The sequence below is a fragment of the Gymnodraco acuticeps genome, unplaced genomic scaffold (genome assembly GCF_902827175.1).
Source record: "Gymnodraco acuticeps unplaced genomic scaffold, fGymAcu1.1, whole genome shotgun sequence".
Taxonomy (NCBI): Eukaryota; Metazoa; Chordata; class Actinopteri; order Perciformes; family Bathydraconidae; genus Gymnodraco; species Gymnodraco acuticeps.
This window is the reverse complement of record NW_022989913.1, coordinates 1910-146088: the sequence shown is the minus strand read 5'-3', so window position 1 is coordinate 146088 and position 144179 is coordinate 1910. Positions and strand designations below refer to the sequence as shown.

The following is a 144179-nucleotide window of genomic DNA, read 5'->3' as shown; positions in this document are numbered from 1 at the left end:
TACTGGAACATTTTGAATGTAGGACTTTAACTTGTAAAGCGTTCTTACAGTGTACTTTTACTCGAGTTGGATCGGAATACTTCTTCCATCACTACTCTGTTTGCTTTTCACTCACCAGAACAAGCCAAGACCTTGGTTGTATATCAAATATATTTTCCTGCACTTTTGAGCAGACAGATATTCAGACGTAGGTCTTTACAGAACGCTGAAAGAGTTGTGATTTGTTGAAGGTCAAGCTTTCTTGCCTTACAAGGAAGTCTTTGTCCGCGATTTCAATAGTAAAGTATTGACTCGACAACATGTGGTCCGCTATTCAGACAGACCATTTCTTTCCCGGGGGCTCTAAGTGGCCTTGGCCAAATGACAAGCAACAGCTTGGATTATGAATACACCTCAGTGTGGTGCATGTGAGGATCTTTGTCTACATAATATGCACAACTCTCTTGTCTGTTATTTGACAGAATCAATATTTCCACCACATACATTTATTTACAGATTTCCACAAAACGATGACATACTTGACACTGAAAATATTAGCTTGCCGCTCTCGCTATTAAGATAATTTCATTGTAAACTCTGGAGGGCAATATACTTGAAAATGGCATGAAAGGCGAGTTGTCATCATAGGTGGAAATGTTCTTGTATGGCAATTGATCCGATTACTTCGATTTGTCATAATGCCGAAGCTGACATTTCATCATCCATTAGGGACCATAACATTGTATCGAAGAAGCCTTGTGGAATTTAATTTAAAAACAAGAAATACCGCAATCCTTTATGTTTAGTGAAGCTCAGAGGGTTTGCAGGAGACACAAAGGAAACGCAGAGGGAGTTGTTTTGTTGTCGAGAAGCCATTTGAAAGCAGAAGAGTAACCTTTTTGTTCAATGTATTGGGGAAATAATGTTTTCTAGGTGTGTGGAATATGCAACCTTAATAGAGTAGATATTTTAGTTACTGGAATACAGGTACAAATTAAATGTACTGATTTAGCTCAACTGATTAGTTGGATTTTCAATGAACAGAACATTTCTTAGGTTTTGATCATTTATAAAGCAAAGATATAAAACATAATGAGTCCAGTTTATGTATGGATGTTAAGATTTGTACTGATATATGTTATAGAGAATGTAATACATTAATACATCGCATTAGGTTTTGGTAGCTTGAAAGGGGCAATTACACTATTTCTTTTAAACTGATGTAAGGATACCGCTTTCTTCTAAGTTCAGTAGGAATTTTTGGGCTTATGACGAGAGACGGAAACACATTTTAAACAATTAAAGGTGAGGTAGGTAAGTTTGAGAAACCGGCTCGAGATACACTTGTTATATTCCATGGAATGCTCTTAACATCCCGATAGCAATGAATATCTTGAGTGCTTTGACAAAATATCCATAAAATAACGTCATCTGTGGAAGCTGTAGCGCTGTAAAAAGCACGACCAATCATTTTAGCCGACCTGGCTAAAGTAACTGGATGGCCTACCTGCCTGTCAGCCTTCCATCTGTGCACAAACTTATCTCGTGCACGTTTGTGTGTGTTGGAGGAGGGGCTCTGTAAGGAAGTGGCAGATTTCTTCCGGGTGTGTATTTTCAAATTCTAGCGCACTCGAGCTGGTTTCTCCAAAATTACCTACCCCACCTTTAACTGATTAATTATTTTAAAAAGGGAGATAAATAATAACTCTTCTTGGCATCAGCACTATTATTATTAAACTACTCAACAGACTCCAAATCATTCAAAACTCGGCTGCCTGGATCATTACCTGTACCAAATCGTCTGACCACATCACCCCCATCCTCATCCAACTTCACTGGCTCCCTGTTCAGCACCGGATTGACTACAAAAACCTTCTGCTTACATACAAAGCCCTCAACAACCTCACCCCCACCTATCTCTCAAACCTTCTCCAGGAATACACCCCCTCCCGCTCCCTGCGCTCATCCTCAGCCGGACTCCTGACTGTCCCCACCTCCCGCCTTAGCACCATGGGAGCCAGGGCTTTTAGCTGCACCGCACCCAGGCTCTGGAACTCTCTGCCTCCACACATCAAACAGTCTCCATCACAACATTCAAATCCCACCTCAAAACCCACCTGTTTAAACTGGCCTACTCACTCTAAAACACATTCAACTTGCTATCACGGATCCTCCTCTCACTCCGTCACTCCACACTCTTGTCTTGCCTGTTTTATGCTGCTGTATTGCCATGTCGGTTCGATTAAATTGTGTTCCGTTTTTGTTTTAGCTGTTTTAACTTTTAAATGCACTGTAAGGTGACCTTGGGTGTCCTGAAAGGCGCCTCGAAATAAAACGTATTATTATTATCTTCCGTCCTAAACATCCCTTGCTGTAGTCCTTGCACAATGTTCTGTCTATCAGTATGCAGTGTGAAACTCTTCAGGTTGTCAATATGTCTGTACATCAACGTCAGCAACACAGACCTGTCACTGATTTCCTCTTGGTGATTAAGGCCCATCAATAAAAGCTAAGAAATAATTAGTCTCCGTCCACTCTAATGTCTGTTTGTACATTACGTGTTTGACACCTCCACTGCAGACTTCTACTTAAGCAGACTTAGTGTTTCTTCACTTTTTGGTGTGGGAACTTTACTCTTCACAGTCACAGCGTAGGCACGATCAGTTTGTAATTTTCACATTTGACACCTCTGACACATTCACGGCAAATAACAAAGACCATTGCTCTGGTTTAAAGTGAGAGCAGATTACTCTTCAGTCAACCTTTATGCTTGCCAGGTTACACCTTAGAACTTCCAATGTGAAGTTGACCATTAGCTGTCTTAATATTGCCAACAATAACATGCACGTACAAATCAGAGACAAGAAAAAAAATTCACAGCAAGATTTAATCAAACTGAAAGGTAAAAATGATTTGCTCCTTCCTTCTCGCCTTTTGTTTGGCTGCAGTCGAGTGAGTGGACTCACCTCTGTGTGTGTGCGTTATTAGACTAGCAGAGATATTGGCATTTTGAGCCTGGCCATTCAATGAATCTCAGCATCAACAGATGAGTGTTAAAAAACAAACAAAACCAAGCTGCACCCTTCGAGCCCTCTTGTCCCTTTGACTCTCCAAGCTCTTCTCAGAGGAGCTGCGAGCTAGCCTGCTAATCGGGCTGACCATAACCCTTTCAATCGTCTCTCTCTCTCTCTCTCTCTCTCTACTAATTTCCCTCCCCCTTGTGACTCCCACCTCTCCCCCTCTCCACTTCTTTACTTGGCTCATTCTCTCCTGCCATCACTCCCACTTAAACCCAGTACGCAGGAGGCCTGACCGAGCGGATTGATTTCCAGTAAGACGGTGTCTGGAGCGCATTCTGGAGCTTTCCGGATGCGTTCATCCTCCTTTATTGCACTCTAATCTCAAGGGGCGACCGTGTCTGCTCCTTCGGTTTTGCAGTAGACGCACACACAACACACATAAAAGCTTACACAGAGACACACACACACACACACACACACACACACACACACACGGAGCCCACATCGTAGTTATTTCAGTGTTTGGTTCTTCCCTCCAAAGGCTCTCATTTAACAGCTAGGCATTGTTATTGCCTTCTTTGTCTTAATTAATTTGATTGGCCTTTAAAAGTCAAGTCTGTCTTATCTGAGAATACATTGGCATTTCATTTATAGCAATACATTATTATTATACCAAATATCAGGAGTAATGCTTCAATACAAAAAGGTGTATACTGTGTACTAAGAGAGAGGATGTTTCACCCTTGACCCAAACTGTATCCATTAACCCTCGGCCCTCAGCCCAGCTGTTGAGGGGAAGAACATCCTCACGTTGAAAACCCCTCTCCCTCTCCCAGTGCAGGCATCCACCAAGCCATGCCCAATTAATGGCAGGGTCAAACTTGTAATACACTAGCCAAACATAGTTGCTATTCAGTCCGTTTCCCCAGGATCAGGACCCAGGATAATGAGATTTCTTTGCACCTGGTGATTACACCGAGCAGCCAGGCAGAAACAAAACAGAACAGGACGGCAGGATATGCCCACTGATGGTTATATCGCTTACATCGACCCTCGCAGCCTCTTTCTATTCTTAGACACGTTCTGCCTGCCATTTCCTTCAGGGTCAGGCTGTTGGGGAATATCACAGAAGTCCAAAGGGTTTTTTTAAGACACACTGAGCAATTAACAAGAAGGCTAAAAAAAGGAAGGGCCTTGACCAACCCTAATTGTTATTATTGAACAACCTGTTGATTGATTTTCAGATTATAATATTATTTGTTTAGCGGTAGATTTTTTAAATATTCCTACCTATATTTATTATTTCATTCAAATGAAAAAGGTCTCATCTGGACCAACCAACAGTGTAAGGCCAGTTGACTTCACTGATTTTCACCGTCAACACCTGCACGTGCAAAAACGTTTTAGTGCTGCTGACTAAAGTCCACACGTCCACACACACACACACACACACACACACACACACACACACACACACACACACACACACACACACACACACACACACACACACACACACACACACACACACACACACACACACACACACACACACACACACACACACACACACACACACACACACACACACACACACACACACACCACACACACACACACACACACACACACACACACACACACACACACACACACACACACACACACACACACACACACACACACACACACACACACACACACACACACACACACACACACACACACACACACACACACACACACACACACACACACACACACACACACACACACCACACACACACACACACACACACACACACACACACACACACACACACACACACACACACACACACATAAGAGTCTTCCTTCTATTTTCGCTGTCTGATCCTGCCTACAACGGTTGAATGAAAAAGCCGTCAGTGACACAGGCTGATGGGGTGCCGCTCCCCAGCAGCTCAATAATGATGAGATAGATGTATGACAGCCCCTCACAGGAGAGTGTCAGCCTATTTGTCTTTCTGTCTGCCCAGAGAGATGGATGACCCTTCAACCCTGCGCCGGGAGGAAATATTCAGGGCTGCCATGACGCAAGAAGCCCTTCATCATCCCTCACTCTCATGCCGGTCACCCTTCACAACTTGTTTAGACTGAATTACAGTAGGGTTCTGACGTTTGCTGCAATTTTACCCAGTCTGGAAGTTATGAACTTTCAATTATTCATCACAAGACGGAAGGACAAACCTGAACATTTACAAAGACACAAAGTGAATTTGTAATTAAATACTTACATTCACCAATTTGAAACTGGTAAGCTTTTTAAAATACATCTATACACTATATATGATAATGAATTGTGGAAAATACATGTAACGTTTTTTTCTCTTTTTTCCCCAATGCGTTTTTTCATGATTTTCAATCTCACAATAAGTTTGCTTGGCAGAAAGCTTTTTGTATGCTTCTTAAGAAAAAAGACTATAGGTCTTAATCCCCATTGCACTAAGAAGACCTCAATGGCCAACTAAAGGCTTGTGTTTTCTCCCTTGTCTTGATTGAATTGAAAAGAAATAGAGTGATACAAAGCTTAATTTACCATTTAAATAAACCTTTTTTTAGGATTTTATTCATGACTCTTGGTACTGTTGCATCATTGTATTATACATAATACACAAGCAAAGTGCAATTATTAATTGACAAGTTAAATTAACATTTCATTATCTTTTGTAACAGTAGCATCACAAAATCTGCTCTGCATTTAATCTCCCACTTTCTATTTTGCTTTATACATCCTAATTTTGTTAAGAAAAAATTTAATTAGAGAAAATAATCAGTAAAGATGAATTACCGAGCACACACACACACAGGTCTCTGGGGAGCAGAGGTCAGTCACAGCTGGGACGCGGAGGCCAGGGCAGAGGACGGCTGGAAAATTGGAGGAAATAATTATCTCCATACATCTCAGTTCGTCATTTCCCTCGGGAATACACGGCAAATGTTCCCAGCCTCCTTTTCCCAAGCTTACATCAGCTGTATAGCCTTCTTATAGCGAGCAGGTGAAATTCACCTTCATAAAAAAAGAAAAAAAGAATAATTCACTCCCCCTCAACTTTCCACATGTGCAGCTTTTGTCACTACAAGGCTCAAACTCTGAGACAGTCATGTGATCGACTTCAAGGACGTGAATGCAGCTCCTCGTTTGTTTCGGGCTCCTTAATGGCGCAGTGCACTATGAAGACTCCCTCAGTTACCTTGGAAACAGCAGGTTATGCCGTGGAGTCCAGAGAAGGTGCAAATTGAGTTTGTTGATGTAACAGTTGCTGATGAGAAAATAAGGATGGGTACTTTTTATTGTTAGCTCTCTGGAGCCTTAAAGGTCATCATGGCATCCAGTACATCATGTTTTTTTTTATATCATAACTTTTCCTTTTATTTTATTCAGTCATTTAAATTAATTAAAAATACATTTCATTGCTTGATTTAAAGTGACATATTCTTCCTTTTCTTACCATTACCTTAAATAAATTAGCTATCCAATTTACTATGGCACTCTTAACCAAGACTTTCAGCACAACGGCAATTTACTGGCCCTTAAAATTCACAGTGCAATTTGTCGTGCACACCTTAAGCCCATAACACTAACCCTCTGAAAAACATATGCAATTATGTATACATTAAATTCTTCCACAAAACAATAGAACCTCTAATCATTTGTTTTCATATAGGTGATAGCACATGTATCCCAGAGAAATGCTTATGGTCAAAATAACTGCAATAATTGTATTACATAACATCGTGTTATTAGTTATCGTGCATTCAAAATACATTGCATTTCATTCAAGTGATTATTTTGTGGGCTTGAAAAGATTTAGAGACACCATCGTGACAGACTAGTTATCCAACAGTATAATGATGTCCCTGTCCTTCAATCTGCTTTTAAGTTTTGCTTTACCGATTTTTCTGGACTTTGAACGTTTTCAACACAATTTATATAAATATATAAGTCCTTATAGTGATGCCGGGTAACAACATCCTCCTTCTGTGTTATGTTGCCGTCTTTTGTTGTTGTGGTTTGAAGGTTTTGTGGATCCACAGGAGCTTCTCTACCAATTCCCAAAGTGACAGCTTGATGGATGTTGACATACAGCTGAATTGGATTTGCTTCACAATTTATGAGGGGTGTCATGGTGTGTGGAACAAGATGTAAAGTTCTGGTTCAAACTAAGATCCTGCATAGATTGAACAATAATGGAAAGCAAGCATAGTGTTTACATCGTTGCTGGTGTTGTACTTGTCTAACTTTATTTTTTAAAGCAATTAAGGGACTATCGAAGCAGGAAGGAGTCTTCAAATCAAATTCAAAGCAACAAGCCTTTGACAATTTGCAAGCTCTTATGCCCAACTTGTCTCTTTGCATGAGATGACAAACTAAACTTATTGGCAATGTGCTGATACTTATCAGTGAATTCTCGTAAAAAATGTTTGCTTTTGATCTTTAAAGGATCGGTGAAAATAACTATTTGAAAAGGTGGTTGTGAAACTTACATTTAGACAACAACAATGGCAGATATAGACACCTGGTGGCATGGGTTTGAGAAACTGCCCATTAAATCTCAACATCTGATGTTTGTACCCAGCTGGGATCTTTTGTTTCTCAGTCCCCTTATTTCTTGTCAGTTATCTTCTAAGCTGTCTAAGAAAAAGGTAAAACATCAAAGCCAAAGCAACAAGCCAACCAACAAATACATTTTTAGAGCCATAAACCTGGCCATCTTGATACAAAGAAAACAGCAACACTTAGTGTAAGCTAATGACAAATCTGGAATCTACATTAAAATTACATATTTAGCAAAAAGCTATGTCGTCTGCTGAGTTTGAGAACATTAAAATGATACGTCTACTTTAAATTTACACAAATGCTCAAGCAATGAAATTAACTGTTTTACTTGTTTATCCTTTCCTACCAAATGCAAGCAGGGAATCATTATTTTACTGAGTGGGTCATCACGACATGACAGCCCATTTACACCAACATTAAACATGGATTTACTCTGAGAGGGTTCTCAGATTCTGCTTGCAGTGAGCATTTTAATGAAATAACAATATCAAAGGCTAGCTCTACTGCCTCTACAACAGGGATGCCAAACTCATTTTGTTTACATGGACTGCCCCCCCCCTCCCTTAGGGGAATTCATCCACAAAAAACACACTGGACGCTGCACTAGGTCAGAAACCAGAGGAGACTGTGAGGACCACCGCAGACGGACCACTTTTGGACAAAATGTCCTCTCCGTTAAAGGCAGCTCATTGTGGAACAGCCTCCCAACTGAGATACAGGATTGTCCCACTCTCAATAGCTTCAAAGGTCAACTCAAAGAATGGTTGAGAAACAAACAGACGTGCACTCACCGCTAAATGCACTTTAACACAGGGGTATCTCCTCTTGCACTTTATGTAGCTCTTGTATCTTCTCTTGCACTTTATGTAGCTCTTGTATCTCCTCTTGCACCTTACATGTCGTTGCTGCTATATTGTATTGCCATGTGGTAAATACTTGTGTATGCTGCTCTTGCTCTTTTGCATCATGTATTTTGTTTTTGCTGTGTTTGTAAAATGTAATTTTCTTAAATGTTTTATGCGAGGGACTGCGGAGAGAAATTAGCTCAAAGCTAAATCTGGCACTGTTACGCTTGATACATTTTAATGTTTTAAGTGTTCATCACTGTGCATTGTCCCTGCCAAATAAACAATTAAAATAAAATAACAAATGTAGTACATGGGCCACATACAGTACAATGTAAATTCAAGAAGGCCTGACTAGTAAAACCATTGCATAATACAACCAATAATACCAATACATCCATATGTTGCCCTTTCTTTTAGTGTAAAGAAGTACAAGTTCACTCTAATTGAATATCCATCTACAAACAAATGATCTACAGTACAGCCTAAAATGTCTATTTTCAACAATGTTTTGGTTTTCCACATTTATTCATTTTAGATACCGAACACATCGAACTACAAAACTAAACAAAAGTTGTAATATACATCTAAATGCATTAAAAAAATGATTGAGATCCAGAAACTCTCGCAGTTTTCCATATATTTTCACTTCTATGTAGTACAGCACACCAATTAAAATGGAAGCTATTAAAGAAGAGGGTAACATTATCCCTTGATTTACAAACCATTTGTACATGAAGCAGACTCCCCTCTTAGGCTTTACACTTTCAATAATATAAGGTATACAAAAATAGCAATATCAACAATTGTTGTCTGGTTTGGGCTACAGGACAGTATGTTTCTCACCCCTGATCTATAAGTGCCTCTCAAGAAGATACATTGTCCATTTAAATGCATAAAAAGCAAGTTTTTACCCAAGTGAGGGAACTTCAGATAAATCATTCATCCCACTGCCACTTGTCATATGGAAACTCCCTCCTATGAGCCTTTGTACAAGCGAGAATCATGACAGTCAGTCCATTGCCCAGTAAAAATGAAAGATACCTTCTGTATGAGAAATTGCTACTTTGACATATTGCTCCGCTATATCAGAAGGTTTGAGTCTACAATGCGGCTTTGATCTCCAGGGACATTCAATTATCATAATGTCGACTTCCTCCCTCTCACAGTATTAAAATATATCACTTACACGCTGAACAATCCAATCCACTTTATTTATATAGCACATATTAAAAACAGAAGGTTTACCGAAGTGCTTCACAGCAAACATAACATTATAATAAAATATTACAATAATAGATAAAAGGCACACATAAGAATAGATAAAGGTACATAGAGGCTATGGACAGACAATAAAAGCATACAAATTGATATAACATATAGCTCAAACTGACTCGAAAGCGAGGGAAAAGAGTTGGGTCTTCAGGCGGGACTTAAAAGTTTGAAGGGTGGGCGACAATTTGACATGGGGGGCAGGTCGTTCCAGAGCCTGGGGGCTACCGCTGATATTTTTCTTGGTTTTAGGGACTACTAGCAGCAGCTGATCAGCCGACCTCAAAGCCCTTGAGGGGGTGTACACCTGTAGGAGGTCGGAGACGTACTCTGGGGCCAGCCCATTAAGCGATTTAAAAACAAACAATAAAATCTTAAAATGAACAGGAAGCCAGTGGAGGCTTCCTGCCAGAATAGGTGTGATGTGTTCATGCTTGCGTGTTCCTGTAAGCAGCCGAGCCACCGCGTTTTGTACCAGCTGCAGGCATGCCAGCGTGGTCTGGTTTAGGACGGCATAAAGTGCATTACAGTAATCTAGACGCGTAGAAACAAAAAGGCATGAATTACACGCTCAAAGTCTAAAAAGGATAAAACCGGTTTAATTTTGGACAGGAGCCTCAAGTGATAAAAACTGGACTTAACCACAGAGTTTATCGGTTTATCCAATTTAAAAAGCACTGTCGATTTTGACGCCCAGATTTGTGACCATGGGTTTTGCATATGGTTGGAACCCAGGTCAATGGAAGGGACATCACCATTTGGTCCAAATACAATGACCTCCGTTTTGCTGTCATTTATATTTAAAAAGTTTAGCGACATCCAGGCCTTTATGTCATTAAGACAGTCAACCAGGGGCATCAGAGAGCTGGTGTTTTTTTTTTTTAGGGGAAGGTATATTTGGGAGTCGTCCGCATAAAGGTGGTAGGAAATGCCATGTTTTCTAAAAATTAGTCCAAGGGGGAGAAGGTATAAAGAAAAGAAAATGGGCCCCAAAATAGAACCTTGGGGAACTCCACGGGATAGGGGGGCAGAAGACGATGTAAAGTCACCAGGCCTAACAGAGAAGGATCTCTGGGACAGATAGGACCTGAACCACTCTCACAAGGCAGTGCCCCTGATACCCACACAGTGCTCTAGACGAGAGATAAGGATGGAGTGGTCAATCGTATCAAAGGCAGCTGTGAGGTCTAAGAGCATAAGGATGGCAGAGTCACCAGAGTCTGTAGTGACCAGGAGGTCATTGAATACTATTAGAAGGGCAGACTCAGTACTGTGAAGCACTTTAAAACCGGACTGAAAAATATCGAAAATATTGTGTGCATGTATAAAAGACTGCAGCTGTAAGAGTACGGTTTTCTCCAATATTTTTTAAATAAAAGGATGATCATGTCCTAATGCTATAAGAGATAATGAATTTTGTAACAGAAATACAAGTAATTAAAAAAGGAGGTGGTGAAATACCTAGTGATACACAGAATAAATTGAAGCACCAGCCGACAAACATTTCTTGGGTTTAGCCAGAGCTAAAAAAAATTATGAAACTGTGACATCAAGTGGTTTTTGGAAGGTAATAGCAGCTTCTCACACTTCAATCTGTACCAGCTTGTCATTTTTTTAATAAGATAAAGTCCAGTCATCTTATCACCTGTACATCCACTCCAAAGTGTTGCAGCAGCAGCTAAACATCTTGTGAGGGAGTCTTGGGCATATTTTCAGAGAGAGCGTTGAATTTCTTGCTAACAGCGGGTGACAAGACATCCATCAGCCAACGTTGTCTCATTTCTAAAGCCCGATTGATTTCTCTTCTACTATTTTTCCCTCTAAAAGATAAATAGATAAATGTCAGCCAAGTGTGTGATCACAGGCTAACTGGGCGATTCAATAAAAAAGATGTTGCCCCAGCTGGAGTCTTGCCAGACTTTTGTATTAAAATGCAATCCCTCTGAGTCAGAGGTAAGCGGTTGTTTTTGCTCTGATGCCTTTCACAGCTCATTCAGCTAAAACAACCCTGCAGGAAGGTATGAAACTATTGTTGGCAGCACTGTTGGCCAAAAAGGTATCCGTGATCACCAGCTTGACAGAAACCTCATTTTACATTAACATTTACCAGCCTTATTAAAATGGATCGGCACTAGTCAGAAGGAAGGCAAACAGAAATAATTGGAAAGGTTGGCTAAATAAAGTTTCCAAAAGTAAAGCTTGGATCTGCTTTCACACTCCAGGGAAATATTCTCTCATTACGCCCAGTGTGGGGGAGGAGGGAAGCAGCAATAAGGTAGATTTCATCCGAGGCTCAGGAGAAAATGAAACCTTCAGATGACATTAGAGCATGTAATGCTTTCATACGGTTCCACCCATTGACGAAAATTAAATGAAAATTACTGTTGCGTGTTTGTTTTTTCTTCCACCCACTGTGTAAGTGATTGTTTCCTTCACAACAGATACAGGCAATGGGGATGTTTTGTATTGCTTCTACCTGTTGCGCTTTGAACTATCTCAACTTCAGCCTCTTTACAAGATATCACTGTAGTCTGAATAATGAGGTTCAGCTTCAGAAAACAAGCCTCTCCTGGTAGATCATGTCTGTCATTTCTCCTGATTACTAAGATATTTTGTAAAAATGAAACGCCAATAAACATTCACCAGGTTTTATAATCATAATTTCTGACTGTTTAAATGTATGCGAAGCCTGTATGCTGATTTTTTATGATCCAGTATGTTTTATAGAGCTTCAACCAGTAAAAAATGTATTATCCTTGTCTTTGTTGATCGATGAATTAACTACACACAATTAGTCAATAATATGTCTGCAAGTATTCCATCTCAAGTTCACTAAAACATAAGTGGCTTCCTCCAATGTCGGACTTTGTTAAGCAGCAGGTTAATAAAACAAAAAGACATTCAAATTATAAAGAGCTGCAAGCACATCTGGTGAGAAAACACAGTGATATATGAATTGGGTTTAATGAGCACGTCAGCTACACACTCACTTCCTTTTTAAATAGAAAGATATGTGCATCTTTTTTTAGCCTATTTTAATACAAAGAAAATTATTAAATGACTTTAACCGCTCATTACAACCGGATTCAACAGATTCTGCCAGGTAACTACACAAGGGAAATAAGCAGATAAAAACAAAGGAATAAACAATGTTTAAAAATAAGTTGTATCCTAGCAACTATGTTTTTTATTGAAATCATTCATTCACACCGGAGTTGGGACTTTTGACAGCTTCAGAGATCAGAGCAAGATGCAGTACCTGTCCTTACCAGTCCTGACTAAATCAGTTTTAATGATGCATGAAACGGTGTAGTGAGTAATCCTGACTGGTGAGGAGAAGGTCATTATTCCACTGGAGAAAGGACAAGATCAGGTGAAATAATGACAAGATACCAGTGCACAGAACGAGATTAAAGCAGTGGTATTTCCACTAGTGGGCTTTCTTTGGTGTACTGATAGTAAACTGAATATTTTTTTGTTTGAGACTGTTCGTTGAAAAAAACATTTTAAGACGTCACTAATGGTGGAAATATTTACACGCACAATTTTCACAATACATTAAAGTCGGAAAATAATCCGCGGAATAATCAAAATATAGATATTGCAGATTTTGAGTCATCCATTTCCAACTGAAGGGACCAGCAAGTAGATACAACTTCTTTATCTTACATTTGTTGTATTAAAACACTTCAAATTCAGAGAGTGCACACACAGTGCACTGTGGTTTCTTGCGGATAGATTATTAGAAATGTATAGTGATTTACGTCAGAAAACACTCCGGAGGGAAAAATCAATTTCATCCATATCTTCAATAAAAATGAATGGCAGCTGAATATTTGTCCTCCTTTTAAAATGTCCTTTCTCAGTATATACACATTAGCATAATTATATTGTGGCATACGCAGATCAAACCAATCCATCGCATCATCATATTTCTTCCACTGGCTCCCAACGTATCCACCTGATATAACCGAGAGGCTTTTTTTTTTTACATATTTTGCATATCAATGTAGGCGTCTCCAAATTGAAATCCCTTTCTATTTTTGGAGATGGCTTTTTGATGGCTTCTCATTACAGAGATGTTGGCCATGGTGTCATATGAAAATGTCATCCCAGGCTCAGCAGAGGCTGTGCAGTAGACAGTCCTCTCCGACTCAGACAAACGTCCCTTAACAGTTTAACCTCATTGGCCTAGGAGATGATGAATCATGAAACCCAGGGCAGAGCGTGCACGCTGACAGCGGGTGAATGAGCGCGTGACGAGGTGCCAGTCAGCCCGTTTATGACAACCTTACACGTTTCCTGTGGTGTTACTCTCAGGCCATAATCACTTTAAGTCAGAGAGTAATGCTCTCCTGCGCATGAGGCCTATGATATATTGAGAAAAAACTGCAATGCATTTTGCAAAGTGAAAAATGGCTGGTTGATTGATTAATTGGTGGTTCGACAGGAAACCTCAGTGTAACGACAGAAGATTAACCATTTGAACCTTTTAAAACTAATGGCAGGCTGCTGGTGGGTCAGTTTCAAATATGTTGCTGACTAATATCGCTTTTAGAGCTGATATTGCTATATATTTAAGAGTTTAAATAATCAGATTATGATATCAAACATTAGCAAAACATATTTCCAAAAATATTTGCTTATATTGATGGCAATTCTTCGACTCAATTTCAATCTTTTAAAGATGTGTTTCTTAATATTTGCACAACTGCAATAAGACAGTGGTGCGCAACCAAATATTTGTGAAACTATTTGGGTTTTATACATCAAGCTGAAGTGTTTAAAAAGTGACAAGACATCTACAATATTTCAATTTCAAAGATTTTGATCATGGGTTTTATAAATTGTTTTTCAATAAAAAATCTTTGGATTTTAGAGACATGGCTGAACAGAAGAAGCCATTTGAAGACGTCACTTTAGTATGGATTAATCGCTTACAAAAAATATTTCAGGCCCTAAATAATTCACTCTAAATAAAAGGATGGCTTAGAAAGAAAAGCTATAACAAGATGATTCAGAATACACTGTGTAGGATACTTATCATAGGAGTTAAGGGAAGACTTTACCAGACAGAAGGTTAAAGGGTTAAAACTTTTATCAGTATCAAGCAAAAGTGCCTTGACATATGCCAATTCCAACTCCTAATAGACATCACCTCTGGCTTTGTGGGCACTTTATTGTGTATTAGTAAAAAGACATTAATGAAGCAAGGGACAGAGGATACGGATACTAAGCTCTTTACGCTTCACCACAGCATCCACTCCCGGGCATACACTTATTCTCTCAACATTGTATGTTACTCTGGTTACACTGTGCCCCCTATTGGCAGGAGTATATCAGAAAACAACATTTCCCCCCTTCTTAAAAGAGTTAATTCTCCACTTGAACAGTATGCATAACATTAGCATTTTAAACAGACACTTCTGTAGTAACCATCTGTAATAATAATAACAACTTCACATATCACAATATGCAGAACATTTTCAAACATTAATTCAACCACAGTTTAAGTGACATAGTCCTCAATCCAAGCAGGCTGCTTTCTGATTCGCTGGTTCCTGCTCTTAGCACCATGCACTGTAGCTGGCTCAGCAGGCCTCACTTCTTCTGATGGAGGAGTGAATGTTTCTGGAAGCACCGACAGGTGTGAAGCATCCCAGGTTTTTCCATTATCCAGCGTGTAACTGTGAGGTCCTTTCTGCTGGGTCACTTTCAGAGGCTCACTGAACTTTGGCTTTCCCTTTTTGACATGCAGCGGGTTTCTCACACGCACCAGGCTTCCCGGATCTTTCTTTTGGCGTCAGTGTATGTTTTCATGTGCCACTGTTTCTTTTCCACTCTGTCTCTCAGTTCCTGATCCTGGGTATCAGTAAGCTGTGGCAGGATTGAGAGTTTGATTCGCATTTTTCTTCCATACATGAGCTGGAAAGTAGATGTCCCTGTAGTGGCGTGAGGTGTAGCTCTGTAGACCTGAAGAAACTGAGCAATGTGAGCTTTCCACGGAGCGTTCTCTCTCTGTGCAGTGAGAATGCTTTCCTTCAGCACTCAATTTAGCCTCTCCACAGCTCCATTTCCTTCTGGATGGTAGATTGTAGTCCTGATTTGTTGGATGTCTCTTTCTTCTAGGAAAGAGGCGAGTTCTGAGGATGTGAATTGTGGACCTTTATCTGTCACCACAGAGACGGGGTTTCCTTTTTGGCTGAACACTGATCTCATGAAGGTGATCACTGTTGCAGTAGTGCATCTTGGGGCAAAACACACTTCTGGCCATTTTGAATAGTAGTCAGTCAAAGTAATAGCAAACTTACAGTCCACCGGACCAGTCTCAAATGGGCCCACGATGTCGAGTGCAAGCTTTTGCCATGGCCCCTGAGGCAGAGGGACTGGTGTCATAGGTGCAGGGTTAGTTTTAGCCGTCTTATCATTCATCTGGCAGGACACACAGGCAGCGATAACCAGAGGCGCGGGGAAGGTATTTTGAGTGGGGGTGCTGAGGTGCTGGACTCCAGTGAACACTATTACGGGCACTATAGAGCACGCACAAAAGCACTCCCCACACGCAAATACACAGTACGTCGCGACTCTTACAATGAAGGCTCGATAATCAGCTCACGGCATATAGGCAGGGGTAAAGTGCTATTTTTTTACGAGTGGGGAGCGGACCTCACCTGCTCTTTTTGATTTTTTTTAAATATTGAATTTGAAAGCATCAATCTGGTGCACTTTAAGAGCAACATTAAGAGATCTATGGATACATCTCTCAACACCCAGATGAAACACAACCGTAAGCAGATGTTCTTTTTCTTTATGGAGATTTTACAAATCACTCCCCTTTCAAACTGTATTCTTGTTTTACTGCCATATAGTATTTCATAACTGTTTTTCCTTTATTCTCTTATTTTTTTTATAACGATAATGATCATATGAAGGTGTGCCGCGGAAATAATCTTTTGAATAATTTGTGACCAAACCGTTTGAGACCCACTGAGATAACTTAGACTAAAGTTAACTATCTAAACACTCAGAGAGTCCTTTAGCTCACCTGAGCCTCTCAGTCTGAGAGGAGAGCTCTCCTCCAGCTTGTTGTGGAACAAACAGCTCCTTATGTCCGTTAGTGCAGCTAGCTAACCAGATGCTAACAACACGGTCCCTGCTGCTGGCACCGGTCCCTCTCTCTCTCTCTCACACACACACTAAATGCGCTATTTACACACACACACACACACACACACACACACACACACACACACACACACACACACACACACACACACACACACACACACACACACACACACACACACACACACACACACACACACACACACACACACACACCACACACACACACACACACACACACACACACACACACACACACCACACACACACACACACACACACACACACACACACACACACACACACACACACACACACACACACACACACACACACACACACACACACACACACACACACACACACACACACACACACACACACACACACACACACACACACACACACACACACACACACACACACACACACACACACACACACACACACTAATACACAAGCACACTTTTATTTCCATGCAACTCTCTGATTGGTCTGGTGTCTTGCCTCTGTTGCATTCACTGAACATGGGAAATTACAGTCCTGTCGTCCTCTTTAGTGTCATGATGAGGTTCACGTAAAGCACGGTTAATGTATTATATTATTGAGGTAGAATTGTCCGGGGCTACAGAAAAAACATTCGGGGCAGGCCAAAATATTATTTTACCAACAATGTGGAATTTATTGGCTACATATTACACAGATTATGCACAGCGGGAGCAGCAATAACCGTCAAATAATAATTCAGACAGGGGAGCTCCGCACCCCCTGCCTGCCGCTAGGGGTGCTGCAGCGCCCTCAGCACCCCCCTTCCCGCACCCATGGCGATAACCGATTGTACCAGTGCATCCATTTTAGGCCACCAATACAAGTCTCTGAGTCTCTGTTTTGTGCGTGCAATGCCTTGGCTCTCGTGTGCTAAGGATACCATGTGTGAGTGTAGCTTTACTAGAACAACTAACCTGTGACTCCCTTTCAGAATGAGTTGTTCATGTGTACAGAAAGTTCATTTCTCACCTGGTAGTACGGCAACATGTTAGCAGGCAGGCCTTTGGATGAAGCTGGCCACCCGTCTGTTATGTAGTTGCGTAGCTGACGTAACTCTGGACAGGAAGTGCAGGCATCTGTGAAGTCAGACGAGGGAACAGCAGTCAGCAGAGCAGAGACAGCAGCAACAGTCTCTGGTTCCGTGTCTGAGGTGCAGTCCTGTCTGTGTGGCAGTGGCAGGCGGGAAAGGCAATCTGCTGCATGGTTCTGAGCACCAGTTCTGTAGACAATATCATAGTTGAAGCAGAGTAGCCTGGCAGACCAGCGTGCTACTCTCATACCATGCCTTTGGTAGCCAAGAGTGTGGTCAAAGTTTGGTGATCAGTTCTTAAAATGAACTTTGTTCCCCACAAGCAGGGGCGGTTCTAGGGGGGCGGGGGGGGCAGGGGGCTAGTGCCCCCCTAACACTGACCTCTGAACCCCCTGTGGCCCCCCTAAAAATGAAAAGTGAAAAAAGTTAATTAAATGAAAAATGTATGATTTATTACACGATTTATTGAATGACGGAATAGGCGGAACTAACGTTATTCGTCACTCACTTTCACTGTCCGGCTGAAGCGCGCGAAAAACAAACACTTTTCATCTCGGATCATCAAAGGCATCCAAGAAAGACGTGCAAAAAACGTTTTTTTAGTGCAAAAATTGTACTATAACTTAAGCTGAAGCTAACCGTAATAACTATAAGATATATCTGAAATAAATAAGTGTACTGAAACAAATACCAATAACTGTATTGCATTGTTTTCTTATACGCAATTACTTCATACTGTCTAGTTCTCTTTTTCGTCCTGCATTTGTGCCCCCCTCAGAAAATAACTGGCCCCCCAGTGGCCCCCCCAGTGGCCCCCCCAGTCAAATTGGTCTAGAACCGCCACTGCCCACAAGTAGGTTCTCCAACGCTCTGCAGCTCACACACAGGCCAACGCTTCTTTTTCTACCACAGAGTACTTTCTCTCTGCAGCACTAAGAGAGCAGGGAGCAAATGCCACTGTTCTTTCAGTGTTGTCAGGATGTATCTGTGTCAGCACCCCACCTATGCCATAGTCTGAGGCATCTGTAGACACTATGGTAGGCAGTGACGGGTCAAAAAGAGCAAGTGATGAACTGTCTGTGATGAGTAGTTTAACATGCTGAAAACTACTCTGTGCCTCATCACTCCATGTGAATGTAGCTCTGCAAAGCACATCTCTCATTGGTTCCACCACAGTTGCATAGTTCTGTATGAACTTGGAGTACCACGATGTTAGGCCAAGAAAAGACCTGAGAGTCACTGGATCACTGGGTGATGGAGCATCCCGAATAGCAGCAATGTGGTCATCGTTTCTAATGGCGCGTTTCCACTGCAGCGGGTAGCTCGCTTTAAGCGTGCCGAGCCGTGCGGGGCCCGTTTTTGGTTGCGTTTCCACTTGGCCTAGTTTTGGCCCGAGGCTACTTTTTCACCTTTTTTCTGGCCCGACTAAATCGTGGTTCTAGGGCCAGGAACAACCAGGCTGAGTCGGGCTGAGTATGCTAAACTAGAGAGAGAATCGCTGGCAAGGGGGCTACAACTACAACAAGATGAACATATTTGACCGTGAATTAATTGTAATACACGTTTCAAAATGATGCCGAAGTAACAACATACTGATACCGGTTAGTAAAAACCATGAATTAATGCTTTGACAAGTCTGCAGACAGACGGCAGGCGAAAAACCCTTTTAAAATGCGTGTTTTCTAAATGTAGCTTGGCTAAGCTAACGTTATATATGCTCCGACCGTCCACACTCACAACAACGGCCTATACAGACATAAATAAACCAGCGACTGTATTCGCCATGACACAGGCAGTCTGTGGTTTGTACTTGTTTAACTTTTGTCTAGTATCTGAACAGATATGAGGAGCTGTGAGCTCCGAGTGCTAAGAGCTAACGGCTGTGTTGTTTTTCTGGGGCTCTCATTGAAGATGACGTCACGGCTCCGCCTACACTGCGTTACTATAGTAACTGTCCCAGTTCCTAAACTGTAATGGAAGCGCAGCATTAAAGTGAGCCGGCCTAACCAAACCGAGCGAGGCCTGCAGTGGAAACGCGCCATAAGAGATAGCTAATATCAGGGCCATATAGATAGATTCTAAGATAAGATAACTTTAACAAGATGCCTGTGTGCTTAGTACCAGGTTGTTATCATACCAGCAATGGGTCTTGCTCGTTCTTTCGCTTCCCGTCTGACCAGGAGTGGCTGGATCAAGTTAGCTACCTAGCTAGTAGCTAGCACGTTAGTTAGCATTATAGCCTTCAGTGGCGGCTGGTGGAAAATATTTTTGGTGGGGCTGTTGATATAGTGAGTAAATAAAAACATTTTGGGAGAAATTACCCCTTAAATTAGGACTTCTGGTGATGTAATGGCGCGTTTCCAGTGCAGCGCGGAGCTCGCTTTAATGCTGCGTTCAGACCGGACGCGATGCGAATATTCGCTTCGCTCTAAACGCTCCTATCGCATCGCTCTAGTCGCTCGAGTTTCACCACGGCTGCCAGCTGTGTTTACTCGCATCATTCAAACAAGACTCGCTGGCTCGGGAGCTACAACTACAACAAAATGAACATATTTTACCGTGATTAAATTGTAATACACGTTTTTAAATGATGCCGACGTAAAACATACTGATACCGGTTAGTAAAAACCATGAATTAATGCTTTGACAAGTCTGCAGACAGACGGCAGGCGAAAAACCTTTTAGAATGCTTGTTTTCTGAATGGAGCTTGGCTAAGCTAACGTTATATATGTTCCGACCGTCCACACTCACAACAACGGCCTATACAGACATAAATAAACCAGCGACTGTATTCTCCATGACACAGACAGTCTGTGGTTTGTACTTGTTTAACTTTGTCTAGTTTCTGAACAGATCGTATCTGTCCCCGGCTGTTTGAAGAGCAAGCATGGGAAACAAAAGATAGCATTTACCTGTTTGCATCGTTTGCTAGCCTCTTTGATACGTTTTGTCTTTTTCACGAGCTTGCTGTGATATATACAAATCGGGTTGGTCCGGTCCAAGGTTTTTAAGTATCAATTTATCTCCCAAACTTCTCCTTTGGAAAGGATTGGAGAGTAGCTCTTGCACGGAATTGGGTGCGGACCGAGGTCCGGCGACTCCACCTGCACACCATTCTAAATACTGCGTCACCTTGGTCACTCACGAGTCTAAAAAACAACTCACGTCACGTAAGCAACGTGGGCGCCAACGAGAGCGCCCTCGTGACCAAAATATTTGACGGCGCTGATTGGCTGAAATTATGTTTCGGCGGCACAGTTTACTATTGAGACTTTAGCAACGTGCTGGTTGCTGCGGTTTGTCTCGGGGGCTCCGCCCGGTAATGATAAACTAATGCCATGGGCAAGGCCAGGCAGGAAACATGTGACTTATCAGTAACTTTAGACATCGTAACACAATTTTAAACGAGATTTTATTGTAGATTATACATTTTACTGATACCAATTGTATGATATTCACCTTGTTCATTAAAAATAAAAATATATATATTTTTTTTTTATTTTAATATTTTTTCTAATATATTTTTTTGAATGTGGGAAGAGGTGGGGCGGCGCCCCTAGCGCCCCTATGGGCCGGCCGCCACTGACAGCCTTGTCATTTGTATTAGTCTTAACATGAAGTAACATTAAGTAACCCAACATGTTAAACAGTAAGAGTAGTAGTCATATTTCGTGAACCCTTTGAAGAGTACTGTCACACCGGTGTGATCATTCTATAATACACAATTTAAGCCCGGGGGAGAAATGCTAACGCTACATTAGCATCTGCGATCTTTTCTACTACATGCTATCTGCACAAATGGTTGACATTAAACATTGAAAAGACCAGGCAGTTCAGAGAGAATCAAAGGAAGGCAGGCAGCTTTGCATGACATTCCTCTGGACGCGTTTCATTGTGGTGATAGTGAGGGTAATCAATCCTTTTGTTGACAAGACAGTGGTGACGGCCATCTTGGTGACGTGTGTTGTTCTGCTAGACCGGAGATGTAGTTCATTCAGCGTTTCACACAAACAAATGTGTTACTTCACAGTTTTAACACTTTTTTTTTTTTGACTTGCAAAATTATCTTTTCAAAATTGACAAACATCATATGTGTAATTCGTGGCACAACAGGATCGAAAGATAATCTTTCTCTCTCCATTGACTTCAATAACTAATTTTTCCGAAATAAGGTCCCGTGGAGGTCCACCGGAAGGGGAGGGACTTCGACACTCTATACGGGTATCCGGCCACTTGGCTCCTTCCACGTCGATCACTAGCAGATCGTTTTCGAACATTTTTAGCCATGTTCCAAATGGCATAGTAGGTTCTCCCGGACACTGAAGAAAGGTGGGAGGTAAAGGAGTAGAAGCCACGGCCATCCTCGTCGCCAATTTGTTGTGTATTAGTAAAAATACATTAATGAAGCAAGGGACAGAGGATACGGGTACTAAGCTCTTTACTGTTCTTTATGCTTCACCACAGCATCCACTCCCGGGCATACACTTATTCTCTCAACATTGTATGTTACTCTGCTTACACTGCGCCCTGCTTACACTGCGCCCCCTATTGGCAGGAGTATATCAGAACACACACTTCTATTACTCAATTAATATTTGTTTATTTTAGCCTCCACATCAAACACTTGTATGTGTTCTTGTAAAATTCCCTTCACTCTTCATTGAGTGTTTGCAATGGGCTGAACTCACTGAATAACTCAAACGCTGTGAGGTTGACTCTTCTCAATAGACCCTGTCTCTTGAGCATCACATTCGCTTTATCGGAGCCGAGGTCAAGAGTCAAAGCATTTCAGTGTCTCCATGGTAACGCTTTTGCCTTCACCTCAACATAATACTCAACATCGACGTATGCATCCTTCATGATACAATAGAGACATTGCACAGACACACTATTTACTTTAACACAAAAACATGCGATGTTTGCTTTGTGAATCATTGCTTCGCGGTGGAGGTCACAGTCAGCGGAGTTGAATGGGACAGCTAACGGTCGGCGTTGTTCGCGGTTCAAGCTGTGAAGATAAAGTCGAGCGATAACAAGCCACCTGTGGCGTCGTGAGTCTGCTTCGGCACAGTCAGTTCGGTAATGAGGTTTTATTCAGGCAGAAGCTGTGTCAGGGTATCAGCCCCTTTGTGTGGACTAATATCTCTGTCTGAATCTGTAAACTAGGTTTGTGTGTTTGTGATGATGAGCCGTCCTGGAAATGAGGCTCAGAGGTGGGGGTGTAATGAAGAGGGAGCCAGGTGGGGGCAGGACTGTGTGTGTGTGTGTGTGTGTGTGTGTGTGTGTGTGTGTGTGTGTGTGTGTGTGTGTGTGTGTGTGTGTGTGTGTGTGTGTGTGTGTGTGTGTGTGTGTGTGTGTGTGTGTGTGTGTGTGTGTGTGTGTGTGGCATTTAAAAAGAGGAAGCGTGCATTTGTTCCAATCACTGATTAATTAGATCATCATACTCCTCTTTTTCATCTCTTTGTGTGTGTGTATCTGTGTGTGTGTGTGTTCATCTAGTGTTTCTGTAGCCAACATGGTGCTAGTGCGCTAATGCAGAAGAGGCATTAACCCCAATCTCTGTGGATGAGAGAGCGGTTGGCCAGCCTCCGTCCCTGGAGACCGGTGGCATGCTTCTGTCTGCCTGCCTATCTTATTTCCCGGATAGCTTGCACACTTATTTCATTTTGGCCTGTTTCACAGCCCCTTATTGATTTGTGTAACATCATGTTGGTGTGAGGACAAAGGGCTCTTTTTTTATCACAGGGTTTCGTGATAAGCTTGATGTTTGTGTCTGCAGTAAGTAATCCCTTTTTAAACATGCATTAATAGTTTGCTTTGAATCCTCACATAATGATTCAGATCATGATTTGGGGATTTAAGGAAATCATTATCAATATCTGACGTTTGATTTAAATCTCTTCACTCTAATGTTCCTTTTTGCTTTACTTATTATACACTTTTGCTTATTCTTTTTCTGTACTTTCAAACTCCTTTATCTCTATTTGTCTAACCTTTTCTCTTCTCCAGCTTTTATTTCCCCTGTTGCTTCTCATATCCATCGTGCTTGCTCCGTCTGGTTTTGTGTGTCCAAACCAGCGGATGTGAGATAGCGGGCTGGGCATTGGAGACGTCGCTGTCTCTCTGTGAGTCCCTGTGGTACATTAGGCGTCCCTTACCATGTATTATTGATTCCCTCAATAATTAATAATAATTATTAATCACCGTCTCCAGCCAAATTCTTGGCTGAGGCACAACTCTGAAAGACACTGCGGTTTTTTAGTAGCAGTAACAACAACAAGAACAACTACAGGTGAGGCATCTTCAGCGCAGATGTAAGTGGTTACAGTCTCACCTGAAAACCTAATAAAGGGAAATACTGGCAATATGCTTAAAATCATACATGGTTTGACCAATCAGAAATGTTCAGTGCTACAAGCCCAACTATCCTACTTTTTTCTAAATTACTGCCCCGAACATAAATAAAGTCCCCAGGAACTTAATTTCTATGGCAGGGTTTAAATGGTTTATATGTCTGCAAACTAGCTTAAGCAGTTAGCTGGATTTTGTGGTAATTGTCCATGCTGAATTTGTAGGACAATATATTACATTGACATGGTTAAATGATAATAGATATTGTCTTATATTTTGGATATTGTAAAAAGGCTTGAGTATTATAGGTTTAAGGATGAAACACAGTAAAATGATGTAATAGTCAGAAATGACCAGACTGTTTTAATATTTCCCTTTACACACTCATTTTATCAACATTACTGATGATTATTAACCACAACAGGTTTAAATATTTCATGAAAGCACCCAACAATAAAAAAAAGAGGGAAATATATGAGATTTTCTCCATATCAACCCGCACTATGTACTTATCCCTGTAATCATTCACATTAAGTTCCACCACAGAGAAAGCTGTTAGTCAGCCATTAGAGAGCCATGTGTGCCTGAGCATTTGACGGGGATAAAATGGATGTGGGATGAGGCCCAGATTTTCTCTGGCCTTTCAACTATTCAGTGAGTGTTTGTACTGGGATTCTGCAGACAGATCCCACACAGTGGGAAATCAATTAGGTTCACACAAATATGGATCGGAGATCATTGGTGATCTGCATTTCCTTTCTTCGCTCTGTGTCTTGCTGAAGAACAGAGATAGGGTTTTGATAGAGATGACTACTTTTGTGTGAATCCCTGCTGCGTGCTTTGGCACAGAGTGAAACACTGCACACAACGGGGGTGTGCTGAATGTGGGAGGAAGAGTCGGGACACTGAGGGGACAGAAAAGGGGAGAGGGGCTTTACAAACTGGGTCAGTTGAATCATTGCATTACTGGTCCCTTCTGATGTCATGCAGACATCATCACCCTGGCCCCACCCGCCATACACTCAATGCAAAAAAAACGGATGATTCTGAGTCATACTGCAGCATGAAGTTGTAAATCAAATGTCTACTGATAACTTATATCTTGAAATCACATTCACTATAGTTAAGCTCTTTCAACACTTAAAGATTTCACACTCTGCTAAAGTTGGAGGTGAAATGAAACTTGAGAAAGTGCGTCAGATATTTTCAAACCTTTTTCCTTTTTACAAGAAATGCTGAGGCATTCAAGCCAAAGCTCAGGGTTACTTTTTTCTTCACACTTTTCACACAAAGCACAAACGAAGAGGTGTTTCTTTTCTCCGAACAAAATCTGAAAGTGGCTTACATCACTGCCATCTTATTCAGAGTAGTCCTTGACTACATTATGTTAGAACGCAGGCACGCAATCTGTTGACAAAGGAGTGAATAGAAAGATTAAAAAATGAAATGAGGAGAAAAAATCTTAAAAAGAACACGCATCAAAGGTTGACTAATGAAGTGCTTCTTTGATTAAAAAAAGCTTGATGCTAGAGTCACCTCTTTACTGTGAGAAAAGGTAAAGTTAATAAACTATCAGAAAACATCACTTCGACTCCACTTAGAGTGGGAGATTAATACCTGAGTTAGTCAATTTAGTTTCTACTTTTCATAAGTATAATGAAAGGCGTCCATATTTATATTTGAAAAGTTGTTGGTCGCTGTTTTATCCCTCCTGAACCGGCCCTAAATGTATTGCATCAATACAACAAAGACAAGACAACGTTTTCCTAGTTATGCAATTAAAAACTTTCTAACAACAGTTTTTCTTTGCTGAGCTTTAGTTGAGGGACATATTAATTTATTTTAACTCTAATTCTAACCAGGGCTCCACATTACTGTAAACCTTTTCAGCTTCTTCAGTGGAATATGTGCAATACTCCTATTGCAGTAAGTGCAATGTCTGCAATGCCTGGAAATACAGTAATAGTAATTTTCCATGACTAATCCAGTGTTTCCCATTAATGGCCGACAGTCTAGGTAGACACACCACTATTTAATAATTTATGTTGTGCACTTTTCAACAGGTGGGGTCTGCCTGGGGGATTTAAGGGAGCAGGTCAGAGTCAGCAACTCTGTGTGGATTGACAGATATTAGGATATATTTTGTTTAATGTCCCAGACAACGAAAGCAGCAAATCCTAAAAATGTTAAAGCCGAAGTTATCATATTGTCTATTGTAGGTGTTAGCACGTTTTGCCCTCAATAGATCTAGTCTGACACTCTAAATCACGCAAAGACGTAATGTAATGGTTCTACAACACAGAAGAAAGCTTTCCCTGCAGAAGAAAAACCTGCTTTGTATGGCTTTGCTACCAGGCATGTATACAATCCCTGAGGTGATTCAACACATTACACATAATATATTCAAGTTAACATAAAGATCATTCATTCATTGCATTTTATGGATTCGTAAGCAGTATTAGTGAGGGGCGGCCTTGCAAAGTCCATGTCTCAAAGACAAATGCATCGCAAAGGACCCACCCTGATTCAAGGTGGAAAGAGGAAATGTCCCCTGGACTTATAGATGAAATCAAAGAGTGTTTTGTTTTGTTAAACTATAGAGATGGCTGGGTACTTTCCTTCATTCATGACTCATGTCACTGCCCATTTCAGGGCATATATACTGTATGTATGTGTATATAAAAAGCTATGGACTATCTTTTAAATTGAGCAGGACACATAGGTGTGAGGCTTCATAAAGTCATTATGGAAAATAAGGGCTTTTATCAATATAAGCAATGCAAACAGATTGTGTCACATTGTTTATGCCTTTCTGTCTTGGCGGAAAACTTTATCCTTGATTTATAATCCAGTCTGAACTCCAAACTATGTATTTGAGCATGCCTACGTTTTTCTTTTACATTTTGTTTTATCTTGCTAAGTTTGACCATTTCTTGACATACCTATTAATGCCTCTACTGAGAAAAGCTGAGTGAACAAGACGTAGATGTAATTGTGAGATAAGCAGAAAGGATTCAAATAACTCCATTGCTTTGAGTGAAAATATTGTAGATGATGTGAAGTGCGTGGAGAACATGTGTGATTTTGACTTGAGTTACAAAAGCCAGGTTGAGTTTTCAATGTAGCCAATACTGCAGTAAGTAGAAATCAATACGTGAGTTGAAAGTGTAGAAGACAATAGTCATGTTGAGCCATATACAAAATAAGGCTCTACAAGACACTCACATTTTATTTTATTTCCTGCTTTTCGATGATATTAAACTGAACTTTTGAAGGTATACGGACTGAAAAGACAAAGATAGCCACAGGGATATAAGAAACTGGGATCGATTTGTTCACAATTTCCTGACATTTTATAGACCGATCTAATGGATTGAATGATTGAAGCTTTGAAGAAGAATTGGATTAAATTGCAGAGATTGAAGAAGAACTCAAATTATTTTACTTAAAGTAAAAGTAGCAACACTACAGTCTAAAAATACTCAGCTACAAGTAAATGTAACGCATTGAGAATTGTGGAAAAAGTATTAACTAACATCTAAATATACTTTAAGTACCAAAAGTAGAAGTACTCATTATGAAGAATGGCCCATTTAAGCCCCATATATTTTAAAGTAACAAAATGGGAAAATACTCAAGTAAAGTAGGCCAAGTACAGTACTTGAGTAAATGTACTCAGTAACTGTACACCTTACAAACACAGGCATTTATAACAGCACAAAATGCAAATTGAACAACAACCAGAAGAAAAACAAACAGTCCACACCACAGCAGGGATTTTACGTGAACAACCATGGATGCCAATGCTGTACATAGCTTCACATGTATAGGCACAGCAGAAATAAGCACCAAAAACATAAACCACATCCAAAAAGACAGCAGCTCTTTGGCCTCTTAACTTGATATTGAGAAGCAAACAAACACTGTGACAGAACACAGCCAACATTTCATTTCTAAAATGCATGTTAGCATCAGATTAGCAAAAACAGCAAACACTTACCTTAGCATGCTGAAGTGAAGCAATCATCAGGGTCTTTTCCAACAGGTTGCAGACGCCCAAAGCTGGAAAGCAGGATGGAAAAGTCTCCGGTTTGATATTAATCTACTTGATTATTCCTCCACAAAGCCGTCCCCAAACAACATGAGTTACCTTTCTGCAGCTTGCTTATAAAGTGCCACATGAGTTAGCTAGCATAACACACATCTTTACAGAAACAGCACTTTAAACTGGAGTGAAAATAGCCCGCCATGTTGAAAAGGGTGCAAGATATAAGGCCTGTTACAGCCCGCTCAGTGTGCCTCTGTCCCAACACCAGTGGAGTAAAGTACTGTACTTAAGTACAATTTGAGAGACTTGTACTTAAGTTCAGTATTTACATGTTTTGCTACTTTGTACTTCTAGACCACTACAATTCAGTTAAATTGTGTACTTTTACACCACTGCATTTATGTTACCTTTAGTTACTTTGCAAATTGTGTTTAATAATGTGAAATCTAGTCAACTCTTAAATAAGACTTTATTCACACCTGGAGTCAAATTCACAAGCTATGGTCCTGTAGTAGGCCTATATAATGTAATTAAAATTAGCTGCACCTTTACCAGCTAAATATAAAGCCAAATGCATTACTAATTGTTATCAAAACATATGTACATATATATTTTTCTGAAATAGACCCATCTGCAAAATAAGTACTTTTATTGTTTGGTGCTTGAAGTGTATTGTTATGCTTATACTTTTTAAACTTTTACTTGAATAACATTTTGATTGCAACATTTTTTATTGTAACAGAGTATTCCTACACTCTGGTTCTCTTTCTTTTACAAGGGTTAGTACAATATCTGAGTACTTCTTCCACCCATGACCAACAACTAAATCAACATAGCCTACTATTTCTTAGCAAGTAAAAGGTTGGAGTACTTTTTCCAGAACTTATGCTAAGAACACTGAGTAAAACTTCACAATAAAACTGTGTAAAAAGTTATGAAATACTCACAAAGTTGGTATTAATGGGCACTGGATTTTGCAGTGCTCTGGTTGGTTTATTGTATTGTGCAGTGATACACAAATTCACAGCTGTGAGTCATTAAAATAAGTTGCAGGTGGTTGAGAGACTGCTCCAGAGAGAACTCACAAAAATGAAATATTAATTAGTTGAGAAACTATGTTGCTTTTGAAATGGCAGCATTAAGGATTCATGACTTTTCTATAAAAAAGTAGTATGTGGATTTCATGCAACTTTTTTGCAAACAAAAGTATTCATGGGATTGGGCTGTGTGCATTGCATGCTTTTTTATTGCATGATTTATTCCCTTTAATCTGCTTTGGAATAAAATAATAAAGCAAAGTACACAAGTATTGTAATTCACTGAGGCTTTAATTCGACACTTTTATCACATAAAAGCTGCATGTTGCAAGGTATATAGTATTTTCTTGATAAGTCACCCAAAATTGAGAGAAATAGTTAAAATTAGCTCCACCTTGGCCAACACCACCATAAATGAATATCCATTTTAGCTGGACCTTTTTTTTTTACAGTACACACACTCTTGACTTTTCAAACAGGTGTGTCTAATTAACAACTGGCTCATGTTCATGGAAACCAGCCATCGTTAATGTTGTTATCTCCACATGAGGTTCTTCAGCTGGGGCAAGTACAAAAGCAAATAAGTAAACCATCATTAAAATTGCTTGAATAAAAATGCCATCATCATTAGAGCGGATAGATTTCCCAGGAACCTGATGATTTGGTGTTCAAGTCGCAGTGCACGATCAACATTACCATTAATCTCCCAGAAAGGTGCACCTGAACGCCACATGAGATAATTAGTCTGTGCTCTCTCAGTGCTGGACACTTAATGAAGAAGTATTTACGAAATATTTTTAGGGCAGTATTATCATAAACTCTCTATCTTACTTTATCCAAGATATAAAAATAAGAAAACTTGCTCCACCCCTAATGAGTCATTTAAAAAAAAAAAAGACAGTACAGATATAGACTGGCTGAGGCTAAAAATGGATTATATTCATCACTCCCTTTTACTCTCACAATGGTTAATTTGCACCTTATCATTCATTCATTTAATTACGCTATGACCGAATGGGCACAACCCATCTCAGGTGCCTTCAGCGTTTCTTATTAGCGTGCATGGGGGTTCTCGTGGATTCAGCTCATCTGTTGTATTTGCTCATTGAGACCTCTCAGCCCAGACCCAATCTCTCCTCATTAACATTTTAGGTGACGAGTCTGTCACGGCCTTAATTAACAATTCATGAGAACGGGTTTATAGCTATATTAACATTTTACAACCAATAAATCAGCTTTCCTAATGTGCTGTGTCATGCAGCATGTATGAGCATCACAGGGGGCACTTTGTTAGTGTGTGGGTGACATATAGCAACATGTTTCCCTTTGTCTCCAAGTCTGTCTCCATGTCTGTCGCTGAGCATGCCATTTGTTTGAACTTTCTCTTAATCTGATGTTCTGATCATGACAGTGTAGTGAATCATAACATGTATGCTTTTTTGATCAGCACAAGAAAAAATCCAACCTGAAGTCATTCACAGCATTATGCCAATTAATGACCTAAAAAGATAAATCCCACAAAGCGAGTGCCACCCATAATGGAAACGGTGCTATGTTCGATCAGTAGACTATTACAAAGTGACAGCGATGTTAGTCTCTTTTTCTGTGGGAAGCAAAAGGAACAAGAAGGGAGAGCAGAGATGAGGAGGGATATATCTGAAATAATGGTGAAAGACAATCTGGTAGAACCGATCCTCTGAGGTATCATCATTTCGGTTTATTTTACGCCACATATTCAAAAAGCCTCTGAGAGTGGGTGTAACAGCATGAAATAAAACCAAGGAGTCTTTAACTGCTTCATGGTGCTATGATATGTGTATGTGTGTTCATGTAGCATGGTTTCTAAAAAGCACAAATAATCCTGCATCTGTAAGAAAATATCTGCAATCTGACTTTACTTTTGTCGCAGAGCTTCAAAAGAACATTTTCTCTTTTATATTTCAGCTCAAAAATGTCATGCAATGACTGAATGAAAGGGTAATATCTGGTCAAAACACCATGTATCATGCTCTCTTATGGCGCGTTTCCACTGCAGCGGGTAGCCCCGTTTAAGCGTCCTTAACCGTCCTCAAGCGGCCAGGCCGGTTTTTGGTGGCGTTTCCATATAGCCTAGTACCGGCCAGCGGGTACTTTTTCCCTCCTCATAAAATCGTGGTTCCCTCAGACCAGGGCCAGGGCTGAACTAGTGACGTCAACACTCTCGACTGCTGATTGGTCAGAGAGAATCGTCACAAGATTGCGCGCGAGTTCATCCCTAGCGTCGCATATATATCTAGAAGCAAGCTTGCAGCATTTTTATACACAGCATTTTGTAAACGGAGGAGCTACAAAAATGGCTACTTCTAAGAAAAGCACACCGTGGTCGACCGAGGAGGTGACGACGTTCCTACATCTCATTGGGGATGATACAATCCAGCGGGAGCTCGACGGAACAACTCGAAATGTGAACAAAAACAAAGCCGATCGCCCTGCCTATACTGCGTTGCTACCCCAGGTCCTAAACTGTAATGGAAATGCGCCACGACCTGGGCCGGCCAGCGAGGCAGCCCGAGGCCAGAGCGAGGACGCTTAGGGACGCTTAAACGGGGCTACCCCGCTGCAGTGGAAACGCGCCATTAGTGGGTGGGGCTAAAACAGAAAGAAGTTGAACTGAAGTAACAATCCCCTTTATGCAGCTGCTTGACCCCACTTTGAAAGTCGGTGTGTGCATGCCTTGGTTCCCCCACTGAGTCACCGTGTAAGTGCAGCAGTGTCCTGCTGTGATGCTTGTGGTGCAGAGCTGTTGCTTGCCAAAAGAAAGCGATCTCTGCAGCACATCTCACTCTACCTGGGTTTCCAAAAAAAGCCAGAGTCTTGTAAAATAAGAATGTTTACAAGAGCATGTTAACTTTCCGTCGATGGTTCAGATGGTTCACAATATGGAGCATTGTGTCCCAGAGCATTAGTAATTTAAGGGTTCTACAATACAGAATACAACTGGTTTTGAAGAAAAACCTGCTTTGTATTGCCTTGCTGTAGCAGCCTTGAATACCCATCCCCAAGGTGATTCTGCACATTTATTATAGGTTAACATAAAGATCAAGTTCACTGCATCAGTGCATTGCCACATGTAAAGGATTCTTTAGCAGTATTAGTGAGGGGCGGCCTTGCAAAGTCCATGTCTCAATGACGAATGCATTGGTTGCTGCCTGCAAAGGACCCACCCTGATTCAATGCACCTTATTCCAATTTCAGTCAGCCTCCAACTTCTGCAAAGTCAAAAAATAAGAAATCGATCCGAGAGAGGTGGCAAGAGGAAATGTCCCCTGAATGTATTGAAGACATAAAAAGGTGTTTTCTTTTGTTAAACTACCAGAGATGGCTGGGTATTTTCCTTCATTCATGACTCATCTCACTTCCCATTTTGCTAGAATGTCAGGGTGCATATATAGTTATGGACTATATTTAACTTGAGCAGGACATAGAGGTGTGTGGTGTGTTGCTTCATAAGGTCATTATGGAAAATAGGTATAGTGAATAAATAGTATGGGCTTTTTCCAATGCAACACATTGTGTGGCATTGTTTGTGACTTTCTGTCAAAATCTAAATGATCACCTGTTGACAATAATTGTAAAATATTAACGGTTATGATATCAGTTTAAATAACCAAAGACAGAAAAGGATGTATAATAGAAATACATGAAGGTAGTATGTTGATCATGAGGTAGGCTCAGAGAAAGCATGATTCCAATTAAAATGTATACTAATAATAAAGGATGCTGAATTCAGAGAGCATAACACAGCACAGGAAGCTGACATGAACATAGTATGGCAAGGTGATGGAACCGCGAAAATGTGGAAACTCATACTTCTTCAGTGATAAATGTTCTTTTCTCACTTTTGGAAAGAAATTGCCATGACTACAGGAAGGAGTTTTGCTTTCTTTACTGCTGCTCTGCTGCCCTCTTCTGGTGAATAAACAACCAGCCATACAGTAAATAGATACAAATCTGACTCATAACCTTATTAAGAACCTTCAATTTCTTGTCTCAATAGCCTGCAGTAGATGTTAGGGTTTGCCAATAATCAGGTTGATGTACAGGTCAGAAATATGTGTAAATATAAGACAGTGAGAGGGAATGAACAGAACAAATCAATAACATTGTCAATAATCTCATTAGAGTATCTTAAGGTATGACGAACCAAGTGTTTCTGATGCTCATGTTGATAAATGAAATCCCTGCAGACGTCATTACCTTGCATAACCAAGTCCAGCATCTCCCAATTGGCTGGCCTTCTGCAGGCAGCCTGATGAAATAGTGCAATATTATTTTGGGAAGGGTTATCTCTGGTCAGGTTCAGAAAAATAGATTGTTCAATGGTGAAAGGTTATTTTTTGAAGAGGGCGCCACATGTTTGATTTACATTTGCTTCCACGATGCTTAACAGATCCCCCCTGAATAACCATTACAATGTGAATTTACACCCTGTTTTTTTCAAGTCCTAATCTCCCTTTCTGTCTCTTCTTCAATTTTTGACTTTGTTATCCCTAATCTTTTCCCCGGAGTTGTTTATTTAATGTTGACTGACAGAATCAAGAGCGGGAGGATACTGCCTAAGGCCATCTCCCTAAAATATTTTTCACAGCACCACTTTGTGCTTGGAAACTCATCCTCCTCACACATTCACACATCACTAAAGCACTGACAATGAATTCCTGCCTCGAGTGCTGTGAATTGAAACTCTAGTGTAACTAACGTGCTACTTTCTGTCTCCCACCTCACTAAGATTGTGCTCAGCAAATTGCTCAGTTTGGCATGGAAAAAAGATGATCTCAATGCAATAGGAACAGATTGCACACTTTATATTCCTCCATATAAGCAGCAGAGCAGACCCAATGTAGATGACTTCTGTTATCCCTGGCCATGAATATCATCAATCCCACTGCACACACCTCTTTCAACTCTGGAGGTTACATTCAGGAGACATTATCCTGTTATGTTCATCAGTGAGGTGTGAATTTGTGGCAGTGGGCAGACAAAGAAGTAATCAACTTGTATACAAAATCGTCTCTGATGCCAGAATCCTCTACAAAAGCATAACTTAAATAAAGGAAATAGATCAACACATAACAAGAACATTTGAACTATAAAACAAAGGCACTTTTTGATCTATACAACTTTCTTCTTAAAGCTGGGGAGTTTTTTTCCCGTGAATTTTTGGGAGGAGGGTGTTGGCCCCAAACGCGTCATTCCAAAGGAGTTGCAGTGAAAGTGGACTTCCCCAAACTTGGAGTTTGATCAGTCACTGGGGCAATGTGGCTGTGGTGTTTGGGATCCTCGCACATTAAACTGACAGGGTAGCCCTCTTTTTCGAGGTTAGGATTATTTATTTTGAGGCGTTTTTAAAGTATGACTTCCAGAAGTGGAGCGATGGACTGGCGGTGGATAGTTTTCTCACTGTTTTTGAACTTTCACTTCACTTACGGGTCTCCCCCCTCTTATGACTTGTTCCATGGAGCTGCATACACTGGACCGGTACACAGACACAGAAACAGGTAAATTACGGGGTTTTATTCTTTTGTGGACAGCATTTTAAACTTTTCAGTTTTTTTGTTGAAGTCCAAAAAACAAGTTAAACGCGGGCGTTTCTTAAACCCCACTGCCCTTGAAGGTAAACGTTGGTGTTGCGTAGTTGCCAATACAAATGAGATGAAGTCCAAACTCCTTATTGATCGGAATGACCTCAGGCCAGTGGAGATTTAACCTCTTATGGTCATCTGTAGCCTGTTAACATGCACTGGCTTGTATCTGCCTGTGGCTAAATGTGGCTTAAGTTTGCCAGTAATGCTAAAAGGTGATAACATCCAGATAAAGGCAGGAATGCCAGTGATTGCTCTTATCGTTGACATTCAAGAGACCATTAGTTCATTTGCTATTTAGAGATTAACTAAAACATTATTTTAAAAGTCACTCAAATGACGCAACCTATAGTGAAAGCTCAGTAAAGCGTCAACAAAATGGCAATAATAATGATAAACTCCATTTATGTAGCACTTTTCAAAAACAATATGACAAAAGGCTTGACAGACATAGAAACAGCACAAGAGGTAAATTGAACACAATATTGAAAAGTAGAAGATTAAATCTATCAGTCTAGATAAAAACAACAACCTTTAATCAAAGCCATTTCATTCAAATGCCCCGAATTGTGATGTTTTTGTTATCCAACATCGCTTAAAATCCAATATCTCATTTTATAGTATTTGCATACAAATTATTTAACGTGTTTCGATAGCTCTAGGTATACATCTTGAAGTTCTTGTTTATTTATGCCTCCCTCTTCAGGAACTGGTGTGCCTATGTGGTGCGTAAAAACGTGAGCTGCGCGGTGCAGGGGAGCGTGGAGAGTTTCCAGGAGCCCGTGATGGCCCCCTGCCCAGCATACCAGCCAGACTGCCAGAAACAAGTGACGTGAGCATCCAGGGAGGGGTCGATGGTGCATGAGATATACTGTGATACAAAATGTTTCTCTTAGAGAGACCTAGAAGGTAAATATTCTCTTAAACCAAAGAAAAACTGTACATTTAGATTAGACCAACTGTTGGCTGATCTAAATGCACAGCGTTTTACAGCAAGTTAAATCCCACCAATATGACAAAGGGTTAAACAGGAAATGTAGCCTTAAACTGATGATGACAAGCCTCCATCTCTCTATAGCTGAAAGGAACTGCTATTGGTAATTTACCTGAAATAATCTTTCAAGTTACAAACGTACAGCCAGGATACACTTTATGACTACCTACACTTATCTTCTTCCGAATACTCACAACATTCAACAGTGTTAAGATGGATTCTCAGTAAAATGAACATGTTACAAGAGTAACAGAAAAGTGTGCTGTTATAATGTAATGTATTTAATTAGCTTCAATCATACGTATGTTGCCTTATGTTACCCTATCCTTAGAAAAAGATTATAGAAATACACCAATCAACAGTATACAGTGTCTAATGTGCTTGTGGTGTTGAGAATATGTAGCCTCGAGCCAATCATGCATTGAATGAAAAATCAGCATTCATCTGGGAACCTTTCTATTAGATTTATGGGTCAAGATTGACCAATCTTTTTTATATTAAACCCTTTGAGACCAACAATTTATTTTTACAAGGTAGACCTGACAATTCTGCTTATTTTTTATCCTAGTATTTGAAGGCTATTTAAGCGAGGGGAGCAGGGCACGTAAAAGCTTTCTTTCCAAATTCAGTTTGTGCATTTGGAACAGAGACAACAGCACTAAATGTTATGATCAGACTTTAACTACAGACTCAGTTAGCTTTACGAGACAGCAGACCTCCAAGGTTGTGAATGGCTTCGTCAAAATAAATGAAAAAAGTTAGACACTGAATTTTATTGGGAGAGTTTCCTTTTGTCTTTTTGATTTACTTTAACTTGTTTCCCATGGAACATGTTTCCAGAGCAGCTCTGTCTCTGACATATGTTTTCATCTAGTGGTCAAACATGTGTTATTATCACACTCCCAGAGGCTTCACAGCTGTTGAATTGTCATATGCTGGTGGTCCTCAATATAACATATCTCAATTTTCTGTTGATGACTTTTTCAACATCATAAAAAATAATAGTACAAATCAATTTGATATGGAAACATCATCAGAAGGAATGTCCTCCTAGTTGTATTCAGAGACAGCTTTCACATGGAATGAATTAACGTTGTTGTGATCAGTGCATGAGATTTATTATCAGAAAATCTGAAACGGAAAGCTTATTTGAGTAACTTAGATAAACAGCAATCCGTTCCCCTAATGGTGTAATTGCTTGTTGTAATTTGGAGTGTCCACACCAGCAAGTATTAAGAAACAGTCAATAACATTTTTACTGGAACATGTTGCAATTATAATATATTTAGCTTTGCGATTTATTATCAGTTGTGAAACACCACATGCTATCTGTGGTTGAGCTTTGTGATCTATGCACAAACACATCCACAAGAGACTGTGATGAGGAAAGGATTCCTGGAAACAGAAAATTCTCAGGTCACAGGAGACCAAGTTTCCACGTTTCTGCCTAAAGAAAAAAAGATGGCAGTGAGAAAAAAGGCACCTCTGGCTTTTTCCATTTCTAAGATATGACATTATATTCTGGCTTTCTCTCTTGTAAAGAAGAGATTAAGGAACACAGTTGAAAACAACCATAATGTTAAAGGTTTTCAGTTTCCTTTCTTCCATTTGTCAAGCTGCAATAGTGTTATCATTGATGGAGTCTGTTAGGAAATGTGCTGGGATGATTGTTTCGGTCGACTTTCCAGATGTTCTCGATGTCACGACCCCTACTTCAGGGAAGTGATTTCATCTATTGTTTCTTTGGAAATGGTTTGCCTTGACTAGAAAGTTGAAATGTTCATGAACAGAGACAGACTCAAAGACAATCCAAAAATCCCAAGTGCTTTGGTGATTGCAGGACGCTACAGTTCCCAATCAAAATACTTGTTATTGGAAGTGATGTTTTGTTTTTTTAGAAACGGCAGAGTAGCTGTAGCACAACAAGCAAAATAGAGGAATAACACTCAAAAAGGGTCTGGATTTATCCTAGAAATAAAGCAGCGTTTCCCATTTTATATTTATATTTGTTTGAGATCTTGGAAAAATAGGTTCCGTCCTGTTTTACAGATACCACAATCGGTTTCGACCCACGTACAAGATTGCCTTCAAATCAGTCACAGAGTTGAAGTGGAGATGCTGTCCTGGTTACCACGGTCTGGACTGCAAAGACTTAAAACCAGCCCCGGACCGACAAACAGTTCAGGGAACACAGCCCTACTACCCACAGAATCCTGGATATACACCCAGACACACGCAGAGTAAGACATTTTCTGTTTTACTTTAAGCGTTTTTGTCCATTAATACCGTATTTTCAAAGTGTCATTCTTCTCAAAGAGGAGAGATTAATTTGTTCAAATTTCATCTGATTGTAGGGCCAGAGCGGAGAGAGACAGCGCACCATGAAACGAGGCGTGATGGGGGGGATAAGGTGCATCTTCTGGAAGGTGAAGTTCAGCGCCTCTCTCGGATAGTCCAGGATCTCCAGTCCGCTTTGACAGGGTTAACCACCAACCTCCGCACAGACCTGCAAGACGACACAAAGAAGATACTGGTGACGCTTCTCAACAACATGCGTCCGCCAGACAGCTCTCCAGCTGCAGACACCGAGGACAGCCCGGCAGTGCTGGACGGTCACCAGGCTACTAGAGGAGGGATCGTTGGAGACAACGCTATAGACAAAATAGTGACCCGGTTGGATGACCTTAACAATGAAATGAAAATCAAAGATGACGCTTTGGAGGACCTAAGAGGAACCATGACAAGTCACGAGGGACAGATCCGCGTCCTGATGCAAGCCTCTCAATCTCAGGCTCCTGCCATAGCGGAGTTTGATGTTGTCCAGAGCTACGTTGATGGAACATTTGAGAAGCTGAAGAAGGAGCTGGACCAGAATGTGGAGGAACAGATGGCCAAGCTTCAAAGCTCATGCAATGACAAGGTCAAGACCTGTGAAGACAGCCGTGATGAAGGTTTGCTCAAGCTGACCAAGCTGTTAGATGTCAAGGAGACTGATCTGAGGAAGGAGATCCGGGCACTTCGTCTGGACATGGCAGCCGCAGATGGACCGATACGGACTCAAAGACAGATTAATCCATCCGAAGAGGAAGAGGATCATAGTGACCATAAAGACCTGTGGCGTGAGATTGACCGTATTGCAGAGGCTCATCGCATCTTGAATGTTCGCATTGACAACGAACTGGCGCACCTGTCCGCACCTCAGGAAGACAATGATTTCAGTCTAATCCTTGAAGAGATGGAGGCACGCATTAATATTACGGAGCAAAATGCAGAGACTCATTGTTTCTATATCGAAGAGAAACTTACACGTACAATTTCGGAAGAAGTGGCAGCAATCCGGCAGCTTCTGGAGGAGCGTCTGAATGGCATGGAGGACCAGTTTACGAACATGCTGGTGGAAATGAGCAACAGCTCCTTCCCTGGGATGTTTAGTAACTCCATGGATGCCATCCAGACAGAAGTCAACAATAACAAGTTCCTCCTCCAAGGTTTGGATGATAAGGTCAATGCTGTTGGAGAGTTGTGCTCTGCAGGATGTTCTGGCTCAGGAATAAATGTAGGTGCAGTGAGTTCATCGCCAACACCTAAAGGTCTAGAAAGCATATTAAAGGACCTGACTCGGTTCAGGAATGATTTGGACATTCTTCACACTGATGTCAATTCCAACGCGGTGAAGCTCAGGCAACTAGAAGATGTTGTTGGAAGACATTCGGTCACAAATGAACGTCATGTGAAGACGATGGAGGATTTCCAGAAGGGATTGAATAATCTTAAAGATAATGTGCTTGGTCTGGCTGGTGCTGTTACCGGTTTAAGTGACTCCTTAAGCAAATACAACCAGGATATGCACCAAATAAACTCCACATGCTGCCATGCAGAGCAGAGTGGCCCTGGGGGTCGAGGGCGGGACAACTGGGCCTCGGCCGTTGCAGTACCCAGCGTCCAAACAGACAACACCAGACATCAGGTGGAGGAGCTGAAGAACAGTCTTGATACGCTCAGTAGGCAGGTGTCCTCTGAGCTGAGTCAATGCAAACAGAACACACAGGGTGTTTCTGATGGTATCTCCGTTGTCAATGGACGTGTGACCAGACTTGAAAAGGTGTGTGGAAGGCTAGATGGGGTAACCGACAACATCAGAGAGCTGAAAGAGGGACTGGAGAGAAATGTTGGTGGTCTGCGGGACTGTGAGAGCAGGATGAACGCCACCAGTGGAAATCATGGAGGAGAGATCATCGTACTGCAGAACTCCATGCAGAGGCTCCAGGCACAGCTGTCCTCGATGGCCAAACACGTGTTGAAAGACGTCACCGCCAAAGAGCCAGGTGAGCAGACAGTTTTGTTGTGGTTTTATGGAATCGTTGGCTGTGGTAATCGCTTGAGAAGGAAGTGACTAAAATGATCTAAGGGGCCTTGTTGGCTTTAAGTGACACAAACCAGTTGAAGCCAATGAAAGCCACATTCTATTTATCCATACTGTATGTATTCAACGAGCAGATCCCAGAGTGTGGAATCAATTACAGTCAGCTGGCACAAATTATTGGGTTATTATATGAATGTTTAATATGTACAGCATTGGTATTTAGCTGTTATTCTATTTTGGACAGGGAGTTAGACAATAGCGTTCAAAATGTAGACTCAACGCCTACAGTTGGACGCTAAGGTGGAGCTTATGAAAATCTATATGAGTGCAGCAGTTGTGCTGTTGCAGCAATATCAGCAAGGGACAGCTAGCTTTCAGGTGACCAGTGTGACTGCAGACATGGTAGGTAAGGGAGTGGGCAGAGCCTAAAGAAACACATTGAAATTAGTGCACAGCATGTAGGCCTATGTTGCAAAGCGTAGAGTTTGCCATTGAATGGCCACTTTCTTTCTTTATTAGCATTGGCATACACACAGTCGCAACAAACAAAACAGCAAACAAAATTCACACAACATTATAATTATACCACAATTATTTGTGAAGACAAAGCGAACTGGATTAAACATTTAAAAAAAAAAAAAGATTTATAAGACTTATTCCTAATAAACATAAATTATTTTCTGAAGGACCTTAAATTATATATTTATCGATCATTCACATGCATAATTCCAAGAAATAAGATGGTAAGATAAATGGCTCCTTCTCTTCCAAGTGAGATATCACAAGGTTGACTTTTTTTTGCACCATGTTTCATAGTTTACACAATTAAATTATGTTTGGAGAATCTGCTTACTGGACTGATCCTGAACTATGTCGCAGGCGTCACTTAATCAAATAAGCGTATTCACTGTGTTGTTTACGGTTAGATGAGCAGACAGATACCACATTGTTCATTCAATATGAAGCTGAAGCCTGCGCCCAGTTATTTTAGCTTAGTATGAAGTGTTAAAACAGAGGCAAGCAGCTAGCCTTGCTTTATCCAAAGACAACAACAATCTGACCGCCAGCATGTCACCTGTTAATACGTTATGTCTATTCTGTACGTTTTGGTTTAATCTGTCCATAAAACGAAGTAGAAAAGCATAAAGTTGTGGTTTTACTGGTTTAATGTGCACAACTTTTGAAGAGTTTATTCTATAGAGAGACAGGCTAGATATTTTCACCCGTTTCTAATCTTTTTCTAAGCTAAACCAACCTGCTCCTGGCTGTGGCTTCATATTGAATTTCCTCTGACTCCCAGCACGAAAGCAAACAATGATATTTATTACTTCTACCTATAACTGTTCAGTATGGTCGAAAAATATATACCTCATGACAGTAATTAGATATGGATTATTACACAACTTCACCACGAAGAAGTCTATAGACTCCCACATTATAGCCAGTCTCTAAAATGAGTAAATCCACACACTCCTTTGCAGCTTCCTCTCTAACTTCCAGCAAGTTTATCAAGTGTGATTAACATCTGTGTAAACACAAACTTTTCCTGAAGATAATCCTCCATATAATGCGTTCTGCTAGCTTGGCTTACATGGAGGCTTGGAGAGGAGGATCAGATCCCATGAATGGCCACAGGGTATTTCCCTGAGAGGGAGGACACAGGTTCATTGGGCCTCCTTGAATATGTCATTCAATATGTCCCAGCACCAAGAGGCAGAGGCCCACATTGGAAACTTCCTGCGACTTAGACTCATGTTGTCCTAAGAATTCCCCTGTTTTTATATGAGGAATTAAATTCTTAAATGCCGGGGTCAACCCCTCCTAACGGCTGTGATGATTTACAGGCACTGTTTTGAGCCTCATTGCTGCTTTATATAAATGTCAGAACACCAGACTGGTTAATCCACTCCCTTTTATGAACAATTTGAGCTGTGAAGGCTTCTCTCATGCACCGTGACAATGGCTTTTTTACTCATACCACAAAACTGCAGACCTCAAACTCCCATTACACACACACAAACACAGGCTCATACACAATACACCCGCCTCCCTGTCTTTCTCCTTACACATGTACACATACCAGTCTCCAGAGATTCCCGTAGGGTGACCTCAGCCTCATGAGTGGAGTCTGGTCCTCATTAAGGGCCCTGACTCACTGCTGGAGCTAGTCTTGATGGAGAAGTAGAGCTCCACACCCAGGACCAGATGCTCAAGTCTACCCCTCAGCTGTGATGTCATCAGTGGGGCCCCATCGCTGGAGCCTCCCTTTCTCTAACCATTGTCTAAAACAATGGCATGACAGGGACCTAAGGAGAGAAAAGAGGGTGGAGAGGTTAACCAATGTGGTGAAGAGAGACCAATATTTGCCATTGCATTCATTTCCAAACTATTTGATGTGATTTCCCTACATGTAACATTACACCGCACATCTGCCCACGATTAGACCAGATATTCATTTGAGTGAGCATGTTTAAATGCAGGATATTTTAGTTCGTATGCTAATTAGCTTTCTTAGTGAAAGTTAGACGAGTCAGTTGAGTATGTTAAGTATGAAGCTTCTGCAAGGAGCCGGCTAACTTAGCTTAGCATAAAGGCTAGAAAAGGGAAATGACTGCCTGGCTCAAAGGAATACTTCAACCCCAAAACGACATGCATTGTTTCTAAAACCTTACTATTAAATACACTCCCACTTAGATTGTATACCTGCTTAGGCGTCATACTTGTCTGTGTGACGACTGTTGATGTGGAAGTGTGTAAAAATAGTAAGGTTTTAGTGAAAATGCAAGTCATTTTGGTAAGTATGGTTTCAAAACTGATGTTTGATATATTTTTCATAGAAAAACCATGCCCCTGTTTACTTCAATTGTCAATTCTGATTATTTGTTTATTGAGGAGGCTTGCTAGCAAAACAATATTTTATTGAATAGTTTGTAGAAACACAGGATGAGTTATTTAAATACAAATTATAATTTATTTGTGTGAAGTATTCCTTTACATTTTCTGATGAACATGTGATATATTTTCGGTAACATTTCCCCAAGCAAATGTCATTTAAACGTTGTTTTTGTATTACGTTGTGTTGATTACATTAGGAGAGAGCCAGGTTAGCCGTTTCCTCCTGTTTACAGTCTTTCACTGTTCAGACATCTTCTCATCTCGGCAAAGATGAGAAGATGTCTGTACACTACAGTCCTCAAAATGTCAATCTCTTCCTTAAAAGGGCAAGATCATGATGTTCTCTCTCTTTGAGCTCATAGTCTCTATCCTAAATCCCTTGAGAGAGGGAGTTAAATGATGTGGCTGAGGTAGCATGATGATTTATTATTTCCTCAAGTTTTGGAAGGAAAGTCTTAATGCAGATACAAAAGTTGCCAGCTCTTCGGGTGTGGTGGTGGAGCAGCGCCTACTGAAATGTTTCCTCTCCGTTTGAGCTCATAGTTTTTCCTCGGTCATATGAAGACCCCGAGGAGGCCGGGAACACACGAGGTGTTGTAATAACATAGCTGAAAGATTAACAGGAATAGCTTTGCCCTTACTCAATATGACTTGCTGATTGGAAGTGTGTGACTCTAGACCAGTAGCGTAGGCAGAAATGTACTTTAGGGTGGGCCCGTAAAAATAGGGTGGGTCAGATTTTTCTATGGCATCAGAAGCTAACAACAATCCCCGCCGGTATCGGTGGCAGATTACTTTTGGAATACTTTCTTTTTCCATAACAGATGGGTATGTTTTGGTGAACAGGAGACACTTATTTTACTGTTTAATAGCTTATCAAGAACTCAAACACGACATCTTGGTGTAATTCTGGACAGCTCTCTCATCTGTACCCCACATAAAAAACATCACCCGGACTGCATTCTTTGTACGGTCTTAAAACCTTTCCTTAGAATATGTTATGCATTGTAAGGTGTCCTTGGGTGCTTTGAAAGGCGCCCCTAAATAGAATGAATTATCATTATTATTTATTATCTGAAACGATGTAATAACTTTTTTAACTTTTTCCAGTCACTTGCCCCAGGCATTCAGCAGCAGCAGGCCATTCACTTTGATTTCATCCCGTTATAAATGTCATCATTTCGACAATAACGAAATGCTACATAAACGTTATCTTCCACATTTTATCTAACCATCTCCATTTCTAACTTTCAATATATTTTAAAAGAGATCTCTCTCTCATCTGCGTGCGGGGGCGGGGCCTCACAGACACACTGCATCTCTCTTTCTCACAGACATGCTGCAGCGCTGTGCAGTGTGCACACAGTTCTGCCGTTTCTGAGATGCTGTAGTGTTTTGCACTTCAGGGCCACCGTACTACATGGGTGAATACATTTTTTTAATAATAATAATACAAAATAAATAAATTGAAAATTTAAATTGAAAAAAGTTAAAATGACACCGAAGCTTTCTCAGGGTGGGCCAATGAGTAAACTGGGTGGGCCTGGGCCCACACTGGCCCTATGGTGGCTACGCCACTGCTCTAGAGGCAAAAGTGCTGGCACTGCTTCGCCCCAAAGCAGCTGCTGCAGTGGAGGTCTGACGCTACAGCTTGCGTGTTTGTTTCTGCTTGTTTTCCTTAGAAAAGGGAGTTGTGGTTAAGCAGCAGGGACTAATTGCATTGTTAAAAACTTAAACAGAGATACATTAAAATGACTTTAATACTCTGCAGGTGGGGCTTTAAGGCATTCAAGTGTACAGAATTAATAGGGATTATTAGGAAACGTCAACATAAGTGAAATCATGATAATAAAATAGGAAATGCTTTGCTTTTCAAAGAGTTTGAGCATGCTGTTCCTCATTCAGGCGGGGACCTATTCACTTTCTTGTGCTCAATTTTCGTATTTGATTCTCAAGATGTTATTTTTTCTCTACTCCTCCTTGTTTTGGAGGTGATCCCAGTCGAGCTCAAATCTCTTCCCGGTTTCTTCCTCTCTCCCGCTTATCTCTGAACTGCTCTCCTTCAACTCCCTCGTCGCTCTTCTGTCCAGTTTATTTTCTTCCGATTTGTCCTTCCAAGAATGCCAGAGGACTCCTTTTCCTCCTCTCCCTCCATCTTGTCCTGTCTATCAACAGACGAGGTCTTCAGAAAAGGAAACAAAACCAATCGAGGACAAAATTAAGGCTTTGATTTCATGGATCAATGCTTTGCAATTGATCATTCTGGCTTTCTATAGAAAAGACAGGCAGTAAGATTAATTGTCCACCGTGATCAGGGAGTACAAGAAAAACAAGATATCAAAGGCTTTTTGAAGCCAAAGGCTGTCTGCTGGAAAATAATGGAAAATTGAACTTGACACCACCCACAAACACACACTGTATATATTCAGTCCGCACCAGGATTTGCGAGGCGCTGCAGCACGAGATCTGTAGGGCCTCGACGTGAGGTGTTTCCATCTCTGACCCTTGAGCCCATCTGGAAGTCTTCAGAGGAGAAAGGACCCAGATACACAATGGGAGTCCCCAAAGTCTGCCAGGCGGTGCACAATTTCCACCTCCCATCATTAATATCACTGCAGCAAAATGAGGTGGAGGATGAAATTGTGTCCATGTGCGTAGGAGAAAAAAAAGTATGTTCAGAGTGTGAGTGATGCATTAATGGTACCACACCCTGCTCTGTGCCCCTTGACACCGTTTTCCATCGCATGATCAGCCTGTCTGCTGCAATATTCCTCCACGCTTTCAGACACTTTTGCACTGTCACCCCAATGTGTGGAGGCAACAGTGACTACAGCATCCCTCCCCCAGCTGTGTTTCAATCAGCTTTTGACCAACAACATCTGGTTTTGGTGAGGCTTTTGGTTGCACCAGCACTGGTTTGCATGTGTTTCCACCCCCCCCCATCTGTGTGTTTTTGTGGTTGCCCCCTTAGTGAGACACAGGCTGAGAGCTCATGGGAAATATGCACTCAGGCAACCGACGTCCTGAAGGAAGGGAGGAAATGAGGAAGAGATTTCTGATTATCTCAGTACAACATGATTGCTGGGTTTAATTTGTTTTTGATTATACATGTGGTTTCTGAGTGGCTTGTAGTATCACTTTCAGTAAGAAGGAGTCATTTTGTTGATAATTGATGATGTTTTATTTGATAAGAACAGAGTGGCTTTCATAATCCGGAGTAATAGGCAGACACGAATGTAATACCATCGCTGCAGGTAATTCCATTCATCACTTCGCCACAGTACAAGTTTGAATGTGGAGTTAACTTTTATTAATCGTAATGTTATTGGCTGTGGCAGAACTCACACACATTATTATATTACTTTGTTTCAAAGAGTTAAAAAGTAATTAAATGAATGTTCATTCCTGACCTTGGGAACAGTACTATGTCTAAGGTAGTTCGGATATTTTGAAGTGGGGTTGTGTGAGGTATACTTATGTTATAGTCAGTGCATAGAGATGTCCGAAAACCATAGTTCGGAAATAAAGACAAGGAGCAAAATCATTTATATCAGTCTAATTGAACGCTTTATTTATTTTTCCATACTGGGGATCTGCCAACCGCTATCTACTTGAGTTAATACACTGACTATTGATATATCCCCCACTTCAAAGTATCTTGGGTTTTGTGTTCTTTATCAGTAGATGAGGATACAGAGAAAAGTCTCACAATGAAACACGGTTGAAATCACCATGAAAAAGTAGACCTCAATATTAATAAGTCAAAGTACCCTGCAGAGTTTTCTTGTAATAAAACAATGTTGTGTTTACATTAGGTGCCATACATTAACATATCTATACATTATCCTTGAGGGCCAACATAGTTTTAAAAAAGTTTTCCCCATAAAAGCCACATTTAGAGGCAGCTACATTCACTCATGCTTCAGCCTCCATGGAATGGACTATTGTAAAAACAGCTGATCATATCAGCTGACCAGCAACATCCAATCATATTCACACAGATGTCTCAGTTGACTTTATACCATAGCTTTATACCAGACACCTCTATGCCACTTATACCTTCATATCTACAGCCCCCTTTAACCTTACGTATTAAAGATTTTTGATATATTTTCTTAAGATTAACATTCGTAAGTTAACAGTTATCTCTAAATTCTGTTTATATTAGATAATTTACTTGTTGTATCCCTTGAATAATCTGTGTTGTTTGTATTCTTTGAGCACTTCCTCGAAGATCAGAGCCTTTTTCTGCCAAATCTGGCTGTATAACCATTTGGGTTAAGTGGTCATGTCCTTAATGTAAGCACTTTGGCTGAGTGACATTACAGTAATCCTGTTGCATGTACTCCAACCCCCCCACAGGGTTTGCACAGCACTGCAGACACAGCTACATCAAACAAGCCTTTTTATGTAGAAACCTCATGACTAAATTCTAAATATGGCTGGACAAAATCTGCCTGACACCTGGGTTTAAGACACAAAGCGGGTAGTGTAATTATTTTTGTTATTTGTCCCCAGGACAGTCTCCCAGCGTCTCTCGCTCCCCTCGGAGGCCCAGATGATGTCTGCGCCCCCGGGGGGTCTGGCAGGCAGCCAATCGGTTTCCGTTCAGATGGTTCTCGTTGCTTAAAACTCACACAGCCCGCCTGCTTTGCTTTTATGAAGGGTAATAATGATACCAGCTGAAAAAAAACACTCAGAGGTGCCGTGAAAGCCAGGTCAAATTTGGCCTGTCATCAGAATTCAAGTCGTTAAAGGAGAATTCACAAGAGAAGGGAGGGATGTGAGAGAGGAAGTGGGATTTGTAAACAACCGAAGTTAATTGAAGGCTAGTGCCTGCAGTTACAGCCCTTTCTATAACTCTCAATTCTTGTGACCAGATGGTGTAACAGTATGGTTTATGGTCAGAAAATGAACCGTAATCATTGCCTCCACCAAGAAGGCGGTGTTGTTTTTAGCTGGTTTGTTGTTTCTTTGTCTGCCTGTCAGTAGGATTACATCAAAACTACCTGCCTGATTTTCATGAAACTTGGTGAAAGATTGTATTGTTGGCCAAGTAAGAACCCATTGAATTGTGGAACAGATCTAAATCACGAGGCAGTTACAAATATATTATTTTCTCCCAGTGCCCTTCTATTTTGACATACTTACGATCTTGCCACTCTGTCATTTTCTTTTTCTTTCTAAGGAATGACCTTAAGACCAGAGAGGCCGGCTCTTCAGCCAGATTCAACCAGGACCAGAATCCAACAAATCCACATCCCTCTCATCATCCCGCCGCAGCCGTCCAACCCCAGACAGCCGCTGCAGCCCAACAGGCACACGATACATATCAGCCCGCCCATCCACCCGTCCAGCCCCCGGCAGCCCGGCGGACCGCCCGTCCCCCCCCTGGTCCCTGTCCGGCCGGTGGTGGAGACGGGCGAGGCCGGACCCCCGGGGTACAGCCGCAGGGTGACGGTCCGCAGAGAGTCTGAGGACTCGTCCAACGTGCCCGTCAACGGATTTGCTGGAGCACCAGGTGAGGACTGAGGGTGGGGATTATCTGCAGCTCAATATGAATGTGTTTTTATGAGTTGTATAAGTATTTGTAAACACCACACAAATATGCTTTAAGTCTAGTTTTAGTTCCACTAAAAACCACACGGATCAATGGCAGAACACCTGATTTAGTAATGCTTTAAATGAATTTACAGTGCATATAAAAATGAGGACATGCAGTACCTAATGGTATGTACGAGGGGAAATGGACAGAGAATAAAAGGGTCACAAAATAAATAAATTACCTGCTACAACACTTAATAATAATAATAATAATAATAATGATAATAACAGGCTTGCCCTTTACGTCCTTTCACAATAGCAATGTCATGAAAAGAAGCCAGACTAATAACACTTAAACATTCACTTAGTAAATATTAAATATAATGTATTGACTTGTAATGCATACTTGCACAAAGAGGGAGAACCCTGCCACACTCATATTCACACCGTATCATCTGTAATAAACCACAGCGATTTTTGTGAGTGAAATTGAGTGCACTTTGCAAGATTATAAATGTGTTATCTTATAATCTTAGGAAAGTCATTCCAGGTTATTCTCGTATATATATCGTGTTTTGATTATCTGATGGATCCTACATTAGGTCTCAAAACTCATTTTATCATCATACAAAAACTTAAACCTGCAGTATGCAGCCTTACATCTTCTGTTGACAATGCAATCCTTCCCAAGTTGGTCGATTTGTTTTCGCAGTATGTTTTAGAGCCATAATGATACATCTTCAGATTTATTTAGGGAAGCCTGGGAGAAAGGATTGGGAGCTGAAATCACAGACGAGATGTGTCTGGAGGCTTGTAGTGAGAATATTCACGATATTCAATCAATGCAAGACATCATTTGATACCATTCAAGGTCGTCATCAGTCTCAATAACCTTTTTTGCTAGGGCTTTTAACAGGGTATTTAATCAAGCACTCTTTAGGGCGTGGTTTCATGCGTTACAATGTCCAGAGTCTGTAATCTAACTCCTTTATCCAGATCTGATGTCTACTTGTTTGAATGAATTGATGCTAAAACTAGAATATGTCATTACTTCCATGACAAGGAGGATATTTTCTGACGCAGTGTGATCATTCTGGCACCATGGAGTTGAGTCTCAGCCAGCATTACCACATGTGTGACATAATATATGTCTCTTCCTCTTGTCAACAGTGCTGTCACTTCACAGTCACATCAGATATGCTCATTGAAACTGCGTCAGCAATGACAACAATTGGAATCGGGCCATTTTTCACATATGGAACTTATAAAAGAGGTTTAATTATCCGTGTACTTTTTTTTGTTTTTGTGTCATCCATGAATGCTAAAGTCTTTTACTGGGGCCAACCGATACTCACAGAGCCAGATCTGGTTTGAATTAGCGGAACTGCAGATAATGATTAGGAGATAATATCAAACAATGTAACGCATGGCTCTGATTTATCCTCAGTGTGTAAAAGAATAGAGAGAAGATTTGAAATACACAATTTAAAAATGTGTTGGTTAAGAATCTTAATCTGAGAACTGAACTTGGAAATTCATGCAAATCTTCACGAGTCATGAACGTTTTAACTTTTTCAGCATTGAAAGGCAGGTTTTCATACAATCTATTCTGTACAGGGCTGTAAACTGTTGTTTGTTTAATGTCTGTTTAGTGGTTGTTGGTTTTGTTTGGACCTCAAACAGCACATTCATTTCAAGCCTCGGAGGAAACTGTAGGGACCGTATCTGCTTATCTCATTGCCCTGGAAAGCAGCTAAATCAACATCAAAATGATTCAAAAAGCCACAAATAAAACCAAAATAATGCAGTCGAGCTTACAACCTGTTTTTATTTCTAATGTACACCTCTGCAACTCTATGCCACATTGTTTTCTCATTAATGTTGGGATGGAAAACCAAACCACTCCCTCTGGCCAGCACTCCCTAGCGTCATTTATTTCTTTTGCAGGCTATCCTCCTCTGCAGCCTGCATCTTTCAAGCCTCAATCAGACAGCCGCCAAGGTAACGTACTGTAGCAGTTAATCATCAAGTTACAACCCTTTGCCTTTCTACTACACCGGTGCAAGACAAATTGGAAAAGGTGGTGAATAATATGTAGCCTGAGAGTGTGGGTGAGTGGGAACTGGATGTGTTTGCTTTAAGGAGATGTGGGTGGACTGAGGAAGGATTTTAGCTCGTCTTCCTCTGTAGCGATGCATGGCAAATATTACATTTGGTAATGATGAAGAAAGTTACTGAAGTAGGGAACAGCTAAAGTCACTGAAACAAAGGTCTTTTTTTCTTTTCAGCTACTGACTAAAAAAAGCAAACAAAAACACTCAATGGAATACAGTGGTTCTATTTTTGAAACATAATAATAGACTAATTTTAATGAAAGATATATAAAGATTTTTTATATACACTTTTATTTGTTTGTAGTTCCTGTAGCTGCAAAGATGCCCTGGAACCCGATGCAACACACTCCCGTTATATCACCAGGTAAAATACACTCCTCTCAATAAGTCACTGCATCGATAAAGAAAAAGTAAACAAATTATTAGCTCAAATAAAGGATTTGTGAATGAATTAAAAGCTAACTGTTGTGATACTATAACCACTGTAGCACTATCAGACAATACTTAACCGATCATCTGAACATTAATCACAAAGTATGATTATTTGTATGATGTATTGTCTTTAGTTTTGTATGATACAGTGATTATTCTCTGTACACATGTCCGGATAATAACATTTGATGCCAACATTATTTTGTTGATTTGCCTACCTTAGTCTATTTACCCTACAATAAACAGATAATATCACGTCTTTTTTTTCAGTGACTGTATAAAAAGTGAGTAATGTATCTTTGAAATGAGACAAAGATTGACTCGCATGCATTTGCTTGTATCAGTTTCGGCCCCCAGCAGTGGCTTTGAGGAGCCCTTCTCCTTCTCTGCCGGCCTCACACAGCAGCCGCTCATTGGAGAGTTCGGCTTCATCCGCTTCAACAGAGTCATCGTCAATGATGGAGGACACTACAATCCACACACAGGTACACAACAACAACTAGAAAAATGTGTCATTATAATACTTTGCATGGATATGTTGGGTACATGTCAGACCAACAAACAATCCAATTGCATATCACATCAATTCTGTTGCTTTGTCTTCAACATTTGTGTTGTCTTTAGTTTATGATAAGAGATTTTCTTCAGTTACACAGCTCTTAATTTCAACAGGTTTTAGTTCAATTGTCTTTTGGATTGATTAAGTGTAATTTCTGTAATTGAATGAAATGAGGTTCATCAGTCAGTTAATACAATCAAATGTTACAAAAAATCAAGAGGATATCTTTCGAGTTTGATGTCAAAGAAATGTGCTCATACAAAAAGTACTTTGGAAGACTTCTACTTGATTTGACTAATCATAAAAAATCCTGCGATAAACCTTTGAGTACATATTTTTAAGGGATAAGGACTGGATTTGTTCCCTATCTTTACAAAGTGAAGGCCATTAGTCTGTGCCAAAAACTGTGCCCAAAGACTAACTGTAGTACTGTGAAATTGCGGTTTACAATAAGCACATTAAAGTATTTGGTAACTTTAAATCATAAACAAGTTGAATATCAAAGATAAGCTCACATGTGCAGGTACTTAGTGAAGCCAATTTAAGCATTTAAAAAATAAACCTGATTTGGAATTCTTGTTAAAAGTGTGAATTTTCACATTATCTAAAAACTGGTAGATATTTGCCCCGAGGTGTATACAATCATATACAAAATCAATTAGTTATTTTCCTTACCATACTAAATATAGGCTACTCTCTGGACACATGAACATGAGAGATAATGACACAAAGCAACATCTGTTTCAATGTTCATGTGCACCTGACTATTGTTTTAATAAATCTTTGACTAACTGTTTAACCTCATTCACTTCATGCTGAAAAACAGGACGCACAGTAACAACAAACATTAGTCAACATGTGACTCACGCATTGATCTCGCCCCTTCTCTCCTCTGCAGGGATCTTCACCGCCCCTCTGGACGGCCGATACCTGATCTCAGGCCTGCTGACGGCGCAGCGGGGGGACCGGGTGGAGGCCGTTCTGTCCGTGTCTAACCGCAGGGTGCAGCGGCTGCAGAGCTCTGCAGGTCCCGGCCAACACGGGGCCCCCCCGACTGGAGACTGTGGCTGCGGGGGGTCCGTGTCCTTCAGCGTGATCCTGCCTCTGAGGAAAGGAGACCGTGTCGGCGTCGTGAGGACCGGGGGCCGGCTGGCCACCACCGGGGCCCGGGAGACCCTCTCCACCTTCAGTGCCATCTTCCTCTACGCACCGCAGCACAAGTCATAGCTGCAGCTCAGCTGGGCCGAAACAGCAAGGACCAGTTTGATCCCATAAGGACTGGAGGAAATAAATGACGAGAGGAAGCAGAGTTTTTTCACTGATTTGCTGTGATTTACCACGCAGAGCCGCTGTGTGAAGATCCTCACTTATAAGTTCAGTTAGGAAGTCATTACATTGCATTTTGTAAGCCATTTGCCAGATATACCTGAAAACAAGAAGCAGGATTTGTTTCTAATATATTTGAAGTTGCCTTTTTGTACCTATTGTGAATGTCTTGTGTAAATAAGTGTTTATAAATTAACATAACAAATAATAAAATGTTATTTTAACAAAACCTTCTCACAGTCTTAATATACAGTATGCTTAACCTATCAGCTGAAAATCATGCTGTAGGGTAGGCAAACCATGACTACACATGTTTTTTATTAAAGGGGCCCTATTATGCTTTTTGGAGTTTCCCCTTTCCTGTAGTGTGTTATATAGTATAGGCTTTTGTGCATGTGAATGGTCTGCAAAGGCTACAATCCCAAAGTTCCCCCCCCCCCCTCCCTGCCTGCAACGCCTCCATTAGACTCCTTTGTTTACTTCTGCGCCATACTGACATCATAATGTAACACTGGTGCTTCTATTGGCTAGCTCTCCAACATAATGTACGTGATAGGCTAGTGACATCTCAAGACCAAACACAACAGAGCCGGCCAGCTAACCAATCAGAGCAGACTGAGTTCTGGTTTCAGACAGAGGGTGAGAAGAGGTGCTGCCGCACAGGCAGTATGAGAAAAATAAAAAGCTTTTTGAACATTAAAGCATGGAGACATGTCCCAGTAGAAGCAGAAAATACAAATATGAACCTGGACATGAGCATCATAGGTCCTCTTTAATCTAAGAAACTTTGCTGGCTTCAGAAACAGCACTGAGAAAAAATGAGAACCCCCATTTGGGTCATTATGTAAAGTGGGTTAGGATGAAAAATACATTTCCCCTCACCTCACTCCTGAGACTTAAAATATTCCAACACAGCAAACTGTAAGCAGCAGCAGTTCAGATCAGCCTCTGTTAACCTTTAAGGAGAAAAACACTCATTTCTATTCGCAGTAAAACAGAAATGTTTTTGGTTGTGTTATTCAATAAAGCAAATGTGGAATTACCTGAGGTATTAAAGCATTGATATTAACACATGAGCTACAAGGTCAAAGTGAAATCTCTAGCCTCTGGTTATTGTTGATCCTTTCATGGAGACAATAAAAGTGGGTCAAACATTAAAGTATTCAGTTAGAAACTTTATTTTAATACAAATATGACCACAAGCCACACTCTGTTAGCTTAATTAGGCCTGAACATTTTTTCGTCTAACAATGTATTTTGTTCTTTAAACATACTTTTAACCACATTTTATACAAATCAAACACAGCATACACTTAAGGTATTCCTGTTGGTCAGACACAATCAAAATAGCAAGCGTTACCTTCAAATAGAAAGAAACAAACAGAAAGATCATACACTTTATAAGAAATAATAAAATCTAGAAGAAAAAGGCATCGAAGACAGAAGAATGTGATGATCAGCATATCTGGATACTTTTCCACAGCAGTCGAGTGAGAACAAACAATATTATTTATACCACGTATCCCAGGATCATAGAGGATGAAGTGTGATTCTTCCACACAAGATGCTTTACTTTCATAGAAAGAATGGAATTCATTTTGTTAATCATAAGATATATATCTATTTGACTTCACCAAACTTCGAAGAGAACAAGTAAATAAATCAAAACACGCATCTTAATCATCACAAAAACATCTGCGCGACAGCGTGAAAACACTTCAGCCAAATAATGACGGTAATAGTGGATGTAGCCATGATGCTAACTTGTGCTTTTGTTAAGTCTCAGTCAGACTCTCTTTTAATGTTGAATCCTCACTAGCACATATTATCATGGGACTGTTACACTTGTGCTGGAGGTATGATGCATGTCAGTGGAGCGGCACATCTGCACACATCTCTGTTCCTACGACACACACACATAATGCCAGTGAAGCACTTTCAGAACGCTTCCTCAAGTATTTCCTGTTTACCTCCCAACAAGACCCAAAGGCTCTTCCTCTGCTACCAGAGGCACGGGATCAGTCAATAGTCCTACACACAGACACACACACCCCCAATAGGGCTGGAACAGTTATTTTCATTATCGACAAATCTGCCCACTATTTTCACGATTAATCACTTGGTAAAATGTTGGGAAAAATACAAATATTGCATCATTTTTTTTTCAAAGACCGATGTGAAGTCTGGTCCTGTCAGTCACAAACCAAAATATATTTAATATAAAATAAAACTGAGATAATCCAGAAATGTCCTTATTTTAGAGGCTGAAAACAACATTTGACTAACGATTAATCAATGAAAAATAGTATGCGATAATCCGAAAAGTACGTGTTTTTTCCCTGTCAACCAATCACTGCAGCTCTAACACACTTATACACACTTTGCACAGCTCCCTAATTGAACATTATTTGGTTTTTCATCCCCTCTTCTTGCTTTGAAGCCTTCAAATCCCCTTTCAACATTCCTCATATTGACATTCTGAAAAACTGATATTCTGTCTGTCGAGACCCTTCAGTGAAGTGCATGCGGGTCAGAGGTGCAGCTTAGACAAAGTGCGTTGGGTACATCTTAGTAAAGCCACTGAGGGAACAAAGGAGGATTGCATCATGTCAGTCACCCCAACAGCAGCACAACTCAGTGATTAGAAACACACACACACACATCTTCCCATCGTCATCCTACAGAGGACCTCGCCCAAGGGTAAATCCTTCATGTTAAGCCCTCTCTCCAGATATGCTTATTTCAACTCAAGCGTTATCTTTTCTTTCACACACATATTTGAACACTAAAGCTGCGGATTCTGAGATCTTCTGAGGAATGTGTCTGTTCCTTAGGATGTTGGAAGTTTCAATGTAAAACAAGGAATACAGATCGTTGTGAAAATAGGATACAAGGCAAAAAAAGAAACCATACAAGGCCGAGCAGTTACTGTTAAGTGCATGTTAACCAATGACCAACCATACAAAGTAGCATTTTGAAGTATTTCCACATTGCATTGGTAATAAATTACTTTTTCAGACAAGCAAAGGCATCACGATAGAAATCAATAACTTAAACATACCAATTATTATAAATAATGACTGCATTGTTAACAAAACACACTTGATTTCGCCAGAGCTTGTAGAACAGAATAATCATATTAAAATAACAGCTACACAAAATACAATGAGTTCCTTCATCTAACTGTGTATCTTCACATACTTGTTGGCAAAAATGTACCCCTGGTATGACCTTGAATATTAACGGTAACAAACATGACTCAGTAGCTATGAACGTGGTAAGTTCTGCAGGTAAAGTGGTGATCAGCAAACTAATGAACAGATCCAGAGTCAGCAACCAAACTGAACACCTACACAGAGAAAGGAACTGCGGTGTATGGCTCACATAACCCTTACATTTGTCTCCTACAACATAACATTCCTGTACAATTAAACTGCATTCCCAGTTGTGTTTTTGAAGAAACATATTTTTCTCAGTGACAAAGTTTTAACTTTTTGTAAATTTAAACAAACCAGACTTGGTTTTGTTCAAAAAGAGATCACGGTTTGGCTTGTTGTTGTGGTTATTGAAGTAAAGTAGGAAAAAGGTCAACATAGACTTTTAGTATCACATGGTTAACAAACAACCGTGGGGGTCAATCCTATAATTGACCAACTCATTTATATGCAAACTTCTGAAGACTTTGATTAGAAACATATTTGTTCCAGGTCAAAAACAAATGTACATAATTGGCATTGCACTTTCATATGGAAACATCATTTTTGAGACAAGGCGTGGTTCATAGGTGGTGAAGCAGGGATTCAATACTTTATGTTTTAGAACAGAGAAAGGACTGGAGACCTGTGTCGATGCAAACATAGCAGCCACAGCTAAATATTACCAGCATATAACTAGTGGCCAGTGTTTATTGCCTACCCTGTGCGTCTTCTTTGCTTTGAACATATCACTTGGCTTAGTCAGGGCATTCAGGACATGTACAAAATCGTGATTCGAGAAAGATGTATTTTCCTTCTGCAGAGTGCCGACTCTAGTGCTGAAAGCTAATGCCTCGTGTGGGGCTTCAGTCGGTTCCTGATGGGAAGTGCAGACCATCCTGTTTATAGGAGTTACAGAGAACAAAGATTATGCTCAGATCTTTATCGCTGCACTTTGACGGGGAGGACAGATCTCTCGCTGGGTTCGGATGTCTTCAATTAGATGACCATCTTCTCTCAGGATTTGTCTCTCGTCTGCTAGGGATGAAAGTTCTCAGGGATTATTCATCAGGATTTACTGTTCTTGAGAAAACTTCCAGTTATCTCTAATGGGTGATTACTGTTTAACAGCTAGTTTGTGTTAATGGTCATAACCCTGTGTGTGTGTGTGTGTGTGTGTGTGTGTGTGTGTGTGTGTGTGTGTGTGTGTGTGTGTGTGTGTGTGTGTGTGTGTGTGTGTGTGTGTGTGTGTGTGTGTGTGTGTGTGTGTGTGTGCGCGCGAGATGCAGGAGAGTTTGTGTTTCAGTCCACGTGTCTCCTGGCGATGCATTCAAGTGCACAGTCTATTTGCATGTATATGGGCACCTGGATCTCCATAGTGCCGGATTAGACCAGTTCCTCGGGGTCGATGTCGGCTATGGGCTGTCTCCAGTAGCAGAAAGAGCTGTACTCCGGCAGCACAAAGGCTTCGTTCTGCTCTTTACTCAGCAGAGGGAACACGTGCTCCACCAGCTCACTCAGCCTGCTGTAACTGTGGGGGAGACAAGAAGAGTGAAGATAGAGACAGAACAAAAATGATTCAAAGCCTCCGTTTTGTCGGACTTCCCGTTATCAACATATATGAAATACAGACCTACACACATCCTTAAATCTACATCTATATGTAAATCTTAAAAGCTATTTTAAAACATGTATATGTGTTGAGAAATAGATGAATAGAGAAATCTGGAACACATTTTGAGCTTGTTAGAAATCAAGCAAAGTATGATATTACTGAAAAACCTCCATAAAGCTCAGAAGAAAGTGAGAGAATACCTTTCTGTGTGATGTGAACATCGCAGTGAGGAACCCTCACAGTTAGAATAAAACCATTGAATAATGCAACTTTAATGACGGATTTCTATCTCCTAAAACTTTTCATTGGGTGGATTTTTTCTTCAGATATATATACACTACAATTAATGCAAGCACTTTTACAATTGTAGTACTTATTCTAATGGTACCAATGTCTTATTTGTACTATAACCACCTAATGAGACAGGCAGTAAATGTCAGGTCATGCACTCACGAGGACTTGTTGCCCTTGGTCTGCTCCTGGATCAGCTCTCCCTTGGGGTTGACAGTGAAGATCCTACACACTGGGACTCCCACCTCCTTATAGGCAAACACATCCTGAAGGAGAAAAAGGAGTGAAAGCTTACATCTCTAATCCAAAATGTAAATAAAACGCAAACAATCTGCTGAATTGTTCTCTGGGATAAAAGGATGTGAAAGCAGCTCATTTTAATATGCTTAAAAATGAGCAACCAGGCCTTCAAAAGCCATCTGACGTGATGTTATTTTCAGAAAGTAGCTCATACAACACAAACTGGGGACAAACTGACAGGTGTGTTGAATAACATGAAGCACAGATTTGTGTTCCACCTAACACACGTAATGGCAATATTTCTATGCTGAAGTGAAAGACTGTGTTTGTTGGTTTTCTTTGGCGAGCGTTAGAGACAGAGGGTCTGATGGCCGACGCAGTGCTTCATCTGGGTGTTGGTGTTTGTGCAGCTGAAGATGGTGGGCTGTGCCCGGCGGGAGCTCTCTCTCCACAGACGGTGCCTCATGGGACCAAACTCCGCCAGTGACCTCAGCCCAGGTTCAGCCCAGGACTGATTTCATATGTTTGTGTCTCTAATTGATAGCCAACGTGTCATGTTGATATTGCAAATACATCACGTCTGCCTAGACTTCTGGAAAAAAACACGGCTCTTTGACATGTAAAAGCGTTAATGTCTGGGAGTCTGACATCTTCAAACACTCATTAACTCACATTAGCTCGATTCCCAAAGGCGGCGTGGAATGGCTGCTTGTTATGCTGGAACAGGTTCTTGATATCTGTAAGGCATTCAATCTTGAAGATCTCTGGTTTCTTCTCAATCACCTCCCTGCAGGAAACAGACAGTTTGATTAGAGCGACTCATACGCACGTCCTTACTGTGGGTTAAGTCTGAACAAGAGTTAACTTTGGTAAATACACGTTCGGTTTCTCCCAATCCTTTTTTCTTTAGATAATGGATTGTCTATGTCTGTGTTTCAAATGTATTGGTAGTACTATCAGTCAATACCAGGGTTTCCCACACATAGACTATACTTGGGCGGGCCGCCCAGGTATATTAACGGCCGCCTAAGTATATTTCGCGACCCATTTAGGTTTGTTTAAATAATTTTTTTTTTGTATTCGTCCGTGACCATGACGCCATCTGCGATCGATTAACTTGTGGACAATGATCCCTCGCTCCCTTGCTCTGATCTCGCCTCCTTCTGGCCTGTTAAGTGGCCTGCCTCACACAGGGTGACTGGCCGTCTACATGATGTGGCCTGCCGACATGGCCACTGTCATACAGATCATAAATCAAAGCCCTTGATTGGTCTCTGTGTGTCATTCAAGCTCGGGATAACCTCAGCTCAGGTGAGGTAAAGGACTCTCTGAGTGTTTAGATAGTTAACTTAGTCTAAGTTCTCAGTGGGTCTCAAACGGTGTGGTCACCATTTATGTAAACACATATTTCCATTTGAGAGGGTAGTGATTGGTCTAATGGAGAGTGAGGTGGGCTGAAGATCGGAAGGCTGTGAGTTCAAATCCCGCCAGGAACACCACCACTAGTGTGCCCTTGAGTAAGGCACTTAGCCCTTAGTTACTCCAGGGAGAATGTCCCTGTAATCGGTCATTATAAGTCGCTTTGGATAAAAGCGTCAGCTAAATGAAATGTAATGTGATTAGTAAAATATGCATGAATAAATAAATAAAAAGTTAACTAGGTGAAAAAAGGTAAGATACACTTTTTTTTTTACTATTAGTCAATACGCATGACACTTGTAACACATTTTCCATCCTGGGAGAGGGATCCCTCCCCTTTGGTTTCTGCGGTTTCTCCCATCTTTTCCACATTAACTGTGGGGTTTTTCTTTGTATACTGCAAGGGTATTTTAAGATTATAATTAGCTTTAAGAGGAGGTATACATGTGAAATACACAAATCAAATCAGTTAAAATAATTCATTTGATTAGTTCACTTTAATTACACCCATCTGTTTATCTTTTATGTAGTCAGTTCTACAAAACTAGCCTAGATTTCGATTAAGTCCAGACGCCCAGTAACAGATGCTCTGCTTCACTTGGCATTCACTCCTTGTCTCTGAATTTGAAAAAATATATCTGAGACAACTTCTCTTGATGGAATACAGCACTCTGTAAATGAGGTATGGAGGTCCAAATGCTAGGATGGTAGGGAGGTCTCTGTTATATGGAAATTAAATTGAGGAGGGCATGTCAATAATGCAAATAAGTGCAACTAAGACATACAACTCCACATGCTGTAGGTTGCCATTGTGACACAGTAACCATGATGTACACGGTAAAGGTCAACGAGGAATCCCACTGAAACGATGTAAGATACAGATATAAGATGTACGTTTGTTTACTTTGCTGACCTTTGACACAGCATGAGTACAGCACACCCGCTTTGGTTATGTTCCATTCATGATGATGTCAAGGGGCCCATAACAAGGCCTGTATCATTGTGTGTGTGTGTGTGTGTGTGTGTGTGTGTGTGTGTGTGTGTGTGTGTGTGTGTGTGTGCATTCGGTATTCAAGCCAGAGGATAGCAGATGGGCACTTTTATTCAGTGAATGACAATCATGCACGTGCAAAGCTACATCTGCCACCTTATGCGTAGTGTTATGGTATTTTAATTAAATTGACATCAACACATTTTATCACATAAAATGTTGTTATATTCTGAGATATATTTTTGGCATAATCTCCTAGATAATTTGTGCTATTAACCCTGGAACCGCCATCGGGTCAATTTGACCCACAGCTGTTTTTTTTATCGTATGTAACTTTTTTTCAATAAAATATTAAAGTCTCCCAGTCTGTGACTTTCCCTGAAAGTGTGTTATGTAGTAGCACCCTATGTTGTTAAAACTTGTCAATATGAAGTCAGATTGAAGACATCGCCAAAAAAAATTGCCATTTATACCTATTTCCGCCATTGGGTCATATTGACCCCACCCCTTTTCGCACTATTGATTTTGTGTGTAAACATAAACATGACGTGTTGCTATAGCAACTCCTTTTGTCTACTGCGGTTCCTTATAGATTGAGAGATAGATTGAGAGAGAGAGAGAGATAGATATATTGATAGATATTGATAGCGACAGTCTGTAGTGAAGGAGCGCGCTCCCGCTCACGGGAGACTGCTCGCGCTGCGCTCTGCAGCAAACAGCTGTTTGCTTTTCACCCAACAACTCAACCGCCTCACGAAACGTGCTTCTGGGCCAGCAGGCCATTTATAATGTCAAGCCCTGTTAATATCATATGAAAAGCTGAGAGTCCACAGATTCTATTGGTATACGTTTCATCCCTGTGCGATCAAAACTCACTGTTCAATAAAAGAACATTTTACCTTGAAAATCAATGCATTCTAATAGCGGGTCAATTTGACCCGGTGGCGATTTTAGGTATACAAAAACCTCTGGCGGTTCTAGTGTTAACACAAAAATTATTTCTTTGAGGTACAGTACCACTATCAGTTGTTATTCCCAGCTAGATGCTAGTCTTAATAAACATGTCAATTGTCCATCAAGGGCATTGCATGGCGGCTGTCTCCGTCTGTGAGGACAAAACTCTCAACAGTGTAAAGCCGACGCTGGAAACCAGAAATAAAGATTTAAAAAGGAAGTGAAGGCATAACAAGAAGATTCTGAACATGAATATCTTACTAGGGGCTGATGGCAAGGTTACCGACACGGTTAACACCTTCTGAGCTTCACATTCAGTTTGAGTTTTCTGTGGCCTTAACACCTCCGGCTTATTATAATGAATAAGGATTTAGAGAAGATTTGGAGTCTGAGAAACTTAATATGAAAGTGAGTTTGCTGACAAAAAGCATTGCACTCTGAAAGTGAGGATTTGTAATAAGGGGGATTTAATGTATGAGATGACTTCAGGATAAGACAGATCTTTCTTAATGAAACTGAAACTGGTAGTCATTAATACTGAATGCTCTCGTACCTGTGGAAGGCGGAGAAGAGGCTGCTGGGAGACAGCATGAGGGGTCCCCGGGGGAGAATGGTGCCTCCGTCATTGACCCACTGCAGGTAACCTCGTGTCATGTCCGCCATGCCGATAGCTCGCGCTGAGCAGTACAGGAACTTGTAGCCGTTCCTGTCAATTAGGAGACGGTGCTCATTAACACTTGTTCACATACAGCTCAATATCACAACCATCATTAGCCATTGCTAAGAATAGCACTTTAATAAGATCACATGCTTTCATAATGTGCTGCTGGTGTCATACTGTACCATCGATCCATTAGCTATTCCAGCTGATTGCCATTAGACAACTACTTTCCGTAAAATCTCCAGGACAGTCCAGATCGGGAATTTAGCACAATTTAATTAAAAAATCGAACATTTTAATAGTGGACTTTCTCTATGAATATATATGAATTTGAATGATACTTCTGGCAGAACGTAGCCGAAAGCAAAGGATGCCATTTATAACTTTTTAACACCTGTAAGTTAATGCAACGTGCTTTTTCAATGTGGGATGTAGCTTGATAAGGGTTTTAAATATTTAATTTCATTCTTGTGTAAACGTTTATTTTAAACATTAGTTATTCTCTTTAAACCATAAGGCAAACAGCCCAACATTGGCTTGAACTTCCATTGTACCTTTTCCTTCAATAATTTAACTAAGCTGACGTCACACATGCCGCCCTGCAGTGATACCGAATCAATCAGTGTTTCTTCTATACTATTACTACTTAGGTCACTACAACCTATTTTGTGTGCTTCCAGTTTCTTTTGTCTGCGTGACTCAAGCATTGAGGACAGGTTAAGGTCATGTTTTTTTTTAACTCACAAAGAAACTACAACGAGAAAAGTCAAACACTGACATGGAGTTCCATCTTTTTAGTATCTAAAATATCTCTGTGTGGAATAAAGTTGAACTTCCTGAGTCATCACCCTTAAAACCCCCCACGCAAACACAGGGTGGTAATATCATGTCCATAGAGAGACTATAGGGAATCAAAGCTGGACAGTGCTAACCACTGACCGACCACTCATCGCTCCTCTGTGACTAATCAGTGTTGTTGTTGTTGCGCACTTACTCAGCTACTGAGTGGTAGAGCTTGGCAATGCCCTGGTGGGTCCAGTCCTTCCCCAACTGTGGCAGGATCTGTCCAAACACATCTGACCTTAATCATTCAAACAAACACATTTAGATATTAGTCACATAAACAGAGATATTCCCGTCCTATATCACTGAGAACAAGGCTGCAAAACGTAGCAGATGTAGAGTAAAAGTCAGAGAAATCTGAGCGTGACAAAGCAGACCAGGAAAAGCAGATTGGTGCTTAAGACCGTTCCTAGAAGGTCACATAACAACTTTATATATTCCATCATACCCAGAGAACATTATGGACTGTTCCCCACTAATGAGGATTACTGGCCCATAGGGCAGGCTCTGTCTCAACCGCAGCTTATGGCCGTGTGTGCTTACAGACTGAAATGTAAATGGGCTCATTATAGTCCCTGTGCTCTTCCCTCTCTTACTCAAAGAGAGCCACATGTCACAGGTTGGCCCAAAGGGTCACACAGATAATAAGTTTCAGTCAATCTAGACCTGTTTGATGTTGACCACCTATAAACCTCATGGAGTGGGCGATATCAGACCTGCGTCAAAAGATTGAGCTAGCTTCAAGATAATTAAAAAGGTTAACATAACTCAACGTGGATTACGGACTTAATAACGGCTGTTTGAGAAGGACTTTAATTTGTCCGTGGCAATAAAATAGCTTGAAAAATATGTCTAAGAGGGGAAATGAAATGCTTAACTTATTTAACCTTTCTTTCTTTCATTTAATCATCAAAACGATTTAATGTTACGGACTGTCGTTCACCTCCTTGTCTCCATCTGCAGTGATCACACTAGTCAAATAACAAGCCTTATGCCATAGGTGTTCAATTTGTAGCTTTAAATAGCATTGCACCTCCACAGATGGTGCCTTACACACAGTTATCTTTTTTCATGCTTACACATTTGACATGTCTTTTGACAATAAATACTTCACAATGTGCAGAAAGGCTGATACAAACGTAGCACAGGGTGATACTCTAAATCACCCTGTTACATGCTTAATCAATTTGTGGTAAAAATTAAGAACATACATCAGGATGAGAGTGGAAAACTGAAAAGCCTAAGACAATGTAGTGCAGTCAATTACTGAGTTGTTCATTACGACATTAATGTTAGACTTGTTGTTTTGTTAATTTCACTAAAACCTAGTTTGTCTCACATTTGAGTGCAGTAATTACATGTAAACTAATGTGCTATGCAGGTTCATCAAATATGAATAACACCTAATTGAATTGTTACTCTGATTAGAGGAGTTGTGCGGTACGTACTTGGTGATGGTGCCATCGATGTCAGAGATAATGACTTTATCGTCCCAGTTCCACAGATAGATGGTGCCCTCGCAGCGGCATGTGCCCTGGTACTGGGTAGTGATGCTGAACATCACATCGTTAGGTCCCTCCTTCAGTTTCAGACTGGCCTGGAAACACAAGGAAGACAGTGAAAGGCATCTGGAGGCAATTTCATTTTCTGTGTCCCAACAGTGCAGACATTTCTCCCCAGTATGATTTGTTTGCCACAGTACAATCAACGTTGACAGGTCTTTAGAGCCCCCTACAGACTGGAAGCAGAACAAACACATTGCAGGTCAAAGAGAGGCAGCAGGGGGAGCTCTAAACTTCAAAATAAACCATTTATCTCATTCAGTACTCACAGTTAATAATCAATCACCTTTTCTGAAAACCAGATACAAGGGAGAAGGATTCAATATAAAGAACAATTGAACCCTCTGAACCCGAAGCAGTTTTAGAGCGCCGTCACATTGTACTCTCTGTGGCCTCATTTTTACAAAGAATTAACACTGCAACTTTAAGGAAATAAAACAATCATGGCTCGAAGTATGGAACTCAAACAGTTACAAACTTATACATAAAAAGTAAAAAAGGACACACTTTTAATCTATGTTAATTATCGCTTTTGTGCCAAGAGGTGTTAACAGTGTTGTTCACGTAAATGGAAGCTCTACATACGATTGGTACTGAACTATTTTAGTTTTTACAATTACTTTTGAACTCTCCTCTCTGCTAAACATTTCAGAGGTTTCACTGACTTTGTGTCACATGACTGTTGGCCCACAGCCAAGTCTTTCAAGGCCTAGCAGTTGCACTGGGAGGACACACTTAATGTTATTTGTACATGACCTGACAATCATTTTAACAATTTTGAAAGTTTCTAGTACTGGAAAATGGTGTACTATAATTATTTCAAAGCCGCTGGTAGGGTGTTGAGATTCAGAGCGATAATAATATTGTAAAACAGTTAAGCAGTAGGGTGCTATACTTTTAAAGAAGTTGACGCAGTGATTTTGAGGAAGGGAAATACTTGTGTAAGAATGTACTCACTATCTGGTCAGAGGACAGGCGTAGTGACTTCCTGTAAGTGGGGGGGCTCGGGTGGTGCTGAACATCGACTGGCTGCAGTCTCTCCTGACAGGAAGCAGCGCTCACCTCCTTGGCCTCTTCATCACTAGAGGAGTCTCCGGCTTTAGGCCTGCAGGAAACAAAAACAATTTGCGTTATCAAATGCCTGCATCTATATGTAGCTTTAAAACATGTTGGCTGTGGGTGAAGTAACCACTCTATGTCTACTCTAAGTGTAAACAAAATGCATGCTTTGATCCTACTTAACTATTTTGCAACTTCTAAACTGTTTAAGATTTGAAGCAGATTACAATTCAAAGTCGCACAATACAACGTGATCATGACGACTTGTCATAAAACTGATTCATAAGCTGTGGATGTTTTTTTACAATCTCATGCTGGAGTTCATCAAGTCATTGAACTCACTTGACTGAGTAACAATAAACCTTTGGTTCCACTTACGGCAGGGGCAGTTTCTCCTGAGACATGGAGGCTCCTTCTTCCTCCAGATGAGAGTCCTCCTTTGTTTCAAGCTTAGTCTCCGACTGGAAGAATTAAAATATCAGAGGACATAAAGTGAAAATTAAAAAAAAGCTGTATTTATGGATGTGTCTTTCTGCAGTGCAAGTTGTCTTTGAAAGCATTACACACCTGCTTGATTGAACTGTCTGCCCTTTTTCTCCAGAACCACCAGCGGCCTGACTTCTTTGGCATTTTCTCCTTCATCCAAGCCTCCTCTGTAGCCTGGGAAAAACCAATAAAGACCGTTAGCGAGGAGCAAGTTTCAGATTCATAATAATCCATTAGTAATGAAAATACATTGAACTGAATACAGGGATCACAGTACCTTTGGTAAGTTCTTCTGAAATGCTTGTAGACTCAGAATCAAGGGTGCAGCTAATGTCCAGTTATAATATCTGAAAAAGCAGAGACAATTAAGCTTTGTTCAATATTTATATAGGACATGAACTTTTAATATTATTTATAATAATACTTAAGATATCTCTAGTTCATTTTACGTGTGAAATAAATGTTTTCTTACCTATTTCCTATTTTCACTACCAGGTTAGGGTTATCGATAATTGCTGGACTTTCAGCAAATTCACTATAGATGATGATATGCTCCATGAACCTCTCTGCAAACACAGAAGGGAGAGGAACATTAATTATAGACAGCAGATGAAAAGGTCAGTGGTGGAGAGCCATATCATTTTACTTAGAGCCACAGAAAAAGGTCAGAGACGTTTTCTTCCATCTGCCACATTAGTTAAGGGCTTCTAAGAAACACTTCCAGCAGGAAGTAAAAGACTCAAGAGATAATTTACTTTTGGGATTCAACCCCAGTGAAATAAATCCTTGTGGGCTCAAAGGGAAATGTTGGTGCAATCATTGTTAATGTTACACATAGAAAGAAGATTTCTGTGGCTGGAGGCATTCTAGTGACGCAAATACAATGTTTTTGAATGAATTTAGTGTCTTCTACTCACTGAGGTTAACTTCCTACCCTGCATAAAAGTACTAAGTGCACTTTCATGTACATTTTTTATGAGTGCTATTCTGGTGTACCTTTGGATATTTCAGCATTTTCTGTGAGGCCTCCACACAGAGAAAGAGTGACGTCGGGGAGGTCACTCGCTGAGTCAGAAAGACACTCTGTGCCGCTGTCAGCCGCCGCGCTGCCCACCGACTGAGGAGACTGAGAGCCGGAGTGCATCTCAGAGTCCATCCACAGCTTTGTAGCTGCCTCAGACTCACTGCAGCAACACACGAGTACAAAACATCAATGTGCTGGTCAAGGGGAAGAATATTTATACTCTATTTAATTTTAGAATAAACCACGTTAATTAAAAACAGGTCATGCAGTGACGTTAATTAGGTGTTTCTAAAATAATCCCACCTCTTAGGGAAATATCGTGCAGCAACATCAGGTTCAAGTACATTCAGGTCATCTAGGTAGATATCCTCAGGACCCTGATGCTGGCTCCTCTTTGGGACACCTTGGATCAACAACAGAAGTATTTATCAGTTAATCAGAACTAACCGGGAGACAATTGAAAAAAGGGAAATGCTAACCACCATGTGTACCTTTCTTCTTAGAGGGCGAGTCGCTCAGTTGGCTGTTGGAAGGGGTGGAGGTTGCCACATTGGGTGGGAGGACATCCAGAGGATCTGCGGGGGTCAGGGGACTATCAGAGGTTATGATGTCGATGGATTCCAGAGGCATCACGGGTGTTAAAGTGGTGATGGGTGTCCGTGGCTCGGGTTTGACGATGGCACACACTGAGGAGGAGGAGGAGGACGCGTCTCCCCTTTCAATCTCAGAGTCATCCTCCATGGCCTCAGAGCTGAGGATGACCCGGAAGTGGGTGCTCTCTGATGGGGTGATCCTCACTGTTTTTAGTAGTTCTGCTTTCTCCTTCTTGGGGACCTGGATTTTTGATATGGGAAAGAAAGTTACTAATAGGAGGGGACACTGAGAAATATGTACCTCTGAATAAGCCTCATTCACCAATATCTTCATAAGTCTTTTCCTACATTTTTCCTGATAAAAGTATACATCAGATTAGGGCTGCTCGATTATGGCAAAAATCATAATCTCGATTATTTGGGTCAATAATTGTAATTGCGATTATTAAATGCGATTATTCATTGACTTTGAAAACATCCATTTATTGGAGAAAAACCCAAAAAAAAAAAAAAAAAAAAGTAATAATAATAAAAAAATAATCGTTTTAATTCGATTACGTTGTTTTCGTAATCGTTGCAAGCCATCATCGTAATCGCGATTAAAATACGATTAATTGAGCATCCCTACATCAGATGACTTGTTATAATGATGCATCCCAGTGTCATTGTAAATTGAAAGCATATCCAAGCTGATAATAATTAGAAAACGGTAGCTCTAAAAATAGATATAAAAAGGGCATGAAACCGTCCGCACACACACAAAGAAATGCCACAACAGAATCCTTTAGGAGGGTGGAGCACTGGTCTCCAAACATAATTAAAAACACCTCAATAATTCTGCAGGATGTGAACGCCATCATAGTAGCCGCCGCAGTGGATATACAATAAAATAAATTAGATGAAATACAATACAAAGGTTCGATCACTGAAATGGGATGAGCAATTCCCAATTAACATAATTGAAGTGAATGAAAGAGTTTGGTGTTAAGTTATAATTAAATACCATAATGCTTTGTAAAATAATTAGGACAAATAATATTAATGATAAAAAAGTTATTGAAATTTAAATTCTACAAATATTATACAACTGTAGAATTAAATGTTTGTGCTCTTGAGTGTGCAAGAAAGAATTCCAAATTAAAAAAAACATTGTTGAATGTCTTAATCTTCATGAAAACTGCAAAAGTGGGTTCTTAATAAAGCATTTCTGGCTGGTGAATGAGACCTGATGTTAGTGGAGAGAGACGCTTACCCTGGTGGTTTCTGGGAGCTCCCCCCAGGTCCACTGCATGTGGGACTCGGCTCTGAGCATGCTCTCTGAGGGCCGGACCATCAGCTCAGAGTCACTCTTTGGGGAAAAGGCCTGAGACAAGCCATGACTGAAGGGATAGATGAACAAATGCAAACAGTCAGTGAGATAGAGTCTGTTTCTCTGCCACGCCCTGGCTGAGGCTCTGTTCACGTCAATACATACCTGTCATGTGACGGCCAGTCCCCATCAGACAGCGGATAACCATCGATGCTGTGTCTGGCTGCAGGTAGTTTGGGGTCAATGTCTCGCATTGTGGACAGTGAAGGTGACCTAAAGGGGAAACCAGTGTTAATTTGGTGAACAAACACTATGACTAAATGAACTATGTGAGTCAATAACCTTTTTATCTAAGTCATATTTAGTCTACAGCGACAGCACACAATGAGCACAGGACTCAGAGTAACTTTCTTAAGATAAAGTTAAAAAGGACAACGACAAGGCTCGGGAGAAAAAGAACAAACAGATATTTTGCCAAGATAGATTGCCTGATATAATCTGATGACTAAAATGTCAACCATTTTCACTAAAACTATACCAAATACTAAGGGTGTTCTTTGACTAAGAAGACTTAAATGCCTGGAATTCTTGTCAACTTGATTAAAAAAGACAACATCAAAGGGTAAGGTGGATTATGATAGCTAACAAAGACATTAGACACAGGACTAAGACTAAATGATATCTGACATGTTTTACACTAGGTGAAGCACAAATATAATAAACTCTTCCATAACAGTGAGCATTGACCCTGAACCTACCTTGAGACATGTGCTGACCCCCCCTCGTCAGAGCTCAGGTCCATCTCAAAGATCTCCTCATTTTGCCCAGCGCTGGACATAGCAGCAGTCGTAGCAGCAGGTATGTTAGCAGCGATAGCGTTTCCAGTAGTGACCGACATGGGCGGGGTCAGCTCCTCTCTTCGGGGGTCTCCTTTGTGCTTCTTCCTCCGCTTCTTCTTCTTTTTTGTGGACCCGGTGCTCGGAGCAGGAGGCTCGGGGGGGTCTTCTGGGTCTGCGGGGTCATCCTCCAGACCTTTTGGGGCTCTGTGCTCCACCTCCGAGATCCAGAACAGGTGACTCTCCGTGGGGATCGGGGAGGTGGCCAGGTGGGCGGGGACAATCTGTGGAGGCATCGAGGAGAATTATGACAAATAGGAGAGCTTGGGGCTTAGGATAGATGCAAACAAGTGTAAACAAAAGCAGCATTAAGGATTCCTATTGGCTGGTACAGGTCGACTGTCAGATGTAGCAACTACAAAGCAGTGGTGCAATTATTTCCTCAAAAAAACACTTCCTCACACTTGCACGTCCCTGAAGGCGTTAAGGTGTTGCTGTTTTCCATGCTGAAACTGGAAGGGCTGTTTTCTAAGTGTGGACTTTTCTCAAAATAATCTGTTAAGGTATTAATTTAACATTTCACTGAATAATATGTATGTGATATGTGAATAGAATGACATTGGCTTCTAGGCTGAAACACAAGACAGTCTCATACTAAAAAGGTGTCTACTATAACAACACAACAAAACTTAGAAATTTGACATGATGTATATAATAAATAGTTTGGCTTCTATGAATTATACAGAACAAAGGCATCCAAATTAAATGTTGTGCAACAGCGTTTCTATTTCATTTCCTTTTTCCGAATGGTGTTAATTAATCTGAGTATGTGTTTGTTTGCTCACATTCAGTTCCTCGGCTTCCTTTACAAAAAAGGCCTCTCCGTTGTCACCAAGCTTCATGTGCAGCTCTACTGGCTCTCCATTCACTTCAATGTCAATCTGGAAGAATTCAACAAAAGTTAAGTCAAACAAATAGAAATGAACAATAGAAGAGCAGTAGAAGAGTTACAACCATAGACTACTAGACGCGTTCAAAGCTAAAATAATCGATGTATAAAAAAGGAACTATGATAAGGTTACAGAAAACATAGACCATTTGTTTAAAGATTAGACAACAGAACATGTTTTAACAAGCATAATGATGACAAAGAACCATCAGAAGGAGCCAGAAACATAAAAGCCTTTTTTCGAAATTCCTTGGACCCAACAGGACCATAAAGAGGATCGGATCAGAGCTTCTTGGGGAATAATTCGAGGATAAGGGAACGGAAATAGTTTAAGACAGCTAATGCATATCAAAATTAACTGCTTTAAAAAAGAAAAACATAACAAGGACACTGTAAAGGGTGTTGATTATGCCTTTTTAATTAAGTAAAACAATTAATTAGGTCATGTTTTACTGTACTTCCAGCATTCAATGTCAGGTCACATAGAAAGCCCGTAGCTGCTTACAGCCCCATCTTTCTCCTGGGGCTTTCTAAGACCCAATAACTATATGTATGTATGGGTGCTCTGAGCCTGCCAGCAGGGCAAACCCCCAGCTGACCTGAGGCCATTCAGAAACTTGACACCACAAAAGCAAAAACCAGATCACGATTAATGTGACTCACTAATGATCAGCCCAGTCTGACAACCTGAAACCAAATCATTCATATTCATTCTCAACATCTACCAATCATTTTGCTCTAGTGATCCATGTTGTATCTTTGCTGATGTGCTTTACTGCTGGTGTGGTTTCTCAGCAGCCTCAAGATTTAATTTCACATCCTCGGGGTTGCTAAGGGCAATTTATGTACGGTGAGAATTTTAATACCCAATTAATAATAAGGCAGAATAAATGAGAGTCCTCTTCAGCCTTTCACAGCCGGGGACAGGTTACCTTCACTTGGCTGAGTTGGGGATTTGCCAACACCCCACTGGGTAACTGGAATTACTGGAGGCAATGGCTGCTGGCAGATGTTGGAAATTAACCCATGGTACCACCAAGTTGTTTTTCTCTGACAGCCAATGTAGATTTTGAAGTTTCTACTTTCTTTTTACTTCTTTTCCCAAATGTTTTTGGAATCAAAAATCTCTTTAAAAACATTTCTGGTTGCCAACCTAAGTGACTAATGTACACGTCGCACAGCCAACATTTAATTAGTTTTAGCTGGCAACCAAAGCCTAATTCCCACTCTGTAAATGTTTAAATATCTGCGTGTCAGGGACAAATATCATAACACTATTTGGTCCAGTAACTTCTCCAAAACATATATATTTAGCAGCAGCCCTCGAGGATCTGATGAGTTATCTCCGGAACGTGTGCACAACTGTTACACAACAGCTCTTGTTGTCGAAGCCTTCTTCCTCACGTTTCCTCCCCCTCCCACACACTCAAGTTGTAGAGCTGTTGCCATAGAAACTCATTCATTCATTCCTCCCTATGAGCCCATCAGCATTCTGGGTAGTTGGTGAGAGAGATTCAACCCCCGCAGATCATCACCCACTCACATCCATGTAAACAGGCTTTCTTTTAATGAAGTCAGGGCGCACCGTTACCGTTCTAAGAATAGAAGTCATGGAAAAGTTCAACGTTTATGGGATGGAAGAAGAAATATTACATTTTGAATGCAGTGGAATTCTAGCCATCACTTATTACTGACTGACTCCCAAGATTTGTTTGTTATATAAGATGATTGAACTGATTGACCTTCATTTTATTTATCACAAATAAGATTGTGGTCGTTTAAAAATATAACCAAAAATATTAGTAGTATTTATTGTCTGCCCGATCATCCTAAGGTTGATATTGTGTGCTGTCATTTTCTATTGTGTTGTTTGCATTTATATATTAAACTTAATATATTTACTTCTATATTCACCTTTATTTATTTGTTTATTCCACACATGGTGGTTATTTTAAAACAAAACATGTACACTTATACTGGGTGTTTAAAGCGCATGGTGGAAAGGAGCGGGAGAAGAACATCGTATTTTACCTGTCCCTTCTTACAAAAAAATAACAACAAATAAATAAAATGAAATCACCATTAAAAAGTCAAATAAAAGCAATATTCTTTCAGTCACAGTTGCTTATAAATACTGAAACATAAAACATGTATTAAATGTACTACCAAAGTCGGCTCACCCATCAAATAGGCCAACACAAAGGAGTCGTTTTCTCAAGTGAGAATTAAGCACTAAAAATAGGACCATTGTTCCTGAACCGTGATTAATTGGATCTTATCTTCAGGCAAGAACATAAAGTAACAACTACTTTTAAGGAGGGAGAATAGAAGAGAACATCCAACGCTATCTATGGTCTGCAAACGGAGCCAAACATTTCCCTGAATGGTTTATTGAGGAGCCATTGAAGCATTTCATTTAGGTAGAAACCCTATGACATGGTAATGGGTAACCTGACTGCTAAACTTACATAAGTGATGCATGCAGATGGTTTTTCTACAACTTTTGAATTGGAAATGTGAAAGAAATCCAAAGAAAACTAAACAAATCTGAAGTCTACAGTAGCTTGCTAAAAAAGACCTCCGTAAACATGGGTAAGTATTTTTCAACCAACATAAACAAACTTGTATTTTTGGTGTAAGGTCACCAGTTTCAACATACCAATAACAATGATAAGAGACACATAACCCTGTTAAACACAACTAGACACCAAAACGAAATCATTTTCTAATAACTTTTGCAAAGAAATTGTTTTAGTTTGTGATCCCTTTGCTCAATATATGTATTATGCTCATCACAGTCCAGTTGCAGGGAAGTCTTAAGATACTGTGACTCAGGGAGAAGTCAACACAAGCCTACACTGTCCTGAATTGATCCAATCAGGCAAATAGGAGAGACCACATTGGTGGTGGACCAGTATGGTATTTCATAACATCTAGCCAGTCGCAAAATGTGTCAAGCAACACATTTTTCAAGTAATTAATTTAAGCAAGAACAGCCACAACGCTCTAGTCCTAACTCCTTAGTTTTCCTTCTTTGCTTTTTAATATGTGTAAACAGATATTTTTAGGGTGTACAGGCTTTAAATTAGGAGTCAGTATCCTTAAATGTAAAACCTAAAACAAACCAAATATGATCTGGCTTAGTTTGCACACAAACTTACTAGCCACTGAAACTGAATGTTCTCTTGAAGCCTGTTAATGCTGACAATGAAGCTCCAATTTGTTAATTCAAGTAACCATTGTTAGATAAGTGCCTGCTTCTTTAAAGGAAAACAAAACACCTAGTAGTTGGCACACTATCACTGCCTGAATTGTAAGTTTATAAGGGTGGAAGTGTCTTGAAATGGAGCTCGATAATTTCAATGACTACATGATTTCAACCTATCAGTGAGAGAAGACAAAACAAACAGATCAAATAAAATAATTGTTATAACTCACCACTTTCTCTTTGGAGCGCAGTACCCCCAGCTTGCCAAAGCGCACGTGGAATGGCGAGCACTGGTAAGTGCCATCTCTCTGGCGGACAACCACAACATCGATGCAGCCCGATAATGTGGCCTGATTTATGCCCTTGTACAGTTCTTTGACGGTTACCAGCACCTGTCCTGCCAGCTGGCCCACGTAGTTCATGGTGTCCGCCTGGAGGAGGAAAACAACTCAATATTAGCTGAGTTAAGAGAAACACAGGATGAGAGGAAGTATTGCTCAGCAAGCGTCCCGGGGAGCACAAGTTGTAAAATCATTTTCCACTTGACTTAGCTCCCTCACAATCTACTCACTGTTGTCTCTTCTTTTAAGTATCTTTTTTGGAAAGTCTCATTTGTCTTTAGCTTTGATTTCCCAGCTCCCTCGGCCCTGTGGTGTCTGTTATCTCCTGACCTGGATACAGACTGTGCCACTGGAACCCTGTTACTGGCCGCTGTCCCACATTAACCACATTAGGGGGGGGGGGGGGGGGGGGGGGGCTGACTGCCGGGCTAAAACAATGAGGAGAAAACCTAACACAGAGATCCCACTGCCCTGATGCAATGAAAGCAGCTGACTTCCTGTTTATATTCCTACCTCTGTGCTATGTTTATTAAATACAACACTAAAAGCCGTAGCTCTGTGGCTAATTATAAATGGACTAGGATTAACCCGGAACATTTTCTCAAAGCACTTTTTGTTTCTTGGTAGAAGGAGTTTCTAAGACTGTAAATTCCTTCACAAGCAATCTGTTTATGCTACTTAACCAGAGAGAACAGTACAAACAGGCCACAGTTAATCAGACAAACTTTCCTTCCTCCCTCTGGCCTCATTACTGAACTTAGACTATTTGCCTTCATTACTTCGCTGTGACATTAGCAAAACATGATTTGGGTTTTTTCAGGTCAGGGTCTAGTCGAGTTGGGCTTGTAAACATGTTCCCCTGCTGACTTCATGACTTTATGCAACCTGAAACGCTCCTATCTCACACTGACCTTTTGTTCGCAGTCAAGCCATGAGTACATTGGGTGATGGGGGGGGGGGGTAGAGTAGGGTAGAGAATAGGCACATTTGCGCTAGGGTGGCATCATAGAATATGGGAAACTGGCATGATGTGTTTTACTAGAGTGTTAATGATTAGATAGCAATAACATATTAATAAGTGAAAGTACACTCAGATATCAACCACTCTAACCACACACAATGTGCAATATTTATGATATCTCATAGCTATCACTGACAGTTCAAAGAATGCTATAAAGGTTTATATGGTTTGATATGAGGCCTGTCAACAACAATGACCTCTCTCAAAGAACATCAACCCTCATTTGTAGACAAAGAAAAGTTGAGGCCCTTTATTGACATTCACTACAATGACACTCCTCTGGAAGATAACATGAAACTACAATCTGAAGAGAAGTAACCAGACACAATGGAAAACGTTTCTAAAAACACAAAAAATCCATTATCCCTACAACTGCATGTGCGGACAAAATGAGTTCTAAACTAACAGAAATGTTACGAAAGCCAGACTATTTCATAATAATAATAATAGATTTATTTTGTTAGCGCTTTTACAGGTGCTCAAAGTCGCTTTACAGATATAGTGAAAAGAAAAGAACAACAAATAAATATATATAGTTAAAGTCAAATAATACAATAGTGTCGAATGCTGCGGTGAGGTCGAGGAGGATGAGGATGTTCAGGTTGCCGTAGTCAGAGGAGAGGAGGAGGTGGTTTGTGATTTTCAGAAGAGTTGTTTTGATCGGAAACCGGATTGAAATGGCTCAAAGAGGTCATTGGAGCTGAGGTGGGATTTTAGTTGTGAGGCAACGACACGTTCAAGTATTTTTGACAGAAAGGGGAGATTTGAGATGGGCCGGAAGTTGGACATGATGTCAGGTGTGAGTCCAGGTCTTTTGAGAATGGGTGTGACAGCAGCCAGTATGAGAGAGGGGGGGAACTGAACCAGATCAGAGGGAGGAGTTAATGATGGTGGGCCGGCGATGAGTTGGGAGATGGCAGGGAGGCTCTCTTTAACACATTTGGAGGACATTGGGTCAAGTGTGCAGGTGGAGTTCATTCCAGTCATGAAGTCAGACAGTTGCATGGGGGTCACAGGGGAGAAGTGGGACAGGGGCTGTGAGGTGAAGGGGGGGAGCCAGGAGGGGAGGTGGGGGGTGCTGATGAGGGTGTCAGATTGCTGTAAATGTTGCTGATTTTGGTTTGGAAAGACGAGAGGAAGGAGTTGCGCTGTTCGGTGGTGAAGGACGAGGTGGCGCTGTCACAGGGTTTGAGAAGTGTGCTGATGGTGGAGAACAGACGCTTGGGGTTGCTGGAGCCAGACTGAATGAGTTGTGAATTATTATAATAATAATAATAATTATAATATTTATGTATCTAGCCACGTGGTTTCTTTGAATGCCCTGGGGGTGTTTTAAATTCACTGTGCCTCTGTCAGGGGTAAAGTGTCCAATTGTATGTTGTTTTTCAATTCTATTGTTTCTCTATCTGGATTTCATCTGTCTCTTGAAACCAAAAACGGTCTTGTTGCTATCAAGCTAATAACACACGTTTGGGGAGTTATGCTTTAAACTTTCACTTTTATTTGACACCACAGAAAGTTGCATTGCAGGTGCAAAGCCTCCTGGACTGACAGTGTTAACACCAAGTGCAGAGAAACATGGCATCTAAACCTTTGTAAAGTCATCGTTACATAATAAGGAAAATTCTACATTCAAATACTGTGACTGATGACCCTTACACGGGAGCTATCTGGAAAGGCGCCAGTATCAGTTATCTAAAACACATTCACGTGTGACAAACATGCCATTGTCTTTTCCTTCATTTAAATTCTACTCAAAAGTTACATTTCAAGCAAGTAGCTACACCCAAAAACAAATCATTATAGGACAGGTTTGAATTTGGTGAGAATAAATTGCTAGCATAATAGACAGACTTTGCAGGTTGTGACAAAACCAGATTTTTTGGATTGAGACCATATCAAATACAACCTCTTCAACCTATTCTTTCACAGTTGTTGAACACAGTCTTGAATGAAGCAATTAATAAAACGCATTCATCTGATTCACTGTGGTCAGGTATCACACCCTTGCAATACAGAATGAATAACGGATCAGCAGGCCCCGCGGCATCACACCAAAGCTGTAGCCGACTAAATGACCGGCGGTCAGTTGACTCACCACAAGGGACCAAGAAGACCTCAGAGACAAGGACTCATCCTGTTCACTGTAGTTGTCTGTGTTGTTGTCTGTGTTCCCCCCCAGGAGCTCCCTGTCCCCCCAGGATCTCTGTCTCTTCATTACAGTGAGCAGAGCACCAGCTCTTACTCTCCCCACCTCAGGATGGTCCACTGGGATCAATGCTTTCTCCCCTCAGATTATGATCACAATGCCTCCTTGCCATCTTGAATCCAATCTCATATGTGGCCCACATAATCACGTTGAAGTAACCGAAGGGTAAATATAAGTTCACCGCTATCTGGCGTGATTACGCAACACCGCCATAAACTTTGACATTGTTCTTCTTGGCTATATTTTGCAGGTTGTGCTCTTCCAGTCAGTTGACAGGACACTAAGGGATCAGCCAATAGGATGGCCCCTTTAAGGTGGTGGCGTATCGCTGATAAGGGACAGCTAATTCCTGTGAACGGCTAAGCAATGTTTCCCCCTGATAAGAGTACATGCTCAGGATAAAAAAACAAGCAGCACTGCGCAGCGTGATGTTCATGTACTGTCAGTCAGTCACATGTACGGTACGATCTTTACTGCATGTGCTTGTTATTGAGCATGACTAATCAAATGACAGAGTCTGCAGAAGTCAACCAATAGGATATCTGTACATCGGACTTTAACATGCTTTCCGTTGTTGCTCATTGCCCTTGAACTTTTTGACATCTGGATCATGTTTATCGCAAAAGTGAAACGTTGAGAATTCTAGAAATACTAAAGAGATAATCTCTCCGAGGGTTCGACTGTATCAAATATCAATAAAGCTATTATTAGCCAAAGTGCTCAATATAGATGGAATTGGTACACTGCGGAGACTGTAGTCCAAGCATTGATGAATTCAAACATGTTGTTGTCATCTGGAGGTTTCCTTTAGTCCGACTTCCAGCATCCGCCGGCCTCATTTAGCTTCCAAGTGAATGCCTGAGATAAACATAATGCAGGCATGAGGCTCTTCCAAAAAGGCCTCACTCTGCCATCTGCTAAGCCCTTTGTAAACACTATCAAACAAAACACATGGGCCTACTGGGTGTGGGACTGAGGCCGCATCCTCCCTCTGTGTTAGGATCTGTTCTCTTTGAATATTTGACATGTCATGCATAAATAGAATAAGATATTCCTTTAAGGGGGAAAGTCATAAATAACTCAGCAGTAACTGAAAACACTAAGGGGGAAACAATGTAGAAAGCCCTTTCCTTTAGTAAATACATGATGTACTTGTACCATTCAGAACCAGGCATGACTATTATGGTCCTAGTCACTATCATTATGCTCTTCATGTGAAAATGATACAGAGCTAATTTGTGTTGAGGGAGGGACACAAGAACCAGACCTGACTGTGACTGAGCGCCAGGCCAGCCAGACGACACAGGGTTCATGTTACACTCTCTCAAGTAGGGTTTCAGCAAACTGCACTGAAATGAGCCTGCTGCTTATGTGTGCAAAAGAAACCATAAGAAACCACAACCTCAGACAGACCGTGTTGGTTTCCAATTTTGCACATTCTGCAGAAACGCCCTGTGAGAAAGAAGAAGCCAAGCACAACGTAAAGTGCTTCTTCTTTTCTTCTAAATCAATCAATTAAGTATAGCAAAGGGAAGTCTGGACAAATGTGTTGCATGTTTGTAAAACTGTAAATCTTCTTCAATAACATTTAATTAACAGTGTTAAAAAATACGCAAAGTCAAAACCAAGTCGGTTAGCTTTGGCTAAGGTTATTGGGTACACACAGTTTATAGATGTTTAATACCACTCCTGCAATAAACCTTAATGATATATGATATGAAGATATATGATCAATCTTTGTTGAAACTACAAACTGTTATGTTATGAAGACTTTTCTTTTTGTCGCTGCTTTTAATTGAACTATTCATATCTTAGACTGCACTGTAACTTTTATCCATGTACTTTTTCTTTTAATGTTTATTTTATTAGCTTTTCTTTTTAATGACTGATTTTAAATGCCATTTTCTTAATCTCTTTCATTTTTTGTAAAGCACTTTGAATTGCCTTGTGTTGGAAAGTGCTATATAAATAAACTTGCCTTGCCTTGCCTTGCCTTGCCTTGCCTTGCCTTGCGTGACAATGAATGTAATAAAACACCGTTTGAAAGCCATCTAAAAAGAACTGCAGTCATTAAAAAAAAGCAACATTTTAATATTAAAATAACATTAGTATTAGCTAGTAAACACAATATACTGAGTGCAAATCAGTTCCCTTTAGTCAATCAATGTTTATTTATATAGCCCAATATCACAAATGTTATATTTGTCTCAGTGGACTTCACAGCTTAAAGGTGGGGTAGGTAAGTTTGAGAAACCGGCTCGAGATACACTTTTTGTTATATTCCATGGAATGCTCTTAACATCCCGATAGCAATGAATATCTCAAGTGTTTTGACAAAAAATCCATAAAAAAAACCGTCATCTGTGGAAGCTGTAGTACTGTAAAAAGCACCACCAATTGGATTGCCGCCCTGTCTGTCAGCCTTCCATCTCGTGCACGCACAAATGTATCTCGTGCTCTCATTGGGCGTGCATTGCGCGTCCATGTGTGTTGGAGGAGGTGCTCTGTAAGGAAGTCTGAAGGAAGGGGCGGATTCTTTTCGGCTGTGTACTTTCAAATGTTAGTGCACTCGAGCCGGTTTCTGAAACTTACCTACCCCAGCTTTAAATAATAAATAATAATAAGGAGCTCATAGTGCCCATCATGAGGTGTCATGATTAGCTGAGTCATAGTATTTGAGTTTACCTAAGGGCAGTGAGACTGATTGTACTGTGTTGACAGTATCAGCGAGGGACTATATCCCATTAAACATTTACATAAAGTGCCTGAAAATAAATGAACATTAAACAAGTGAGGTTTGAGCTAAATACCCCCTACATGCAGGTCTGGTTGGTGAGGTGGCAGCACCATTACATTACATTACATTACATTACATTGCATTTAGCTGACGCTTTTATCCAAAGCGACTTACAATAAGTACATTCGACCAGGAAGACACAACCTTGAAGAAAACAGAATCATATAAGTATATCAGGTTTCATAGAGCCAAACATTTCAAGTGCTACTCAACTGGCTTTAGGTAAGCCAGTCCTTTATTGGTATACAAGTGCTTTGTTAATAGTTCTAACGCTCGAAGTGGAGTCGAAAGAGATGAGTTTTCAGTTTGCGCCGGAAGATGTGCAGGCTATCTGCACCAGACGTGGAAGAAGTGCTCCGACTCTTTACGTAAATGTAGGAATGCCAAAGTCTATAAATACTTAATTCAAAATGGTGTTATGTTGTTGTAAAAGTATACTATTTATAGCCAAATGTACTTCAAGTATAACAAGTAAAAGTACTTATTATGCAGAATGGCTCCTTTTACAGTGTCATATTAAACATGTGTACTGTGTATATTAAGTTATTGTGTTTTAGTTTCAGGATACATTTTAAGAGCTTTAAGGTCGAGCAAATGTAGGTCTGTTCATGTAAAAGGTAGCTAGTAGATAAAGCTTTCAAGTAAATGTAGTTGGTAAAAAACTACAATATTTGTCTGTGAAATGTAACTTTAAAGTAATAGAAGTACAAAGTAGCAGCAAAAGGCCAACTCTAATGATGTATGTTTAAGCTGAACTGATGTACTGTACTGTATGCGAGTAGATATACTTAGTTACATCCCACCACAACAACTGAACTTCCCTCAAAACATGATGAACCCAAGCTTTACAATATACGTGTACTTTGATTGTGTGCATGTATATCCTCTATATCCTGTGTTTGTGCATGTATATCCTCCCCTGTGTGTGTAATGTGTGTAAACACAACAGAGTAGGGAAAGACATATCTTCTTCTTCTACTACTTTAACAGCTGCACAATTAAAATTATAGACACATTAATGCATCACTATTTATAAACCGTTGATGTAATGTATATTATTCTGAAAATGCCTCTTAAAGTACTTTTAGATTTGATACTTCAATTATATTTTCATGCTTACACTTTTGTACTTTTACATTACTTACTTGTAACATTTTGATTGTAGGAATTTTACTTGTAACATAGTATTTGTACACTGTGGTATTAATACTTTTACTATAAGATCCAAGCAGAGGTGGAAGAAGATAGTTTTACTTTTGGTTAAGTACACAATCACATTACCGAAAGTAAAAGTAATTGTTATGCTACAGTATGGGCCATTTTCTGAATGATATATATTATATGTTGTGATTATAATTATTGATGTATTAAAGTGTTATCAAAGCTGGTAAAGGTGCAGCTAGTTGTAATGTATTTGTATACTACAGGGTAGTTTGTGGATTTACTCCAGGTGTGACTTAAGTCTTATTTAAGTGTTGTTTCTATTTCACATCATTAATTCAAATCTGCAAAGTTACTAAAGGTAGTGGAGGAAAAGTACCATATTTACCTCTGAATTGTAGTGGGGTAGAAGTATAAAGTAGCAGACAAATGAAATACTCAAGTAGTAAAGTCCCTCAAAACTGTACTTAAGTATAGTAAGCCTACTTGCGCAAATGTACTTAGTTACTTTACTCCACTGGACCTCAGTACTTCTTCCATCACTGCTAAACATGCTAATTTCGGATATTAAAGCTGTCATATTGCTTGATTGAAATGTCAGCATTACACAGCCGCATTAACGTTACAGGAACAGGAACATGTGGAAACAAACAGAAACAAACACGGAATCATGTATTATGTTCACTGTGTACTGCATTGCTTGCCAAGTGTGAAGATAAAAAGCATAAACAGCTGTGAAGGGAACAGAAGAGAGGGAAATAAATGAATGGAGACAGGGCTCAGCTAGCTGCACCCGCTGCTAGCTTTACTGTTATCGTTGGGTTACCGTTAAAGCAAACGGAAAACAAACGGTAACAGTCACGGCTATTGCTAAGTCGCTGGTTTCAATGAGAAGTGTTCATGTTAATGCGTAACGTTATGACCTAATATCCAATCCTTTAGCTATGTGTTTCAGTGTTAAATTAATCCATCGTAGCTAAAATATGTTAGCCCGTTAGCTAGCGTTAGCGCACGGTGCATTCAGAAATATGCGTATTGAGAGGCTATCAAACGGTTATAAATCATCATATCATTAACTGTTTACCTTTCAGTTGCTCCAGCGGGATGCTGCCGATGAAGGATGTTGTTGTGCCTTCAGTGAGTCCCCATGTCTGTGTGAAACTCCTTCAGAAGCCTCCTGACGTGTCTGTGTCGGACCACCGTGGCTGACTGACTGTCTGGAGTTGGTGGGACAGGGAGCCGCACAGTGGCGTTGCTCTCTCTCTCTGCTGACACTGCTCAGGGTTAAGTAGTATTACGTTGAGCAACATGCATTTCTTTATTTTGAAAGACTTTGCCCTGAACACTGTTTAGAGGACATTTATTGACAGATATTTCAAAAAGGATTATAAATGTGGGTGAGAGATAAACTCAGTCTCTTGGCTAGAACCCATGTGTGCCCAAAGGCTATATTTAGTATGGAAAAATGCCACAACATTGGTTCTGATTGGTCATGACATTTGGCATAGACAAACTTTGCGAAAATATCTAAAAGAACTAAGATATGTTTTAGATCACAATAAAATACTTATTTCATCAATAGTCTAAATCAGTAATTTACTTTGTGTTTATTAAATGTCATCTCTTTTGAGTTTTTTCCCCACTACATATCCTTAAAAAATAAACTTGGAATCCAAATAGGATTGTGCTCCATTTAGTTTCTGAGAAAAATTCATTTTCTTACCATACTATAGTTATTCTATGGGCAGTTGGGACTACTGTTTATTCCTAGAATATAAGGATATTGAGACTAAATACTAAATATATAAGAAAATCACTTTCAAATTCACACTATCAGTTGCGGGCCCATATGGGTTAATGATCCACTGTGGGTGCAGCGCCACACTTTGGGAACTCATGATGAATGGTATCAGCAATGCAAGCAGGCAGAAATCAGATGCCACCATTAGAGCAGCTTTTATAAAAGGCCATCATTAATCACCAAAACCCTTGAGCTCATTGAAAATCACATTATGTGGTTCTAATTAAGGCATTTTTCTCAATGAATGAGCTGCTTAAATGGGCCATTATGTAAAGACCAAAAGGAAACCTCTCTATAGCCTGTGCACCTTCATCACAAGGAGTGCCTTAGAAGAGAAAACAGACTTATGTTTAACTTTAGTCACTAAATGCTGCAGGGCTTACCTTTATGGTTTCCTTGAAACACAACATTCCTTGACTTTCAAAACATTTATTCGACAGTGTCTGAAACCTACACGAGAAGACTTCCAAAAGTATGCAAGCTATGCCTTTATGACATTGCATACAGCTTTGTAGGCTGTGTGACACTTAAAGATACATTTTAAACTGATGTGTTGACCGACATTAGGTTTAACCTGTTCCACGTCTCTTACAAACTGTTATGTCTCCTGCAACAGTTGACTAATGGCACAACATACATGCACACAGTACAGTTCAGACATATAGCTGTTTACAAATAGACACCAAGCATGAGCGTGACATCCACCGACACGTTTCCATTGTCTCACGACACAAAGCAAAAAGCTGGAGGGAAGTTCATGACATCAGTGTTTTCCTTTATTTTTTTACATTGTATAAACCTCAGGCATGAGTTGGATTCAGAGGTCAAAGGTTTTCCAAATGTAAAACCGTAATAGTTTAAGAAAACGGTGTCTTGCTTTTGCTGGCCTTCATTGCTAAATCAATGATTAATGACAGGTCAACATTCTCCCAAGATTAAACATAACATGTACTGCTGAAAGGGTCACAAGTGACAGAAAACATATCTAGCAACTAAAAGCACACATTTATCCTCTCTGTATCACATCCACTGTTTGCTTCCTCGACAAGCGATGCCCAAAGCTCTTTAGCCCAGCACATGAAAGACGCAGGAGGAAGCAGCTGTATGAATCATTTATTTAAAACTGCTCAGTGCACCAGCATGTGCCGGGGTAAAATGCTTTGGAGAAAGCCCAGTCGTTTATCTTTCCTGCTTTATTTCGTCACACTGCATCATACGTTAGCCTTTCTTCTCCTCCTCCTCTGGGTTGTACACGCTGACGGTGAACTCTCCAGCCTCTTTTCCGTACTTGTTCTTCACCAGGAGGGCATATTTGCCAGAGTCAGCCGTGGTGACGGAGGTGATTGTGATGCTGGCAAACTTGCCGTGCTCGAACTTGAGCTGGTAGCGCTCATTAGACAGCAGCTCCTTGTCGTTCTTCGTCCAGCTCACCTCAGGTACGGGCTCGCCCCAGACATTTCCAGTCAGGTTCAGGGACTACAGAGAAAAAGAGGAATGCAGGGGTTTAGTGTGTGTAACAAGTCTGGATTTTACAGATTTAAGAGGGAAGGAGACACTCCTAGGAATGAGATAATGGCATAGTAATTTGAAGGGGAGACAGAGCGTTTAAAGGGATAGTTTAATGTTTTAAAGTGGGGTTGTGTGATGTACTTATCCATTTCTACAGTATTGCATTCCCCATGCCCACAGTTTGAAGAACTAACAAAAGTACCAGCATGGAAGATACGCCATGTACTGCTGTGGACAGGGGCATCAACAAAAAGTATCTTAGCCCCTCTAAAACATTATTATCAGTTTAAGTAAATGCTATACTTATAATTTGTACACAGCCCAGTCAGACAGCCCTTTCCTGAGGAGAACTGAAGTGCTAATATCCATCTTTGCTCTCTTCAAAGCCACCAAACTACTTTTATAAGACTTTTAACACAATGTATTAGTACTGAATTTATTTACCTTGCCCTCCTGGATTGCAACCACATCTGGCAAGCCTCCAACCACACGAGCGCGGTCTGAACAGAAAATACAAGAGTGAGTCAATACACAAATGTTAATCATTACTCAGCGTTTCAACCTGTGGAACATCTGCCTGTTGACAACATAATATTAACCAAAACTGGTAAATGAACCACCCTCATTCAATATATTTGATTTTACTGCACTGCATATATGTTTTAAATAACTTTTGAAAGTAGGTTTATTTTTTTTCTAAAATAGCCATTTCATCTTTGGGAAAAGCATTTTCCACTATTGATATATTGATATGAAGATGACCAACAAAACACTCCCTTATGTTGAATCGCAGTGAACCATTCAAAATGATAACGAAACTAAAATAGCTTTCACGTGACATCTTGTCATAGATGACGCCACTTGGGGGAAAAGAACGAATAAATAATGACTTACTTCTTTCTGCGAGGGCTGCCGCCCTGCGGAAGGAAGGACACAGACATTTTTAGAAGCATCTTTTACAGTATCACAGCACAGAAAGGTCGCCAACATTTTTGTTTCCCTTAGCTTTACAATTGCAGGACATGTATTTTGTTTGTGCTTGTTAAAGGGCTCACAAAGTGGAAAAAAGTCTATTTTAAGTTTGTGATGACTGTTAGTATTTATTTGTGTAAAGATCCTCTTCAAACGGAGTTACACAACAGCGTCAGATGTGTTTGTTTACTTACTTGAGCCTCTGGAATTCTTCAAATGCCTCTTCCCATGCTGCACAAGAAAAAAAGCCAAAGTAATTAAGATTGTTTCACAAGTCTGAAGCACCTTCCTCATTTGACTTTAAACGTTTCACTTACCCTTGCCGCTCAGATCAAAGATTCTCTTTACGCCATCCTTGCCATCAAAGATGTCCATGGTGTATTTGCCCTTGTCCTTCTCAGTGGGCTCATTGATTTTAAGCCAAAGCTCCTCTCCTGTGACTCCAGACTTAACTCTCTCTGAGACGGCAATCTTAGCATCTCTAATGGAGAAAAAAGGGAAACACAGAGATCAATTAAGGCTGGACTGTTGACTCAAAGTATCGAGTACCCTGAAGAGCAGGATTCAGACAGGAAAACAGTAATTGCAGCGGCACAATCATCCCTGTATTATACCAAAATGAGAAACGTGACCTCACTACCAGTTGGGGAGATTTTGTCCCCATCTGTGGATTGTTTTTTATATAATTCATGGGAAGATTGTGCAGGAGAGCTGATAGGGACAATTATAGTCAAAATAGTGCAATATTAGGCATCAAAAACTAATTAACTATGGCAGCAAAACATATTTATGAGTGCAAAAATACTCCTTCATATTCCATTTACTAATTGGTCACAGACATGTTCAATCACCCCAAAGCCTTTTGAGATAATTTACTTGCAAGCTTTGAAAAACAAAAAGCCTTTTCTTTGCAAACATCACATGTCTGGAAAACACGACCAACTGATTTGAGAGGGACTGAACAACCTGTTGCTATTAAGCTGAACAACTGGCTGTTGGAAAAACATAAAGGCATATTTCATATGTTTTGTAATATATTTTGTGTTTCATGCATCCTTATTATTTATGTGTAGGAATAGTATTATTATAATCCTTTGGAATGTTAAGTCTTATCTGTACATTTCTGTAATTTGTGCTTGTATGTCTTTTTTTCTAATTGTTTTTTACTAGCTGTATTCTTTGAGTGTATTTTTCTTTTGATACATCTAGTGTTAACCCAACACCAAGCACTCAGGTGGAGCTTACACCAAGGCCAAATGTTCAATCTTGCTATGAAATTGAAAGTGAAAACATTTAATGGGTTTTTCCTGAAAATTGAGCCTGTAATTTTCTGTAATCCTGCTGACAAACAGACAAAAACACAAACTGAACTGAACAAATAAGCTCCTTGGCAGAGCTAACGAAGTAAAGCAAATATTTGATGAGAATGGAAAAGTTATTTTGAAATCCTATATGTAAGTGAATAATGTTGATTTGACATACTTTTGAAGCCATCCAACACGCAGCTCCTCATTGTAATACGTGACCGAGGAGGAGAGGATGATGCCGTGTTCAGTACTGACGATTTTGATATCAGAGGAGGAGTGGGCTGGAGGGAAAAGAATAAAAGTCAAGTTTTTATCTACATCCCATGGAAAACATATTTAATAAGTGGTATATAAAAAATCATATTTAAGCATTTAAGTCGGTAGCCTTTTAATGGTTTATGCAGTGAAAATACTTTAAAATTTCTGCTTCTTTCTGTGGCTTTTTCTGCTGTGTGATGCTCAATTACTGCTTGGTGTTTGAAGTTTAATGACTCACCAATAACCCTGAACAGCTCGTTCATTACAGCCTGGTATCCTGGGAGAAAAAGAAGAGAACCACAGTTATTCACTTTTTTTTTAGCAACACTGACAGGACTGAGTTTCCCTCTCATAATTCATGGACAACGCTTTACCTGCATCTGTCAGATCGAAGGAGCTCTTATCTTTGCCTCTCTCGTCCCTCAGGACCACATCGTAAACACCTTTGTCAGCCTTGGAGATCTACAGTTCAAGGTAAAACAACTTTAGTATCCTTGAGGCAGTAATGAATTTCCTTCTAAATCAAACACATTATTATTCTTGGGACAGATATAAGAACAGGACAAAGACCAACTAAGCAGAAAAGCCAAGCTTTTCCTCTGCCCAGGATGCTTCAGGCATTAAAAGGAAAACATGAATAAGGTAAGACGAGAAGGACATATTTATAGGCGTGAACTTAGGGTAGCAAGCAATATGTCCAGACTTTGGCTCTTGGCGGTGGCGGGACGTCCTCTGCAGTTGCCTTTTTTCCTTCTTTTCCTTTCGGTTTCTCCTGCTTAATAACGCACTGTGAATTAGACAGATAAGCCAGTTAATGCAAGTGCGATGGACAGGAGTGGCTGTGGATGGGCCACCTCTCCTGAGCTCATGCAATGACACCAACCCTCTCTTTATGAGTGATGATAATACAGTTTCAATGTACAGGTACCTTGAAACATCAATAAAACTTCACTGGCACAAACAGAAAAGAGGCTGTATTACAGAAACTGCCTATCTTTTGTCTTAAGTTAAGATCCAAAAAGTTATGAAGACAGGATTTTCACAATTTGGTATTAAAGAAGCAAATTTCACCTAACTTTAGGAACCTTATCTCACTTCATCATATGTTTATCTCAGGATAGGTAATGTTATTATATTGTAAACTTTGATGTCTTTGACCTTTCTACCCATGCAGCTGCTCTCTTATTGTTGAGTTAAAGAACTTTGTAAACGTTTTTGTTATTGAAAAAATACAAGAAAGCAGATGAGTTAAAGGTGTTGGAAACATCTCTGGAGAAATTAAAGTACATCATTTTTTCGTGAATTTACAGCTAATGAGGGTTTTATCATCAAGCTGCAATACGACGTTAGGGTCTGCCTGCCATATAATAAGCCTCTGACTTAATTAAATTCGCCTGCTGACATTTTGTTGGTTGTAGCTAAGCAACCAAAGCGCGGACTAATATTCTCTGGTGGAAAGCGAAAGTCAGGACTTCTTCACATTTATCCTCAAAGTTTATTTGAGGTCATGAGAGTGTTTGAGAACGTTTTGGGCCTTTGTGTTCATCTGTAATGGCTTTTTCCCTGAATCCCTTTTTTTCTTCTTTACCCTCATTATCATGGTTACGAAAAAGTTGAGATTGGATCCTCAAGATAAAATGTTTCTGTATTATAGCCCCAGATTAATATCCTCAAACAAGGACAGATTTCCAGTTTTAAATGTTTTGAGTATATTGGCCAGAGGAGTCAAATAGAATATAGTGTTAGTAATGAAATGGATGAATGAATCACACAGATAAACCATATACTGTATATGGGCATACATGTTGCAAAGCTTGTCCTATAAGTCTATAAACCCCAAATAAGGATTTAAATCTTCAAAATAGTGCCAATTGTACCCAGTAGGCTTATTTGAATTCCCCAGTGCGACATGCTGACGTGCCGAGTCCAGCAGCATTACAGCAGGCCTCGAGGACAGGAATATTTCTAGTGTTTCATCATTTATGATGAAACACACTGTGTGTCAGAGAGGGATGGTTGGCAGGGAAGCATCTAGTCTAGTCTAGCTCTACGATGGAAGCACAGCTGCAGCACTTTCTCTCCTCTTCACTCAGGAGCTCACGACTCCTCAAAATGAACGGCCTCTGTCTAACGCGCTGACCTTTCCGATATTAAAGGTCAGATGGCCATCCTTTCTCTCGATTTTCGCGGCGTCCTCATCATCCTCTGCAATTTCAATTTTGTCCTTGGACCAGGTGATCTCAGTCTCTGGTTTGATATTTCCAATCTGTGTGGAGAAAGAAGAGAGACACACATTAAATGCACCACCTGAATTGCAACCATTTGTGAGGCTCCTTAAAAAAAACATGAACAGCAGTATCAAACAGGTACTTTTCTTACCTTGCATTTCAACAGCACATTGCATTCTGGAGTAACAGTGAAGCCAATGTACTCGACAAAGTGAGGACCTGTTGATATTACATTTAAAATATTTATCAAGATGCACTTCAGCAATTGTGTTAAACTTATGTAATGGAAAAGTAAAAATACCTTACCCTGTTTCCTGACCCATTCTGCCCTCTCAAACTCGGATTTCTTCTGAAGCTCCCTGAATTCTAGGTAACAAAAGGTGCATCAGAAAATCAGCAGACAGACTAAACCGTAAAGAAAGGTTGTCTTCTGCTGCCCCTCAATGGACAAGAACTTTAACTGCAGCAGATGCAATACACCCAGCAGAGGGAGGCTTTCAGTGTGTAACCTTCAAAAGTGCTCTGTGTGTTGGGGGGCCTATTTGATATCAACAATTTTAGTTGATATTAAAACAAAAGACATCTGTAAGCACAACATAAACATGGATGTTGATACTGAATTAGAGGGGTTTTTTTAATTTATTTTTTACTATTATCATGTGTTATTGTTACAGTATGATAATTATTTTTAAAGACTAATTCAAAAGGTGTGGGAAAAATATGCATGTCTAGGCTGCTGTGGTGTATAGGTGTTTATATGTCAGTTTTTTTGTTCATATGTGGGTAGTGGGTATTTGTACAAACATTTTACAATACATTTTTAAGAGGGTACATATAAAGTGATTGACATAAGGATATGCATACATCTATGTGCTTAAGGTAAACTGCATCATTATTCGATCTATTTTCTATTTGTATTAATTTTAAAATGTTTGTGTCTCTCAAGTTTAAAAAATAAAAATGTACAAACACAAGGGGAATAAAAAGTGCAATTTATATTTGTCTTTCTATCCAAATAGAAAGAGAGTTAAAAAAAAAGGGACATTTGAGGTCTTACCATCTCCAATGAGCACCAGACTGGTCGTCCCCTTAGCTTTGCCGTCCACCAGGTTGAAGGTGAACGTTCCCTCGTCAGTGACCTCCAGAGAGTCCATGAACATTTCAATGATTCCGGTGGACTTGTTGAAGTTCACTGTGTATTTCTGGAAACAAAAAGATATAAAATCACAATCAAGATCAGGTTGTGGAACATTCACCATCCCAAAAGACACAGGACAACGTGTTATGTTGTTATTCGTACCTTGTTGTCAGTAATGATGGCATTATTGAAGACATAGTCCACAGTGCAGGCGGAGCTGCATTTCTCCACCTGAGTCCAGAAACGCACGCGACCCTTCTCCAGCAGATCCATGGCCATTTCACCCTTGAAGGGGATAACTGGAGACAAGCACATTTTTTAAATGTTTTTGTATAAGCTATGCATGTAACAATGGCTTGGTAACTAACTACTACATTCACAGTAGTCTGCCCTGATCTTTTAATGCCTTCAATTCACAGGCTTGGGACTAATTTACAAAGATATCATATGCCAATTTTAATACAATAAGTTACATTTATTCCAACTGCAAAAATTAATTATTTGTATTGGGCTATTCCAGACATTTAAATGGAAGAAGAAATACACCTCCTGTTCAGACTAATGTGCCACATTTTGTAATGCTTGCACAATAAAAAAATAAAGCAATATCTCAAAAAAGATGATAATTGATATTATCAATTAGTTTTGATGGCGTTTGACCATTGCTCATTGAATCAATATACATTGATCCAAATAGATTTATCGTCACACACCTAGTAACTATAATTTCCAAGAAAGATCTGTATTTTTAGAAAGTATTTTTCTTTAGTTAGTGATAGATATGCAACTTCTTGATAAGGGAAAAATAAACCATGGTATAAGAAGGATCTGTGATGTGGCGGGATATTCACCTGGGAACTTGTGGTCATGGCTGATGTCCAGAAAACGTTTGAGACCTGTTGAGTAACAACAAAAGTAAACAAAATGTGTAAGTGTCAAAACCTTTCACCATCAACTATGAGTCTTACTTCTATCTGACAGTTTTCTTATTATGTATGCAGTTAAAAATACTCCATGTCAAGTAGAACCTTGGATTGAAAACACAACTTGACAGACATACACACACTGAACAATTTGACAAACACAGAGGTCAATTTGTCACAGCTGTTGAAACACAACAACAGAGACATGATGACACAGTCCTTCAAGTCCTTCTCACACCTTTGGCACCGACGTCACCCAAAATAAATAACAAGAGAATCAAGTTTCAGAAGCAGAGATGCCAGGACTGTGGGCGACTCACCCTCCTCAGTGAGAGTGTAGCTGGAGGAGAAGCCCTCAGTGTTGGTGACAACGCAGGAGAAGGTGCCCAGATCCTCCAGGGAGGGACTGTTGAAGATGGCTCTGGACCTGCAGGTGAGGTTATAATAGTTATAAATCTTTCGTGTTATATTGATTTTTGACTGCTTTTGCTAGTTTTTGTTTGGTTTCAGTTCTTCTGAAAGGTTAGGTTTTTATATATTATGCATGATTTTGTGAGGTCCAGGTATAATGTATATAGAGATGTGTAATATCTAATGATATAATTGCTAAATATACAAACAAAAACATATTATAAGAGAGCTGTGTAGGAATGGCCATCATATTTCATTGTTTTTTTATTTGGGAATCAACTCTTTCACTAGCACATTTAAAAGAAAACCGTAAATGTTATCCGACCCCGTCTGGTTAACATTACCTGAGCTAAGTAGCTTTATAAAATGACATTTGAAACCATATTTAAACCATCACTTTGTCATTTAATTCGTCAAAATTATACTGCGTGTCAAAAATAACAAAATATAATTAATTGTTAAACATGTGCATTCGCCTGGAATACCAAGTCTGTTCAATGTCATGAAAAATGACATACATTCTTGTTCTGAGTATTTATTTCATGATGATAACCCTGCCTGGAGTTAAAGACACATGAATACAAAAATGAATGTGAACAATTTAAAGAACTGCATTTGCACACAAGCCTTTGAACAAGAGCAAGAGAGTTATTTTGGTCCCTGGATGTTGCATGAGGAATTGGTCACACAAATTATACTCACTTGCCCCCTTTAGTAACCATGGTAAGGCGAGAGGTGTCTGTAATGGTCTTGTAGTTCTTGGACCAAACAAACTCAGAGCCCTCCTTCATCTCAGAGCACTCAAAGACCATAGAGATCACACCATCATCATCCACATCCACATAAATCTCATTGGTGCCTGAGGAAATGAGAGTAAATGATTACAGTGTGTGTGCATCTAGTAAATTCATACATCAGCATAAAGAAAATGAAACGTTCCCTTCTTTCCAGCCCTGCGTAGGAACACTATGTGATTGAAAGTGTGAGTTATGTAACAATCACACTCACCAGGGCGAGTCTGGGACAGGATTGGACCTAAGGCTGCTGAGGACTTTCCGACGCCAGCCAGATTTTGAGCGCGCACACGGAAGACGTAGGAAGCACCCGCCTTCATCCCCGTCACCTGAAGCAGCATGTGAGCAGTCCAAGGAAGAGAGAGTTAAGAGAACACTGTCGCCCTTATTTCACATGAAAATATCACATGAAGATACAAGCTGAAGGCCATATTGATCAAACTTAAAATATGTCCTCTGCTAAAAAATAGAAGCATTTCAAGAAGATCCACTATAACTTATAAATATCCTGCTCACCTTCATGTATTTGCCCTTGTTGGCCTTCTCGTGAGCAGCCTTCCAGCCTGCCTCTCCAGCAGAGGCCAGCTTCAGGTCCAGATAGTATCCATTGACAGGAGTGCGGCCACTGAATACAGGCGGCTCCCACAGCACCACGGCCGAGGTGTCACGGACCTCCAGCGCATGAAGACCCACAGGAACACCTTGGAGCATGAATAAAGAAATATCTTAAACAAACTGGAACTGATCAACACAAAAATAAACTAAGTATGACAAAGATTTACAAGTGAACACATCAAGAAAATAATACACATCCAGTGATAGAGATGTACTGCAATACATGTGCACATTGTGTTATGCATATAGTCATTCTATGTAAATATATTAGTAAGGAGTAGTTTAGTTTATTTATAGTGTTTACAATGTATTTTTCATGCTCTAAAGGCACGCACTTTAAATGAATAAGCAATTACTTAATAAGAAATTCCGTTATACAAATATACATATATATTTCCAATCACAACATTTATTTTAATGGTCTCATGAATAGATTATCTATCCGAAATGCATTGTGCCCAAAACAAACTGGTAATTGACTATTGTCTCAACATTATTTGGTTCAGTCTGTTTTTCTTGTATTCATAACTTTGAATGATTAATTGATCACCATCAGCCTCAATCGGCTAGTTAATTAATCATCCAATTGTTTCCTCTTTAATATTTACTGACATATACCTTTATTCTTTGTTCATACCTGGCAAAGTAATGGTCCATTCCTTGCACTCTATCGCTGAGCTGGGCAGAGAGGCTTTACTCACACCTGCCATGTTCATAGCGCGCACCTGGAACTGGTACAATACGTTCTCCTTCAGGTTCTCAGCCTAAAAACAGAAATTAAGGTAATGAGATATTAATAAAACACCTCTTTTGGGCTATTTTCCAGACAAAAATGAATTACCAACTACATAAACTTATTTGAGCTTCGTGAGATAATAGGTTAAAACCACAGTTAGAAATGACACGTAACATTAGGCGCATTCACACCGCAGTACTTTATTGTGAGGTCTTTTATTGATATATATTTTTTATTGAAATTATTTCATTGAAATGTGGTTACAAATAAACACACTTACTTTATAGGAGGGAGCAGGCAGTGCCTTGTGGTTCATCTCATGCCATTTTCCAACAACGCCTCCCTTCACAGTCCTGTAGTCCACAAAATATCCCCGGATATCAGCTCCTCCATTGAAAGAGGGCTCAGTCCAGGCCAGTGTCATGTAATCCTTCACAGCCTCCACCAGGGTAACATTGGTGGGGTTTCCGGAGATGGCTGTAAGGAAAGTTAATAAAGTGGTCAATATTTATTATGAGAAATGCGAAGAAGTATGTTGAAATAACTAATATTCCGATTTTCAGACCGCATTTTGTTTTCCTTTTAATGATAAACGACACCTAATATGGCCTGAAATAAGCAAAATATAACATAGATCTTAGTTCATTTTAGTTTACATTTGAATATCCAACATGCTTTGGACACAAGCAACAACACTGTATTAGGGTCATTGTAATGTATAATGTACTTACACTCAAGGCCAGAAGCAGGACAACTTTCACGCTACGAAAATCTCCGAAAGTCGCACCAGACTCTCATTATGTTCATGCTCTTTAAGAACACAAATGTTTTAGCCATCACCTTTACAAAATATCAACACAAAACTCAGAAATCAATACTTGCATACAGCAAAAGCATTGTAAATCATTGTCTACTTTGTTATTTAACCTTGTCATTAATAAATGAAGGTATGGAAAACAGCAAAATATGATAAAGTCAGTCAATGTTAGCGATGACAGGCAGACACATGCAAATAAATCAACATGCAGTCACATATTTGTGTGCCTCTTGCATTCATCAAACTCAGGATAACATGCACAAGACAAGATAAATGGGAAACTGTTTCGGAACAAACTCTCAGAAACTTTTATTAAGTGATTTAAAGTGATCTGATTTAAATTAAATAACTGATTTTTGGTAAGGAAAAGGAAAATAAATAATGAAAGTTGACATGATTTCTGAAAAAAAACGAGGATGGTGTGTGTGAATGTGTTGAAATACAAGTGTACATTCTCAGCCGTGAATCCCTGGATAAATATATGTTTAAAAATAGCTGAGAGGAAGTAGCAGAAGGGGAGAGTATGTCTTGAACGCTAGAGGCAAAGTGAATAATGGAGATGAGGGATGTGATCATGACACTCACAGATGGCAGCTTGCACAACCACAGCTTCAGAGTTGGCGGAGCTCAGGCTGTATCCTGCAGCGTTCACTGCCTTCACTCTGAACACGATGTTTGTCCCGGTAGTCAGGCCGTGGCACACAAACCTAAAAACAGTCAAAGGTGTAAAGAGTCATATAAATTATAATATTTACTCTGAGATTTCACCAACAGTAGGATTGAGAAATAGTAAAAGCTACATTTGCATTCAATACAATTACAAACAAAAAATGTAACTTATAGCTACACAAAGGCTTGGGGTCATACTAAAGAAAAGGGAAATATGTTGTTAGCATTAGCACCCTTGCTAATAGCTATTCAAAAGTAGCTTAGCTAACCAACCACGACTTTTACAAGCGAGACTATGTACGCTTTCAAAAACATAAAAAACGTATTAAAGTTCTTAATTTACAAATGAAAACATAAGTTCAAAAGCCATATATGAAAGACACTCACTTCCTAATGTAATACACTCAGGAGGTTAGTTGTTTGGTTTGTTATCACAAGTAGCGTTTTGCTAACGTTAGCACATATTCCTGCAGAACTGAGTTACTAACACATTTGAGCTGACTTCAATACTTTTCTGTAACACATCATATATTTTATCCACTGGAGCAACAACTAAAACAATGGAGCCTATACAAAAATGTAGATCCGACAACCATGAGCAAATTGTGTTGTAGTTTTCTAATAAATGAATCTACTTAATTCAAATAAATGTCTGTTAAGTCACCAGCTATTCATCACCAAACAGTGATGAACAAAGACAATAACACTTAGATAAATGTGATGTAACTTCAACTAGTATTTTATTTTTGCACATTATATCCTTTAATCTTCTTTTTATATTTTCCCAGTTTTTGGTCATCAACTTTGAACACCAAAAAACATTTGAAATAGAATCAATTCATCTTTGTAAGCAATGAATGACGTGTGAATTCATGAACCTAGTTTTATCTTTAGCTGCACTTACCTGGTCTTCTTGACAGGTTTGTTGTTGCAAGGTGTCCATTCATCTGTGCCCACTGCACTGTATTCGATGTAGTAGCCGGCCAGGTGTTTGACTTCCTTAGAGGCGCTCCAGAAGACGACCACGGAGGTGTTGGTGTTCCTGGTGGCCACTGGACTGCCAGGAGCTGAGGGCAGGTCTGTTAAAAGAGAGATATGCATGAAAATAAGGAAGATGTTATGTTTGGATCAACATAATGCAGAGGGGAACAACAGTCTATTAACCAACTAATGAAGGAATACAGCGATAACAAGCTGTACATCATATTTAAATGCAGGCCTGGCCGGCTCACCCAGTTTATCTCCGACCGTGATGTCTCCTGTGGATTCAGAGGGCTCGCTCACACCAGCGGAGTTACAGGAGCGAACGCGGAAGCTGTAAGATTTTCCCTCTGCCAGGTCGAACAGGGCGAAGCGAGGAGACTTCACTGGCATGCCGGTGTTCACCCTCTGCCAGGTGTCTGACTCAGAAATACACTGCAGGCGACAGAGAGACAAGGACATGTCAGTAAAGAAGCAGACAATGGTAAAGGAAAGGCTTCTTATACAATAAATATTTGTTGCATTATTTTGTATGTTGTATTAAACTGCTGTAAATGTTTAAAGTTGTACTCCTTGGCACATTATTGAGTAATTTAATCTATAGAAATGCATAATATTAATTTAAAATCATGATTTGTACGGGGTAACAATGTATTTCTTAAAACTAAACTTTCAATGAGCTCAGAGGAAACGGCTTTGTGAATTTTCAAGCTAATCCAAGAGGGTTTTTGATATTAATCTTGTGTAAAAGGAGAAACATTTTAAACACATAAAGTAACATTACATCCTACAGTTTATCACAACATTTCACCACAAATCTAGGGAAACATGGTTTTCACTGGAAAGGTTGAGGATGAAAAACTGTATTCGGAGAAGTATAAGTTAAGATGTCTGACACACGTAGAGTTTATTTACATACATTCCACCACTGCGATGTGACTTGTAGCTTATAATAAGGCAATGTGATCTTTCATGTTGCATCTCTTCATCACTGTATGCATGTTTCCACCACCTCTCCTCACCTTCTCGATGTAATACATGACTCCTTCATGACCGCGCTGCATCGGAGGCTTCCAGGCGAGCACCACGTAGCTCTTGGTCGCCTCAGTAACCACAACATCAGAGGGTTCTCCGGGGACAACGCCCACTGAGGATCACAGAGAAATTCACTTAAACAAGTCACTTGGGATGGTTATCCTTCAAAAACCTTAAATAGTTAAAAACACAAAAAAAATTACTTTCAATATTTTAGTTTGAGGAATAGAATCATGTTTTCCTACGAGTGCCTAACAAGCAACTTTCCCTAAGTCCTTAATGTCTAACATTTAAAAAGAAATAAAAAAAGTCAGGAAAAATCAATTTAAGTAATCATTAAACTAGGCTTACAAATCTCAGATAATATGGAGAATGATTTTATGTTTGATACCCTGCCCTTGAAGTCCTTATAACATGCCATTTGAGTTTTAACTGCTATCACATCTGAAAATAAAAATGTAGAACAAACAACACCTAACAGAGTTTAAAGCTGCCTTACCGGTGGTATCCTCCTCTGTGAACTTGATCATCCCAGTCCAAGGAGCTGAGGGGCCAGCTGTTGGGAAAAGTAAAGATAAAATAACATAAGATAAGAACTTGATTGATTCCACACCAGAAAATGTGCATGTTATGGCATCTTAAGAATCAAAAAAGCAAAGTAAAAAAGGGAATGTTGACACAAAATGACACATGACAAAGTAACAACCAAAAATACAATTAAGGTAGAATACAGCAGTCACTTTACAGATATGTCCATGATGTATAATTGTTTACCTCTGAGGCGGGCTCTGTCGGAGGGATCCATGGCAACCACAGCCTCGGAGACACGGGATGGATGGCTGACTCCTGCCTTGTTCAGGGCGCGCACTCTGAACACGTAGGAACGGCCCTCCACCAGACCGGTGACGGGGAAGCGGGCGTACTTCACCGGGGCGTCGTTACACTGAGCCCAGTGGTGAGTGCCCAACTCGCACCTGCACAGAAAAACACATTGAATTTATAACATGTGATCCAACCCAATTGTGCCCATAACTGACACAATGAGTTCATGGGCTTGCCTAAGAACAAATCTAGAAAGTGACATTTATTTGTCAAGATCTAGAAAAAGGTTGAGCTAGTGCCATTGTACCTGCAGAGTTAGCATTACAATAAGCAGCATAGATAGAACCAGTATATCCTGAATGGAAGACTGTATATTGCCAAAGAGATTAGATGAAATTTAATAATTAATTACCTGGCAAATAATTAACGTAATAAAAGACATATTGAGCATCCCAACCTGTCGATGTAGTATCCCAGGATGGAGCTGCTGCCCTCCACCGCCGGCTGCTTCCAGGTCACCACCACGTAGTCCTTGTTGGCATCATGACAGTGCACATCCAGGGGAGCCACGGGAAGCCCCTCCACCTCCACATCAGCATCTGGAATAGCAACACCATATCTTAGAGGGCACACTTGTGAGTGGTGCTGTTTCCTAAATCAGGCTGATCTCTATTACATTCTAAGCTGCCATGTTCTGACCCACTTACGCCATTACAGTACAGCCTGTCCGGCAGCACTGTAGCTATAATAACTTAGTTTACATGTTGGTAACATAAAAGGGGAATCTGAAAAGTCCTCATAAACTGTTGATTGTTATTTTAGATCACCCTCTCTGTGACATGCAGACAGATATAATAATAATAATAATATATTTGATTTCTATAGCGCTTTTCTTGAACCCAAAGACGCTTTATATAGATATAGATATAGAACCAACATTCCTCTGAGGAAACCAAACACCTCAGAGAGTTATGTCACTTAAAGACACAGCAGAAATGAATGGTTCCCGACCACATCTGTGTTTGTGGTGATAAAAAATGCGTTGCTTTACTTTGCACGTATCACTTTTGTTCCAAACTGTACGATTAAGCACATACTTGGCTTCATAGCTTATCTCAATTTTCAATATAATACAAAACTAAGAAACTGATTTTCAACAGTTTGTGAATTTGTAATGAAATCAGCTTCAGGTGAAATATCTACGGGCATCTTACCTCTCACAAACACATAAGCAGAGTAGGTGTCAAAGCCAGATTTGGTGTTGACACGCATGGTGTACATGCCCTCGTCTTCCTTGTTGAGGTGGACCAATGTGAGTGTGGCACGCTCCCCAGACCAGAGGGTTTGGACCCATTTAGAGGGCTTCAATGGGACAGCTGATGGGAGAAGTTAAAACTCAAGAATGAATGAATGGATACATAAAGGTACATACATTAAAAGGTCATTTGCAATATTTTTAAAGAGGAAAATTAAGCAATATTCACATTTCATTTTTCTACTTACAGTCTCTGTACCACACGACCTCAGGCTGGTATTTTTTCACAGTGGGATAAACAATGACAGTGCAGCCAAGACTCATTGTGTCGCCTTCACTGCCGAAAGCCACTTCAAATTTCTCAATGATGGTGGTTCTAAAGGTGACACCGTGCTCAGCGCAGAAACCATCTACAGATGAGAAAAGAAAGAAAAAAAACAACAATTTAAACATTTCACCTACATTAATTGACTTTTTGAATTACAGCAATGACATGTCATTAGCTTATGGTAAACATGTTTTATTTCTTACACACAGAGTAGAATAATTGATTCATATGAAGGTGTGTCATATGAAAAAGTGCAACTTTGACTCTCCTTTTATCTCTGTTTTTGGTCTCCACCACCTCTTGAGTAAATCACATGGCTCTTCAGCAGCTAAATGCTAACCTGCCATGCTGCAAAAAATGTGCTCAAAGACGCTAAAACACGTCAGAGCTAAGCGGGACTATTGGGTTTTACAGTATACATTGTCATGATTTTTAATTGCTTATATAGAATTGTATGCAGATGAAGTTTCTACTTATTTTATGTCTCGTATAGAATGTCTCGTATAGAATGTGAATTGTGATATACAACAGAAGTTCACCGGCCATCCTTGAAACTAAAATAAAAAGTTACTCACGTGGTTTAGGATCGAGTGGGCCTGCTTCTGTGCCCTCCTGGAACCCTGCAGAGAAATATATCTCTCAATGACCATGTCGTATTATTAGTAACAACAGATTTAGGAAACACACATTAGTCAAATATGCTAAAACGGCAAAACATTCATTTAAGCTTGAAATTAATGACAGTCAGACTTGATCCTTTCATACCAGATCAGAGTGGTGCGGATTTAAACTACTTTGAACTTCGACCTTTAACCGTATTAGACATGGGCAGCTGCAGAGAAGACGGATGAGAAAAAGCGGTGACTTACTTTTGATAACAATATAAGCCACAGAGGAAGCTTCTCCTTTCACATTGAGGGCAGAGGCGTAATACTGAGCAGTGTCAAGGAAATCACAGCTGGAAATAAAAATGTAGACATGGTGAATAACCGCCATCTCTTCAGAATTATTTTTAACATAAATCTCTCAGTTTGGGGTAATGTGCATTTTCTGGGGTACATCTCATTAATTGTAATGCAGTGGGAGCTAAATGATTACCTACTTCTTGATCTCCAGGGAGTGCATGTTGTAACTGTTCTCAACTGTGTACTTCTCGGGCTTGGCCTTGGCATCAATGAGCACATTGTTTTTGTACCTTGAAGACAGGAGAAAGACAGCAGGTTTATTTTTACCGTTGTCTTCAGAGGCTGTAATTACAGAGGAGTGTGTGTGTGTTTGTGTTGCGACGGTGGAAAACAGAATTGTCTGATGACGAGGGCTTTGGATGGAAACTTCTCTATGACACACACACACGACTCAGCAGCCTCTTTGTCTTGTGACTCAGACGAGTGTGTCTTACCAGGCGATCCTAGGTTTGGGCCATCCAGCCACAGTGCAGTGCAGCTTCACGGTCTTCCCCTCCCAGACAGTTTGTCCACGGGGCTTGATGATAAACTCTGGAAGGTGTGTCAGGCTGTCTGGGTTCATCTTCTTACGGAACTCTGCCCACTCCTCCAACTTTAGCAAAAGGGATGCAGTTTGTCACATAAAGCTCATAAGCATTTGCAGGCTTGTTTGATTTTGGAAAAGGACACAATCTTGTTTTTACAAATTCACAAAAGGAATCAAAAGGATTTACAGTCTTGCCCAGTTCCATGCGTCCGGCCACTTCCCTGATATGCGTGGTTCTGGTTTTCTTCTCCACTTTTTTGACCTCCACAGCCTCCCTGGCCTCCCTGACAAACAGGTTCCTCATGGCCACATAGTTAATCCCCTCCTCCGTGACATCCTCCTCGTGGGACTCAATCAGACCGCGAACAGTTTCATGACTGATGAACAACAAAAAACAGACATATAAGATCAGTTTAAACTTTGGAAAATACTTCATTTAGATTCAAAAGACTACATCAATATCTTGAAACAGTGGTATCGACTGCTTTGAATTTAGGAATATCAATCAATTATGTCTTGTAGTGTCTTCACTCACCTGGCTCTAAATACGGGAATGACATAGCCGATGACTTCCTTGTCCGTGTCCATTGCAAGGTAGGTGCGTTTGGCTCTCTTGGGTAGTGGGCTCAGTTTAACCACCTCCTGCCCCTTCTCTGTCTTCACAGTGGTCTGCAGGCTTAGAGGCGATAGACAACAATCACAACACTTGCAAAAAAACAAACAACATTCAGTAAATCATTAAGTATTTCAAATACATTAAATGCCACATTTGTTTTTGCAAAAAAGCCACAAAAGCTTAAGCCTTTCTTAAAGGACACAGCTAATAATATGCTATGTCTTACCTACTGGCAGTACATTCTTTGATTTCTATCAATATTTAATCCTTCTATTGATTTTGTCTGTCGATACAGTCCCATATAGTTTATTTCTCCCATACTCTTCCATTAAAACACACAAATAAGCCATTGTGTTGAACTGGGTTCTGTGATTGCAATAAACATGGGTAGTGAAGTTTATTTTAACTCAGTCCGACACACACTGTCCTGCTGCTATGAATACCAACGCATATTAATGTGCGGCTGTAAATAGTTTCCAACAAATACACTATTTATTTCTGTTTAAGTAACCTTTGATACAAACTAGTGCCCAGCTGTTTTGTTAACAAACTAAATGATTGTGACCCATTTTCAAAGATGTACTTCTTCAGTTCCCTCATATAATCTTCGTATTCGTCATTTAATGTTTTTCTGGACATGAAAAAAATACTGCAAGTGTTATCCATTGATTGAATTTACATTTTTTGAAACTAACTTTAGTGTTACTAATGCACTTAAAGCAGATTATTGATACAAATTAAATTAAAATACTCATTCTTGATTACCAACAATTTTGCTAATTTAATTCTCATTAGTTAAAGATGAACCATTGGATAAATCACACCTGTAAATGGAGTACATACAGCACTTCCGCTTGTATGTAGTTATTTGAACTAGAAGTAGACCAAGTATTTTCTACAGTTTTTTCTCGTCATGACGACAAATTAAACACCTAAAGAATGACAAAGCTGCAGTTGAATCTAAAAAAAACTCACCACGACCCATACTAGCCCTTTGCATCTATGTACTAAGTGTGCTAACTATAAAAAGACACATTCAGAACATGTCTTGTTACTTATAAAAGGAAGATGTATTTCTGTCCATCCTCTAGGACTCTGACCCATATTACACTGTGACTCATTTACCTCTCAGGCCTCCCTATATACAGAACTGGAGGATATGCCTTCAGGGCTGAGATGTTCATTTTAAAGCCCTGCATTCATTTATAATCTCTTCCATATCTGTCTCAGTCTCTCCATTAGCCCTAGAGGAATAGAGTAGCATAAAGTGGCTTTGATAAACTCTTCTCCATACTGACGAGGCGGGATCAAGTCGATGAAAGGGGCTCAGACAGATAGATGGAGAGGGACTCACCAAAAGATTTCTGCAGTGTCAAAAAGTTATGTATACTGCTGACTCACCAGGTGCGTCTTTGGCTTAGTGTGTAAGGAAGTCAAACAGTTGTACGGCTTATTAAATCAGTCTGACAAGCTGCACTGTACGTTAATCTTAAGATTTTAAGTAATAAATGTAACAATTGTAATGCAATCAATTATTTCTAACAGATACAATGTTGTCAATACTGAACCAATAATTATTAAACCTTTATGGTGGCACAAGCCTTTATATTTTCATGACTTGCATACAGTTTCTTTACAGTTGGCCTATTGGCAGCGTCTCATGTCCTTTCTACAGAAATAGCTCGTCTGTCCATGGATATCTCTGGCAGCCGCTCACTGCAGCTGAAATTCTTTCCCTGACCCCGTTTAGAAAGCTCTCATGGTTCCAACATGTACACTGACAGAGCCCTGCAGATTAAAGGACTAATAATTACTGAACATACATGTTGACAATAGTTGCCACCATATATCCAGAGCTAGGGCGCAACGTTTGATAAGCAGTGCTCCTTTCACACAACACTTGTATCAGACACTTACCATTGTTTTGCCATTTAACACAGAATTTTAAGTGGAAGGAAAATGTAATTAAAATGTGACTGCATATTTACCACACCTCTGTATGATAAGGAATGACAAGATGAATTCCTGCAGCAGGCCTGTGTTATAACGGTAAGGCTTGAAAGATTCAGGAAATCTATATTTTCTCTATAAGAACCACTTATATTACAGATTTATCCATCAACTAGTTCCTCAATCAACCCGACAGCAGTCTCTAAAATATCATAAAGTAATGCGAAATGTATTGCACACTTTAAATGTTGACATCTAAAAATGGCTTATTTTGTCCCATATCAGTCCAAAAGCCTAATATATGTATCCACCACAGAAAACAAACAAAAAACAGCTAAACTTAACATTAATCTATTTTGAAAAACAGCTGCTGTTTGCGCTGTTTAACAACTTTCAATTGCTGCCTAATTGTTTCATCTTTATCCCATATAATGTACTTTCACTGGGATTTGGATGACTGAATGTTATGCTGAGAGATACTTAGCTTCAGACATTTCTAAGATGGTCAACTTTTAAGTAAATGCATATAATGTGCTATTTCTGTTAGATACAAGAGCACAATACTATTGCTACATAGATAGTTACAAACCATCAGGCCCTCAGCCAGGCACATAAACCAAATGTCTGAACCTGTGATTCCTCTCGTTCTGTGCAGGATTACTTTTGCAACCACACATCATCAGAATGGTAAAACTAACCTGTCTCATGACAGCCTTGAACTGATGAATCAAGACTTGAGACTTGGACTACACTCAGACTTAAATAACAAAAATAAACACTTTAAACTTAAATGTGATTTGACCACTTTAAAATTTGACTTAATTAAACGTCCCTACTAATCTGAATTGATTTTAGTTTTGAACTCAAAAACAGTCAGAAGTTTTGACCTCTTAAAGTCCTACAAAGTTGGGAATATTCAATTATTAGGCCTTATCATTGAAATTCCTGCTTTTAATCTTTTAAAGACACAACAAACAAAAAAATATATAATGGTTTTGGTCAGCATTGAGACACCTAAGTGACTTGTAGGCTATCTTGTAATTACCCCTCAAAGAACACTTGGGACTTGACTTGAACAGCGTCAAGGAGAACACTTTGTAAATCCTGACCTCCTTTTAGGATGAACATCTACTTTATGGGCATATTAGGGCAGTACCTGCTCTATAAAAAAACAAATCTTTAGTTAGTCTTTTTTCCTACTGATGAGCCACTTCACACCAGATACCAAAGTGCCATGTTGAATATTTGAAAGAGGTCTGCTTGGATGCCTCCAGCACTTCTGATGTTAGGAAGAGTCAAGTTACATTTAGAGAAAATCTTTTTTTTTACATTTTTCAAAATAAACCATCTCAGTATTTCTGGACCTCCCATCCTCTTACCGACGGCTGCTGGTCTTGCAAGCGGAGTACGATTGCTGGCTAACAGACGACTTGGTGCTCAGGTGAAAGCTGCTCTCAAAGTGATGCTGCTGATGTTCCTGCTGATGCTGCTGCAGCTTCTGCGTCACCGTTACTGATCCTGACATCTTGAGGGCCACTCCACCAACTTATATGTTGACTGTTCTTTACTTAACCAGCTCTGGAAATCAATCTCATTGTTATCATTACAGATTGACTTAATTATTAATTCATTAATGTTGAGGTTAGTTTAGGCCAGGAGAAAGGGATTAAGTATGAAAGGTTGTTAAATTGTTAAAATGATGTTATGATGTTTGGTTTTTGAGCAGTTAAAGTGTTGGTTAAGATCAACTGTTTCTGTGTTAAATGAAGCAACAGCAGGTAGCAAACAAGCTGTGGCAGCATTCCTTAACTCCTTTTTGGGTAGAAATACCATTACAATTCAAATGACTACTTTCACAGGTGTGAATATAAAAAGTGACAAACTTGGGTTAAAGGAGAAGGTAGAATCAAAACTGCTGTGTTCTGTTATTTCTTAATGTAAGGCTTATAGTCAATACAAGTCCATATACATATCAGTATTATATAACACTCTTTTATGTACTGTGGTTGATTATGTTGTTAATCAATCATGTTATCATTTGGTTTATAGAAAACAATGCACTTCAATATTTCCTAAAGCCTTTTTGTATTGGTCAATAATAAATAAAATGCTCAAAGGAAGCAAATATTCACATCGTTTGGCATTTTTGCTTAAAAATGTAGTGGAATAAATGATCAGTTTATCAAGAATGTTGCCAAAAAAAAATCTGTGAAGTCAACAATCAATCAAATGACAAATCATTTCAGCTCTAGTAACCACTGTTGAAGTGTTACAGCTTGAAAACATGATGATCAGCTCCCACAGGGCCCATCATCATGTAACCAGAGATCAGAGAGGAGAGATCTGCAATTTATGACAAGAGACTCCACAAACTTGTATAGCTATGTCCAACACCTACAACAGGCAGTGTGTAGGCAAAGAGTGAATCCATTTGTGAAGAGAAACAAACAGTACACTGGACTAAAAGCATGAGGGCAATGAGTTTGCAAAGATAAATCCTGGGTTATAAAAACGTTAAAGGTTAAGCAAATGTTAATGGGAAAGATTAACTTTACTTTTAAGATGACATTTGACTTCAATGAGACATGCAATATTCTGCAAGGACACAATAGATACAGATTAACAATATACTGTTATTATAAAGGCATGGATAAAATGAATAATACATCAATAAACAAAAAACATTACTAAAGTTGTTAAAGGAGGCCTCAAGCCTTACTGCTTCCAAAATGACAGATGACATAAACTGAAATAGCAATTATGCAGTATTAAAGACAGTCTTATTCATAAAGAAATACATATGTCACTCACCACAACTAAGGATTCACCAATCCACAAAAGTTGAAAATCAGATAAAAGGTGTGCTAATTCCAAAAGTAGCTAAAGCAAGTCCAGATCCTGGGAAAGCAGCAGGGTGAGGGGCGGTGGACAGGACGGCAGTCCACTGAACAAAAATAATGCTGCCACTTGGCAGAATGTGCAAGACGCCGTCAGGACCTTTTAAGGCTGGGACAGCTTTAAATTTAGACCATGAGGCCATGAGAAGGCCGAGCCCAGGCTCCTCAGCTCGCCTGGCCCTCCGCGGTGTCCAAGCTTCAGGGAAACGTGGGAACCAGAGACTGTGTTGTGGGAACTCCTAGTGAGAAATATAAGGCCTTGTAAATGAGTAAATAGGTGAAAAGCTGCAGTTCACGTTTGACTGTTACCTTGAATGAATGTTGAATAGGTTTCATAATCTGTTGCAACGCATTTTTCTGAAACGTTTAGAGACAAGGGGCGAAGTCACTAACGCATGTTTCCCTCTCTAAATTAAAACCCTTGTTGTATTCACCGGCCATAATGGCTGGTCTGCACCAACATGTCACCTCAAAGCGCTTTAAATGTATCTATTTCCCTAAATGAACAGTTACATTTCCGAAGCTGCTCGTTTAGGACCAATATGCATTTCCTCTGGTGCAAAATCACATAATAGCCGACGTCTCTGCACCACAATTCAATTATTGAGACGTAAAAAAGCTGCAAAATAAACGTTGGAATGTATATTTGTAACTGCTGCCATCTAGTGGTGGGACATGTACACTGCAGTATTGTTCGTTTAGACACATTTAATGACATTATCGAAATACGAGCTTAAATTAAACAATCCAAAAAAGAATTCAGTATGACCACTCGTCAATATTTAAATATCTAAATGGAAAAACATGATTTAACAAACTGAAATGGGAACAACATGGTATCTTCCGGTCAGTTGGCTCCGTCCAGCTCGGCTCTGATTGGTCAGTTGGGGAGACAGGAAATAAAACATTGATGGTTGCTCTTTATTATTCTGTGGAGGATCTGCTAGCCCTCTCTATACACATTTGGCAATAACGCCTGCATTTTCTGAGGTGGGTGATTTAAGTTACCCTCTGAATCTTGTGCACATTAAGGCCACATTAAGTCGATATTGTTGTGCTGTGAATGGATTTCGGTTAGCTCGTGATAGTCTGGTCCGTTACGTTATTGAGGTCAACATTGGGCTAGCTATTAGATTATAAATGTAATGTTTAGCTAACATTACATCGGATTTCGGAAGTACGTTAGGCAGCAAAAATGTATTGTTATAAATAAAACATTGGAAATTGCTTTCGCAAATCGATACATTTTTGTTGTTGGCTAATGTGTGATATGCTTACGGTTTATCATCAGACATTGCGGTTCTCTTGCCGAGTTAGATTTAGTCCTAGCAGATAATAATCAGAATTATATGAAACTTAAATGAGAATACCAACTAACATGTTATTAATATGTAGTAAAAGGTCCAATACAAGGGTCCACATCTTTAAACGGGGCCATGTGTTGCCTTATTTTAATAATCGGTATTTATAATCTGTCAGACAAGCGCTTTCTTTTGGTCAAACCTGTAAAAGTGCATTCACAATGTATACCTTTTTAGCTGTCGACTAATACAACCAAAAGACCTTCCACGTCAGTTTATCAGAGGACACATAACAGAGAGTCTCTCTACCCTTTACATGCGTAACTAATCAAAGATAACCCACACTACGACATATAAAGGTACACACACATCAACATGCGCTTAGACTACATACTGAGGCACTATATTATGTATTAGTTATTCTTAAAACAGAGATCATACAATATAACTGTAATAGGATTACACTAACTGTATTGACAACGAGGTAAAACAGTGGATTTGAACCAAAATTAATTGATGATTTTGATGAAATAAACCTTTCCTGGATCAATATTAATGCAATTTACCAAGGCAAATGCATAAGCGAGAATGAGATGGAATTCAAATATTGTTGTAACTTTAATTTTTTTAGACAAATTTCACAATAGTGATGTACATGTCAGATCCAATTCAAGCTCTAGTTTACATCCTTCATTTGATCTGTATTACAGGAAGGGGAAACTAACCAACTGCCATCATGTCGAGCAAAAGGGCCAAGGGAAAGAACACCAAGAAGCGTCCTCAGCGCGCCACCTCCAATGTGTTCGCCATGTTTGACCAGTCTCAAATTCAGGAGTTCAAGGAGGCCTTCAACATGATCGACCAGAACCGGGATGGATTCATTGACAAAGAAGACCTTCATGACATGCTGGCCTCATTAGGTAAACGTAACAATGTTGTTCGGAAAATATCACTTGTCACCGGCTTGAGTTTCAATAATCAGGATACATGTATTTATTATCCTTGCAAGAATGGAAGTAGTCATCACATACAGAGCATTTGAGACAACTCGTTCCCAGAACAGTGTCCTTCACATGCTTATATACAAGAGAGGGAGTATCACAGTCACAATATGCAGGAATACCAGTTTAAAGCGGTATTCAATGTTTAGTTTAGATCAGCTAAGACCCAGAAATGATCATGCTTGTCATATGTCTATCTCCATAGAGGCTATGTTAACACCTCAGACTTTCAGAATGGGTGCTGGGTGTGATGTATAATACATTGTCTTTCATCTTATTGTGCCGCAGGTAAGAACCCCACAGATGAGTACCTGGAGGAGATGATGAACGAAGCGCCGGGCCCCATCAACTTCACCATGTTTCTGACCATGTTCGGGGAGAAGCTGAACGGCACAGATCCTGAGGATGTGATCCGTAACGCTTTCGCCTGCTTTGACGAAGAGGCCACTGGTGAGCTTTTCTATACATGTTCATTGTTCTTTCCCAAAATCAAAACAGTAGAAAAATAGCAATACTTTTTCTATATCCTCAATTCACAAATAGATTTGGATTAGAGCTGCTATTAGCTATTTTCATTATCTTGTAATTCTTATTTAGTAGTATAATTACTTTACATACCGACCTTTTGGTTTGGTCCACACATCCCAAAACATTTGGACAAATAAATGTTTGAATGATATGATTTGCTTTTTTGATTACTTGCACAGATGCATAGATACTGTAGGTGCCGTTGGAGAGGTAACTGCTGGTTCAAAAATAGACGATTTTTAAAGGAATATTTGTATTCCCGTTTAATTTTAACATTTGATATTAACATCCATTTGTTAATAAATGTTTAATTTGACAAATCTGCATCAGGGAAAGGGTTTGTGACAACAATAAGACATTACATTTGAGCATTTTATAGTAATCTATCCATTTATTCTAAGCATTTTAAGGCACATTTATGACTATTTACAATATGTATTATTGCTATTACACTGAGGTTTTATTATTCTAGCTCCATAAATTGAATTGGTGATTGTCATAGAGTAAATATGTTTGGTATGTATTCCTTTATATAACACCTGGTGAATGATGATTGAAAATGCTCATGACTTCAAAGAACATGACTCTTTCTATTTGTATTTGTTGATTAATTTTTTTGTAAATCCACTAACAGATGGATCGACTTCTCCCTCAGGTATAATCCAAGAGGACAACCTGCGGGAGCTGCTCACCACCATGGGAGACAGGTTTACGGATGAAGACGTGGACGAGCTCTTCCGAGAGGCGCCCATTGACAAGAAAGGCAACTTCAACTATGTAGCATTCACACGCATACTGAAGCACGGCGCTAAGGACAAAGATGATTAGTGACAGATGTACATTGTTATTATGGGTTAGACCAGCTAGATCCTGTTACTTGGCAAGCTTCACTGTTGTATAGCTTACTGAAGGTCATTTGCAAGCTGCTTGTGGGAACACAGTGTACCACTGGACCCCCCCTCTAACTCCTCAACCACTACTCTCAAAGCTCATTTGCACATCTGTGAAAAATTAAGGGTCTGTATAAGCTAGTAAAACGTATTAAAAGACCATCATGGATAAAGCTGGAAATAAACTGAAAAAAGGAGTCCGAGTCATTTTTTTGTTGCAAATTGAAGTTCTAAGATTGTGTTCAGAGATGATTCACCAAGACACTATTGCATTTTCAAATATTTTATTTTAAAACAAAGGAAAATAGATGTGTCAGTTTTAATGATGAATTAGATCAATAACAATTCAACAGTGCACACTACATTCCAAAGGTACGTAAGTTCACAGGATCAGTCACCGGATTGAACTAAAGGTGCTGACTCAATGTAGAAATATAAATACACGACATGGCAAAAAGGTTTGTGGACAGCATTATGGACTTCTTGTTCTTTTCTTTTTTAATAGTGGAGCAACTTTGAACTGAACATTAAACATGTTTTGAAAAAGGCCTGTCAAATGTTCCCTTTTGTCTGAAAGCTAAACATATTCAGTTTACTAGCATGTGATGAAGAAGAGCAGATGTTGAGTTTCAAATGACCATATACCGTATATTTACCATATATAAGATAATAGTTGGTGATAGACCCATTTTCTAAAAGACTGAAATCTGTATGCAGATTGATGTACAGGTGTGTACAAACTTCTACATCAAAACAGTCGGTACACCACAAGGAGATGAACAACATGTTCTCTGTATTATTGAACCATTTCAGATACTTAACGATAAACTGATGACGTTTTAACAGATTTCTTGAATAATTTGGCCGTGGTAGTTATTTGGGGGCTTTAAAGAGAAATCAGAGGTTTTCAAAACTCAAAGCTTGGGAAAGGCCCCTTTGCTTTGCTCAAATCATGGATGCCTATCATCCAATAGCCACTTAACAATTGAGGCGACATGGCCAAATATAGTTTTTTGACATAACTTTACACTACACCAAATGTATTTTAAAAAGTCTGTCTTAAGGCATGACTCAGTCTCTGACTCTGGGAAAGTTGTAAAAACAGTATAATTCCCAAAAGCTTTAACTAATTTAGGTTTTTCTATGCGATTGTCTATATATTTTTCAGGGCTCACATTTTGAAAACCTCTGATCTACATTATTTGCCACAAATCAAAACTTTCACAGTGTTTGTTGTTCTGATTTCATGAGGAGCTCTTAATTTCTCTTTAATCCAGAGGACGTATCCCAGATGTACCTAACATAGAGCCAAGAACCAGCCTCCTTCTGTTCTCAGGACTCACTGTGATGAGGGCTCTCTCATACACATGATCAACCCAACAATAAATAGACAAAGACCGCATCCACTCGTGATGCTTTCTGTACACAGCTGCTCACAGAGCAATGATTAGCACATGATATGGGACACTTCGCTTACTCCGGCAGGGCGAGATTTTTCGACTGGATCTTTGATTGGTGGTCCGCTATACAAGCCTCGATCTTGTCACACTGTGCCAGGAAATCCTATTGGTGGAAAATAATCACATTTATTGACAATGATTTTCAATTACAGTACAACATTCTAGTGATGCTGGAAAAGGGTTTACCTGGACGGTCTTTACAAGTCCCTTTTTCTTCATTTTGCAGTCATTGAAATTATCTGGGATATTCTGTTAACAGAAGAAACACTTCAGGTTTATATGTGACATCTGTAAGAAACCAAATGCTCATAAATTAATCAAACAAAATGGATCACCATAGCATCAATCTGCTCAAGAATCTTCATGAATTGTTCAGCTGCTATTTTCACTCGGTGGTCTAGTTTACCCAACGCCTCGGCCTGGAGGTCTTTGGCAAGGAAGCCCTGTGAAAGAAAATCCATAGTCAAACTTTTTAACAGTACTTTCAACAAAAATATATTGGAGAACAGAATAGAGCAACACAGGAAAATGATGCATCTTTCAAAGCAGGATTGATTTCTTACGTTCTTGAGTCCAGTCAACTCCCCGTCGACCTTCTCCAGCTTTTTAGCGCTCTGTTCTACAGATTTCTCAATGTCTTTCAGCTTCTTCAGTTCAGACTCTTCCTCAGGACTATTCTGTTGGTAAATTATTGCCAGTATTTATTGAAATATACAGTCACACACAAGAGAAATCACACATGTTAAGGCCTTACCCGCTTTCCAATCAGCATGAGTTTGCAGCCTTCTTTTACTCCGTAGCTGGACAGACTCTCCTCCACATCCTTCAGGGATTTTCCTGGAATGACATGAAGAATAAGGCATGATTAGAGGTGGGTGTAAAATAATAAGATATGCAAGGATGTGGAAGAAAAGAGGCCGACAGTCTACCTTTGAAGATGAGTTTCTGTGACGTTTGAGGAACTCCAGTGGCTTGGGCAAGAGCATCTGAGAGGTCTTTGACAATGGGTCCTTTGCCCTCATCCTGGCCAGTTAATGTGATGCTGTGCTTAGCAGATCCTTTTGGGAAAGAACAAAATGTATCATTAGCACAATCATTAGCGACAATTACTTTTTAAATTGTGGGAGATTATTTTTCTGGAACAAACTGATTCATACTTTTCACTACAATGACCTCTAGAAAAATCTCTTGACATAAAAAGGAAGCAGATTCTACCAGAAATGATTTGTCCCAAGCACAGTTACATGTTTTAACTACAGTCAGCCCCCTCATCCCTCACTGCATTTTTGCACATTTGTCTTGTGTTTAGAAAAATGTGTTCCACCTTTACCAGCTGTGATAAAAACATCAATAATTAGAACCAAAATATGATATATTATTCTGAAATGGGTCAATATGCATAATGTGTACTTTTACTTTTTGTACTTTAAGTATATGTTGGTGCCAATACTTTTGTTCTTGAGTAACATTTTGAGTACAGGAATTTTACTTGAAAGAAAGTATTCCTACACTTTGGTATTTCTACTTTTACTAAAGTACAAGATCTGAAGATCTGATCCACCTCTCGCCAAATATAATTTGCCCCAACTATATTTACCTTTAATACCCTCGAACTGAATGTAATTAACATACAATAAACAATAAATACATGCATTCAATGTTACACTTAAGACTTGTGACGTTACGATGGCAAAGCAAAACAACGGATTTAATAACATCAGTAATGTCCCATTCAAGTATGTCCACGTATTAATAAAACCAATTACTTAAGCAGCAGGTTTTAGAGATAAGCGATGCTGTTGTGATTTTTATCCCAAATCTTTGTTGTGTGTGAAGACAATTCATTCATTTACAAATAAACGTGTTTTTGATAATCCATGTTATGTAGCTGTAGACCAACTATTCAGATATCAGACAAACAAAGACACGGTTAACTTGCATGCACTGTTTAGTCAGGATTTTTAGCTACTAAAGTGAAATGCATGGTAAGAGCTAACTGTAGCTAACGTTACATCAGCTAACCACTTCCTAGCTGGTTATTAAACTAACATACTCGTATCTATCATCTGGGAACCATAGTTTAACATCATGCAAAAATGGTATTACCGTATGCAACTATCACTGTTAACGTCTGCCCTGACATGTTGTTTATAACGTCCTTTACTTAATGCACAACATAAATCACACAACTAGCTTTTGCTAACTGTTGCTAAATAACTACTTCCGGTACAGACAGGAAACAATCCATCTAATGTCTTTATTTTAGTTTTTAGTTTATTTATCTTTTGCCAACAGCACAATTGCTTACATCCAGACAAAAAGTGTACATAAAATTGAAAAACAGTGACATAACCAGAGTATTTATGGTTTTTATTCAAGCGCACGCATACCGATATTAACCAAAACACATTACGAGTTTCCACCATTTTTTTTGTACCACCTATATGTGGTACTACATTTAAAGATGTATCAATTCATCAAACTAAAATTAAATTGTGAAGTTTCACATTTGGTTAAAATATGAAGATTTTTTACAGTGTGCACAAAGACTTAGGCAGAACTGGCTCTGTGGCGCAATGGATAGCGCATTGGACTTCTAGCAAAACACTGGTGAAGTGATTCAAAGGTTGTGGGTTCGAGTCCCACCAGAGTCGACACTTTTAAGATTACAGCCTGTTGAATTCTTCAGATTCCTCCCCTCAAAACTGTATAAGATATAGCGCGTTAGTCTATGTTTGATAACCGTGAAGTAGCCGAAATACGCCCTGCGAGCGCTGTATCGAATCCCGCTCAATCCCTTGTATGTCAGAACATGTAAAAGTGGACCTTTTTTATTATTTTACCATACTTTTGGGTAGGTTGTGAATAAAATCAATGGATCATTTACGTTCTTCACCACAATCATTCGTGATTCATTGTATGTTTAAATTATTGTACTTTGTAACAGAAATCTTCAAAGTAATTCATGTTATCAAATCAATGAAGTTAAGAGTAAAATATTTGCCTCTGAAATGTAGTGCAGTTGAAGTAGCATGCAAGACATTTCCCTGTAAGGGATTAATAAAGTGTATCTTCTTCTTCTTCTTCTTCTTCTTCTTCTTCTTCTTCTTCTTCTTCTTCTTCTTCTTCTTCAGTAAGTACATCATTGTACAGTACTTATATAGATGTACTTAATATAGAATCTTACTTAGAATATAAGTATATGACAAATATGAGGATTATTGTTGTTTTGTGCATTTATTATTATAATTAAAACTTTTAATAAATGTATTAAAACCTAATAACAAAGTATTAAGTAAATACAACAATAATGAAAGTGAAATATGATGATGAAATATTCAAAACAGAAACATCCATAGTTGTTTTATATTTATTTATATATTTCAAACAACAATAATAATAACAACAACAATTATTACAATATTTATAGTCAAATGTAAAATAAATACAAATAACAAGACAATAAAAACAGTGCAAAATATAACAAAGTGAAAAAGTTGTAAAATAAATAACAAATATTTAAAAGAAGTTAAAAACACAGAAACATCCAAAACTGTTTTATACGTGCTATGAGGTCACAACAACATTGTAATACCAATATAAACAATAATAATAATAATAATAAAAGTGTACTATATATAACATAACTAATTAAACAGTGCCATAAAATGTAAAGAAATAAAGTGTCAAATAAATAACAAAATGACCCACCTGCTCACAACATTTTTCCCCATACCTTCTCTGCTCCAGCACAGCCCTCCAGTCCTCATAGGACTGGGTCTCTGATTCTTGACAGGACCAATTGCCAAAGTACTGTAAATGGGCTTCCTGTCTTTGTTGCACTTTTTACAAAGGATGGTGTCTGTCTTTTTGACATACTTTCTTTTGCCTGATCCAGATTGCTCCCTCTCCTCTTTTCCTTTCCTGTACTGCTGTGTGGTGTACGGCACGTTACTCTGACCGGATGTTAGTGCCTGAGTAGCTGATAGCATTGGCATGTTGAGAAGCATCATCTGAGAGCTTCCAGGCACAACCTGTGAAGGTCCAGGCACTTGAGGAAGCTGCACAGATGGTACCATGTATGGTGTTGAGAAGGGTGGAGTCGGTGCAAGGAAGGGAAGAGCATAGTATGCAGGTGGTGGTGGGACCTGTGAGATGGCCACTGGTTGTGATCTCTTCTGGAGCTTTGCCTCACCAGCAGTGTTTGGTGGCAGAACAAAGGTGTGAGGCTCAGCCAAACTGCCAGGATACAGAGATGTCCCTTTCTGCATTGCCACAAGAAGCTGCTCAGGTCCTGCCATGCGAGCGTCAGGAGCGGGGATACCCTGCTTCAGGACCTGCTCTTCCTGAGACCTGCAGCGCCTGCTGAACCTGCGCAAACATGAAACAATCAATTATAACGAACAAAATGGAATATTTGTAATGAAAAAAGTTGGGATTATTTTGAACAGTAAATCATTTTATTGGGTAAGTATTACAGTGTAAGTATACATGTTTTGCAGTATATGCAGTATGCTTATTTACTCACCATTGTGTGACAGTTGCAACATTCACTTCTGGGAGCTGGATGGTGGTCTCAGTCATCACCTTGGCGTTGGTGATCACGCACTCTCGGATGTGCTTATAAGCACGTATCACCATTTTGAACCGGGCCTCCACCGCTCTGTTGCAGTTTGGCCACTGTGCAGGACTGTGAGCCCCAATGAAGCACCTGCAAATCCAACAGAATACTTATTATTATGAATTACTAAAGATTGAGATGTATTTGTACTTTTCTGTAATTTGACTTCCCTAAAGTTATGGGGGAAACCCAGAAAGTGTTGTTCTGCTTTATTCCATCCGACACACACACTTGCTTATTGTATGTCTCTTAAGTAATTGTTTGTTTTGGACCCAAGAAAGGAAAGGTGGTATTCAAGTAAATAAGGATCCTTTAATAACCTTGACTACACTTATTAAAGTGAAGACAGTATTTCAGCCAGTTTCAGTCATGTTAAAATGTTGTAGATAATGTCTCTGTGTTTACTTAATGTAACAAACTCTAGTTTGGGTGTGTGAGGGTGGATGCTGGGGCCTTTGCTGCCTCGAAGGACACAGGCAGTTGGATGAGGTGGGGTTTTTGCCGTGCACGGACCAAAGCTAAATAAAGACAAATTAAGGACAATCAGATAAACATCACAAGTATTGAAGAGTACTAAACATTAAAAATAAGTGTTATCAAATAAATGTTTGCTTACAGGGTTTGGTTTTGAGGGGGGGAAACCAGCCGTTTCACTGCGTTTGTCAGGCTCCTTTGATTTGGCACCTTCTGTCCAACCAAAAGGGAGCGGAGTGAAGAGGTTGAGGCATGCTGGCTGGTCCCAGCTTGCTGGGTGGGAGCAGCATGCTCTGTGGTGGTCAAGTGCTGGGCAGGGGGAGTGACCTGGGCAGGGGGAGTGTGCTAGGGAGCTTTGGCAGCATATTGTTCTTCTTTCATGGCAATGGCAATTCTACCAGAAGGAAAGAGCTCAATATACTCTTTGAAACAGCCCTTATTCAGGGCATGTTCTTTGGAGTCTTTGCAGCCTCCTGTCGGGTCTCTTTTCATTGCTGCCACCAGGTAAGCAGCATAGCCAAGATAATTTTCCGCCACCCAACGGAAAGTCTGCCCGCGAAACAGACCAAACTGGATTTCAAAGAAACCCAGCAGGTGTCTTCTGTTGGATGGATCTCCACGGTGCTGGGTTATGGCTGTTCTGGCCTTGTCCATCACTTCCTCGGGGGAAAGAGGTCGAATCCACGGCCTGGCTTTGCTTCCAAAGTGTCTGTCATGTTAAGACTGCCGTCAGCCCGTTTCCAGATGTTTTCCATCTAGAGAATAAGAAAATAGTCATATTTATAAAAAACAAAAGAAATATATCATTTATAATAAATATTTAATAAACAAGCTGTAAAAGATTACATATTGATTCAAAGAAAAACTGTTGACTACATACAATAAGAATTAAAGATGAATACAAACTAGTACAAATGCAGATTATGCATTTAAATCAGGGACGTGCACAGGTACGGGCTAATGTTGCCCGGGCAACGGCCCGTTTGGCATTTTTGGCTGACCTGCCCCTCTGGAGAAAGCGAGAGTTTGTTTTTGTTTTTTCTGTTGTGGCCGAATCAACATGATAAGCCCACAATTAGTATTGTAGCGTCTCGCTGCGGGAAGCACACTTTGTCAGCGCTGTTATCTGCTGGTGCGTTAAAGACCACATCAGTGTCGGATTTTGGAAACTTGATTTTGAGTTGTCTCGTGGCAGTTAGGGTATAAGGGACAAACCAGGGGACTTTACTTCCTCTTGATACTGTCGGTTATTTACAAAAAACACCTAAATATAGCCTTTGTTATTGTGCTTCTGTCTTTCTGTGTCTTTTCATCTGTAAACTCCCTCAACGCACCGCTCGCTCTCTTTTCTTGATCGCCCTCTCACGGGTGAACAGTTCAATGTCCCGCTTCAGTGTAGGATTTCTGCCATGTCTCTACCACTTCAGTTTGACCATCTCTGTTACTAAGTTATGGAATACTAAATAACTAAGTAATTAGATACCTTACCGTTACTGCGCTCATAAAGAATAATAAGAATAATGCGTATTGAACTGGTTTAATTAATTAGTGAGTTTATTTAAGCTAATTAGCTAGAGGCTCTATTTTATCAGTATGTCTGCACAGCAGTTACAATGGTCAAACTACATTAGAACAGAATTGTCCCCATTTTGTCTTTAATAGTTACTAACATTAGATATTTTAATGAGATATGGACCACAGAACATTTTAAAAATCAAGTCACCGAATGCAAGTAGTCGCCTTAGCTTATTTTGTTATGAGATGTGAATCACTGTTCAATTTAGTTGATGTAATAATCGTTTGGTTTCCTTTACAAGTTAAAAACAAGTTACAATTTTCAAAAGGTCTTGTGTTTTTTTTCGGGGGGAGGCCCTTTTTCCAGTTTAGAGCAATAGCCCCTCCAAATGTCTGTGCACGTCCCTGATTTAAATGTAATCAATCAATCGAAATGTAAAAACAGCATATATTTTGTATGAAAAACTTGACTTCATCGTAACTGTTTAATAATGTCCTCTCAATTATAGTGTATTAAAGTACCTTACGATGGAAATAGGCCTGCCTAATCAAGTAGAGTACAAGTATTTCATTAAAAAAAGGTGGTGTAACTGTAAAAAGGTGGTGTAAACTGCATTGTAACTTCCCTTCACTGTGCCCCCCCAAAAACGGGTATCCGGTTACAGTCAAGGGCAAGATTTGTTTTGCTCTTGTTTTATTTGTATATCATGCTCGCTTAAAAACTAAATTAACTTTTAAAACACGTCGGTCGCTGCCATAGACTGTAGATATAAAGGTCGCTGCACCGGTGACAGAGAACAAAAAGACAACAAAAGAAGCTCCGCTCGCTCGCTCCATCCCGTCCCGTCCGTGATTCTCTCTAGCTCATACCGTAGTTATGTTAGTCCTTAACTTTAGCTGGGTGATGTCATAAACAGGCATGTTATTTAGCCAGATATGTCAACATTAAATGTACGATACATGTACAATAATCCGCTACCGGTAAACATCACGGAACGGCGGGACATGTCCGGTTCGCTAGTCATTTGTAAAATGTCCCTGAGAATGTTGTTTACTTAAAATATATCTATACATCTAATATGACAGTTTATAAGCGTTGACAACATAGTTAAGGATGATGTACTTACTTGTGATGTTGGAAACAAATTAATCTCTCGCTCGCGGCGTCCGCAGAGTATACCCCGCCTACGGAGACGCTGATTGGTCAATTCTTGGTTGCTGCGGAGCCAATTCTTGGTAACAATACGGGCGCTGATTGGCCAGAGCTCTCAATTCTTGGTAGAATCTTGGTAGAATCTTGGTAGCAGACGTGAACGTGATTGGCTGTCGCTACCAGGAATGGCTCGACTCACAGGTGACGGGGAATATCATGTTACAAACTGTACAGTCTACAAGTGTCCTCTCAGAGAAGTAGTTTCCAGATTTATCCACACGGTTTCCATCATGAATTTGTATAGCCCAGACTTTGAATTTACATTTTTGATTAAAAAACTACATGCCATAACAGGGTTAACTCCTGTCAAACATATTATAATGCCTCCTATGTTCGAGATGTTTAAGCTTTTAAACGAACATACAGTAGGGAAGGTGCAATATTTGATTTATGTATAAATACAATAGGGAAAAGTGCAATATTTGATTATGTATGAATGCAATAGGGAAAGTGCAATATTTGGTTATGTATGAATACAATAGGGAAAGTGCAATATTTGATTATGTATGAATGCAATAGGGAAAGTGCAATATTTGATTTATGTATGTGCAATAGGGAAAGTGCTGTACCTGTATGTTTCTTGTTTGTTTCTTTGCCATGTGATATGTGATCTCTGTTCTGTATCTATGACTGATTGTCCTAAATGTTTTATGTTTATTATCTCGATGCCCAAGACACATTTCTCCTAAGGGAGACAATAAAGCTCTATCTATCTATCGATCTACATGGTACTCGCAATATCAGGAAGGATGTCATAAAATGTTTGTCAATACCAAACAAAGTCCATTTGAAGGTTAAACTTTGTGTGTTTGTAATATATCTGGAGGACTTTATACAAACAGACTAAACTTTCAAAATGGAGTTGATTTAAATATGATGTATTGAATTATAGAGATTTGGATGAAGACGTTTTCAACATTTTTACACATTGAGTTAACGTGAAAAAGAGACCTTTTTAGGAAATGATGTACAAAGTTGTTTGTAATGTCTCTCTGTAATATGGTTGGCTTTATGTTTATAGACATCTCTTTTTCTAGTCACTTAAATATAATATTGGATGGATTACTCTATACCAAATTATGTTTTTCCAAAGTATAGTGTGTCAAAATCTGGATTTATAAGAAACTAGTAAATACATCTGTAAAATAAATACAGTGGAGTAGATGTACAACATTTGCTTCCAAAATGTAATAGAGTAGAAGTATAAAGTGTTATAAAATGGAAATACTTCGGTAAAGTACAGGTACCTAAAATCTGTACTTATTTATAAAGGAAAAAGCACTTTAATACACTTCACAGTGACTTAAAGATGTTAAATGCAATGATTTGGTGTCCTGGTTGAAAAATAATTAACCAAAGAATGCAGTGGTAAGTTAAAACACATAATTTAATTTGCATGTTTAAAATAATAGAATAATCTCCACTTGTAAGACAAAACTAAAACATAACAGTGATGACAGAACAACACACAAAACAAGAACACAATTAAGACAAATAAAAATGAGCTTGGTAATACTGGTGATGGACGAGACTGATGGATAAGTGCTAGACAGGAGGACGGAAACAAACAAAAGGGGAATCATGTTTTTAAAAAAGGTCACACAAGGCCACATGCTAGCACGGTAGTGTTAAAAATACACAACCCAACACACGGATGGCTTCAAAATCGTAGTGTTCTCAGGTCAAACCTTTTGCATGTATAAATGTTACTCTTATAAAAGTGTTTTCAGTTGAAGTGCAGTTGCTTTAATCCATCCCTTGTTTACGAGGCAGGAATCTGTGGCAGGCCGAACTCATCCACCGGAACGCCGTCCTGAAATGACAAAAACAAAACACTTAAAAAACAGAGGTCTATCCGAGGCCCCCAACAGCTTAAAAGACCAATCTAATAAGCAAGTTCACCTTGTTTGCTCAAAGTGAAAATGTAGCATGCGTACAGTCATCATTTGGGTTATAGTAAAAAATCATATGCTGGTTTTGCTCCTTGTGTGTCTTAAAAACAGTTTTTTAAGATAGAGATATTAAAAGGGCATATTTTCTTTTTTAAAGGAGCCAATATAATTAAATGTCGTTCATGTGATGAATAGAACTATTTGGAAAAGAAAGTGATCAATATTCAAAAGGAACTTAAAAGTGTTAAATAATTAAAATCAAATAAAAACCTACACGATTTACTCCCAAAATATGAGACGTGTGATTTTCATTTTTAGTGGAGCAGAACACTGAAAATGATATCAACAGTCTCATACATTATAGCCCGTTAACCTCAAGAAAATATTTAGTTGACAAAGCACACATGATGCTGTGGCGCGGTGGAATAGTGCGTTGGTGTTCGGATCAGGGGAGCACAGGTTCAAACCCCACTGCAGTCAGCATGTCGTTGTGTCCCTGGGCAAGACACTTCACCCCAAATTGCTCCTGTGGGGATTGCCCACAGTATTGAGTATGTAAGTCGTTATGGATAAAAGTGTCTAACATGTAATGTAAATGTGAAGCATGCAAAATAAAGAGATTTATTTTATTTTTATTTCACTTCCATGCATTCTTTATTCTGTAATTCTCCACTTGGTGCCTTCATTATAAAGTGTTAGTGACCACGATCTTCTGAATACTGTTACCTTGTTTGTCTTGGCGTCGCTGGGCATTCCCTCTGGGATGGAGGGGGAGGCCGAGGCGTCGTCCAGGTACGAGCTGTCGTCGTCCAGCAGCAGCTCGTCGCCCAGCGCGTCCAGCTCTGATTGTTCTCAATTGTTAATAGAGTGAATATGAAAGACTATTTGTGTCAATCAATAAGGGCTGCACCATTAATCGCAAACTTATAGCAATTGCAACATGGACTAGTGCAATATTCAAATCTCAGGAGGAACAATATTGGTTAAATGCTAAATATGATGTCATAAGAATCAAATTTAAATCTAAAGTATCGTGGTGCTGCAGAGGTGCTACAAATCCTCTTTTACAGACTGATTAAACATTTTTGTTTGCTACAGATCCTCTTAAAAAGTTATCTAAATATGTTTTTCAATGATATTGAGCAAAATGATCATTCCCTTAAATATCATGAATATCATATTGCAATTGGAATACCAGTCAAAATGATCACGATGAGTTATTTTTCCAAAATCATGCAGATCTACAGTCAATTACTTTCATGTTTGCCTGTGAGCGTGAACAATAGTTACATTCTACAGTTCTCCACCTGTGTTTTTAATTCTGGTTAAATCAAGTCAAATTCCTCGTACGTACCTGGTAATAAACCTGTTTCTGATTCTTGTTTCAGAATTTTTTAAGTATTTTGTGTTCTGTTTTGAAAAGCTTAAAGAACCATTAGTTGTTTCTTTATTAAACTGGCAGCATCAAAATGGCGTGGGCCCAGAGACTAAATAAAATAAAAAAACATGTCAGGTATACCTGCTTCAAGATCATCCTCGTCTATATCTGGAGTGCCGTAGCTGCGGCTCAGCGCCTCTTGAACCTCGCTGGCGTCCTCCATCATGTCCTCCAGTTGGTCCTGTAGATCCTGAAATATCAAACATCCATGATCACTCAATATGTATCAACTCTGAATGAAACAAGGGTACGTCTTGACATAGTTTAAGACATTCTGAGGCACAAATAGAGAAAATAGATGATCCTTTGTTAGCATTGATGTTCAGTGTACCTATTATTGAATTATAACACAAACAGTTTAGCGGTAAACCTACATCGATTTGATCAACTTTGACGTCCTTGTAAGCTATTTTCATTTCCTTTGCACCGATCTTCATGGCCTCCACCTGTAAACAGAAAATACATTGCACAAGGTTTATATTTTGTCATAGGTAAAAAGGACATTATTCGCCCTGGAATATAATCAGTTATGTGTCTTTTTCAGGTAGAGACACATGGAAAAAGATGAAACGTCTGAATCTGAATATGTGAGATTTCTTGTCTCAGGCACTCCATAGGTATTTAAGACGGCACGAGAGGACTGTTTGGCATGACAACGTTTTATCCCTTACTTAACACTAAGTTTGCTTATCAAGTCGTTTGGCTCTTACGGTTGTTTTGGTGTCCTTTAATGTCTGGATGGTGTAGTTTGTCTGCTCCATGTTGAAAGACTGCTGAGCCAGCTGCTCTCTTTGACCTTCATACCTGTGTAAAACAAACACAGGTGAGTTTTAAAACAATGAGCACTTCATATTATTCTAAGTAGAGCCATTCCAATACTGGATTTTTTAAGGCTGCAATAGATAGACATTCGAGTGGCCATATATTGGCTAATATTTGTAACATGCAAGCATTTTTTAATGAAGAATGAAGCCCTAAACTGTATTGATCATGAATCATAACCAAGGAAACTGAAAAGTAACCCTGTAATGGTGACACAACTTATGAATTATAGTATTGACATATATGGCATTTCCATACAGAAACATATTAATACAGTACTTATTTATTTATATATCTTAGGGTATAAACTGTGCAGTGGACTCACATTCTCTTCTGCTTCAGGACTCTCAAAGCCTTCTGTTTGACCATGTTCTGTATTAAAAAAAAAAGGAATCATGATGTAGGGCTGCTCAATTAATCCTATTTTAATCGCGATTACGATTATGGCTTGCAACGATTACGAAAACAACGTAATCGAAATAAAACGATTATTTTTATTATTATTACTTTTTTTTTTCAGTTGAATTACACTTAAAGTTCAGGGTAATCAACTGTTAAAAACATACTGTTCAAAAACATTTTCTCCAATACATGGATGTTTTCAAAGTCAATGAATAGCATTCAATAGCATTTAATAATCGCAATTACAATTATTGACCCAAATAATCGAGATTATGATTTTTGCCATAATCGAGCAGCCCTATCATGTTGCATTAACCTGAAAAACAATCTTGTAATCTTCATAATTCCTATGGTTTACTTGTGTTTGTGATACCTTCGAGGGCCCGTCTCTCATCTTCTTCATCTGATCTTTGTACTTCACAAGCTCAACGTCTAGTCTGCCAATCTTCTTCTCTATGGACTCTGATCTTGCATCCACCTGCAGAAAAGAGGGGGTTGATTAGAGGAGTATTGATTTGCAGCATCCTTGCAGAAGAAACACACAGCCTTAATACCCAACCTGTGTGCTGCATGAGGAAGACAGGAAGGGAGACAGAAAGCGCGTAAACAGCATAGGCTACTATGTTCCCAAACTCAATAATTTCTTAATTTGGCAAATCAAGGACATCTTTCAAAGAGTAATATGTTTGCATCAATGTTTTTCTTACATTTAATGTATTTTTCTCTAGGTCAATATGTTGCAAACACCTAAAGCTCGTAGCCTATTATGATAAATACCTTGAAACCACCTCAAAGTTGTGGGCAAGACAATTTTTTCTTAAATTTAGACATTGCCCCGACCCAAACAATATAAATAAATATACATATATTTATTTAATTTGATTTAGTTATATTATCATCTCGTTTATTCTAACAACTAATATTGTAATTCACTTGTTTTGGTTCTTTCATTGATTGAAATGTATTTCACTGTATTTGTTATTATTATTATTTGTTGTAATTTTGCTTGAGTTATAAATTATATAAATAAATGTTATTTGGGCTGCCTTTGAATTTCATAATTGTATTTGCTTAGGAAACACATGTCAAATGTCATGCTAATAAACCCCATTAACCTGAATTGATAGCTCTCATTTCACAATCAAGACCCTGGAATATATAAGGATAAGAAAGCTAGAGGTGTAAAAGCATGAGCAAAGGAAAATAATTGACGGCTGTTGGTTAACAAATATATACCTATTTCACAGTCTAAACCAGAATGAAAAACAAAAGCGAGGGGGTATTTATATTGCTGGTAGTGGGGCAGGTGTTTGTTAACAGAAGCATGTTAGCAGTGTTAGCTCAGTGATGGCACCTGAGGTTGTAAACAACAAAACAGAGACTCACATTTCCGATACAGTCCGACAGATTTGGAGTAGGCGACTTCGGCTTTCCGCGTCCAAATATTCGGTTCATTTTCTAAACGTTTTGTAGCTTTATTTCGTAGCTTTATTTAGATGAAATACAAAGAAACATCAAATGAAAACGGATTTACACCCGGAAGTAACGGTTCAGACGCAAACGGTTCCTATTGGTTGGTGTGAACGGTTGTGGCGAATGAGATGAGGTATTTTCTCCAAACACGCCTGCCCCCGTGTGGCCAGTAGAAGAAGTGCAGCTGTAGTGAAAACCCATTGTCCCCGCAGATGCACTAGTCTTTGTTAAACCTCCACACTGCAGATACAGAGAGGGATTGAATGCAGCTTTTAATTATATTGTTGACCTAACTTTACTCTACTACATTTATCTGAAAGCTTTTGTGACTTTAAATACTTGGATTATTAGCAATACAATATCAATCAATCAATCAATGTTTATTTATATAGCCCAATATCACAAATGTTACATTTGTCTCAGTGGTCTTCACAGTTTGTACAGAATATCAGTATGACAATACGACACCCTCTGTCCTTTGACCCTCACATCGTACAAGGAAAAACTTCCAGAGAAAACCCACAGTTTAAAGGGGAAATGGGAGAAACCTCAGGGAGAGCAACAGAGGAGGGATCCCTCTCCCAGGACGGACAGACGCGCAATAGATGCCGTGTGTAATAGAAATAGAAACAATAGATACATCAACTAATAAATGATGACATTATAGGTTAATATTTCTATAAGTATTTTAAATTGGCTCAACATTTACCATCAGCGATAAACCCAATAATGCTTCAATATTCATAATCCGGTATGTTGATATACATTATTCTGAAAGGGGCTATAACACATAATGAGCTATTTTACTTTTGGTACTTTAAATATATTTTGTTACTAATACTTTTGTACTTTTACCTAAGGAAGTCTTCGGTACTGCAAATTGTACTTAAGTGTGAGGTCTGAGTATTTCTTACATCCATAGGAATATAATCCCATCTGCATGTAGGCCTAAATATGATTTGGTAGCAAACAAAGGTAATCATAAAAGTATTAGTGCTTTTTTTTAAAAAAAATCAAAATGGTTTCATGAGTAAGAGGGTTACTATATGTAGACTTCACTGTGTGTCATGGATAATTTAATTTAGTTTATGAACCGCCTGTTTGTAAATGTATATCAACACAAGCCAAACTGGCAACGACTTGTTCTCAATTTATGTATTGTGAAAACCAGTAATACAAGTAATAGCAAAATTCTGTTTTTGTCAATCATTGTTTTAGGATGTGCTTTATGCAGCTGCAGTGATTGAGGGTTTTCCCCTGAACGATGAAGTCTATTAGAGCCTAATTAGGCACAGGAGCCTATTTCTGAACCTGGCTATGTAATGGCTTCCCAATGCACACAGACCTTGACAGACAGAAAACTGCAGTAATCTTGGTCATTATGGCTAATAGCATAATCAACGCACACAGGAACTGACTGATTTAATATGCCTCTCAAATCTCTGAGAATCCCTCTGCATACCATTAGGAAAAACCTTTGTCCTTTCCAATAATGATCATGGCCACCTGGTGGATGGACATCTCATTTTATGTTTACCTCTTTCCAGCACTTTTTCAATAATTGTGTTTAAAGTGCAATACTGTAATTACTATATATATAACTTACACTAATTATAACTGTAAATTTAAACATAGTTTTGCTGTATTTTATATATCTATATTTTGTATGACCAATAACATTTCATGAACGAGACATTAGTCTGCATAGTGAACATGAAATGGTATTTATTGTCAACACATTTGTGCAAATTATATCCACAATTTAAAAAAGCGGAAGCCTCAAACGCGAAGTGGAAGTAGCGGCAGGAGAAAGCAGGCGTGTCAGTAATAATTATATAGCAGTACTGGTATTAGCACAAGTATTGTAACTACAGTATTATCAAATATAATACATGACATGAGTAGTATTTCAGCGGGAGCATAGTCCCAATAGGCCCAAAATAAACTTCATAGAAACCAAACAGGTCATGCTAATGCAAAATTAGACACCATTTACAAGATCATAATTAGATATTAAATACAAATGTCTGTATTAGATTGAAAATATTCTGCAGTTATACACTATTCTTCCCTAACTACCAAATTATTCTGTAATTAGACATGACACTAAATGCTATCAACATGAACATAGCAATACCATTTTTTTCAAACCAAATGGGCAGCAACTATAGACTGTATATACTGTATAATGGTCATAATGCAATTTAGCGCATGGCCACCAACGAAAAAAGGAAACACTTACTTTGGGTTGAGTTGAAGTGAAAACAGAGGATACACTTTGATATTGATCTTTAAATGAAGCAAACTCACTTTTCACCGCTTTAATGTGACACATGGAGCATGTTTTGATATTCAAAGCTAAAAGATACAGCAACATATCCAACAGATACAGTCAATTTATAATGCAACAGCACATTATACACACAGTATGTGGTGCTCAGACCTGAGCTGATCATTTGAATATGAAAACAATATTTTCTATTGTTTAAAATACAGTATTTGAGGAATAGATAAGAAATACATACCAGTAACCAACAGGGGTCCTCAGTAGGACTTCTAGAGTTTTAAAGATAATGCTACAATAATTAAAAGCAGTACGTTTATACCACAACATACTTTCATATCATTAAAGGGAAAGAAAGGCAGCATCAAAATGGATGTGGCTAATTGCTGATCTTTTAAAATAAGCAAAATAGCTGAGTTTAGAGGCCAATTAATATAAGGCACACATAAAAACATGTTCTGCTATAACTACCCTATCAGATTTAGACAGATACATATATTAACAGGTTGCTCTACATTAAGAAAAACCATCACAAGCATGATTTGATCTAGTGACTCGTATGAAAGCTAAAATAATTCAGGAAACAAAGACAGTAATCAGTTACATGTAAACACCCAATTTCCAAGACAATAAACTAATGAGTTCATTGTTATTTACAGTATGAACATTGAATTGCACCAAACACCAAAAGGCATGTTGGATTGATACATATGTGGTTGTCATGTGAGCTGTTTCCTTGGAGCGCTGTAACCCAGTTTTTCAAATAACTAGTATTTCAGACAAGGTGTGAACAGGCCAGTTAACGTAACAATGTATACAACCAACACCTACTGCCTGGAATAAAAGGTGTGGATCGGTGTCAGATGTAATTGTAGTTTGTTAAAATGGCTTCAAAGAACAAACTGTGCACATAGCTTTGAGACCAAAGCCTCATCAAAGTCAGCCATCAGTCAAGAGGAAAATACTTAATGTAGTACGTTCTAGTAGTGACTTACACAGGATGATCCCTGAGAGATTACTATATTACATTACATATCATTTTGTTAGACGCTTTTATCCAAAGCAACTTACATACATTCAATACTGTGTCTTGCCCACAACGACATGTTGACTGCAGTGGGACTCGAACTTGCTGCCCCCTGATTCGAAGTCCATCACACTACCCACTGAGCTACAGCCTCCCTATATATTTTTCATGGGTTCACTGCCAATCATATAGACTATTCACACATTTTTACAGCATCAAAAATACAATTCACAAAAATACACAATCAGTTAAAAACAATACCCATAATGCAGTTTGTTCCCGAAATAATTAGGGCTGATTTCTTTTTTAAATTTTGTTCACAAACCACTAGTTGACTTACCAAGTAAGGTGAACAAAATCTGGTCAAGCTACATAATAATAAATCATTTTTGGTTTGTCTCATCGTGACATCTTAATCATATTTTCATTGTTCATACCAACAATGTGAACAGTAATGACACTTTGCTTTTCTTTGCTGGATTTCAGCTTTGTACATTTTATACATTTCAAAATATTAGATTTATTATCTGGGTTGTGACTCCAGAGGCATTAACTACACTTCACAATCACGGTCTCAAAGGCTTAAACCTAAAGTACATTTTAAATGATTGTTCCAACAATCTTTATTTTTCTAAATGTCAACAGATCCCACGGAAAAACAAACTTTAAAAGAAAAATGTCTCAATACTTTCTCACTTCTCTACCCTGTGTGTAGCCCTTAGCCCCAAGCACAATCATTGTCACTGTTACATATAGTAATAAGAATTGCTATCATGTAGTAAATAGTAAATTAAGTTGTAAATGTAGTAAATGATCAGCGGTCGACTTGCAGTAACACTAGATTTATAATTGTTGAAGCGTAAATGCAATTGACAGAAGTCCCAAGATGAGGGAACCAGAAGTGCCAACATACTTACGAATAGTTGGGTTTAAGGACTCATTCCTGCACACTTGAACTTGACCTTTAAGTAAACTTGGCTGTGGAGTATCTGAGCATCACTCTGGATAAATAAATAAAAGCTTGCCCTGGTTTTAGCCCCTCCCTCAGATGGCAGTGGTGACTTGAGTCGGCAGGTCGTTGGAGTCCTCCCAGCTCTGACAGGGCATGAAGGACGTGTCCATGGCTAGTCATACGGGCCGGGCCTGCCTCCCACCCCCCCGGGCCTCTGTGGGACACGAGTGGTCCCGCAGGGTGCTCCTCACCCGACTCACCCCATGAGAGTCTCCGTGTCCTTTGACTCCGGGGCAGCAGAAGTCTCTGAAGCACCTCTTGAAGTTCTCGTCCAGGAAGGCGTAGAGGATGGGGTTGAGGCTGCTGTTGGTGTAGCCCAGCGCCACGCAGAAGAAGTAGGCGGCCATGACGCCGGTGGTCTCGGGAACGTTGCCATACAGCGCCTTGACTAAGATGAAGATGTGGATGGGCGTCCAGCACACCACGAAGACGGCGACCACCACCAGGACCAGGCGGGTGATCCGGCGGAGGTTACGGTCCTTCTCTCGTGAGCCTGACAGCAGGCGCACGCTCTTCAGACGCAGCACCATCAGCGTGTAGCAGACAGTGATGATGATGACGGGTGCCACGAAGCCAAAGATGAAGACGCAGATCTTCATCAGGGTGTCCCAGTAGCTGTAGGGTTCAGGGAACTGCAGGGCACACTCTGTAGTCCCTGTTAGTCCCATAACAACAGAGTTTACCAGTCAAACACAAAGAAAACATAATAAACCTAACCCCAAATTCAGAGGAAACCAAAAAGACAAAGAGTACTTAGCCAGAATCCGGTTCGTCACCTAGCCTCATAGTGCATTGAGCTTTATAATCGTGCACGATCTATCAAACTTTTGCTGGAAAAAAAATGCCTCCTTTGAGCTCAATTAACTAGAAGGACCTATAATGTCTATAATTGCTTCATCTATTCAGAAAGGATCATATCAACCCTACAGAACATCCTCTTCAGGAAAGAAGGATACTTGCTGCATCTAATTGAGATATTTAAGGCAAGGTTGGTGCTATGAAGTGGGGCTTGAAGTTTGAAATTGCTTGTTAGAGCCCCTTTGCAGCTGATAGATCTTTTGTCTACTTAGCAGGGAGGGACTGAACCAGAGAGAGATGAGCAGAAAGGCTTATCACTTCTATCAACACACACTATGTCATTATCTGCCCGTAAGAGCCAAGGGGATTGGTGGTGTGGTGAAGTAGATAGGGATCATATGGTTATCTTCAACGCATAACCACACCATAGCAGTTAGGGAGGATTTCACAGGAAGCTAAGTCTCTTCAAAGATGAATGAGGATTTTAACCATTAAAAACACCATTTAAAGCTGTTACAAGTTAAATATTAGTATTCCCCCAATAATGGAACCGCATACATTGGCTGTATTGGCTGCGAGCAAACCTCTAATGTTTGCCAAACTCGTTCCTCTGATTACTTAAGATCAGGGGTGCACATAACTTTTTTGCCCTGGTTCTCAAAGGAGCACCTGGAGATGTTGCTTGGTGCGCAGGGTCGGCGTCATGGGGGGTCATTCGCGGGCCATGCCCCCCCAAATGAGTCACTGTGCCCCCCCAACGCAGGGTTGGCAAGCCTTGCCACTTTGCCGTTTTTTTCTTTTTTTAATCATATAAGTGAAAACGTTTCTACTAAAGGTTTTTTATGTGAAATACATCAGAAATAAAGAATACAAATATAAAACACAGCCTGAGGTGTGCTCACTGCTGCTCTCTGATTGGTGTGTTGCTTGACCAATGACCCCCGACCTTTTTTTTGTTATCATTACGTGGCTGTGTGTTTAGATGAAAGCCCAGTGGCGATCTGTTCATCTGTTATACTGATTATACAGTAAAGCCATCGAAAAGAATATGATATACAGTACAGTACAAGTACATGGGTCTCTGTGTTTCATTCAAGCTCGGCTCTGTGTGGCACGAGCGCATTTTGTGAGTGCGCGAGTGGTAACGTGGAATGTTGTTAGCATCTGGTTAGCTAGCTATGCTAACGGATATAAAGGGCTATTTCTACACCAAGGTGGAGGAGAGTCCTCTCCTGTCAGACTGAGAGGATCTTATAACGTCAGCTCAGTGAGGTAAGGACTCTCTCAGTGTTTAGATAGTTCACTTTAGTGTATCTCAGTGGGTCTCAAACGGTTTGGTCACCATTTATGTAAGTATTTTCGAGGAATACCTTTATATGATCATTATAGTTGTTAAAGAGAGAATACATGAAAAACGGGTATGAAATACTATTGGAAAGTAACAAGAATACAGTTTAAAAGGGGAATGATTAGTACAATATCCATAAAGAAAAAGTAAATCTGTGTACAGTTCTGTTTCATATGGATGCTGAGAGATGTAGGCTATCCATAGATTTCTTCATTTTGCTCTCAAAGTGCACCAGATTGATGCATTTAACTTCAATATTTAAAAAATAATCTTCCCAGGGGAGCATGCCCCCAGACCCTCCTAGAGGAGGTTAGGTCCACCCCCACCTAAAACATGTTCACATGGATAGGATACTAAATACATTTGCATACTTTTTATATGGTGGCCTATGTCCATATCAAATCAAATCAAGTTTTATTTATATAGCACATTTTTCAACGATTTTTGGTCGAGCCAAAGTGCTGTACATATAATAAAAAATAACCTACAGTAAAGACACTTTACAACAAATACAACAGCACAGTTTGTGCAGAATATCAGTATGAGAAAACGACACCCTCTGTCCTTATATGTTTCTGTTTTGGTGGTCGTGCCACAACCGTGCATGAATGCACAAGTCATAGGTGCGCTATACAATAGCACTACACCCCTGCAATGTGTGTGAAAGACAATAGACTTTACAGCATGTTTTTTTAAATTGAAGTTGCGTTGGTGTTTGTGTGTTGGTTGTTGACGGCAGTGTGTGCCCCCCCTTGGTAAATGATTTCCCCCCCATTCGATTTGTTCTAGAGCCGACCCTGTTGGTGCGCATCCTTAAAATGAAATAAACCGGACCTTTCGAGGGGTACTTGACTTTATGAAGGGAGGGGGGGGAGGTGCGCTAGTGAGCACGCAGCAGGGTTACTGTGTGGAGCGCATTAAGCAGACCCATCACGCGATAGCGAGGGGTAGAGTTCAAAATCTGTGTTTCCCCTTGCATTGCTAAGCTATTGCTAAGCTATTGCTAAGCTATTGCTAAGCTATTGCTAAGCTATTGCTAAGCTATTGCTAAGCTATTGCTAAGCTATTGCTAAGCTATTGCTAAGCTATTGCTAAGCTATTGCTAAGCTATTGCTAAGCTATTGCTAAGCTATTGCTAACATTCGTGAAGCTTCTTCCTCTGATAACTTAATGCAGGGTTGCCAACTCTCACGCATCTGGCGTGTGACACACGCTTTCACTCTCAATCTCACGCTCTCACTCTGCCCAAACTATTCTCACGCCAAAAACAAGAATACCGAAGATTAGAAACGGTTTTGAAAACTTTTGTCACGTAGTGATCGTCTTCTCAATAGAACATCTTTGATAATGTCTTCTGGCCAATCAGAATCAAGATAACGGCGTGGTGTTGTTGCAGGAAGTCCCGACGGAGAATACTTTTGCTGTAGTACATCTCTATATACATCGATACACATTACGTGTTGATAGAAATCAACACGTAATGAAATAAGACCCCACGGTTTGATGATTGATAGGTGTGTGGGCTGTCTTTCATTTTGGCACACAGAACAATGTAAATGTAAAGTAATTCACACATCCTCTTCCCTCTGTGAGGAGCAGCAGGTTCAGCTTTCAGAACAAAGTAATACAAAATTAAAATGGCATTCATTTTTTTAAATATGTCGGGTAGTAATAGATTTATTTATTTTTCTTCTCAAGAGAGTACCAGAATGTGTATTTTATGTTAGTATTTCAAAAAATCTCCTGGGGGGAAATCCCCCCAGACCCCCCTGCAGGGGTTGGATTTGCAGCATGTTAACTCTTTCACCTGTGGGTAAATTGCAGGATTGGCTCCAGGTCGCCCTTTTTAATTACTACAAGACTAATGTGCCTTTTTATTTCATACAGTTCAATTTGGATTAAGACAGGGAAATAATCTAACCCTCACGCGTGGCGTTTCACTGTCAAGGGGAGCGTGTAATTACATTGCAAATACTGATTTGAGCCCCACCACTGTATGGGCCCTACCATAGATTACCCAACAAAAATACTCTTGTGCCGCAACTGCCTATCCGTATTGCGCATGCGCAGATCTAAGATCTAGTAGAAATTATAAAAAAAGTAAAAGTGAGAGGGTTAATGTCTAGGCCAAAATAGATCAAAGAGTATGAGAGTGAGAGTGTGTTAATTAATATATTTGGCAGTTTGAAGTAAGTCTGTAGATTTGTTTGTGTGTGTGTGCGTGCTTCATGTATAGGCCTCTCACGACAATTAATTTTGTTGGATACATTTTCCCGGAAATTATTGTCGGCACCGTTGTATGACCATTTTAGAACACTGACATCATAATAAGAAAAGTACATCCTTTCAAACTGCTAGTCACATCCTCATGTAAATGGCAATTTATCGAGTTCATTTTTATTTATCGTACGATAAGTCAATTAATTGCTTATCGCGACAGGCACATAATAAAACAGTGGAAACAAACATGTGTTTGACTTTCATTAGTGAATGAAACTGTGTGTCCTTTATAGTCTTTGTCCAATATTGTGTATTTGTATATATTGTATATATATCCTGTATATATGCTAAGGTCCCGCTACTGACACGATAGCAGTCATTTTGTGCGTATGTGTAATTAAACCCATGATATCAAAATCTCACTCCAGCCAGGTACCCAAAGTTGGCAACCCTGACTTAATGTCAATGTTTAAAATGACTCACATTTTTTTCCCAGTTAAAATATGTAGATGAAAGAAAAAGTTTACAAATGTGGCTTAAAGGTAGGGTAGATAATTCACTTCAGAAACACTTTTTGTTATATTCCATGGAATGCTCTTAAAGGTGGGGTAGGTAAGTTTGAGAAACCGGCTCGAGATACACTTTTTGTTATATTCCATGGAATGCTCTTAACATCCCGATAGCAATGAATATCTTAAGTGCTTTGACAAAAAATCCATTAAAAAAATTCATCTGTGGCCGTAGTACTGTAAAAAGCACGACCAATTATTTTAACCGGTTGTGTACTTTCAATTTCTAGCGCACTCGAGCTGGTTTCTCCATTCTTACTTACCCTACCTTTAATACTCGATACACCAATGATGCACGTTCAAAGGGAATGTGGCGCCATTACAGGCGCCCAAAAGGCTTTTGATTGGTACCTTGAATCAGAGTACAGATACCTTTAGGTTTTAAAATTGTTGTGATAATACAAGAACGCAATTTAATAATATAACGGTGTATTATTTTTAGGTTCATTTTAATGGCGAAAGGATCACATCAGAGGTGGAGTCCTAGCAGTGTGAATGTATGAAAGGTCAAGGTACCGTTATTGGTCTTGGTGCTGCCCAGTATCATGGCGGGGATCCCGGCAGCAGACGACAGCAGCCAGATGATCACGTTGATGATCTTGGCCTTGACGGGCGTGCGGAAGTCCAGGGCCTTGATGGGGTGGCACACGGCCACGTAGCGGTCCACGCTCATCATGGTCAGGGTGAAGATGCTGGTGAACATGTTGTAATAATCGATGGAGATGAAGACTTTGCACGCCACCTCGCCAAACGGCCATGAGCTCAGCAGGTAGTCGGTACTCTGGAAAGGCATGGTGGTGGTGACCAGAGCGTCGGCCACAGCCAGGTTGAAGATGTAGATGTTGGTGGCTGTTTTCATTTTGGTGTATCTGTTGTGAGAAGGAGACATGAAGAGGTTGAAAGGATAAGATAGTCGTTTGGCTCCTTTTTGTGTTGTTAAACCCTTTAAAGGTGAACAAGGTTAATGAAATCAATTTCTGAGATGGAGTTTAGTGCTAAGCCGTTATCCTATAAAACAGATTGCAGTCAAAATTCTATGACACAAAGGGAACTAATGGGAAGAAAAATATATCTGAGTTGTCATCATGTCTTACCTAATTAAGTCTTTGAACTGTAATCAGGTTGACAAACAACACTTACAATGAAAAGACCTTTGAGAGGAAATATTGATTTCAAAGCTTTTACACTGTTTAAGGTATTGTTGTCATTGGTGAAGAGAATAAAACGAGCCCAGTTTACCAACTAAAACCCAATTTGAATGCACAGAAAGACAATATGGCCATACATTCAAACAGATATAACTGTTTCCCTTGAGATCAGATTAGTTCCTATGATAAGAGGATGCAATTGATCCAAAACAAATAAAGAAATACATTATTGCTATATGAATTGAGCAGTGAAACGCACGCAAATTCACACTTAATGTGAATTTGCGTGCAACTCGCATTGCTTTTGTCATGACTTGAATAACGGACATATTTCAGAGAGGAAAACTCACCTGATGATGACATACATCACCAAACAATTGCCCGCCAAGCCCACCACAAACACCACGGAGTACAACGCGACTATGATGGGGATGATGGGCGACATGGGCTCGGGTTCAGCGTCCCAGGTGCCGTTGGAGGTGTAGTTGAAGACGTCTGAGGAGCCGGGTAGATCGGTGAAGTTTGGAAAACAGTCCTCCGAGGGACACCTGTCCTCTTTGAAGATGTGCACCACGCTGCTCTCCATGGTGCCGATCGCTGCCTGCACCCGGATGTTCAACTTAAACAGAAATCTCTCCAAAACAAGCTGAATTTCAGATGATCGCTACCAAAACAAAACAAAACGAAGCAAATGTCTCTATTAGAACAGAATATGTCTCCAACGAAACCGCGCGCAACAGCCTGCGCTCAAGGACACCAGTGCACAAGTGAAACACCACCTTACCTTATTATCTGCTCCAAATAAAGTTCATGCAAATGCAACATAAGGAGTTTCTTATAAGAAGCTTAGACACTGATTGAAATCCGGAAACTGTGAATATGGCAGAAACAAAGGGTTTCTGGGTTAAAATGCGAGCAGAAAATCCACTGCCTGTGCCACCGCATGCGTCCCCGGAGGTGCGCACTGCGAGCCCGCACTGCTCATTCAGTGACATCAGAGGCTGAGCCAGCTGATAGACAGCATCCAGCAGAAAACCATACATTACACACAGCTGGACGTATATTTACCGTACACGATCAGTTATTATTTACTGGTAAAATGGTCAAATGCATATAATGCGTAATTTGTGTTATTATCACACGTTTTACATTCTTGTGTCTCTTAAACTGTTATATTTTGTTGCCAAAAAGGTGTTTTTTAGTTTGCGATTTGTGCCATTTTGTTAAAGCACTTTTTATTAGTATTATATACTCCCAAGCTGTCACCTTTACATCATTCAGCATGTTGACCTTATGTTATAGGTATATATTTTTGTAAGTATTCTGATGAGTTCACAAGTTGCCTGTTGAAAAAGTTAAACTACAAAATGGCTTGCACTTCTTTCTGAATATGTTTAAATTCCCATCAATGCTGCCATTAGATGTTCCCTAGCAACTCTTGTGAGAACAACGCCTACGATGCAAACATGAAGAGTCCAATCAGATGTTGAAGAGGCATCAAGTCAGAGAGACATCTTCAGATGAATGCATCTCCGAGCTCTGTGTATCATTTATGTTATTACATCTTTTCCACTGCCTTAAAGCATGAACCTAGGAATTTTCCTGACAGAGACACAAACAAACGCAGCACGGAGAGCTCAAAATCAAAATAAATGCTGTTAATAAAGATTACATGTTGACACAAATCATGGGTTATTCCTGTCAACAAGTCTCTCCTTTTATCTCCCTCAGCACAACAGAGACAGATTTCCACCAGCACGTAATTAGGTGGATGCTGTTTCCTTTCCTTCGTTTCATGCATTAGCACTTGTTGCTTAGAGACCCATCAGGGCCAGGTGTCATGAGGGACATAGCCTTTTCTAGGTGAGTTTAAATTGTTACTGACTGTAGAGGCCTGACTGTGAGATTCTTACAATATTAGGGACAGTCTTCAGCCTTGGACTGTTAATAAAGTATGAGTCACATCTTCCCTCTTTATAGAGCTCTGATCCCGGAAAAAACAGATGATGGTACCCAGTTATCTCTCAACAGGCAAACTCCTGCTGCTTGTGGTTCCAAAATGGTGAAACGAGCCCCCCCATTGATATCAGGACTGCAGAAAGTGCAAATATTTTACGTCAGAGACAGAAAACCCACTTGTTTTAACTGCACCTTAGCAATTAAAATATTAAAACAAAAATAATTTAATTCATTTTGTTCAAAAACAGTGTGAAAAAAGGTGCAGCAGCACAGTCAGAACATTACAGCATAAACACATCACAGTGGAGGCTCACAATACAAATATGAACCTGGAAATAGCATCATAAGGCCCCTTTAAAAATACAAGTACAATCATAAAAAATAATAGAGAAATATGAAATTGAACACCTTGATAAGCTACAGGTGTTTGAGAATAAGGGACCAGACACTCAACAGATATATTCCAAATATATCCTACTTACACATTTAGAATTGAATAGAGTTCATATACTATACAGAAATGGTTACAACCTACAGAACACCTAACCCTAACCCGAATAACCTTAGATATAAACTAATCAAATCCTAAATGCTGAATGATCCCAACACTGCTGAATGATCCCAAAACGTTGATCATTGTTGTTGTTTTTGTTGTTGTTGTTCATCAGTCTATTTGATTACAAACCCTCTCCCATTTTTAAAATCAGAAATAGATAAAGACATTTTTATAGTGTTAACATCCCATTCCAAACCACACTAAAGCAAACTTCTTATTTCTGGATATTGCACTTAGACGTGTTTAGTTTAATGAAAGCTAATGAACTTCTAGGATAATTGCTGTTCTGAGTTTGTATCTCCATGGTTGATTGCACCTATTGTGAGTCACTTTGGATAAAAGCGTCAGACAAATGAAAGGTCATTAATCCTTAACCCTAATAATGCAGAGATGAAGGTCCGTTTGTGTCAAGATACGATCCGCTCCTCTTCCTCTGGCACTTGAACGTTTGTTTCATTTGAGATCCAGAGGAGGAGAGAAAATCATTGTTATATAACATCCGGTAGACAAGGTCAAGTATGAAATCCTTTTTGCATTTTAATGGCCTTCTCATAATGCCCTGAGGTGATGTCTGTTCAGTGAAATGCTTCAATTAACAGTTTTATGATGAATGCAGGTATTCAACTCAAACACAGAACAGCTTTACCTTTGGAAGAATTATTAGTAACCATGAGGAAAGAAGCTAGAATACTGTTGAAGTTTTCCCAAATGATTTTCTAAAAAGCCTTGGTTGGTACTGCTAAATTATGAACCATCCAGATCTCTCAGGTCTTCAGGGACTGGTCAGCTTTCTGTCCCCAGAGTCAGAACTAAACATGGTAAAGCAGCGTTCAGTTATTATGCTCCAAATATCTGGAACAAACTCCCAGAAACCTGCAGGTCCGCTGCAACTCTGACTACTTTTAAATCCAGGCTGAAGACTTTTCTTTTTGTCGCTGCTTTTAATTGAACTATTCATATCTTAGACTGCACTGTAACTTTGATCCATGTATTTTTTCTTTTAATGTTTATTTTAATATCTTTGCTTTTTAATGACTGTTTTTAAATGACATTTTCTTAATGTCTTTCGTTTTTTGTAAAGCACTTTCAATTGCCTTGTGTTGAAAGGTGCTATATAAATAAACTTGCCTTGCCTTGGTTTTCAAGTGTGCGTCTATCACTCTGGTGATTTTCATTTACGATTTGAAAATGGTCCCAGTACTCCCATGCATTGTGAGTTTACTCTGAAATCCATTGCCTCATTGCAACAACAACAGAAGGAGCCATCTGAATTTCAGAGATAAAGAAAGCTCTCCTCCACAGTAGCGACATTTCACAGACAGAAACCCCTCTACATCCGAAATGCAATATTCTTTTGATCCTGCAATACTATTGATTACACTTCAAAATATCTGCCTTCCCTCCCACGCTCAGACGGACCTGTTGCACAAGGAAGAAAAAGTGGGCAAAAAACACCACCTCATTTATGACTATAGATATAGATCACACATGTCCATGTTAGTCCGGGAGAAAATCAACATCATAAAGCAGCCTGACAATTACTGTAAAACAAGAAATAAAACAAGCGTGGTAGAGGACCCTGGACACATTTGTGTAGGTGATAAACTGGGTGCTGACCCTCCCAACAGTAATACAATAACTTGTAATGATAAAAATAACATGATGTCCTTTCGTCTCTCCTCTTCTTGTCCCGTTCCCCTCCCTTTTCTTTCTCCTTGTCTTGTAATTTTTTTATTTCTTCATTACAGGTAAGTACAACTTACCATCCATCCATCCATCCATCTTCTCCCGCTTATCCGTGGTCGGGTAGCGGGGGTAGCAGTTCCAGCAGAGAGCCCCAAACTTTCTTTTCCCTGGCGACATCAACCAGCTCTGACTGGGGGATCCCAAGGCGCTCCCAGGCCAGCGAAGAGATATATTCCCTCCACCTGGTCCTAGGTCTACCCCTTGGTCTCTTCCCAGCTGGACGTGCCTGGAACACCTCCCTAGGGAGGCGCCCAGGTGGCATCCTAACTAGGTGCCCGAACCACCTCAACTGGCTCCTTTCGACGCGAAGGAGGAGCGGCTCAACTCCGAGTCCCTCCCTGATGACCGAACTTCTCACCTTATCCCTAAGGGAGACACCAGCCACCCTGCGGAGAAAACCCATCTCGGCCGCTTGTATCCGCAGTACAACTTACATGTGTTGTAAATACTTTGATGTTACCACTAATATATATAAGGCTTGTCACAGCCTTTTTGCTTTATAGTTAATCTAAATACTTCTCTGACTATCAAAGCCTATTTTTGATACGATGCGATGCGATGCGATACGAAGCGATACGATGCGATGCGATACGATACGATGCGATGTGATGTGATGCGATGCGATGCGATGCGATACGATGCGATACGATGTGATACGATACGATACGATGCAATACGATGTGATACGATGTGATGCAATACGATACGATACGATGTGATACGATGTGATGCAATACGATGCGATACGATGCGATACGATGTGATGCAATACGATACGATACGATGCGATACGATGTGATGCAATACGATACGATACGATGTGATACGATGTGATGCAATACGATGTGATACGATACGATGCGATACGATGTGATACGATGTGATACGATGTGATGCAATACGATGTGATACGATGTGATACGATACGATGAGATACGATGTGATACGATGTGATACGATACGATGTGATGCAATACGATGAGATGCGATACGATACGATGCGATACGATACGATACGATGCGATACGATGTGATGCAATACGATACGATACGATGCGATGCGATACGATGCGATACGATACGATGCGATACGATGTGATACGATACGATGCGATGCGATACGATGCGATACGATGTGATACGATGTGATGCGATACGATACGATGTGATGCGATGTGATGCGATGTGATACGATACGATGCGATACGATGAGATACGATGTGATGCGATGTGATGCGATGCGATGTGATGCAATACGATGCGATACGATGAGATGCGATGTGATGTGATGTGATGCAATACGATACGATGTGATACGATGTGATGCAATACGATACGATGTGATACGATGTGATACGATACGATGTGATACGATACGATGTGATACGATACGATACGATGTGATGTGATACGATGCGATGCGATACGATACGATGCGATACGATGCGATGTGATACGATGTGATACGATGTGATACGATGCGATGTGATGCGATATGATACGATACGATACGATGTGATACGATGAGATACGATGCGATACGATGCGATACGATGCGATGCGATGCGATGCGATACGATGCGATACGATACGATGAGATACGATGTGATACGATGTGATACGATGTGATGTGATACGATGCGATACGATGCGATGCGATACGATGTGATACGATGTGATACGATGTGATGTGATACGATGTGATACGATGCGATACGATGCGATACGATGCGATACGATGCGATACGATGCGATACGATGTGATACGATGTGATGTGATACGATGCGATACGATGTGATACGATGCGATACGATGCGATACGATGAGATACGATGTGATACGATGTGATGTGATACGATGCGATACGATGCGATACGATGCGATACGATGTGATACGATGTGATGTGATACGATGAGATACGATGTGATACGATGTGATATGATACGATGCGATACGATGCGATACGATACGATGAGATACGATGAGATACGATGAGATACGATGTGATACGATGCGATACGATGCGATGCGATACGATACGATGAGATACGATGTGATACGATACGATGTGATACGATGTGATACGATGTGATACGATGAGATACGATGTGATACGATGCGATACGATGCGATGCGATACGATACGATGAGATACGATGCGATACAATACGATGAGATACGATGTGATACGATGTGATACGATGTGATACGATGAGATACGATGTGATACGATGAGATACGATGTGATACGATGTGATACGATGTGATACGATGAGATACGATGTGATACGATGCGATACGATGCGATACGATGCGATGCGATACGATACGATGAGATACGATGTGATACGATGCGATACGATGCGATACGATACGATGAGATACGATGTGATACGATGCGATACGATGCGATACGATGCGATACGATGCGATACGATGCGATACGATGAGATACGATGCGATACGATGTGATACGATACGATGAGATACGATGTGATACGATGCGATACGATGCGATACGATACGATGAGATACGATACGATGCGATGCGATACGATGTGATACGATGCGATGCGATGCGATACGATACGATGAGATACGATGTGATACGATACGATGCGGTACGATACGATACGATACGATACGATGTGATGTGATACGATGCGATGCGATACCATGTGATACGATACGATGCGATACGATACGATACGATGAGATACGATGTGATGTGATACGATGCGATGTGATACGATACGATGAGATACGATACGATGCGATACGATGCGATACGATGTGATACGATACGATGAGATACGATACGATATGAGATACGATGTGATACGATGTGATGTGATACGATGCGATACGATGTGATACGATGCGATACGATGTGATACGATACGATGAGATACGATACGATGTGATACGATGCGATACGATGTGATACAATGCGATACGAT

General features: G+C 39.7%; 7 protein-coding genes and 1 non-coding gene across 18 annotated transcripts; 3 read left to right on the top strand and 5 right to left on the bottom strand.

Moving 5' to 3' along the window:
- The first annotated feature begins 34599 nt into the window (after nucleotides 1-34599).
- Nucleotides 34600-53433, top strand: emilin2a (elastin microfibril interfacer 2a). The gene is made up of 9 exons (XM_034209785.1): nucleotides 34600-34893; nucleotides 35684-35809; nucleotides 38021-38211; nucleotides 38326-40296; nucleotides 48418-48750; nucleotides 50721-50774; nucleotides 51192-51251; nucleotides 51664-51804; nucleotides 52777-53433. The coding sequence occupies exons 1-9, from the start codon at nucleotides 34748-34750 to the stop codon at nucleotides 53103-53105; spliced, it is 3351 nt and encodes a 1116-aa protein (XP_034065676.1). The 5' UTR covers nucleotides 34600-34747; the 3' UTR covers nucleotides 53106-53433.
- A 925-nt stretch (nucleotides 53434-54358) lies between these two features.
- Nucleotides 54359-83212, bottom strand: lpin2 (lipin 2). Of its 3 annotated transcripts, XM_034208923.1 has the most exons (21): nucleotides 83052-83212; nucleotides 74669-74869; nucleotides 71127-71222; nucleotides 70204-70565; nucleotides 69611-69718; nucleotides 69389-69515; nucleotides 68035-68377; nucleotides 67847-67946; nucleotides 67516-67703; nucleotides 66992-67085; nucleotides 66797-66866; nucleotides 66601-66693; nucleotides 66412-66494; nucleotides 65932-66079; nucleotides 64861-65009; nucleotides 63564-63650; nucleotides 62462-62614; nucleotides 59217-59331; nucleotides 58467-58570; nucleotides 57764-57929; nucleotides 54359-57433 (listed from the first exon to the last, which is right to left on the bottom strand). In XM_034208923.1, the coding sequence occupies exons 2-20, from the start codon at nucleotides 74858-74860 to the stop codon at nucleotides 57785-57787; spliced, it is 2757 nt and encodes a 918-aa protein (XP_034064814.1). In that variant the 5' UTR covers nucleotides 74861-74869; nucleotides 83052-83212; the 3' UTR covers nucleotides 54359-57433; nucleotides 57764-57784. The 3 variants fall into 3 exon arrangements, with proteins under 3 accessions (XP_034064814.1, XP_034064796.1, XP_034064806.1); XM_034208905.1 differs by having other exon boundaries at nucleotides 54359-57929; nucleotides 83052-83211; XM_034208915.1 differs by lacking the exon at nucleotides 83052-83212 and adding an exon at nucleotides 75010-75122 and having other exon boundaries at nucleotides 54359-57929.
- Nucleotides 83213-84517: 1305 nt separating this feature from the next.
- On the bottom strand, nucleotides 84518-107979 carry myom1a (myomesin 1a (skelemin)). Of its 3 annotated transcripts, XM_034209615.1 has the most exons (38): nucleotides 107435-107979; nucleotides 106003-106201; nucleotides 102593-102733; nucleotides 102245-102434; nucleotides 101966-102123; nucleotides 101669-101761; nucleotides 101436-101524; nucleotides 101142-101186; nucleotides 100487-100648; nucleotides 100198-100359; nucleotides 99441-99582; nucleotides 98936-99135; nucleotides 98661-98717; nucleotides 98149-98273; nucleotides 97378-97561; nucleotides 97050-97224; nucleotides 96062-96183; nucleotides 94940-95136; nucleotides 94561-94687; nucleotides 93825-94009; nucleotides 93523-93637; nucleotides 93217-93373; nucleotides 92424-92530; nucleotides 92032-92076; nucleotides 91343-91479; nucleotides 91100-91244; nucleotides 90349-90408; nucleotides 90194-90261; nucleotides 89955-90080; nucleotides 88518-88601; nucleotides 88189-88276; nucleotides 88053-88091; nucleotides 87732-87837; nucleotides 86567-86730; nucleotides 86444-86480; nucleotides 86172-86194; nucleotides 85722-85777; nucleotides 84518-85244 (listed from the first exon to the last, which is right to left on the bottom strand). In XM_034209615.1, exons 2-38 carry the CDS (start codon nucleotides 106146-106148, stop codon nucleotides 84987-84989), a joined length of 4515 nt encoding a protein of 1504 aa, XP_034065506.1. In that variant the 5' UTR covers nucleotides 106149-106201; nucleotides 107435-107979; the 3' UTR covers nucleotides 84518-84986. The 3 variants fall into 3 exon arrangements, with proteins under 3 accessions (XP_034065506.1, XP_034065511.1, XP_034065517.1); XM_034209620.1 differs by lacking the exon at nucleotides 88518-88601; XM_034209626.1 differs by lacking the exon at nucleotides 106003-106201 and having other exon boundaries at nucleotides 107435-107976.
- A 406-nt stretch (nucleotides 107980-108385) lies between these two features.
- myl12.2 (myosin, light chain 12, genome duplicate 2) lies at nucleotides 108386-111437 on the top strand. 2 transcript variants are annotated; one of them, XM_034209670.1, is made up of 4 exons: nucleotides 108386-108510; nucleotides 109532-109741; nucleotides 110111-110272; nucleotides 111006-111437. In XM_034209670.1, the coding sequence occupies exons 2-4, from the start codon at nucleotides 109558-109560 to the stop codon at nucleotides 111176-111178; spliced, it is 519 nt and encodes a 172-aa protein (XP_034065561.1). In that variant the 5' UTR covers nucleotides 108386-108510; nucleotides 109532-109557; the 3' UTR covers nucleotides 111179-111437. The 2 variants fall into 2 exon arrangements, with proteins under 2 accessions (XP_034065561.1, XP_034065553.1); XM_034209662.1 differs by having other exon boundaries at nucleotides 110985-111437.
- A 425-nt stretch (nucleotides 111438-111862) lies between these two features.
- bag1 (BCL2 associated athanogene 1) lies at nucleotides 111863-114944 on the bottom strand. Its single transcript, XM_034209650.1, has 7 exons — nucleotides 114807-114944; nucleotides 113630-113758; nucleotides 113455-113537; nucleotides 113264-113377; nucleotides 113036-113143; nucleotides 112887-112949; nucleotides 111863-112803 (listed from the first exon to the last, which is right to left on the bottom strand). The coding sequence occupies exons 1-7, from the start codon at nucleotides 114841-114843 to the stop codon at nucleotides 112714-112716; spliced, it is 624 nt and encodes a 207-aa protein (XP_034065541.1). The 5' UTR covers nucleotides 114844-114944; the 3' UTR covers nucleotides 111863-112713.
- Nucleotides 114945-115262: 318 nt separating this feature from the next.
- trnar-ucu lies at nucleotides 115263-115354 on the top strand. Its single transcript is given in 2 exon segments — nucleotides 115263-115299; nucleotides 115319-115354. It is a non-coding gene; the product is annotated as a tRNA-Arg (tRNA).
- An 825-nt stretch (nucleotides 115355-116179) lies between these two features.
- LOC117541106 (charged multivesicular body protein 5-like) lies at nucleotides 116180-126639 on the bottom strand. 6 transcript variants are annotated; one of them, XR_004568270.1, is made up of 9 exons: nucleotides 126464-126639; nucleotides 125451-125555; nucleotides 125001-125047; nucleotides 124564-124657; nucleotides 124228-124299; nucleotides 123935-124043; nucleotides 117938-118550; nucleotides 117229-117839; nucleotides 116842-117071 (listed from the first exon to the last, which is right to left on the bottom strand). XR_004568270.1 is itself a non-coding variant. In XM_034208236.1 (8 exons), exons 1-8 carry the CDS (start codon nucleotides 126530-126532, stop codon nucleotides 122286-122288), a joined length of 672 nt encoding a protein of 223 aa, XP_034064127.1. In that variant the 5' UTR covers nucleotides 126533-126639; the 3' UTR covers nucleotides 121899-122285. The 6 variants fall into 6 exon arrangements, 5 of the variants coding, with proteins under 5 accessions (XP_034064101.1, XP_034064108.1, XP_034064117.1 ...); XM_034208236.1 differs by lacking the exons at nucleotides 116842-117071; nucleotides 117229-117839; nucleotides 117938-118550 and adding exons at nucleotides 121899-122336; nucleotides 123142-123266; XM_034208244.1 differs by lacking the exons at nucleotides 116842-117071; nucleotides 117229-117839; nucleotides 117938-118550 and adding exons at nucleotides 121900-122336; nucleotides 123142-123257.
- A 2235-nt stretch (nucleotides 126640-128874) lies between these two features.
- Nucleotides 128875-137615, bottom strand: oprk1 (opioid receptor, kappa 1). Its single transcript, XM_034209596.1, has 3 exons — nucleotides 137307-137615; nucleotides 136325-136677; nucleotides 128875-131528 (listed from the first exon to the last, which is right to left on the bottom strand). Exons 1-3 carry the CDS (start codon nucleotides 137540-137542, stop codon nucleotides 130990-130992), a joined length of 1128 nt encoding a protein of 375 aa, XP_034065487.1. The 5' UTR covers nucleotides 137543-137615; the 3' UTR covers nucleotides 128875-130989.
- Between the last annotated feature and the right edge of the window lie 6564 nt (nucleotides 137616-144179).

Coding starts and splice junctions, on each gene's coding strand:
- emilin2a (XM_034209785.1), top strand. CDS start 34,748: ATGACTTCCAGAAGTGGAGCGATGGACTGGCGGTGGATAGTTTTCTCA. Junction 34,894..35,683: donor GTACACAGACACAGAAACAG/GTAAATTACGGG, acceptor CTCCCTCTTCAG/GAACTGGTGTGCCTATGTGG. Junction 40,297..48,417: donor CGTCACCGCCAAAGAGCCAG/GTGAGCAGACAG, acceptor TTTCTTTCTAAG/GAATGACCTTAAGACCAGAG.
- lpin2 (XM_034208923.1), bottom strand. CDS start 74,860: ATGAACTACGTGGGCCAGCTGGCAGGACAGGTGCTGGTAACCGTCAAA. Junction 66,867..66,991: donor GTAGTGAAAATAGGAAATAG/GTAAGAAAACAT, acceptor CTGCTTTTTCAG/ATATTATAACTGGACATTAG. Junction 59,332..62,461: donor CTCTTCTCCGCCTTCCACAG/GTACGAGAGCAT, acceptor TGTTTCCTGCAG/GGAGGTGATTGAGAAGAAAC.
- myom1a (XM_034209615.1), bottom strand. CDS start 106,148: ATGTCAGGATCAGTAACGGTGACGCAGAAGCTGCAGCAGCATCAGCAG. Junction 91,480..92,031: donor CCATGACCACAAGTTCCCAG/GTGAATATCCCG, acceptor GCTTGTCTCCAG/TTATCCCCTTCAAGGGTGAA. Junction 88,602..89,954: donor TGACCTTTAATATCGGAAAG/GTCAGCGCGTTA, acceptor TCTAATTCACAG/TGCGTTATTAAGCAGGAGAA.
- myl12.2 (XM_034209662.1), top strand. CDS start 109,558: ATGTCGAGCAAAAGGGCCAAGGGAAAGAACACCAAGAAGCGTCCTCAG. Junction 109,742..110,110: donor TGACATGCTGGCCTCATTAG/GTAAACGTAACA, acceptor ATTGTGCCGCAG/GTAAGAACCCCACAGATGAG. Junction 110,273..110,984: donor CTTTGACGAAGAGGCCACTG/GTGAGCTTTTCT, acceptor ATCCACTAACAG/ATGGATCGACTTCTCCCTCA.
- bag1 (XM_034209650.1), bottom strand. CDS start 114,843: ATGTCAGGGCAGACGTTAACAGTGATAGTTGCATACG. Junction 113,144..113,263: donor AGTTGACTGGACTCAAGAAC/GTAAGAAATCAA, acceptor TTTCTTTCACAG/GGCTTCCTTGCCAAAGACCT. Junction 112,804..112,886: donor GACTTGTAAAGACCGTCCAG/GTAAACCCTTTT, acceptor TTCCACCAATAG/GATTTCCTGGCACAGTGTGA.
- LOC117541106 (XM_034208210.1), bottom strand. CDS start 117,341: ATGGTGATACGTGCTTATAAGCACATCCGAGAGTGCGTGATCACCAAC. Junction 117,072..117,228: donor GTTGCAACTGTCACACAATG/GTGAGTAAATAA, acceptor ATGTTTGCGCAG/GTTCAGCAGGCGCTGCAGGT.
- oprk1 (XM_034209596.1), bottom strand. CDS start 137,542: ATGGAGAGCAGCGTGGTGCACATCTTCAAAGAGGACAGGTGTCCCTCG. Junction 136,678..137,306: donor GTGATGTATGTCATCATCAG/GTGAGTTTTCCT, acceptor TTCTCACAACAG/ATACACCAAAATGAAAACAG. Junction 131,529..136,324: donor CAGCACCAAGACCAATAACG/GTACCTTGACCT, acceptor TGGGACTAACAG/GGACTACAGAGTGTGCCCTG.